At 42.7% G+C, this 144,179-nt stretch overlaps 1 protein-coding gene and 1 pseudogene across 1 annotated transcript; both read right to left on the reverse strand.

Annotated features, from left to right (window-relative positions):
• Positions 1–10,039: 10,039 nt before the first annotated feature.
• On the reverse strand, positions 10,040–66,866 carry LOC123629827 (neurotrypsin-like). Its single transcript, XM_045539215.1, has 11 exons — positions 66,447–66,866; positions 42,104–42,292; positions 38,391–38,515; positions 31,942–32,181; positions 30,093–30,234; positions 26,774–26,970; positions 23,315–23,456; positions 22,210–22,415; positions 19,511–19,589; positions 16,123–16,195; positions 10,040–12,203 (listed from the first exon to the last, which is right to left on the reverse strand). The coding sequence occupies exons 2-10, from the start codon at positions 42,289–42,291 to the stop codon at positions 16,177–16,179; spliced, it is 1,338 nt and encodes a 445-aa protein (XP_045395171.1). The 5' UTR covers position 42,292; positions 66,447–66,866; the 3' UTR covers positions 10,040–12,203; positions 16,123–16,176.
• A 23,493-nt stretch (positions 66,867–90,359) lies between these two features.
• On the reverse strand, positions 90,360–126,375 carry LOC123629828 (annotated as a pseudogene).
• Positions 126,376–144,179: the final 17,804 nt, after the last annotated feature.

The following is a 144,179-nucleotide window of genomic DNA, read 5'->3' on the forward strand; positions in this document are numbered from 1 at the left end:
TAATTGGCCCATATCTCCGATTCAGCCCCCCTTTCTTTACCCTTGCCCCTTGTCTAAATCGCCTGACCTTCACCCCCAAAACTGATCAGGTCCTGCTGAAAGCCAAGTGTTTCTATTTCAAAGTGGAAAAAGTTGAAGGTGATCAATCATTAATTAGGCTAATAATTATTTAGGTAAAACAATACAAATGTTCCTTATGAAAATGTTGGTAGAGAAGACTAGGGAAAAGAGCGAGTTGATAGGTGGAGAAAATATTTTGGTAAACACTGTACTATCTGAAATTTATGAACCACCTTTGCTTATGGGGCATGAAAAACATTTCATCCATTGCCCTAACCTGCCTAAATCTTCTTTCAACCAAGCTGTGATATAAATGAATGAATGAATGCATCATCCCTTCTAACCCCACACGACACATGCTGGGCATGTATAGGATCGGTTGCTATTATCCTTATATAGTGGAGAGAGAAACAAAGAGACTAATTTGCTAAGGGACTTTGCCTGAGGAGGTGGCAGAACCATTACTCCTTGAGGATATTTTTTTCAGCCTTAATTTCCCCTCTCCCTTTCTGCTCCTGTACGGAGAGGATACAGAAGAGCCCCTTACAACCCCCAGTAGGGGGTTAGTGCTGGTTCAGTTGCCTATTTCTGAATAACAAGCCACCCCAACGTGTAGTGGCTTCGAGCAGCAGCTATTTATTCCTTCTTGTGCTCCTGTGGGTAGACCAGGCTCTGCCAGGCAGTTCTTTTGCCCCATGTGTACGTGTGTGGTTGAGGGATGTGCAGCGGGGAGTCTGACTCTGGGGGACCCTTTGTAGGCTTCCACCTTTAGATCTCCCTGTCTGGGGCTCCGTGCCTGTGCACCCCCATCTTCAGCAGTCTAGGCTGACTTTCCTTGCAGCGTGGAGACTAGCCAGACCTCACCGGGGAGTGTGCCAAGAGAGACAGCTCCGGTGTGCGAGGGCTTCCCAAGCCTCTGTTTGCATCCCACTTGGCAATGTCCGTGGGGCAAAGCAAGCCCAGAGACGATGTTTGCGGGTGGGGGAAGGCGTTGCACAGGTGCATGAGCACGGGGAGGTGGTTTGCTTGGGGACTGCCGACTAGATTAATGTGAGACCGGGAGGTGGGGGCTGTTAGGGCTGACACAGTCCATTGCTCATGTCTATTTTGGGTAAAGAGAGGTGGAGCACGTACACTATTGTGTAGGTGGAGAACACAACCGGTTTAGCAGCCAGGGATGCTGGTGGTAAAACATACAGTAGTGGCAGTAACCTATACTATTTTTGCCAGTGTCTGACTATGCACAGGGTGAGGCAAGATGTTGCCTAGACTCTCCGCTGGGTCCTGCTGCGCTGGGGAGGGAGGGCGCTTACACTGAGGGGAATGGTGCCTGCTCATGCACAGAGGCAGCCGGCTGAGCTAGAGGCTGGATGTCCCTTTGATGGCAGACTTATGTTGTTTCCCCCTGTTCGCTTTTCTAGCAAAATTAACAGAATTCAGGCTGCATTTGGACAATGGGAACAATACAGAGCACAGGGTACAGGAGGCCATTTTTAAAACCTTGTGTTAAATTTATTACGATTATCAGCGTGGCCCTCAGCAGCGGTGTTCCAGCAGAACCGCAGCTCCTCTGAGCCACTTCCCAAAGCACCAGAATGGGTTCCCAGAATGTGATTCCATTCCCCACTCTGTCCCTCTCCCTCCCCAAAGGCATTTTCCTGGGTAGTTGTGCCCCAGGATCCCATAAGACACTCTCTGATTTTGACTTCCATTGTTCTTCTGACATGCAGTGTCTGTCCATACTTTTGAGACATTTCCTTTTCTCTTGCATACAATTTGTGATATGCCCACATGTGGGGTTTCAGCAAGGGTGGTTGCTCTAGGGCAGCGTGTGTTGGCAATGCCACCAGGAGGGGCTGCATGGCGCAGAGCAGAGAGGACCGCCCGATATCACCAGGGTCCCAGGAACCCTGAATCCTCACCCTGCCTTTGCCAGGACCCGCTGTGTACATTTAGAGGATGAGTTTAATTTCTCTGGCTTTGAATTTTTTCATCCTCACCAGGATCTGAAACCAAGAAATCTCTACTGTCTCTTCTCTATAATTTTAAGATAATCAAAATTCTCTTCACTGTTGGTTGACCTTTACCGGCTTAGGATTTTTTATTTTAACCAAATTCAATATGAGGTTAAGAAATTCATAGTTCTCACCAAACTCCAATAAAGAAAGTTATGTCTTGAGACCACTGGGCTGGGTGTGAGTCTGGAGGCCCGACCTGGGCGAGCCCATGTCCTCCTGGCCAGCGGCCCGTCAGCAGCGTCCGCGCAGAGACGAGGAAAGAAGAGGCAGCTCTGGTGCCTAAGAGCGTGGCAGGCCAAGTCCCTCGCAAATAAAGGGTTTCCAGGAGGATACAAAACCTCTCACTTCCTGACACACGGGCAGTTCAGTGAGTGAAATCCTTGCTAATCCAAACCCTGTTAATGTGGAAAAGAAATTAAAAAAGAAAGGAGAGAAGAGAAATGAAGATGATTTAAATAGTACAAAACAGAGAAAATAATGAAGCTGATTAAAGTGAGTTTGTGCCATGAGAGTTTGTTGGTTTTTATCTGTATCAAGAAAAGATTTTATTATGCCGCTGTGTGTGCATGTGATGGTCACTGCACAGAATTCTTGCCTCCCAGGGACTCACCCTGCTGCTCCTGGAAAGTCGCCTAGAGACAAGAATGTGCTTCTCCTTGCAGCGGGAGCTCTGCTGAGGCTTCCCAGTTTAATCAGTTTCTCTGCTGGAGCCAGAGTTATCTCTTATTGACTCAGTAACAATTAACTTTTTAACATAAGCATAGCCTTCAACCACAAATATGCCACAGTTTCAACACGTGATGTGTCAGCCCTTGAGTACTTGTTGACTAGGGACTTTTATCTTGCCAGGCCTCCCAAGAGCTTAACAATTCAGTGCATAACAAGTATCAGAAAATTTATTACTGTGCATTTGGCTTTTGTGTATGGCGAGTAAAGAATGGGTCATGGGAATGGCACGTCTCAGAGTAAGTTACATCTGGAAACCACCATTAACAGCCATTTATTTTTATACTTTCTAATCGTAAAATTAATATATTCTCATTAGAAGAATATTGGGAAAACTAGAAAGGAGAAAAATAATCACAGTTCCCTTATCCAATGGCAGAGACTATTATATTTCAGCATTTTCACCCCAGCATTTGCTTTTGTGCAATTATACCTCCTCCTCACTGTCCCCCCCCTCGCCTACTTATTGTTAGGCATTGTTACTTATTCTATGTGTGTTACCCAGATAAAGCTGGGTCGTTCTGTCCTGCTCTTTGTGACTTTGATAAAACCAACTCCAAACTTCTCTTCCTACATCCTATGGGAAGTTCAGGGACCTCCTCAGGATTTCTGGCTTGGACTTCTCACTTCTACTGAAATGTCAGTTTCAACTTTTTGTCTTGTGAATATTTTTTAATCTTTCACACTACTTTGATCCAAGTGAGGGACTAGACGCGTCTCCGCAGTTCTCTTTGTGTGTGAACATCTGTCTCCTCATTGCTCTTTATAGCAGGAACAATGTGGTTTTGGGAATTGACTCCAGATCCAGCCTAAGCCAGTCAGATAATTCCATTCTTCTGCTAGGAATTATTTTAGGAACCCAGGTTTAAGCCAATCAGTGTGTGGCATTTCCCTGGTGACAGTTCCTAGTTCAGGGACAAGTGCATATACTAAATGATTCCAATCAGAATGAAGAGGGGAGTTTAATTTCACAGTTAGATAAGAGACTTTCTCTCCCACTTGTCGTGACTATTGTCTCAGTTGGCAGCTCCCTGCATCTGTAAGAATAAAGGTCTCCAAAGGAGGAGGACAGAGTGCGAGAATCGCAAAGCCCAAACTTCTGCATCTCCACTTCCGTGAGCCAACAAAGTCCTTTATCGCTTAAGCCCTTTTGAGACAAACTTTCTGTTACTTGCTGCCAAAGCATATTAACTCTTATGTAATCTTTCCTTCTCTGTCCCTACGCCCAGCAATATTCACACAAGTTAGCTAGGTACTAGAAATTTTCTCGAGCTGGGGGTTTATATCTCAGAACCATAAAGCACAAAATTTGACATTGAATATTGGATCTAACACTGTTCTGTAGTCATTTCTGTCCACATTTTTGGTTATTTCCTAAGATGGAAGTCAGTTGATGATTTCAAGCGATTTTTGCTTCAAAGCGCCCGCTGATGACGGTGTGGAGAGGAGATGCCGGGGGTGTTGCGGGGCAGGATCCGGACATGGAGAAGCTGCATGTGGAAAAGCCCTGTCGGGCCACAGTCCTGGAGACAAGACGTGGAGGGAGCGGTGAGCCTGTAGGCGCGTGTGGCTCGGAGTCCCCAGGGGCCACAAGCTCCGAGTGGCTGTCTGTCCACAGGGAAAGGAGCTGGGGGAGATGGCTTTATTTCATGTTGCAGCCTTACTATATTCCAGATACCACGGGAAGCTTGGGGACAAAGATTGCAGATTTCCTATCGCCCCTTCTCTGGAGAGGTTCATGGCTGAGGTGAGCGGCAGGCACCTGGCAGAGCAAGGGCGGAGCTGAGCCGTCAGCTGTGTGATCTCCGGGTCACCCAGGACCCCGGTCAGTCACAACCAGGGGTCAGCAGCCGCCCCGTGTGTTAAAACCCCTTCGGCCCTGGTGTCACGTGGGGTTTTTCTGAGTCCTGTTTGCTCTGCTTAAGATCCACGTTTATCCCGGGTTAAAATCATTCTGCGATGAGTCAGGGCCACCCCCGACGCCCCGCCCCTGCTTGTCTGCAGTAGGTCCAGGTAGACACCCGCTGTGCTGTCACTTTCCTGCTTAACGCCCTTCGGTGACGCCCTTCCTCCCCCTCACCCCACACAACCATGTGGGTAGGTCGGTGGGTTCAAGTGTTTTGTGTGGCTCCTCCCTGACCCTGGAATTCTGCAGACCCCACCCCTCTCTCCGCTTCCCCCTCCTGTGACCCCTCGGGCCAACCCTGCGCCCCCTGGCTGTCCCCAGGGCACTCGCCACCGCGGCAGGCCCTCGGCTCTCGTGCTGGCGGAAGTGACCTGCGCCTGTCTGGCGACCCTCTGTGTTTCTTCTGCACAAGTCACATCCCACCGGCTGTGCTCGCTGTGGCGTGTTTGCGTGCTTGAGCTACTCTTCCAGGCAACGAATATCTTTTTTATCCGCACCCGTGACTGTGCGCTGGGCTGGGTGGGGGACAGAAACAGAGAGTAAGGGAGGGATAACTAGAACGCCTGTGAGGGAGAAGAATGCGACACACAGCAGGGGACAGAGCCTGTGCACTTGGAGAAACAATGGAGTGAAGGACAGACCCGGTGCCAGAAGCAGGAGAAAAGCAAAGGGAGAAGAGGGAGCTGAGCAGAGAGGAAGGGCGGGGACGGGGAGGGCTGCGGCCGCCAGAAGCAGAAGTCGTCCGCGCAGGGGAGATGCTGCAGACTGAGAGCGGGGGTTAAGGAGTGACAGGAGCAGAGGGGGACCCAGAGCAGGCAAGGAGCTCAGCAGGCTGAGGGAGGCCGAGTTCAGGGGACGGCAGAGCAGGGGAAGAGGGACCGGGACAGGGAAAGCGCAGGGGGACAGAGACAGGGAAGAGAGAGGCAGAAACACACGGAGTTAGCGGACAATTCAAACTTGGGAAGAAGGAATGACAGGAAGTGGGACAGACACTGCAACAGAGCGGGGGCCGGACACCCCGTAGGAGAAAGAGAACGATGAGCAGACGCGGGGAGTGGGAAAACGCAGAAATGGAGAAAGAGGGAGCGAAGGAGAGAGAGACATATAAGGAGAGAAAAAGAAAAAGAAACGAACTGGACAACGTACACGTGGACTCCAGCAAGACTCAGACGAGGCCTGAGAGACCAGATCCCCAGGGGTGAGGAGTCCACATCTTTGCAGGGCACTGAGCAGAGGCTGTGTCACCATGAAGCTCTGGGGACATCACTCGGGCGCTGAGATGTGTGCCATCCAGCCCGTGGACACGGGGACAGGAAAGACCCTACACCGAGCTTCTCTTTCACCCCAACTACTGAAGAGGGGCTTGGGCTGCGTATCCCTGGTGGGGGAGTGACCGTCTCCAACACTGGAAATGATAACTGATGACCGTGGAGCTCACTGTGGGAAGGACCGGTTTACTGCTACCCTCTGTCCTGCTAGGGGCCTCCAGGACTTCTCTCCTGAGCTGCACCCCGACTGACAGGAAAGGTGCCCCTGGGCATGTTTTAGAGACCAGAAAACAGAGGCTGGAGACTAAAAACTTTACCCACGGTGACGCGGATTATCAGTGGGAGAGTGAGATTCTAAAACAAGATCTACTGAACTCTCAAATGTATGCTTTTTCCAGGGGTAAATAAAATGTGAAGCTGGATAAGAAGAGAACCTCAAAAACAATTTGAGAAGTAAGAATAGAATAAGTAAGGAAAGATGAAGCTTGGACCAGATGGGTCTCTGACTAAGGATTTGTATCAGTAGGGAACAGAAGCCACCTTTATGTCTGTTACTCGGAAAGGGATTGCATACAGGGAGTTACACGCTCACACAATCGTTAGGAGGTTTGGAGGGGTGAGTATCAGCCCAGGGTTTCAGGAATGACTCTCGGCACTTCACAGAACGGACTCATTCTTAGGCAGCCATTGGAGCCAGAACTTTAATCTCCAAATCAGGAGTTTCCTGCCACCTCCCAAACTGCCTCTCAACTCCTCAAAGTGGGAGAATTAACACTGGAACACACAGTCTTAAAGCTGCTTCTGCTTCGACTGCCTCTAAAATCCCAGGAACTTAGAGAGTGCTAGCTGCAGGGGACTCCAGGCAATGCAGTTTTTAGTCTTCCAGACTCTCCTGTATGGGAAGACCCTCCGGAAGGATGTAGCCAGCCAGTCAGCCCCACCCACCACCGGCCGGTCCCAGGTACTCGGGTAAACAGATGAGGGCATTTGTATTTATTCCAGAGGCAAAACCTGCTGACTGTCTGCCATGATCTCTCTCAAATTCTTCCTTTTTGTGCCGTTTTAAAGTTATTCTGCTTATATAGGGGAGAAACCTGCTCTTCTGTTCCTCAAGTGCTTTCTTTGGAAATTAAGATCCTTCTTTTATAGCAAAAAGGCTATGTCCTGGGCTTGAAGTCTGGTGCAAGGTCTTGGGGAGCCGGGAAGAGTCAGGGTTGGTGAGGCCCTAGACAGCCGGACCCCGCTGAGCCCTAGCGCAGGTGGGCCGTGGCCACGGGAGATGCCATCAGGCCAAGGGGAGGCTCCAGCATCTGCACTTGGGTCTTGGAGGTTGTTCCTGGAAGACCTTTACACAGCTTTCTGGCCTCTCCTCTTCACTCCACATTTTGCCAGGATCCCTGGAGGAGAAATGACTTCCTTTCCATGTTCCATGAAGTGACTTTGTCACAAGCAACTCTTGCCAGCCCTCCTCCCCATCTCCAATGCCCCCAGGGCTCACAGGGCCAAGGTCCCCCATGGCCTGTCTATCCCTGGTAAGTGTCAATCATATTGTACAAACAATTGACAAACATAGGACATTTTATCAGACCCCATTTCCTTATTTCCAGTAGTATAAGAAAATTGAAGTCAAGGCTAGTTTCTGGATAGACAGGATGAACTTTAGGCAGGTGGATTTTGTCAGGCTCCATCTCACGAGGCTAAGCTTTCACTGGACCCTGCTTCACAGAGGCCCTGAGCAGGGGAGAATGCAGTTACTGGGACGGAGGGAGCAATCCCTCCCATACATTTGCAATCCCTAAAGGTTTGTAACCTATTAGGCTGTGGTTGTGCTGAGAATAAAACACAGTTTCAGTTCCATATAGAGCTGGCAAAACATTCAGGAAGCACAGTTTTCCAAGAGCTGAACTAATTATGCAACTGCGGCACAGCTCAGTTCGAGCTTCCTGTGGTCGTGGAGAAATGGACCGTAAGAAGCAGAATATTTTGTGACGGTTGGGGGCTGGCAGCAGAGTGGGCAGCTCACAGGAGGTGGGTCGTGACCCTTTAGCACAATCTGCTGAACAGGCTACATGAGCAACACAAAGACAGTCTCCACTGGCCTGTTAATCATGAGATGATTCTGGCTGGACTTGCATCTGCAGATACTTTCGAGAGGGATGTGGGAGCTGGGAGATCTGTGGCTCCAAAAGTTTACAAGAGCAGAAGACTCTCTGCCCGTGTGATCCATAGACGGGGCATGCAGGACACAGCCGACGATGGGCAGAGCTGACAAAGGGGGGAGCAGGTGCAGAGTCACCGAATGATAGGCCACCTACAGCCTGTGACTTTGTCAACAAGATTGAAACTATAAAACAGTTTTGCATTGAAATTGCTCACTTTCAGACTGGTTTGGGTTTAACTGTAAAGGATAAACCTTGTTCCTGCTCTTTTGTGCATCAGAGATTTAGTTCGGGTCTAAATACCTTTGCTAGTACAGTCTCCCTAAAGGGACACAGTGTAAGAGTGGTCAGAGGTCAGACAGAAAAATCTCAAACTCATGGCTCTGCTACTTAATTGTGGTAGAACTAGGACAGGTTACTCAACTCCTCTAGGCTACAGTTTCCTCAATGAAAAAAAAAATCCTTCCTTAAAGGACAACTGTGAGAATAAGACAAAGTAAGGAACCAGGCAGGAGTTCTAGATAAGAAAATCTCTCATGCTAATAGTTGCTATGGTTACCAGACTTCTGAAAACCCGCCAGATACTGGGAATTCAGAGGCCCAGGGCTGGCTAAGGTATGGGATCAGGAGTTCAGCTCAACACAGTTTTAGAGTTCTAGCCGGGCATGGGATACAGTCAACAGGTGAAGTTCTACTGCTTCGGCTGAGACTCTGAGCTCTTCAGTAAGGAGCTCAAGGGGTGAATTCTGGAGCAGGGGTACCTCCTTTTCTCCACATTGCTTCCTTCTCGGGTCTCTCTCTCTCTTTCTCTCTGTCTCCTTCCCTCTCTCTCTCTCTCTCTCTCCCCCCACATACATATAGGTCTTTGCTTGTTAACAGTACAGTTGACCCTTGAACAATGCTAGGGGTAGGGGCACCAGCACTCCCCACACACAGTCAGAAATTCATGTGTAACTTTTGATGCCCCCAAAACAACTGATAGCCTACTGTTAACTAGAAGCCTTACTGATAACATAGGTGATTAACTATTTTGCATGTTATATGTATTATATACTGTATTCTTACAATTAAGTAAGCTAGAGAAAAGAAAATGTTATTAATAAAATCATAAGGAGGGGAAAATATGTTTAGTATTCATTCAGTGGGAGTGGATCATCCTAAGGTCTGCATCCTCATGGCTTCACACTGAGCAGGCTGAGGAGGAGGAAGAGGAGGGTGAATCTTGCTGTCTCAGCGGTGGCAGAGGTGGAAGGAAATCTGCATGTGAGTGGTTCCTTGCAGTTCAGACCTGTGTTGTTCACGGGTCAACTATAATCCGATCCAATCCTACCATCTTTATTCCCTTCCAGGTGTACCAGGCGCCATCACTGTGTGAACTTGTATTTGAGCGTGGTGTGTATGGGGGACTTGTCCTCGCTGTGTCAGTTCTCCAGGAAGTACACAGCGAGATGGGGTAAAGAGAATGGAAGGCTCGTGGTGGGAGTAACGTGTGGGGAAGATAAAGGGGAGACAGTAGTCTGGATAGGGTGACCGCAGGTGGTGACACATACGGGACACTCTATCAATCCAAGGGGAAGCTCCAGAGCCAGCTGCCCTTCAAGGCAGCCCTACGGTGGGCAGGAGTAGCCAGGCCTGAGTACCCTGCCCTGCTCGGTGACTGGCTGGGGCTGCCTGGACGAGCGTGGCCTCGGCTCGCGTGGCTGCCCGGCAGCTGTCCGCTCCCTGAGCCCGTCCCGCCGCCCCGCATGCTCCTCCCCAGAGGGAGACAGGGCGCCCCTGACTGAGTGAGTCTTAGACCTGAGAGCTCCACGTGCTCACAGCTCCGTAGTGAAGACCATGACTCTGTCACAGCCTCTAGCACGTGCTCAGCAGTGTTTAAAATGATTCTCTTTAAGCCTCAAGACAACTTCAGAGATAATTTTTATTTTCTACATTTGAAAGGTGAGAAAACATAAGAGGTTAAGTTACTTTTTCCAAGTTCAACCGAAGGCTAGAAATAGCAGAGCCAGGGGATTTGAAGGTATGCAATGAAACAATCGTCCATGTAGAGTAGAAACTTGTCTTATATTCTTACAAAAATAGAGGGCACGCATTCAGCTTACCTAGAGAATGTAGGGATTTTGCCCTGGTCACAGTGGGGGGAGCAGGTGGGAGGAGAAGGGGGAGACAGGCTTTTGGACTAATCACGTGAATATGTGACAGAGGTCAGGACAACGTCTGGCTGTAGAAGGAGAGTTCATAACTGCTGCCTCCAGAATGTTGACCTGGACAGTCCACTCATATTAACATTCAGAAAGTAAGCACAGAGGAAAAGTATATGGTTGAGAGGGAGTGAGAGCGATTGCTCTAAAAGAAAAAAGATGGACTACATTTTGAAATAAAACTGGTAAAATTATTATCTGCAGAGTTAACAGTAATAAATAAAATGACAAGAATTAGAACCCAAAACTTTAAACACAACTTTGAGTGTCAAAAATATCTTCTCCAGATGCCTTATTTAATATGAATTTGCTGATCAGTTCGATTACCTTTCTGCAGTCAGTTGGGGCGTATTTCTACGGATAATGAAGATGAAAACAATGAGTCTTCGTACGTCAGCCAGGATCTGCCCCACCGGACTCGTGGGACACGTTGCAGCCTCTGCCTCCATTCCCGATCCAGGTGGACAGGCCCAATTCTACCTCCAGGTTAGTTGGGCTTGCACTTGGGTTTCAAAAAGTGATAAAAATTTATAGTTCACTTTGAATTTGATAAGATTCCGGGTAGTGTCTTCAGAATTCCATTTCATTAGCCTGTCCAAGGACTTCCAGATTCTCAACAGTCCTTACCAAACCAGGAACTGAAAGGCCAGCCCTTTTTTCATACATTTACAGAGCAAACAGAACCCGTGTCGGTTTATCAACGAGACGGGAAAGGAAGTTTCTCTCTCAGGAAGCTCAAGGCGGAATTTTGATAGATCCTTAGAGTGCAAAGGGTGGTCATTAAAATTTTAATCTCTTCACACGATTTCATACAGCTTTACATACACACCCAATACTGAGAACCCACAGACACCGTGATCTCTTTCTTCCCAGTGGAGGGTATTTGTTTAAACCTCCTTCCCAGAAGAGCTGGGTTGCTGGACTGGCTGGGGCTGCCTGGGCTCGCGTGGCTGCCCGGCAGCTGTCCACTCCCTGAGCTCATCCCGCCGCACCGCACGCTCCTCCCCAGAGCGAGATAGGGTCGCCCCTGACAGTGCTCAGGCCCCAGGGAAAGAGGGACAATGTGGCAATGGACGAGCTGAGCAGTGCTTCTCAGCGCCTCAGAACTCAAGGTTGATTTGAAAGATGGCTTCCGATCTGGGGTTGTCGTGCAATATTTGTGACATACTTATACTAAAAAAATATTGGTTGTCTGTCTGAAATTCAAATTTTTTACTTTGCATTTTATCTAAACATCATCTGTATTTACTTACATTTTGAAAGTCTGCATCATCTCTGGCAGCCCTGCTCTAAGCACGGTCTCCAGAGCTGCAGAGCAGAGCTAAGGTGCCCATTTATTAATGTATGAGCTAGACAGTAAGGCAGAGTCCAGTAACCAAGCCATGGGGTCAGCTGGAGAGAACAAACAATGACAGATTAAAGGAAGAGATTTTGAGTTGTCGGAAGCAATAGAAGTTATTGACTGATCGGAACATGCACTGTGCAATATGATGGCATTTGATGAAGGTAGGACAGTTGCTAGAAAGGAGTGTCTAAGAGGTAGTACTGTTATTACTCCTATTTTTATTTTATTTTGTATATTTTTTAAGCCAGTCGATACTCTATTGAATGGGTGAAGAAACTGAGGCACTCGGAGAGCGGGTGACCCACCCCTGGAAACACCGGCTGTGGAGTGAGGGTTTGAACCGTAGTCCGCCTCCTGCTGCTGCGCCTTGCAGCCTTGGTTCTCTCTTCAGGACAGCTTTGCTCTTTTATTTACTTATAAAAATTTTAGGTGCTTAAGGACATCAGAAACTCCCTTCTGAAGACAATTCCTCCATGCACAGGTTAGGGACGATCCGAAAAGCCAGACTTATCAGATTCTCCTTTAATATTTGTTGATTAATAAAAGAAAGATATTGTTTTAGAAGAGGACGTTTTAAATAATAGTAATATGTGGCATGTTGGTTGTCTAAAAAAGCCAGAATTCATGAGTACTCTCCTATTAGTTGCAACGTCTTGTATTTCAGGAGCATCTGACTTCTAATCTATTCATGGGTTCATTAAGACCCTGGTTGAGCACGTGTGTGTCAAGCCCTGCACGAGACACTGGACGTGGTCATGGAAAGGTGCCGTGTGCATAGTCCCTGCTTTCTGGGAACCTGTCGTTCTCTTCCTGCCTTTTGTGTAGGGCTGGATTTTTCCTTTGTCCCTCCAGAGCCCACCAACCCTGTTATGTGGCCCAGAAGACCAGCCTCTTCCCCTGTCATCTTCTGAGATCTCTGCTTTTCGCTGGGCTTGGTCCGTAGCAAGGTGGAGAGAGGCTGAGCTTTCCTGCCTGTGCACTCTCTCAGAGACATTCGCTCCCCCTCTGGAGCCTCTGGTTCTGTCGGCAGCCCCTCTCCACAGCCAGAGCCCTGAGTTCTGGTAAGTGTCCCCGTCTCCCGGTCCCCAACAGGCTTAGAGGTGATAAGGGCCTCTGCTTGTCGCTTATCTCCGGGGTTTTGCTACAGGTTGTTGGTCTCCTTAATCCTGTCCTGGCTTTTCTAGATAGTCTGTCAACTTAAGTATTTTCGGCGACCCCTTTGAGTGCATCATCTCTTTCCCTGGGACCCTGACTAATGCGAGCATGGCAATCCCTCCTATGGCTACTGCTTTGCAGATTGTCCATAAATTCTGACCAAAACAATAAATAAATTTGATCCAAAGACAAAAACACTGAAGCAACGAAATACGCTTAGGAGAAAGTAAAACTACAGGCCAGGAGTAGTAGCTCATGCCTGTAATCCTAGCACTCTGGGAGACCCAGATGGGAGGATCACTTGAGGTCAGGAGTTCGAGACCCCATCTTTACCCAAAATAGAAAAAATTATCCAGGCATGGTGGCACATGCCTGTAGTCCCCAGCTACTTGGGAGGCTCAGAGAGGAGGATCGTTGAGCCCAGGATTTTGAGGTTGCAGTGAGCTGTGATGATGCCACTGCACTTTACCCAGGGTGATAGAGTGAGACTCTGTCTCCAAAAAAAAAAAAAAAGAAAAAGAAAAGAAAAGAAAGAAAGAAAGAAAGAAAGAAACTAAAACTGCAATTGACATGCATGCTGACTGCGCACCAAGGAAAAGAGAGGCCGGCAGTGTCAGTACAGTGGACCCATGAACAACATGGGGGTTGGGGGTACTGACCCCATGCAGTTGAAAGTCCACGTATAACTTTTGACTCTCCCAGAATTTAACTACTAATAGCCTACTGTTGCCTGGAAGCCTAACCAATGACATAAACAGTCAATTAGCACATATTTTGTATGCTATATGCATTATGTACTGTGTTCTTACAGTAAAGTAAGCTAGAGAAAAGAAAATATTATTAAGAAAGTCAGAGCCTGGTGCAGTGTTGTGCACCTGTGGTCCCAGCTACTCAGGAGACTGAGGCGGGAGGATCGCTTGAGCGCAGGGTTCGGAGGTTACAGTGAGCTACGACTGTGCCACTGCACTCCAGCCTGGGCAACGGAGCAATAACTCATTTCTAAAAAAAAATGTCACTAAGAAAATCATAAGGAAGAGAAAATATATTCACTGTGGAAGAGCTGGAGGTGGAAGAAGAGGCAGGAGAGGCAGGTACAGTCAGGGTAAGTTTTATCGAGAAGAATCTGTGTAGAAGCGGAGCCACGCGGTTCAGGCTTGTACTGTTCAGGCTGCTTGTGTTGCACTGGTCAGCTACGCAGTGTGTTCCCGTTGCACTGACCAGGGCCCGCCCCACAAGGACTCGTGTGCATGATTTATCAACGCATCACGTACTCGCGTAGCCATGCAGAGAGCATCCCCTGCTAAACCACACGGTGCACACATTTTTGTAAATGTATCTTTTATAAGCACGTATGCATTATCCACATCTCACATAAAGAAGAGCTAAAAGAACTGATTAGGTTTAGCAAGGAAGAAAGCCACTACCCAAGACAAATGACTGCTGTGTTTACTCAGACATTTCTCAGAGGACCAAGCATGCTTTGAGCTGCACTAAGAGATCTCATAAGGAATAAAGAAGGATGTTCTGGGGAAGAAGATTCTGCTTCTGTGGAAGGGAAAACTTTGTAACAGTGTGAGGTCCCAGAATAATTTTCCAGTTTAGCTATGTGCTGTTTGTTCATAAGAATCACTTTGGATTTTGGTGCATAATATATTCGATACTTAAAAGGAAATTCTATGAGCTCAATTACATGGCATAAGTAGCTTTTTAAAAAGGTTTGCTGGGTGGTCCCTGATAGCCTCTCGTAACGTAAGGCTTGCTTTTTTTTGTTTTTTATTTTTTTTGGTCATCTGTTAAGAGACTTAATGGGAAACGGCATCTCACTAGAAATGCATAGGAGTTAATAGTCTTTTGCATATTACGTGTTTGTGATATTAAACAAAAAATAACGTACAGTGTGTTCACATATATAAAAGTGGCGGAACACTGCCTGGCTTATAGCAACTGCTATGTAAGTGCCTGCTGGTATTATTGTTGTTGTCGTTGTTCTACTTTGATGACATCTTGTCACATCACAGTTCTAGTTCCAGCGGGTCAAGCGTCACTCCTCCAGCAGTGGCTGCGCTGCACCTGCCAACAGCACGGCCACCCCCAGCCTTTCCCTTCCCAGGGGTGGTATGTATTGGCTGTCACTACCCCCATCCCTGTGGGAAGTCACATCTGGTCTCTACTTCTACAAAGACCCCGAAAAGATGGAAAAGGAAGGGCAGGACACTGCTGAAAAGGCGGTGACCAAGCAGGAGCTTCAGAGCATGGCCTGCCCGGCTCTCAAGTTTCTGCCCATCCGCCAGGCCCGGCTGCCGGTGCAGTGGGGCCAGCTGCAGCTCCGCCACCTGGGCCGCGACGGGGTGCAAGTAGCCCCAGACGGCCACACGGGATTCTCCCACAGAAGCTGCCTCCTGGGCAGATGACGGAGATGAGACTGAGGGGAAATCACCATCAGTCTCTGAATAAAAACAGAGTGCGACTCTGTGTCGGGCAATCACAGTGTGCCCTCGATCCCACGCAACCGCCGGTTACAAACACTGTCACCAGTAACTTTAAACTAGACCCGACTGTTCAAGCTATAAATTAGTTGTTAAAGCTTAGTTATTTAATAATTAAGTCAGGCATTTCTAATTTTGTACTTTTTTATTTCCTCAAAATGTTTTCAAGTTGTTGTAAGATTCTGATTAACTTCTTGGTCATTTTCACAGAGCATAAGGCTTATTTTTATTTTTGGTTCATGTCAAAAGGTAACTAATATTAATTTGTCATTGCACTTATCATTTTTAGATACATAACTCATTGCAGTGGAAAAGACCTGAGAGATTTCTTTCTTTCTTTCTTTTTTTTTTTTTTGAAACAGAGTTTCGCTCTGTTGCCTGGGCTAGAGTGCCGTGGCGTCAGCCTAGCTCACAGCAACCTCAGACTCCTGGGCTCGAGCAATCCTCCTGCCTCAGCCTCCTGAGTAGCTGGGACTACAGACATGCGCCACCATGCCCGGCTAATTTTTTTCTATATATATTGTTTAGTAGGCCAGATAATTTCTTTCTATTTTTTTTAGTAGAGACGGGGTCTCGCTCTTGCTCAGGCTGGTCTTGAACTCCTGACCTTGAGTGATCCACCTGCCTCAGCCTCCCAGAGTGGTAGGATTACAGGCGTGAGCCACCGCGCCCGGCCGAGATTTCTAAATAGAAGAAAACTCTGAGGTCGTCCCTCCCATATTGTAGAAACATTGCTTCTTTTAGATATGAATCCATATTTTTATCAGTTTGAAAGCAAAATATGATGTAATTGCCCACCTTTGACATGACTTTAACCAGGAAGCTTGTCCCTTTTTTAAGTCTTGAAAAAGTTCATCCATAGCAAGAAATCCTTCAAGAATAAAAATAAAACATCACTTTATTTAGGTTCAATTCAACCAGTACTTGTTGATCATTTATTATGTATTAGGCACAATTCTGGGCTCTGTAAATTCAGAGATGACTGAAGTGGCCCTGTCCTTAAGAAGTTCACTATTTCTTCCTGAAATGGGAAGCTAGACAAGGCATTCTAGAACAACGTGGGGAGTTCTTTAGCTGAAGCCTGGTATACAGAGTTCTGACAGAGCCCCAAAGGAGCCTGATGATTCCTTCTGAAGGGAGCTTGGTCTTATTTGGTTACATGCCTGTCCCCTTTAAGAGACTAGACTCTGCTTGAGGACAAGGACCATGTATTCATTGTTCTTTATTCCTACTGAAAGTACAGGGCTCAACTTATCTTTTTCATAGAAAAGAAAGAAAGAGACGGAGAAAGAGAGAGAGAGAGAGAAGTAGAAAGGAAGGAAGGAAGGATGTTATTTGCTAAATTGTGTATTCCCAAAATTCATATGTTGAAGTCCTAACCCCAGGTATCTCCTAACCCCAGGTATCTCAGAATGTGACTCTGTTTGGGAATAGAATCCTTAAAGAGGTAATTAATATGAAAGAGGTCACAAAGGTGGGCCCTAATCCAATATGACTGATGTCCTAATAGGAAAAGGCAATCAGAACACAGACGGACACAGACATCACAGAGGGATGACCATGTGAAGACACAGGGAAGATGGACATTTACAGGCCAAGGAGACAGACAGACCTCAGAAGAAACCAAGCCTGCTAACATCTTGATCTCAAACTTCTAGCCTCCAGTACTGTGATACAATAAATTCTTGTTGTTTAATCCATTTGGTCCATGATATTGGTTATGGCAGCTCTAGTAAACTAATACAGAAAGAAGGAAAATAAGAGGTGATTCTTGAGTCAAACACCAAAGAGCAAATATGATTTTTCCAAACTGGAAAAGGAAAAAGGAATGATTAATTCTGTCCAGAATAGGAAAAGAATCAAGATTTCACAGAAGAGATGACATTTGAGCCAAGCATTGAGGGGTTGCCAGAATCTGTCACTTGGAGAAGGAGAAAAGAGGTTAAAGCATAAGAGGAAGAGGGACCTTTTCACAAAGAACCACACGCACTTGGAAAATGGGCCCAGCAGGCTGTCTGGGCTGTGAGTTTGAGGTGCAGGGGTAACGGGAGATGAGTTGGGCAAGTAGATTGAAACCGGACTGTGGAAGACCAATGGTCGACCACGAAGGGAGTTCGCATAGTAGAAAGAATTGATCAGGTCTTTAGATTAGAGACAGACACCAGGAAGGGAGGAAGGGAAGGGTGAAGAGAGAGCAGGAAGTTAAATAGCGTCTGTCATAATGGTGCAGACAGAAGGGTAGGAGGTTCTGAAGTGGACAGGGAGCCATAGAATTGAAAAGTTGAAAGTCAGTGTAACATTGTGGGTAGAACCTCTACAAGTGATTGACCACAGCAGAAGCTGTGTCCAAAAATAATACTAAGATTCTGAGTTGGTAAAGAGAAGAGGACTATACCAGGGTCAGAAATACAAAGTCGGGAGCAGGTCTTGGCTATGGTTGATGGGAGGTGATGATTTGATTTGAGATGAGATGTATGACAAAATCAATGTGTGTTGCAGTAATTAGGAGAGATCTAGAAGGGAGAGCTTCACCCTGTGACAGGGGGATTTAATGGTATCTGGCCCCCCATCAAGCCACGGAGGCCACATCACATCAGAGCAGACCTCCCATGTCTGGCTGTGTCCCAGGCTGAGTTGTAAACCACTAATGGACACACTGTGCCTTCTGTGGCCCCAACCCTGCTGACTTCTGCCCTTGAGTTCCCACATATCACATTTGGCTGTCATCTCTTCTTACAACGATCCTTTCCCTGAGAAAGAATAGGCTCTGTAATGTGCAGTAACAAACACCCCCAAATCTCAATGGCTCAAAACAACGATGCTTCATTTCTTGTTCACATGACATGTCCATGTCATCATTGTCCTTCCTCTGGGTCCTGGCCATGGAGCCACTGTTCACAGTCATCATGGCACAGGGAAGAGAAAGCTTGGCAAAGCCTCCAGGGCACTTGAAACTTCCATCCCAGGGAGGCCCAAGGGGAAAGAGGCACCTGCCTGTGTGGACGCAGTCCAGACGGTGCATGTGAGGAGGCGGCCTTGACCTCCCAGCCCTCACAGTTGCTATGCCCTTCCCATGTTCCTTCCCAGGAGCATGGAAGCCCTCCGCAGCAGAGAACCCTGGCACATGCTACACTGACCCAGTGATCAAGGCGAAGGCGTCAGTGATCAGCTATGTTGGGAGTGTGACCCGAGAGGCCGTGACAAGAAGGCATCTGACCTCTGTGGTCTCCCCCACAGACCCGCAGCCTTCGTCTACTCACGGGGACATCAGACTGAGCACATTCTACAACGCGCTTGCCCGGGACGCCTCAAAGCTGCCTAGGTCACCAAAACAAGGAAAGCCTGAGAAACTGTCATGGAACAGAGGAGGCTAAGAAGAGATGACAGCCAAATGTGATATGCAAGGGGCTCTGTGGAATCCTGGAGAGAAAATGGACATAAGGTGAAAACTAGTGAAATCATTCAGATAACGTGTGGAATTTAGTTAATAGTGATGCTAAGTAAGGTCGGTCCCTTAAGTATGACAAAGGTAGCCTGGTAATGTAAGATGTGACCGCAGAGGGACTGGGAAAGGGGTGTGTGGGAACTCTATGTACTGTTCTTGAAACTTCTCCGTAAGTCAAAAGTATTCTTAAGAAAAAAATAGAGATGGCCGGGCACGGTGGCTCACGCCTGTAATCCTAGCACTCTGGGAGGCCGAGGTGGGAGGATCGCTCAATGTCAGGAGTTCGAGAGCAGCCTGAGCAAGAGAGAGACCCCGTCTCTACTAAAAATAGAAAGAAATGATCTGGACAGCTAAAAATATATATTGAAAAAAATTAGCCAGGAATGGTGGCACATGCCTGTAGTCCCAGCTACTCGGGAGACTGAGGCAGTAGGATCGCTCGAGCCCAGGAGTTTGAGGTTGCTGTGAGCGAGGCTGACGCCACGGCACTCTAGCCCGGCTGACAGAGCAAGACTCTGTCTCAAAAAAAAAAAAAAAGAAAAAAAAAAGAAGAACAGGGTCTATATAAATTAAACACAGGTCAAAAGACAGTGTGATTATCAGCGCAGTCTGTATTTAGTTTAGAAAATAAAATGAATGAAACAAATCCCTTCTATAATAATAGAACATGCCTAGTTTGTAACGCTGTATGTATATAAATAATTCTTTAATATGGAAAATCTGCTTCAAAGAACCTTTTACCTTAAGGAATTTTTCCCACCAATGATCCGCTTCTGCTGACGGTGCAGTAACCTCAGCCCACAGACAGACGCCAGGGGCCCTGAAGGAGGAAGGTCAGGAGTTAGACCCTCGCTGCTGATGGAGGGGTAAAGGCACAATAAGTGTTGTACTCCCCTGATGCTTCCTCCTCTATGTCAAAATCCCTTTCTCTGCAAATTGTAGGATAACTTTTCCTATAATGAAGATAAAAAGTGTCCTCATTCGACCAAATGGTAGCAAGTTGCAAACACATGGGAAATTTTATGAGGTTTTAGCTCCAAGGGGTTTTAGGGCTTCTGAGTCGTGTGACCCCGTCTAGTGCCTTGTCCTGGTCGTGTCCTGCTGCCAACTATAGAAGCTGTCCCGGAGTTCAGGAATGTCAAACAAAATAAGAGAATGGCAAAGGCAGTAAGGGTCTAAATGACTCACTTTCCAAATACACCACTGTTCCAAGCCACAGATGAATATGTAACTCAAAGGAGCAAACATTCCCAGGCTAGAATTCCGATCTGAATTTATGTTTACTCGGGGTATTAACGTATGAAAAGGGTTTGCTAAGCCAATTTAAGGGGTCAACTGTATTGATGGGTAATACAGTCAAACTTCCCCAGGTAACAGACTTCTGTCAGGAACATACAAAAAAGAGTTCAATGAAAATGACATGCAAGGTGGTGTAAAAAAGAAGGGCAAATCTAACAGATATGACCAATTTTTAAAATAATTTTAGAAAGCAAGAGAATGTATATAGAGGTACTTTGCTTCTTTGGTTAAGTACGTGTGGATCAGGCACAGATACGCACTGTCTTTCCATTTGCGTAAGGACAGAAGGGTGGGCATCTTGCCAAGAACACGAGACCTCATGGGGACTAATGGTCCCCCATGATACTCAGGTAGAGGAGAGCCCAGTGGGGAATTAGCAGTCGTTATTTCTTGATGGAGAAAGAGGTCCGACAATGTGTGCCAAGATGAGTAATTTGCCAAATGATCTCAGAGGCATGCTGTCAAATTGTAACTTCAGCTCTTAGAATATGAGTCCTCTAGATGACACTGCATATTATAGGATATTAGAAAAAAAACATAAGTTTCCAATAGTGCTCCAAGTTGGCTAAATGTATATGATGCCAAGAAAAGGAATGATGTAACAGTGAGCAAGCAAAACCTGAAGTTGACATCACTCTGAGACAAAGCACCAGATTGCAAGAGAATAAAATGTATTTAAACCCACAAACTGTTATAAAAAATAAATAAAAAGCAAAATGAAGTTCATTTATAAAAGGACCCCATCAGATGACCAATGACCAATGACTTGAGTTTGAATCACCTTATAGAAGTCACCAGTCAAGAGTGTGAATATCAAATCAATCGGTTCCTGAGCCAGTTTCTGTAATCTAGCTAGTGTAGCAGGAAATCTTTTTACTTGAGGTCTGGCAACATTGTTATAACCATGGAAAGGAGTCAAAATAAGTATTGCCACAACTCCAGAAAGGCATAAAAACAAACACATAAACAATGAAGAAACAAACCTACGGTAGCTCATCTTTTAGAATAGGTTTACATAGAAGTGTAGTAAAATATTTCACAGTTATTGAATTTTTATATTTTATAACTACTTCAGGGATTTGACATAATCCAAAGAATCAGTTATATTCAATTTGTAAGTGTAGTTTAAATTATTGAAGGGAACTTAATAATCAGAATGTAGAGAAAACTGTCTTACCAATTCCTATGTGTATGTATATGTATATGTAAAAAAATACAGCACAAGGAGTTGTCAATGTTCTGTCTACACTCAAAAGCTCCTCAGATAGTGAAGAATCATATTAACAACATCCAGAATGCTCTAAAATGCTTAAAAGAAAAAAATGTTTTTAAACGTAAAAAAAAAACCAACATCCAATTCATTTATTGCATTCATTTATTGCACTGTCTTTGGCAGTTATTAAAAGGTTTTAGAAAAGAATAATACTCAAATACTTAGATGTACCTGATCTTAACAAAAGCCAATGGCACAAAAATATGAACTTTCAATGCAGACAAAGAGATGACTGTTCTTTTCAGCAAATGTAGCAAGACCTTATCCTTACAAAAAATTATTTTAAAAAAATTAGTAGGGCGTGGTGGTGCACACCTGTAGTCCCAGTGACTTTGAGAGATTCACATGGAAGGATCGTGTAAGCCCAGAACTTGGAGGTTGCAGTGAGCTGTGATCACAGCACTGCACTCCGGCTTGGGTGACAGAGAGAGAGACCCTGTCTCAAAAAATAAAATAAAAAAAAAAAATATAACAGAATAAAATAAGAGTGAAGAAGTGCCTTTGTTGGATTCATCTCTCTATTTCCATTGCTTTCCTTTTTAAGACGGAAATATCAATTCTGGATCTTCAAGGACAGCTTTATTTCATCCAAAGAAGGGAATATAGGAACCGTTAAGAATGTACAAAGGGGGTGATCCCAGGGATCACAGTTTCTGGAAATCCGCTCCTAGCCCTGAGCATGCTTTCTCTGCAAGCCCCACCTGGGCAAGTTTGCCAAGAACCACTGCTCTAAATACTACCACCAGGAGCAGGCACTGACTGCATACGTTCTTGCTGCACGGGACTTACGTCACCAAAGCCCTCCTTGGAGTAACGAGGTGGGGGTCATCATCCCGTGGCTTGCTTAGGGCCCCAGAAGGCGGCTCACCTTTCTTACTGTTACCTGACGCTTTCTTGCCAGAATAATCGCAAATAACGCCCGCATCCTCGCTGTGGCGGCAGTTGTGTCTTCCGATGTCCTGCTTGATGCAGTCAGCCAAGGACCTCTCATGTCCTGTGCACTTCACGTTGTCCACGTGGATGGGTCCTGCTCCTTCCCCAAAGTAAGCCACGCCTCGTGCTCTGGCGGGGCCCCTGCAAACAGAGCCTTCTTAGGCACACGGAGAGTCAGTCCATCACGCGTCTGAGCAAATCACAGCCTGTGCCCCTGTTCCACGTTCTCTAATTTTTGCATATTAAAATTAGCCTCTGCATGTGCTAAAAACCATTTATTTCATGACTGTCAAAAAAAAAAAAAAACCCTAGCCTGTAATCCTAGCACTCTGGGAGGCCGAGGCAGGAGGATTGCTCAAGGTCAGGAGTTCAAGACCAGCCTGAGCAAGAGTGAGACCAAGACCCCATCTCTACTAAAAAAATAGAAAGAAATGATCTGGACAGCTAAAAATATGCAGAAAAAATTAGCCGGGCATGGTGGCGTATGCCTGTCGTCCCAGCTACTCGGGAGGCTGAGGCAGGAGGATCACTTGAGCCCAGGAATCTGAGGTTGCTGTGAGCTAGGCTGATGCCACGGCACTGTACCCAGGGTGAGAAAGTGAGACTGTCTGAAAAAAAAAATTTTTAACTAAAAATAAGTAAATAATTTAACTTTAAAAAAAGAAAAAAATAGAAATGTTTAGTGATGGAAGATTCCTGTGCCCAAAAAGATGCTTCTAAAGTTTCTCTTAGAATTAAATCTTTTTTGTGTAAAACTCATTTAATGATATTAAATAATAATAAATGGTCATTGGATCAAATTTGCATTTGCATTGTATCAAATATTGTATCTTACGTGACATAAGGTTTCTCATGATAGAAAAATTTGCATAGACTCTACCTGTTACTTTGTTATAATTCTGAATCAAATCAACATGCTGCCAGTATTTTCAGCTGAATAATATAAACGAATTTTAGATAAGAAGTAACTCATTAGAACAAGCACAAAAAAGTCAGAAATGGGCACCAGTAACCACCACAAACAACGAAGCTTTCCTTACTTAAAGCCAAGCTGCCGACAGACCACAGCTGCGTCCTTGTCACTCCATCCATCGTCGCAGATGGTTCCCCACTGGCCATGGATAAAAACCTCCATGCATCCCTCCTTCTTGTTTTCTCCATACACCAGTCGGAGAGGAAAACCTAGGCCGCCATTCGAGAGCATTAGAACAGCTGAAACAAGCATGAAGCATGAGAGACTCAAACTCCTGGGCTCAAGCGATCCTCCTGCCTCTCAGCCTCCCGAGTAGCTGGGACTACCGGCATGTGCCACCATGCCCGGCTAATTTTTTTCCATATATATTTTTAGCTGTCCAGATCATTTCTTTCTATTTTTAGTAGAGATGGGGTCTCGCTCTTGCTCAGGCTGGTCTCGAACTCCTGAGCTCAAGCGATCCTCCCACCTCGGCCTCCCAGAGTGCTAGGATTACAGGTGTGAGCCACTGCGCCTGGCCTTTACAAAATCTTAATATAAAATATTTGGGAAAGCTAAACAATCTCTGGGTATACAGTATCTTTAATTATATATCTCAAATTGATTTCTAGCAGTTTTCTTTAATTTTTCCTGTAACATTGATATAATACACTATTTTTGGAAAATAATACTATCTCTTAGAAAAAAGACAAAATATAGCATAACTACAAATTAAAAGTCTAATTTTATACTGTAAAACTGAGTAAGAGGCAACCTCACTGGGAAAGAAATCTTTGCTAGGGCTTAACACTCTGAAGTTTAGAATCTTTGTCACGTTAAAGTGAGAAGTCCGGCCGGGCGCAGTGGCTCACACCTGTAATCCTAGCACTCTGGGAGGCCGAGGCGGGTGGATCGCTCAAGGTCAGGAGTTCAAGACCAGCCTGAGCAAGAGCGAGACCCCGTCTCTACTAAAACAATAGAAATAAATTATCTGGACAACTAAAAATATATATAGAAAAAATTAGCCAGGCATGGTGACACATGCCTGTAGTCCCAGCTACTCGGGAGGCTGAGGCAGGAGGATCGCTTGAGCCCAGGAGTTTGAGGTTGCTGTAAGCTAGGCTGACGCCACAGCACTCACTCTAGCCCAGGCAACAGAGTGAGACTCTGTCTTAAAAATAAATAAATAAATAAAAATAAAAAATAAATAAAGTGAGAAGTCCACGTATTTACCCCCCAGAAATTGCCTCTCACTCACACAGGCGCTAACTGTATTCTTACCAGAACTACTTTTACTGGCTTAGAATTTTACTTTTGAGTATTCCACCTACTGCAGACGGAAAAGAGTGTGCTAAATGGGCTAAAGCTAATTTTGAGAAGAGTTGCATTCACATTTAAAGTTCAAGTGCAGAAGTAAAAGTAAGTAGTAAAAACCTCTACTGTTTCTTTTTTCTTTTTTCTTTTTTTTTTTTTGAGACAGAGTCTCACTCTGTTGCCCGGGCTAGAGTGAGTGCCGTGGCGTCAGCCTCACTCACAGCAACCTCAGACTCCTGGGCTCAAGCGATTCTCCTGTCTCAGCCTCCTGAGTAGCTGGGACTACAGGCATGCACCACCATGCCCGGATAATTTTTCTATATATAGTTTTGACTGTCTGTATAATTTCTTTCTATGTTTTAGTAGAGACGGAGTCTCGCTCTTGCTCAGGCTGGTCTTGAACTCCTGAGCTCAAACGATCCACCCACCTGGGCTGCCCAGAGTGCTAGGATTACAGGCGTGAGCCACCGCGCCCAGCCTCTACTGTTTCTTAAATGCTGTTATTTGTATCAGTAAACCACGATCTCCTTCTCTAGGCTTATCTTTTCAATATAAAGTATTTTTTAGTAAGTGGGAAAGTAACGATCTATTTGACTGAATAAATGGTCATATGATCATTTCCTCAAAGGATATGTCCAAAGACATAATGTTCTTTGGACAAATGACTTGAGTTAATAGACACATTACTGAGATTAGAATAGAACCAAAGAGATTCATAATAGTGATCACATATTTTATTAATCATTATCACCTTCCGCTTTTTAAATTTTTAAAAAATACTTTTAGAGTCCTAGAATTAAAAAGAGTTTCAGGTGAACTGGAAAGGTCAGTTGTCCTAACCCTCCGATGTAGTTAACAACACAGGCCTGCAGAGAACTCAGATTACACGGTATTCTGTCACCAGATGTGGTGACAGAGCACATCTGAGTTGTCACCCCAAGACCCTAATACTTCCTCTCTGGGGTCGAGAGGGTCCATTTCTAGCAAACAGCTTCCTTCTCCCCAGCCACACGCAATCATTTATCACATAATCCTGGGGGGATCAAAAGAAGAATAGAGCAAGGGACAAGGAGAACAAATACAAAGAAAGAAAATTGGAACTCTAACCCGCAAGGGATAGAATAAAAACGTGTATTTCTACTTGATATAATGCTAGATTAGTGCAGTGAGTCACCACAATCTCACCGTTCAGAGTACAACGAGCAATAACCATCCACTTTGACGAACTTAAAGTATGCAATATGCTTAATGCTGTGGGAATCAACAAGTTTTGTTACTTTATAATGTGAAGATTTCAGCTTCACGGTCCCAAAACAAATGGATACAAGAAGGGGCTGGTTCAATTCTGAGGCTAAAAGGCTACCTATGACATTTTAACATCCACTCACACACACTCACACTCACACACACACACACACACACACACACACACACACACACGTGGATGCATGTGTAGGTACATAACAGAGGTACAAGAGCATTTCTGGAAAGTCTTCCAAATGCCTCCTTCTGTATTTTTCAGGGGTATTTATTCTCCCCTACTTGTCAGACATTGAGAATCTGTCAAGAATGTTTAAGTGTTCTTTGCCCATAAAAGGTTCTGTATCCAGAATTATTGCAAGACTGTTAGAGGAGTTAGTGGCCTTTGATCCAACTACAAAGCTAAAAAAAAATTATAATTTGGGAGTAGCAAAGGTCCCTGATGGGTTTCTGGAATACAAGAGCATCTTAGAAAGATGGGTGGGCTATTAACTGCAAGGAATCCACTTAGAAGCCCCCTGACAATCTCGAGAGAGCAATGGCTGGCCAGGGACAACAACTGAATCCTTAGATGCAGGGCAGAGCTGGGGTGGCGGTGAGGAGATGGAATTTCTTTTTTTTTAATCCTGTCTCACATAGTTCATTAGAATTCAAAGTAAATAAAAACCAGAGCAGGGGACCAAGGAGTAGGGGGATGGATATTGCAGCTTCTTTAGTCCATACCTCGGATACACGTGATCCTAAACATTTTAGAAACTTCAGCTTCTAAGTAAAGAAACCCAATTTAGGGGTAGACATTTCATAGTTGGTGGAGAGACTCAAAAGATTGTTTTTTCTCTGCATAAAATTGACTGACAATTAGACAGTTGTGGGAAATAGACCCCCCCAAAAGCGCCATTGCACATTCTGGAGCAGCAGGTGGAGGTGCAGCAGCCACTGAATTAGGGATACCGAGAGCCAGGCCAGTCCTCACCCAGAGAAAGTCTGTGTCCCTCGCTGCCAGGGTAGCAGGAGACTCCAACGTCCTTGCGATGGCCACAGTCATGCCGCCCCCAGGGCTTCCTGGAACAGTCGAGGAAACTGGTTTCCTTTCCGGAGCAGGTGACATCGTCCAGCCATATGGGACCCATGCTTTCTGGGAAGTGGTTTGCGGAGGTTTGTTTGCCGTATCTGTGACAATAAAACAAACATGGCTGGTAGACTGCTGGCTTCAAGGAACCACCACACATAAAACAACCTCATGAAGTGTCATGACTTCAGAGGGTAAGTATTTGTTCCTTTCCTACCTTGGGGACAAAGTTCTAAGAGCTATGTTTGCTCCATCACACATGTTGGTCATCTTAAAAATTTTCTATTATTTCACTGGGTAACTAATGAATAACTAAACCTCTTTCCCCATTCATTCTTGTGTTTTGTCTGCAATGTAACCCGCCCATCAAAGAGAATGCAGACAAAGAGGAAAACCCTCAAATTCCTGACCATAGAAGTCACAGTGTGGACCAGACGGTGAGAACACGGAGCTCGTGTTGGCCACCTGAGCTCACTGATTCCATCTGCTTCTCCAGGCTTCTCTGCTAACTGACCTCTTCTCCGCTAGGAAAAGTGCGGATTAGTTCAGGGATGACTCAGGCACTGTTCCTAATCCGTGATGAAATTTGGATTTCGGCCCATTAATATCAGAATGACAATGTTCTTGGCTTTTCATAAGATTATAGAAACCCAACTTTTTATAAATTATATTTGCATTCCAGCTGACTTTATTTGTAACATTGCACTACCAAAAAACTAAATATGTTATAACAAATATATACGTTGCAGAATAGGAAAGATCTACAAAATAAAAATGGTAATTTAGTCTACAATCCTTTCATTCTCCCCCAATTTTGTTTTCTTTTGTCCCATAAAATCCAAACCTCCAGAAATCACTGAGTTTAAGGATATTTTAGGTATCTTTCAGTTTGAACAGTCTATGAAATCCAACTCTTACTCATAAGTTTTATGTCCATCATCTCCCTCAATTCATGTTCTTATTATTTCTGTGCTAAGAATACAAAGAGATCTTTCTCCCTGGCATGAGTTTTCTTAATTTCTTTCTATACAAGCATTTATTAAAGAACATTTTACTAAATTAAAACAATGAAACATTTAATAGACCGTTCTAAGGCTTTTTTTCCTATTTGCTAATTAGGCCTTAACTAGAAAAGTAATTCACCTAAATGTCCCATTGCTATCATTTTTCACCATTCTTACATGAAATGCCCCAATCTGATTATCATCTGTCCTTATCAACCATATAACATACAACAGGAAGTCATTTTACTTTGGGATTGCATTTGTACAAAGAAACCTAAAAAGTTTATCCTTTTCTCATGCCCCCAAAAATTATTTTTCAAAAATTCCTCCCTAAACTACAAGTAAATGTAGCACATGCTTTTACTACCATCCAAAACAATCACTTAAAACTTCTAACACACATTATTGAGAACATTTTTAGAATCAGTAAGTTTGTATACTACTGTGTATGCAAGAAAAACCGAATGGATTTATGAAACTAAATAAAATATGGAGAAAAAAAATCAATGTCATTCGTTTTCATTAATAAGGAAAAAATGTGGATATAAATAGTAAACAATAGGATTTATGACTCTCTAAATCTATGAAATTGGAGTATAGTTAACAGTCTAATAGAGATTTACTTAAAATGACACGTATTAAGTAATTCTCATTAATTAAATGTCAATACACTGTATTTATTTGGCTGTTACGTCATAGCCCTTTACCCAATAAGCGCTCTGCCCAAGAATATTCAAGACATGGCACAATTACATGCATTTATATCTTCCTGATAGCATTATTGTAACAGGCAAAATTAAACTAAACTAAATATTCAATAAGTTATGGTATGAACCTTCTATGGATATTGTTATTAAAAATTATGACTACATAGCAATATAATGGTAAAAAATATGGATATAAAAATTACACGTCCACTACTAGCACTGATATAAAGTCATACACACAAATTATAATAATGATGGTGTAAGAATAAAACATTATGGATTTTTTAAAATTTTCTTTCTTTTCCAAACTTTCTCTGTTTTATGTTACTTTTATAAATTTTAAAATATACATTTAAACACAGCTTTACCTAGCTTGAATGAAGGCATATTTTTAAGATGGAATGAATATTTGCAAATAGCTCTATCTGAAGCTGCAATGAAACAATGTTGCCAATTTTCTTCAAGCTTCAAACAATTCCTTCAAGCATGACACAGAGACACGAAAAACAAGAAAGAATGGGCGTTCATTCAATATTTAACGGAAAGGCATCATTTGCGGTTACGGGGACAAACTTGGGTCTGCTCTGGAATGCACTGTGTGTGGCAGGGGATGAACGTCCCCAGGGTGACACTTGGCTTTTACGTGAGTGAGGGCAAAGGCGAGTTCTAGAGGGCGTCTCATAACAAGAGGGCTGTTTTTCTCAAATAAACTTGAGAATCACCATCACATTCTGAGAAAGGGAATAATGAAACACGAAAGCATTTGACACCGGACGTCTCTGCAACGTTAGACACGACGATGTCGAAACTAATGACATGCAACAGTATTGGAGCGTGAGAATAAAATCGAGCAAAGTCTTGCTGGAAGAGACACAGAGAGACCTAGAAGTCACCCTGGCTTCAACCAATTGTTCAAGACGAGGGGTGGTGGCGGGAAAGGTGAATGAGACAAACAGCAAGACATGATCACCCATCACCTTACAAACTGTCATGGCTTTTATTGTTGTGCTTCCCTAGATAGGCAGAGAGATGATAGCGAATATGCATTTGTAGTATTATAGAAATTCCAGGCCGGGCGCGGTGGCTCACGCCTGCAATCCTAGCACTCTGGGAGGCCCAGGCGGGAGGATCGCTCGAGGTCAGGAGTTTGATACCAGCCTGAGCAAGAGTGAGACCCCGTCTCTACTAAAAATAGAAAGAAATTATCTGGACAGCTAAAAATATATATAGAAAAAATTAGCCGGGCATGGTGGCGCATGCCTGTAGTCCCAGCTACTCTGGAGGCTGAGGCAGGAGGATCGACTGAGCCCAGGAGTTTGAGGTTGCTGTGAGCGAGTCTGACGCCATGGCACTCACTCTAGCCAGGGTGACAGAGTGAGACTCTGTCTCAAAAAAATATAAATAAATAAATAAATAAAATAAAAAAAAGAAAGAAATTCCAATAGAGATTACACAATAATATTTTTAAAGACAGAATCTGGCATTCAGCTGCCTCATCCCGGTGAGCCTTACTTAAATCCCAGCTGCCGACAAACCACATATGTGTTCAGCACCGTCCAGCCGTCATCAGAGACAGAGCCCCACTGTCCCTGGTGATACACCTCCAAGCGGCCCTCGTGGCTGCCTTTGCCCCCTGCGAGTCTGATGGCCCCATCTGTGATGAGAAGGAGACACAGAGACTAAGCAAATCAACGCTCAAAAACAGGCAAAACAATGCTGTCATTTCATGAGAACTATCAGCAGCTCCAGGCCTCTTGTTAAACTTGTATCACATCTGTGCTCGGTGACCTGGGGTTACTGTATCGATGCTGAAGTGTGACAGTGTCCCTTTCTATGTGTACTCCTGTCCTCTGAGTAGAAAAATATATCCTGATATAATTCCGAAGTATCTATTTAAATTTTTCTGGACTAAGTAATATTTGTGACGTTTCCTATAACATTAGTCTTTGAAATCTAAGCAGCATGGGCCATTTAAATGTAAAAAGTAAGAACACATATTAACTTGGAGATGGTTCAAAATTTCAACTGCAAATAAAAAATATTAAAATAAGACGACAGAAGAAACTATTCTGGATAAAGGACAGTCTGTCGGGTCAATGCATTTATTATTCCTTAGGCGTCCATGAGTCATAAACACTGGAACGCACATCTTGCCTTTGTTCTTTTATTGATGACACAGATCTGAATTGGAATCTTATTAACTGAATAATTAAAAGAGCTTCGAAGCAGATACACAGGACAATAAATTTAAATTTTAAAAATGTAGATTTAAAAGCCATTTTCCATCCCAAATAATCCAAATAGTCCTCCTATCAAACATATATATAATCTTGGGTAAAAGTCAGACTTCTCATGAATCTCTGGGATCATTTAAAGCAAATAAAGGTCTCTTAGCAACAGAACCATTTACGAACATAACACTGCACTGTCTGCAAGGCACGCGACGAGTATTACCTCATCGGACCATCACAGCAATGCTACAAGGCTATCTTCATTTGAAAGAGGGGGAAGTTGTGACTCAAGAAGATCATGTGCTCTGGTTTAAAATCCGGCATAAATTATCTATTTTTATTGACTACCAATGTGTTAATCTGCTAATAAAAACAAAGGCCTGTAGAGAATTGTCAATAAAAATATAAATTTAGTATTTTGTAGGCTCCAAGAAGTTATTTTTTTAATTTTTATTAAAGAAAGATTTAAACAAAAAAATTTTATTCAAGTTCTTTTTGCCATAAAAACAATGGATTTGTGATAACTCAACTTCTCTTGACTGTTCATTTCCTTCTTCTCACCCCCAACATGTAATCACACACACACACACACACACACACACCAGTCTGCACTCAGACACGCCCTTCTCCTACCCCCTGACATGTTTCCACAGTTGTGCTACAATCTGGAATAGTCTAAAAACTGAGCAAAGCTAATTGGTTTCTTTAATAGTGTGCTTTCATCAGCAATCGCATCACTACGGTTTTACCAGCTTTAAACACCTTCTGAGAGTCAAGCCAAGGTAACAGCCGAATGGACTAAAGACGTAATCTTTACATCTACTGCCTGAAATTTATCACTGCACACTGATTTCATTACTGAACCCTACATTGCAACAAAGTCTCGTGTCCTGATCAAGTTTTACAGGACTGTAGAGCCTTAAATTGCACAATTCAGAAATATCTGTGAATAAGGAGATAGTATTTTGATATACGATTTGTGTTCATTTTTTTTTTTTTTTAGTTTGATTTGGGGGATTGATGTGTGTGCCCACGTGGTGATACCATCTAAACTGAGGGTGAGGGGCGCCGGGGCAAGCCCCAGCGGTGCCGGGGCAGGGGTCCGCGCACGAATGGGGCCAAGTCCTTGCCTGTGACGGGGGTGCAGGATACTCCCGCGTCCTCTCCGTGGGCACAGTCGTGCTGCCCCCAGGAGCTCCTCGCACACTGCTCGACGGAGAGCTCGTTCCCCGTGCAGCGCACTTCGTCCAGCACTACGGGCCGGAACCTTCGCCAAAATACACCCCACTCCACGCTTTGGCGATGCCACTGTGGGAACACAGGATTCCGGATTAGACATCGGAAGTTGGTCTGGCGCATTTCTGTGGCCCCTGGTAAAAGCACAGTTATTAATCCTACTTGCCAACTCACTTCAAAGCTCATGCACGACTTTCTGTGTCTCTTTTTTGTTTGTTTGGTGTTCTTCTCATTTTCAGCCCTTACACACGTTTCAGAGATCATTAGGGATGCCCCAATGTGTACCCTCCTTTTCTCCATTAATAATGGAACCTTGGCCGGGCACGGTGGCTCATGCCTGTCATCCTAGCACTCTGGGAGGCCGAGGCGGGAGGATCGCTCGAGGTCGGGAGTTTGAGATCAGCCTGAGCAAGAGCGAGACCCCGTCTCTACTAAAAATAGAAAGAAATTATATGGACAGCTAAAAATATATATAGAAAAAATTAGCTGGGCATGGTGGCACATGCCTGTAGTCCCAGCTACTCAGGAGGCTGAGGCAGGAGGATTGCTGGAGCCCAGGAGTTTGAGGTTGCTGTGAGCTAGGCTGATGCCACGGCACTCACTCTAGCCTGGGCAACAAAGCGAGACTCTGTCTCAAAAAAAAAAAAAGGAACCTCAGATTTTCAGGAGGACAATGGCTATCTGGAATAAAGACCATTTCTCCCAGCCTCCTTCCCCTCCTTCTTTTTTTTCTTCAATGTATTTTTTGTTGTAAATTGTCAAGATAGTTGTAATGTTATGGGAAAAGGGCAACTAAAATAAGGGGAAGAGATATAGGATCAGTGAAAAAACAAACTAAAAATATAGATGCTGTAGTCTAAAAATGACAAGGCTGACAAGGGCTGAAAATGCAATTTCTGCAGTCATTCATCATTTTGACAGGCGGTTACCATCACTGGAATCTGAGGTTCTAGTGGTGTCACTTCCAACTGTGGAAGAAGTAAATTTACTACGGATAAACTTGAGTGAAGAGACGTTTTTGTTAGAAATAGAGGTGGCTGCAACAGAACTGAAAATCACAGCGACTTAAACAAGTTTAGACCAGAGGTAGCTGCCGGCTCGAGGGCAGTAATTAGGGCCCCGAGCTCGTTCTCGCTTGCTCTACTGTCATCCTTAGGGTGGCACCTTCTGGCCCAATGTAGCTCCTCAAGCTCCAGCCACCCCCTCTGCCCTGCAGTCAGCGAGGAGGCGGCAGTGGGACAAGGACAGGACACTTCCTACAGTGATACGTGACACTCCTACCTAAACATCACTGGCCCAAACTCAGTCATCTAACATGGGTGCAAAGTTTGATTTGGGGATGATGAAAAATTCTGGAGAGGGACAGTGGTAATAGTTGTACAGCAATGTGAATATACCTAATGTACTATAAACTTAAAAATTGTCACAACGGTAAATTTTGTGTTACATATATTTTACCTCAAACTCCTGGGCTCAAGCGATCCTCCTGCCTCGGCACCACCCCAGTAGCTGGGACTACAGGCCAGCGTCACCATACCCAGCTAATTATTTTCTATTTTTAGCAGAGATAGTGTCTGTTGCTCAGGCTGGTCTCGAACTCCTGACCTCAAGCGATCCTCCTGCCTCAGCCTCCCGAGTAGCTGGGACTACAGGCATGTGACACCATGCCCGGCTGATTTTTTTCTATATATTTTTAGTTGTCCAGACCATTTCTTTCTATTTTTGGTAGAGACGGGGTCTTGCTCTTGCTCAGGCTGGTCTCGAACTCCTGACCTCAAGTGATCCTCCTGCCTCGGCCTCCCAGAGTGCTGGGATTACAGCGTGAGCCACAGCGCCTGGCCAGACTCTGAGGTTTAAATCTGGGCTACTCTGGGGAACTGACTGAAACCTCCCAGGCGTGGACGCCACAGCTGGACACAGGGATGATCAGGGCTGACCCGCAGGGCGGTAGGAACTAAGCTGACATGATGCACGAGCTCAGTGAACACCGGTTCCTGTTCCTCTCCCGGCACCGCCAAGCAGCTCCCCCTCTGCCCTGGCCCCCAACAGCTGATGAACAACACATCCTTCACAGGATGCAATTTACCTAAATACTGCCTGGTATTTAGTTTAAACAGACACCAGAGTTTTTACCTTCCCTGCTCCCCAAAAGGCAGAGCTGGGGAGTGGGGAGGGAGGAAGAATCAGTCAGCATCTTAACCTTTTCTGGTTTTAGTGCTGTAAATCTGTTTTATTTATTTATTCATTTTAACGTAATTTTAGGAAGAATATTTATGGAGGTAATTTGTAGCCTATAAAACACTGGACGAACATACACGTTATTTTTATTACAGATTATAAGGTGATGGCCCAAAAGTTAAGCTGAGACTTGCATTACTCAACTTCAGATTCTCAGTGAACACATACATAATCAGAGGCAAACCTTTGCAAGTATTTTAATGCCTGCAAAGTATTTTACCAAAAAAAAAAAAAAAAACCACAAGGTTGTAGTGGCCAAAACAAAACTTTTTGTGCAAAGAAATTATTCATTTTCCTATTAACAGTGTCACTCTGCCTCCCACTAACTGTGACTTCGGGGCCACTGGGTGACCTCAGGGGGCCGAACTTCCTTACCTATCAAACAAGGTCTCTTTCCTGCTCAAGAATTCCATATACCAGGCTATCTTTATTGTAAAGTTTATAAAATACTTTTTTAATTTTCATGAACAGTAAAATACATGAGCAAAAAAAATTTTTTTAAAGAGCAATTTATACCAGAAAAAAATTTATTCTAACTACTCAATAATATGGTTGTACATGATCATTTTATGGCCAAAAAAAAAAAAAACCTCAGGGGAAAGAAATGTCCAAAATTTTAAAATTCCTGTGTAAATTATGGCACGTCCACACAATAAAATATGATGTCACAGGACTCAGCCATGCTTTTAAGTGTTTTGAAAGACACGGGGAAATGCTTTTAATGTTAAGCAAACAGAAAGGAATTCTAATTAAAATGTGTGCACCTGAAACTTCACTGGGTATATATGTAGTCTCAAGTTATCTAATTTTCTAACATCTGGCTGCCTCCTTTCCTGCACCTTACCTTTCTCCAAGTTCTGAGTTAATCCAATTTAAGTATCTTAAGTATAATAATTCGTTTTGTATCTAGGAAGCTTGCCAGCTAGCAAAATACACAGACAACATTAAAAGATGAGGGTCAACACAGACAGCATCGCACAGGGAAATTGCAAGCACTATTCCAGGGAGGCATGACGTAGCTGCCCCCTGGGAATTCAACAGAGCAAATAAGACAGAGATGAAATTTGCTTAAGAACAAAGCATACATTGAGACAAGCCACAATTACACTCTGATGTCAACCATGTGTCATTAAAAAACTATCTCATCTGAAAGTACTTAGCCTTTAAATCAATGAGCAAGACAGATTAGAGAGGAGGAAGAGTTGCAGATTACTCTTTAATGCAAACTTACGAGAGAGCTATAAAATCCAGTGCAAGAAAGGCAAACCAACAGTGTCAGCTCAGGGCATCAGAGAACTTGTGCTAAAAACAAATCTCTACAAAGCTGGGTTGCTAGTTGTTATGAGGGCTTTGTGGAGGATCTTTGCTGCCTTGTATATGCAGAGATATTTTTCCTTTTAGCTACTTTTCCAAACATGAATCCCCTCATACAAAAAGAGCAGTGAGCTAGTGCTTGAAAAAGATGTTAGCACTTTGCTTAACTCATGCGTGTGCTCAACACGAACATATGGCCTCCTTGTGACTCCATCTCTATGTTCTGTGTAACTGACTGTTGTTGTCAACATGGCTTTGGTTCGAGAACTACTTAGATAAGTGAAAAAAAGTCTCTGTCACTAAAGAAAGAACTCTGCATTACAACATGCATTTTTAGGATGACTTCAATAACTATAAATGCAACTAATATTCAGTGTCATTTAAAGTTTCTATGCATCTTTCTAAGCAACAAAAGCTTGGCTTTTCTGTTTTTTTTTTTTTAGACAGAGTCTCACTCTGTTGCCCAGGCTAGAGTGAGTGCCGTGGCGTCAGCCTAGCTCACAGCAACCTCAAACTCCTGGGCTCAAGTGATCCTCCTGCCTCAGCCTCCCGAGTAGCTGGGACTACAGGCATGCACCACCATGCCCGGCTAATTTTTTCCATATATTTTAAGTTGTCCAGGTAATGTCTTTCTATTTTTAGTAGAGACAGAGTCTCGCTCTTGCTCAGGCTGGTCTCGAACTCCTGAGCTCAAACAATCCACCCACCTGGGCTGCCCAGAGTGCTAGGATTACAGGCATGAGCCACCGTGCCCGGCCAAAAGTTTGGCTTTTCGCCACAGAAACATATTAATAATAAAAATGCCTTACAGCTTAAACTTAGAATAATCCATATTGCCACTGGTAATATTAAATGTTATTACTATACTCTTAAAGGTCTTAATACTTTTAGCAAAGACATAGGTTTCCTAGTAACTCATATGAAAATCAATTAGCACACTCCATGCATAATTAATAACTCAGTAACTACACATATATACACTTGGAGTGTTTTTTAGAAGATAAAATTCATAGATACAGCTAACTAAGTAAAAGTTCTAGATAGATAGTGTTTGATGATCTCACCATCAAATGCTCAGTTTACTTTGAACATATAATAACATTTGTAAATATAACAGTACCTAATTGGACTGCCCTTGATAACCAATGTATATGGTAGACTGACTATGTGAGCTAACTGCCCTGTAGACACAAAACTCCATAAATTAGGAAGTATGTTATAGATGAGAAAACTGGGACTAAGAGGTTCTGTTGCTTAACTCCAAAAGTAGGACGCAATCTCAGGCTGTTCTCACAATCTTATGCTATGCTAACTCCAACACCAACACCTGGGAAGTTTAAGAAAATTGGTCTTGAAATTGATACCCAGTCAGAACACTTAAAAAAAATCTAGTCTCGGGAATTTAATGATTAATTAGTTTCCTGAATAGGAACCGAGTGGCCCTACTCCCGACTAGTCCAAAGAAAATGATCACACCAGTAAACAATGCCAGTAATTATGGTCACACCTGTTGGCAGAGGATTTATCATGCTTCTTCCTGCCCCATGTATGAACTACAAATTAGTAGTTAGACCCTAGACTCAGTTACAGAGGGAAAAATGTAACTTTACAGTGAAGAATCAGAACCTGGTGCTCAATATTGGCCTCAGGTGTAGGGAAAACCAGCTATTCCATGACCACTGAGGAGATGCAAGATGAGAACATGTCACCTGTGATGATTTCTAGCCAAGTGTTTGCTTTGATCTTCAAGCCTTTGGACCTAAACTCTATTTCAAGAATTGCAAGAACCAGAGGAATAAACTGAATGCACTAGGAAGAAGAAATGATGAGAATTCCAAAGAGAGAACATTCTCTGAACAACCGGCCTGGTCTCTCCAACAAGTCAGGGCCATGGAGAAAAGAGAAAGAGGGCGCTCTGGAGCCAAAGAGACTCAGGACACAGCACCCAGACACACTGCATGTCCTGGACCAAACTCTGCTTCAGACAAACCATCTTCCAAGGACATTGCGGGGGCAGCTGTTAAAATTTGAATATGACAGAATATCAGACAATGTTAAGAATGATTACCAGTCATATTAATTATGATAATGATTTGGTTATGTAGGGCGGTGTTCTTATTTTTAAGAGATGCATACTGAAGTACTCAGAGATAAAATGTTAAAATGTCTATATTTTAAAGTATAAAGTTCAATATAAACAGAGTTTTGAAAAACAGGAGAGCCAATTATAAAAACAACTGGAAAAAATTTGAGTATCAATGGTTCAAGGTTAAAAAATCACGGCCCAGTGTCAAGGGTGATGGCTAACCGGACAAAATGATACACAAACAAGATTTAATCCCAGGCCGGGCGTGGTGGCTCACGCCTGTAATACTAGCACTCTGGGAGGCCGAAGCAGGAGGATCGCTTGAGGTCAGGAGTTTGAGACCAGCAAGAGTGAGACCCCGTCTCTACTAAAAATAGAAAGAAATTATCTGGCCAACTAAAATATATATAGAAAAAAAATTATCCGGGCATGGTGGCACATGCCTGTAGTCCCAGCTACTCGGGAGGCTGAGGCAGGAGGATCGCTTGGGCCCAGGAGTCTGAGGTTGCTGTGAGCGAGGCTGACACCACGGCACTCACTCTAGCCCAGGCAACAAAGTGAGACTCTGTCTCAAAAAAAAAAAAAAAAAAATCTCCGGCTTCACCTGGGCACCTGTGCTGGTTTTTCTTATTACCAGAAGGTGTATGTTTCACAAGCCTTTTAACCATCCCTTCAGGGTCTGGGCCGATCTGTGCTGCCGTGTACCTGAGCCCTCTCCGCTCGTCTCCTCGGGCAGCTCCTGCAGGCTCAGCTTCCACTCCAAGGGCACGTCGCAGGGTGTCACCGTGACCGACAGCGGGGTGTTGTCTTCTTCAACCACAAAGAAATACCTGTGGGAAAGCGAACTCCATTCAGACCACGGTAATTCTTTCTAACATTTACAATCCAGAGTTAGTGGAAAAATCATTTGGTTTTCATTTTCATAAAATTTCATTTTATTTCCATTTCATAGACACTGAAACTTCCTGCTTGGCACAAAACGTGATACGTACGGCACTAACTGTGCAAGTCCGGCAGCTCAGGGCTCCGCAGCCAGACTTCTCACCAGCAAACACAGCGTGAAATAAGCAAAAAACACTGAACCAAAAGCATTTTGACTTAAAAATCAACCCTCACCAGTGTCTGGCTGTTACTTAACATAGGCCCTGCCATTGCAAAGTAAGCCACTATCAAGGAAATTTCCAGGTTTATTGCTGTGTTTTCCATAATTTTGGTGATAAATTTGCACGTTACACTGAGGCTGCTCTGACATAGTCCCAACTATTTCGAAACACCGTCTTCACAGCAACCTAGTTCTGAAATGTATGTTGATCTCTGGCAAAACAACATTGTATTCACATTTTTACATTAGTGACTTTTATTCACAGCTTTGCTATTCCGTATCTTTTTCAATAGCAATATCTAATCACCATCTGAGAAATATTTTTAAAAAGTAAAGACCACTGTGTCAGTCAGTGGAAAGATACATTTGTCTGTCACTTCTCTATCACCAGGATTTTCTGTTGAATTAATAAGTTGATGATTTTTTAAAATTTAAAAAATTCAAAATATTCTGCTCTATGCTTTCTCCTCGGACTTTGTGATCTCTCAAAAGACTTTTTAAAATGCATGAAATATTGCTTATCTATAAAAATATTAAGACTGTATATTCTTACTCCAAGTGACTTAGATAATTTCACTTAATTGTATTTCAAAGCCTATAATCTTGCAAATGAGGAAATGGTGATTTTAGTTCTAGCAAGCCCGGAGTTGCTCGCTGATTCCATGGTAAAGAAAAGGAGGTTTTGCCTCCTATAGATTGAACCTCCTGGGCACCTCTTCTCTCTCTGCTCTCTCCGTATCTGAGACCACCACGCTCTCCAAACTGACCACCACAGCCATCCACGCCTGCAGTCTCCCCTGCTGGCAGCCTCTCGCCTTCCCAAACTCCAACTCCTGGCATGCACCATGGGCCTGTGCTCGGAGCATCCCTCATTCACCTGTGCTCTCTTCCTGGGTGAACTCACCAGGCTCGTGGCTTTAACCTCTGGTACGTTAATCACCCCCAAATTTAAAACCTCAGCCTGAACTCTTGCCTAAAAATTCCAGTTACAACTATCTTCTTGCCATCTTCACTTAGATGTTAAGGCAATTTCACACTGAAGATATCTAACCCAAATTTCAGATTATTTCCCCCAAATTGGCTTCTCTTGCAGTCTGTCCCTTCTCAGCAAATGACCATGCCACCCTTGCAGTCATGTAGGACAAACAGGGTCACTGTCAACTTTCTCTTCTGCTAACACACTATGAACGAGCAGACACCTTTGGCTGCACTTTGAAAATATACCCAGAATCTGGCTCTTTGTCCTGCTCCACCTGGTACCACCTGATATGAGCCACCACCTCTTGCCTGGGCACTGCAGCAGCCTCCTGACTGAGCTTCCTGCTTCCACCTGGACCCCTCAGTTTATTCCCCCCTCCAGGCAGGCGGAGGGGTCCCAGTGAACCTAAGGCAAACACACCACACCCCCTTGCTCAAAACTCTCCAAGAGCTTCCTGTTTCCTGCGGGATAAGAACTTGCAATGTCTTACAAGCAAATATCTAAACCCTTCTCCTCCCCCCTCCACTCAGCGCCTTGCTCGCTTTGGAACACGCAGACTCCTGCCCCCACCTCTCACCTGAGATCCTCCTCCTCCAGGTAGGGACCCTGCCCGCTCATCCCCTCCCCAGCTCTCTCCTCCAGCTCCACCCTGTACAGAACCACCCTGACCCCTGGTGTAAAGTATGGTACACTTCCAGCCCACAAAGCTCCCTTTCACTCCATTTTTCGTCAAACCACTTACCACTACCTGACATGCTATATATTACTTTTTTTTTTTTCCATCTTCCCCAACTAGAATGACAGCCATAAGAGAGCAGGGCAATCCCAATACACATCTGTTGAATGAATTAATGAACAGCTGTTTCCTACACATCTACTTTCACTATCTCTAAATGATTCTTCACACTGCAGCTAGAGTAATCTCCTAAAAAAAAAAGTGTAATTTTTAAGACAACTTTTAGAACCGAAACTTACTTAACTTTTCAGGGAGTGGAAAACTAAAGGAGATAAACGATTTGATTGAGTGATATGATTATATAATATGGAATGCTGTGTTTAAAGAACACTGCAAAACAAGCAGTACACATGTACATTTGGGAAATGAAAGTAACTTCCAAAGAAAAATTTTGATTTGATCTGACATACTCAAAAATTTCAAGGGACAAAATAATATGAAAAGCAAAATGTACTCAGTGAGAACTCAGTTAACAGTAAAGGTTAACTTGAAGTGCTAGGACTGCTTTGTGTTCCCTTTCCTGTTTGCGCAGACTTGAGTCTTAGCAAGGACTAGGACAGCAAGTTCCTTCTACGTGATCATCCTTTCATTTTGTGCCTCCCTCTCATGAATGTCCTTTAAAGACTCACGACAAGTCAGCTCCTGGTCCATTGCATTCATTCACATAAATGATTTCACCCGGGCAGTGCTGAAGTGATACCTAAACAGTAGTTCACTTCAGTCAAAATAGGAAAACTCACCTCCGAGCATCGTCCAGACTGACCAGACGGTGATATCCTTGGGCCAGAAGTGGAAGGGATTCCAAGCGTCACCTTCCCTTACTCTTGATCAAAATAGAAAGATGACCCGATGGTGGGGGATACCTCAATCTTTGGAGAATGGCTTATTGACTGTGTGAGACAGTTTAGTCCTTTGGAATGCCAATGTGCCCCAGGTTAAAAGGAGAAATTGGGTTTGAAATATAATTATCCAAAGAGCAACCATGTGTTCTGCAAGTGTAGAGAGGGGTTTGAGCACTGCAAAATAAGTAACTTTATTTAATTAGTTTGTAAGACATATTTTATTTATATGAGGTAAATAATTTATATGAGGTATATAATTTTTAGAGTTCAAAATATTCAGAAACATATGCGAGCCCAATTTGTTGATGTTGGCATAAAGGTAAATGAACAATGCCAGCTTTTTATCACTGGTTTGATTCCCTCGGGATCTGATCAGATTTGTCAAAGAAATATCATCCATATAAAACTTAATGCAAACCCTTGAAGAATCATCTATTCAATTAATTTCATCTTAGTCCTACAGGGGCCTTCTTAGAAATTTCCTACTATCCTGAAAATAAGAAAATAATCATTCTAAAATGCAAGAAATGCAAGGATTGCCCCCTCTTCCCAAAAGGAGATCACAATCAGCAAGAACCAAACAGCTCCATTTAATGAATAGAAGTTGCATTGCCATTTTTTTTTTTACTTAGAGAAAATAAGTAATGCCATTCATAGGTTGATTTTCAAATTCCCTAAACTAAGTCTAAAAGGTTACTTTCTTTTTTGGAGGCATCCTTTATGAGATTTTTGATAAAGAAAGCACTGCAGGGAGAATACCTTTTAAGCGTATCTCTAAAGAGATAACTGCTGATTTCAGCCCTGTCTGGAATGACTGACGAATCATGGAAAAACGCCTTGTCCCGGATCTGCATCTGGAACAGCTCCTCGTCTCGCGTGGGCAACTTCTGGGTCCCGCAGCCGATGGGCAGGAGGAGCCACAGCAGACAGCAGCGGAGCAGCGCCATCCTGGGCAGCAGAAGCGATCGCTTGGGTTAGTTCTGCAAGCAAAACTCACTAAAGCGTTCACATTATGTGAGCTTTGATGGAAACTTAGGGACGTATCACGTATTTTGAATACATGCACATGATCTTGAAGGCAACTCTCCTATTCTTTTTCTTCAAACTGTTTTACGAAGTTGAGAATGAATTTGCCAGAATTTCAGACATTACAGAGATGCTGAAATGAAAGGATTCTTGGTGCCTTAACTTCCCTGGGTATTCAGAGAAAACCCTCACTTCACTGAGGTGGAAGCCTATACGGACAGTAATGGATAATGTTACATCGATGTGTCAAAGCTTACGCTGAAATGGTCACTTAGGGCGAGTTCTCTCGGCTGTTATAAAAGCCCTGGCGGTGGCTGGCCGGCACCACTGCTCAGCAGTCACCTGACACCTGAGCCACTGCCTTCAGCGTGAGTCACAGAGACCCCCTGAGAGCCACAAAATTATCCCTGTACAGTCGTTTTTATTCTCCCTTAAAACTGGACTAAGGATTATACATGTATAGATTATGCTTATTCCAAGATCAAATTTCATGTATCAGAGATTTTTAGAGATTATAAAGTTCAGCTCCCTCACAGGTTAAGCAATTCATCCAAAATCACAAGGTGAGTTGCTTGCTGATGTCCGGATGTCACAGAGTCCCAGACTCTTCAACACAACACTGACATACACACACCTACAACACGAGAACGCGAGCTTGGCTCCCACTTGCAGATCAAGTCAGATCTTTGGAAAGTCATATATTTAGACCCTTTGTCTTAACCTCTAGCAGAGCATTTTCACTGAGCTGCATTTTGGCATTTGCCACTGACTTTCATCACAACCTTGTAAGTGATTACGGATGACCCTACTGCACATGGCCGTAGGGACGTCGTCAGAAGCTGGCTTCCACGTGTCTCAGTGCTAACAACACTGAGGTGCACAGGCGCTTGGCACGGCAGGTGCCAGGGAAAGGCTGTGCCTTTCGGATCATTCGGTACAAGTTCTCCTCACAGGAAGAGCCATGTAAGGAATTGTGTTCCCTTACCTTTTTCACTCTACCTACATCAGGGATTTCAAGCATTACAGAAATATAGTGTTTTCACATTTAAGTACCTTAAATAGTGGGAAAGCCAAATGCAAACATCTGTGATTATTCAAGATGAGGTGAATGCTTGCTTTATTTTTAAACAGACAGCATTACAGATACGAATAATTAAAAATCTCTACTTAAAACATCATTGGACTTTAATTTCATCTTTCTTTGAGTGTTATCAAAAATAGATCGGGACAACTAAAAATATGTTTGAAAGAAAAAAACTGTTTCTTTTTTATAAAGAGGATGTGAGAAGTAGTTCTTGCACCATGAGCTTGCTCAGAAAGTACTTAACTTCTTTTTTCCGAATGTTTTGTCTGCCCCGTGTCCTGCAGCTTTCTACACAAAATACCTGCAGTGATTTAGCTGCCGGGCGCGAAGCACAATGCTCCTCTCCCTGCCTTCCTCCCGTTAGTCCTCACAGCGACCCTGTGAAGTGGGCACCGCCACTGTGTAAGAACAAACCTTCGCCATGCAGGCAGAGAGAGGACACAAATCCAGGTGGATCTGACCGAAGAGCCAAAACGTGCCTCCTTTTTAACATCTCTCAAGACAGCCCAACGATTTTTTACAGAGGTTTTTATTTGCCACTGTTATTTCTTAATTGTATTACAACGGAAAGAAAATTCAACTGAGAGCTAAGAAACTTGACGCGTAGTTTCAGCTCCTCACTAGATGTAGGATCTGTTCACTTACCCACCCCAGGCCCCAGTCTGTACGGGTGTGGATAGGTGATCTCTAACGAGAAACGATTCTGTGACTGAGTATCAGACTCTTCCCAACCAGCCGCAGTTTAGGAACCAGACCAGGCTGCCGAGGTTTCCTGAGATAATCTGTCCCTCAAACCCCAGATGACTGTCAAGGAGAAACCCACGGGGCGCTGGGGCTGTGAGTGGGAGCTCAGGCGAGTCACTAAGAGACCAAGGTCATGTCTACGAAAGACGACTGGAGGGACCAAAATCAAGGCCAAACAGGGACATGGTCTGCTGAACCCACAGGACCTCCAATCACTACCCCCAGCCCCGACTCCTGCTCCCCCTTTGCCTGGAGCTAAGAGAAATGGAAAATCTGAGTAGCATTCGATAGGCCGCCTGTGTTCAGAAATACTTACGATTCTAGCAAAATAAAACACATTCAGGTCACTTCTCTTTGTAGGACCATTCCTGATACTGGCCTCCTGAGAGCAGAAGAGGCCGGACAACAAAAAAAGTCTCTTTAGACACAGGTAGGATGTGGCTTTGCATCCTTGTTGGGAACGCAGAGCAAACGTGCCGGGGGAGTATGCGAGTGTGTGGTGCCAGGCACCTCCGCCCGGAGCCACCACTCGAGGGCAGGTCACCTCCCCAGGCCCGTGCTTGCCCACAGAGCTGCCAGCTGTGCCTGTGCCTGTGCCGCTCAGCAGGACGGGCGGCCAGTGTCTCGGGCTGCCTGGGACACGCAGGCCAGCCCAGAGTCAGAGACATCGCTAGGCACGGTCCATCGGAATTTTTCCAGCATTCTCAGCTAATTATAAAAGATGAATTTTGATATAACAACAATATTAATAAAACTTTGCTGTGTACATGCTGCAAGCCAGGCACTCTTCTAAGTGTGTTACATATAGGTATGTATAATCTGACCTAACGCTGGCAACAACCCTGTGATGTGGGGGCTACATTTTTCTCATATTAAATATAATCAAACCAAGGCTTAAATACCGTATGATGTAAAAAATATAAACTATGTACTATGGGTGACTTAAAATATGGTAAATCTGATTATTCTATATTTCTCTACATCAGCTACTTAGCAATTTAATATTAGTAAACATCTCAAATTATAGGACTCTGCAGAGTAAGTGTTAGGAGATAATTCTCCAGGGGTCTCTGTGTTTGATTTTGCCTGTCTTGGGAGCAGAAGTGCTGGCTGCCTCTGTTCCACGTTATCTTTCCCAGGATGTTTGTAGAGTGAACAGCCTCGGAAGGCAGAGCCTCCAGGGCAGAGGGCAGGCCTGACTGCTACCCATGAAAACCAGATCTGGGTTCCCTGAATTCAGAACTTCTCTCCTGCAGCAAACCCCCCTGCGTGGGCTGGTGCCCTCTGGCCTCTCTGCATCATCCTACAGGCGCTGGGCAGGGGGTGGGGGCTCAGGGAGCCAGTGCAGCGAATGATGGCGCTGCGCCCACCGCTACAGCTCCCAGTAGTAAGGCTCAGAGTCGCGTTCGTTCTTCCAGCATCCATGAAACTATGGCAGGCATTTACTAGCTTGCAAGTGGAATAAAATCTCAAACTCTTCACAGTTCTTGACACTAAGCTTTTCCTTTCATATTTTACTGGTTGGCCTACTTTATTGGCTCAGGTAGACATTTTCATTTAAACTACCACCAATAGAGAACAGACTCAATTTGATCTTTTGTTTCATCAAAAGATCGTATTTCCCCAACTAAAATTCTGTCAGGTCCCACTTTTTGTTTCTGAAACAGTTTTAACCATCTTAATTGCCACACCAATTATGGACAAAACAGGTATTTTTCAGAAAAGTGTTTAAAATTAGCATGGCCCCCAAATGCAAGAATTTATATTGTCACTTTATGGTTTTCAAGATGTTCTCTATTAATAATAACATTCAACTACTATTGGGGAAAAACTTGGATATTAGGAAGCATTAATCATCTGTTCAATTTGATGAGGTTACAGGCAGAATTTTTTTAACACGATGTATTTAAAATACGCAATGAATATAGTTGATCAAAAAACTACTGTGCAGATACATTGTGCATATTTTTACAACTTATATTCACTGATCAAAAATTGAACCTTTACATAAACATTGTTTATACCGTAGTTTTAAGATTTTATAGATTTTTTTCCCTTACCATGAAATATTCTCTCTCAGACATTTAGTTTAAGAATTACTCACTTTAAATAAACATCTGAAAATTCATTGTTAAACATAAGTCTTAGTTAAGTCAGTTTATAAGAACAGACTTCTCTCTAAGATTACAAAAGTGCCCTCTAATGGCATAACTTTTCCTCTCATTTCTTTTTGCTATTTCCAGGTATCCAGAGCATATTTAGATTTAATGTTCAGATTAAATAACACTAATCCAAATTTCACCTTCAGCACTACTTCTTTTTTCATGGCCATCTGGTGGGTAGTGCAGGAAATGTGTCTGTACAGCAAGAAATCTTACATCTTTGCAGTATTGAGGCTCTAGTTCAAACACTAGTAGCAAGTTGCTAGGGTAATTCCAAATATATTTACTATGCAGATCAATCAATTTGGTTGCACAATTATTCACAACCCAGAAAAACTAGGTGGTGTTATCCTATTACTGAGGAGATTAACTTTGTTTCGATTGAAATGTTCTGATGAATCAAGCACATGGACACTAAACTGAAACTCGGACATTGTTCATGTTGCCAAAAGCCTTCTTCATATTTATGCCCTCAGATCCTGCCAAAACTGAAATGAGAAAAGAAAAATGACCTAATGATTTGATACACCTCAATCTTTGCAAAATAGATTATGGTGACATGAGATAGTTTTATTCTTTGGAATGTCCATGTGTCCTAGATTAAATGGAAAAATTATTTCTGAAATATAATTAGAGATTATTAGTGTGTTCTCTACTTACAAAGGTAGAGATGGGTTTGGGTACTGCAAAGTAAATAAATATAATTAGTTTAGACAGTATATGTATATAGACATACATATTTTTTCGGTCAAAATATTTAGAAACACTATGAATCCAATTAGTTAATGCTGGAGTAAAGGTAAATGAGTAGTAGTCCCCAAAGAAGAGTCATTTCAGTATAAAAACAGAATGTGTGCTGCCCCTTCTCTGGTAAGCAGATAAACACTACAGCTTAAGACGCATATGTGGAGAACGGTTTTCTTTTCAATATTTGAGGACTTTGATGATGGGAGCTGCTTCTCCCCCTCAAATCCTTCGGTTTTAAAAGAAATGCCAGTGAATAGATATAAAGCATCTGCGTTGTTCTGCAAGGAGTAGGGAGTCGAGCAAATGATGGATAACTAAAAATGTACAAATAATTCCAAGACATAGTGTTCAGCATCAGTTTCAACTTCTTATTCTATGGAGAAGCCTTTAGTGTAGCTAAATGGTCAAACTGACCTGGTGTAGCCTTTTCCCACAAACCTGTGGGAATGCTTGTGAATCGTAAAATCGCCAATGGTAAGCAAAACAAAAAATTAAAAGGAGCTTGAATAATTTGCCATTGTATCAATTAAATACCCAGGATGGCCACAAGAAGCACAGTGTATGTAAAAGACAATTAAACTTGCCCCAGGATACCTGCAGTGGTTGCCCCACTGTCATTTTGCAAAATTTATCTGCAATTACATACGATCAACTAGTCAATTTACCAATCTTGGTTAAACCACAGGTTCACTTAGAGAACATAAACATTTATTATTTGAAATCGTATAAATAATGATAATAAGTAAATAAGGCTGGTTAATTTTTTACTACTTAAAAATATATTAAATGGATTTAACCATGAATAACAACTGTCTTAAGAGTAAGGAAACATTTCAAACCACTAGAAAGCTTGTCTTTAATATTTATAGACTGCTGTTTAGTTATGCTAGCTCACCAGCGCAAGGGATTTGCAAATCTAGTAAATAAAAGGTTCCTTTGGGTTTTCATATAGCTGTGCAAGGCTCTCTGAATAGAAGGTATGACATACATGAAGCCATTATGACCCTTTCTTGGCACTGGAGGCTCCTCAGGACAGCAGCCAACAGTCCTGCCTACCTGTGACAACACGTCAAAGCACATTCCCTCATCCCTCCACCACCAGCCACCAAGGTCCCGTAAGTCACTTGCAGAAACATGAGCATATTTGTCAAAGCTCTTACAGACAGTACATATTACAAAACTTAAAATCAGATTCATCTGTATAAATACAACACAAAGTATACAATTTAAAAAAAGAACCCATAGTATCATTCAGATTCACTTAAAAACTATCCAATGTGCCTGATCATGTGTAGGCCACAAAACTGAAATAAATTCACGATGACCAAAAAGAAGGATGGGAATTCTGATTTACTTGAAGCAAATGCATCTGGAATAAATGAAATCCACTGTTTTATTACAGAGAGTGGAAAGTGCATGAGTATAATTTAGTGAGAATAATTTCAAGGAATGGTCTGCCACAGAGATTTCTGTTACTTTCTTTTCCTTTTTAAGTGCAAATATTTAGTCTTTAGAACTTCTATTTTAAACTCGAGGGCGTTTTGTTTTTGTTTGGATCTTCCATGCCACATCTGATAATAACTCTGAAGCATTTGATCTAACTGCAAAGAAAAAGAATGTAGTTTTGGTAGCAGGCGGGGTCCCCGTGTTTGCCGAAATTGAGAGTCCCTGAGCAGTGAGCAAGCAAGGGCTCTGTGCACTTTCGCCTTGGAATGCCCACCATTTGCCAGCTTGGACAAACAGAATCCCTCTAGGCAAAAATGCAGCAATAAAAAAAGCTGGATTCTCAAAAGTGGTTTTATTCTGTCGTCTTTTGCAAACAATGAAAATGTTGACTGAAGTTAGTTGGATGTTTTTAAAAATCCAAAAATTCTCTGATACAGTTAAAAAATTTGAGAGAAATATAGCATATCTGTAGTCTGATCTTTCCATATTTGAAAAGGGAGAAATAAAGTAGGGAGAAGTAAAGGCTCCTGGCCTGCCCTAAGGAGCGGTTTCCGGCTCGCGCTAGGTGAGCCCTCATTCTGCAGGTAACTGTGGAGAGCAGTGGAAAGATACCGACTTCCGCCCAGCCCAGCGAAGGAGAGCTCACTTGACGCACAGAACCCATGTGCTAACGCTCCCTAAACGCAGGCTGTCGGCACGTGATGGCATGACTGGGAAGGGTTTTCAAGTTCACTATGTCAATAACCTGCGGATTGGGGATTTCCACATGCATTTCAACTGCAATGACTCCAGCCTTCTCCAGCACTTCCCTAAATGGCTGCCAACTTTCATTCTGGAAGGAAATTAAATTAATATAAAAAATGTGAAATTAAAACATGCCAAGGAGTTAAACTTTCCATTCTGTCATCCACTCCCCCTGACCCTCCCGGTGCATAGTTCACGACAGGGCTGAGGTCAGGGGTCATCCTGTTTCAAAGGCTGGCCAAGCCTACAGAAGGAGATGGCTTGAAAGAGGATCAGACTTTCAAGTAAGTACCTTGGACTCCCACCACCACTCCTGCCAAAAGAACAATGAATAATAGCAATGGCCAAACAAATGCACCACAGATAGGAACAGTCTTTAATCCAGAAAGCTAGACCCACTATATTAAAGCAAGGAGTACATCTCCCAAAATGGACCTGATAGGTGATTAGAAGATATCAAAAACAATGTAGAAAATAACGCAAAGAAAAATGGGCACAAAATACTGCATACCTTCTTCCTACCAAAATGTCATGTGACAAGTGACGTAGCTGGGATAACTTCCACTGTCTTGGGAGAAACTGGTGACTGCTGGAATAATGAAAGCTCCTCAGGGAACAGTAATATGCCTGGTTGCTTTCTTAGTTTGGCAACTAAGCCTTATTTCCTGTTGACCTGCCACAAAATGAAAATGACTTCCTGTGTAATGTTCCCCAAAGCGGTTTACAAACTGCACACCTCATTCTCTACCGAAATCTAGCTACGATGGAGCATAGCAGATGCCACAGCATTTAGCAACAGCACACGCCACCCAGGAAGGCGAGACATGAATTGCCATGGCCAACAAACAAATACTGAGTCCTCGCTGTATGTAACACCTATAAATTAGATTTTTATAGTCATGGTAGCCAAGAATTGAATGACTTCACAGATTCCTTAGGATACCAAGAGCTAAATATGGCCCAAAGAGCTAAAATCAAGAGAATAACAGTTTGCCGAGAAATGACTCCATACTTTAAACTGAAGTGGGTGATATGAGGGCTCAGAATAAATATCTTAGCAATTTATAATCTGCTTATAAAGACAAAACATATATCCAGGTAGCAGAATCCAATAATGTCAGTATATTCACTCATTCATTATTTTTTCCTTCAACGTCTGTGTAATGAGTCCCTGCTACACGCCAGGCACTCTTCTGGGGAGAGCGATGACCTCATGAGGGGGACATTCTAGTGGGAGTGAGAGACAACACATAAACAGATACGCAAATACGAAAACACTGGTAGACTGGTAGCTATGCAAAAATTAAAATAGGCTTGTGTGAAAGACCGTGTGTGATTTCTTGGAGGAAATGACATTTATGCTGAGATCTGAGTGACAACAGGAAGCCAGTGAAGCAAACGTACGGCAAAGAGCATTCTGGGGAGAGAAATGGCGGGTGCAAAGGCCCTGGGGTGGCACTAAGCTTGGGGTATTAACAAAAGGAAAGGGCATCAGAGAACAGAGTGGGAGAGAGGGAAAGGTAAAGTGCAGACCACACAGAGCCTTGCAACCATATTAAGGCGGCTGGATTATATTCTGAGTGTGATGGAAAGCCCTCGAATCCCAGCAGGGCCACGATACGATTCATGTTGTCCATGGTGTAGAAAATGGATTTCAGGGAAACTGCAGAAATAAAAAACAACCTCATCTCTGTAAAAGCAAAAAGATCAGATGATGGCTACTGCAGTTGTGCAAGGTAGAGATGGTGGTGGCTTGGAGTTTGCAGAGAAGATGGAAGACAACGGAGAGCCCTGGGATGTGTTTTACAGATGGCGGCCCAGAGTATGCAGGTGAGCTGTCGGCAGAAAGCGAGGAAAAGAGAGGAATCAAAAATAACACACTGACTACAGGAACACACATACAATAAAGTGATAAAACATAATGGAAGAAATCAGAGAGAAATAAAATTTGTCAAGCAGAATTTCCAGGTGGCATCAAATAAATTACGAATAGTGGGACATTTTAGATGCCTTTTTTAAATACTAGTTATTATACTTAACAAGGTGTTGGAGCAGAGGAGCAAAGAGGAAGGTGGTCTCTCCATGTGATGAGAAACACAGAGGAGGAAGGCCAAGGTGGAAAGTAGTAAGATGTGTCGGTTAGAAAAATAAAAGTACTGATTCCCATTGTCACGGTGGGACATGGGGTTTGCCAGACGCAGGGAGGGCTGGTGGGACACACTGGAAAAAGGCAGTAAGTGCATCCCTGCCCCCCAAACCTGCTTCCTCAAACTTACATTTCAAATGCAAGAATGCACAGTATTAGAGGCCAACTAATTTGTCAAGAGTACCTGGAGGAGGAATAAGTTCAAAGCCCTATTTTAGTTCTGGAAAGTGGTAGTTTATAGCAAGTAAGAAGGAAACAGCATAAGAGAGACATACAGAAGTTATGAAGAAAATTTGACAAGAAAGTATTACTATTTGGCATACGTGACTGGACATATTCATAAGCTGTGTCCAAATAAGATGATTAAAACCCATGAGCCTTCCGACAAACACACACCTGCCAAAGTCATATAACTTAGGCTTCCAGGCACGTTTTTGGGAAGCAACAGCATCAGCGGAGCAATCCTAAAGTCAACGGAATAATCGGGACTGCAGGGGGCTGCCCAGGCCTGGGCCACGAAGATGCAGACGGTGAGTTCACAGAGTGGACCAGACCGGCGAGAAACGCGGGCTGGAGGAGAAAAGAAGTGACGGGCAGCATCCTTAGGATGGAAGCCACGCTGGGAAGTATCACACCCTAGAGGAGAAAAATCAACAATCTCTTCATACATTTTATAGTACACACGTTAAGCGCTCGTTAAATACGGATGAACTAATGGACCAAACTGAATAATCACTCTATCTTCTGACCTGAGATCATTACTAATTTTGTGTGTTAGTGACAGCAAGGATGAAACTGAAAACCAAAAACAGAATACTATAGCAGGAAAAAAATTTTCTAAAACACTACCCAACTTTTCACTCGTCCATCAGCAACAACCTTGAATTTTTACACACTTTCCATCTATCTATCTATCTCGAATCATACGTACTGCCTTCTCAAAGGATCTTAAAAATTCAAAAGGTCTTTCTAGGTCTAGTTACCACATTAACAAAACAAGGTACTTAAATGATTCAAGCTCAAAGATATTCCTGTTCTCAAGACAAATCTGGTTTTAAAAACGGCTTTGGTGGTTCTGCCAGCTCTGTCTGCTAAACATCTGGGCTGCACCCTCCCTAAAGTCTGGATCAAAGAAATGTTTTATAACCTAGTTTCTAGTGACGTAATAAGCAGCGATACCACCAAGGAGGCAGTGACAACAGAAACTTTTCAAAGAGTCAGCATGGCGGGATGGGAGAGCTCCCAGCTGACACGGCAACTGCTGCCAGCACTGCCCGAGCCGCTGCGGACAGGCCAGCAAACAACACGTGTGCCGATCGTGAGCTTGCACAGCCTGTGCTCGTGGGTTAGAGACATGATGCACAAGCAAACAAGGAAATGCAATTAATATGCTGATTCCAGAGAGCAGTGAGCACTGTAAGGAAAACAACACTGGCTGAGAGGCCGGAAGGGAATTACGGAGACAGGGTGGGTGGGGGGAGAAGGAGCCCTTCTGGGCCGAGTGGTCAAAGACGGCCTCTCTGAGGAAGCAACATTTCAGCAGAGACTCAGATGAAAAGTGAGCCACCCAGAGCCAGTGGGGATGTTTCACAGTTGAGGACACTGAGGAAAGAGAGAGGGGAAGGGCAAGGTCCTCCCAGGCTTCACACCCGGGAAGCTGCCTCACCTGTGGGTTAACTGCCACCATCAGCCGTCAAGAGGGACACACTGCCAAGCCGCAGGGATGAGGACACAGGCACTGGCTCACTGTGGCCTGCCAGTGGCATTCCGTGAGGGACAACCGGCCAGTGCTAAGCTCAGGGAGGATGGCAGAGGCTTGGAGGCCCATTGTCAGATGAGAGACGTATCAGAGATCTGGCCCAGCATGGCTTTTGAGGGAAGGAGACTGAGCTCAGCAAGGCACAGACCCCGAAGGAAGGAGTTTGAAAAGCAGGAGGTGTCCCGGCAGAGGAAGGATGCTTCCTGACTGTCCAGAGTGACAAACAAAAAAAAAGAGTGCTATAAAATCTCCGGGGAGAGTCTTAACAGGATTGTGGCAGGGGGGTGTTTACTTAGACGATATGTTATCTGAGCTCTCCCTGTACACTGTCAGGAAGTCAACTGGTGTTTATCAAGTGCCTATTGCCAGTCCCCTGGAAGCCCCGGAGGCCGATAACGTGGAATCAGAGTCCTCTGGTGAAACTTGAGACTTTGTTTCTTATGGTACTTTATCTTATTTGAATTATATTTTTTTTAAATATATTTTTTCTCGTCCCTACAGAAAAGATCTCCATGAGGCTTACATGACATAAGTTTAGGAGCAGAAATTACCCTTCACCTATCTTTAGATCACCTGCGCAGCTGTTTTTAGTCTCCTAGCATAAAGTAGGCGCCAGATAAATAGTTGCTGAATTATACTGCTTTCAAGAAGCTACTAGCAGAGAGCAAAGCAGTCTGACATACGGTATAAGGAAGCCTCTTTTCCGTCCTTAAGAATACAAAAATGTCCTGGTAAGGATAAATACAGTGCATTACTCAGGAGGGCCTCTTTCCTCTGAAAACGTGTAAATTTTGACCTGGCTGGGATACATTCTGATCTGAGAGCAGGCATGGTATAGAATAGTGCTTCTCAACCCTTAATGTGCACACGAATTACCCAGTTTTCCCATCAAAATGCAGGTTCTTGTTCAATGGGTCTGGGGGGCAGGGTCTTGAAAATGGTCCCTTTCTGACAAGCGCCTGGGAGATGCGGACCCGACAGTTCATGGACTGCACTTTGAGTAGCCGGGTTATATGGCTTTGTCGCTTCCGACCCTAGTATTCTCATGTATTTTTATTTTCAAACTCCCCAAATACTAAGACCTATCACCTGATAGTGGCAGCACTATGATATTCACCTCCAGCACTTTGGTTGTTCAAACATTCTGATCTCTAATTTTCATTCATTACCAAGGTTTAATATTTAATATTTTAGACGTCTATTTAGGGAGAGGAGTGGATGAAATAGAGACTGTCCATATCCTTTCTTCCTTTTTTTAAGAGAACTATTATTATGGCCACGTTATTTCACAGTGATCTCTTTTCTCTACCTTATTTACATAAAAGAGAAGTCCATTCTCTCTGAGTAGTTCGTGTTTCTCTTAAAGCCCAGTAACGAACCAGTGGACCACTCGTGTACTTAGCGGAGTTTGGAAAAACACTAATAAATAAAATATTATCAAGAAGAAACCATTCATTACTACCACAGAATAACAAATACCACAGATTAAAAAAGTGATGCTTCACTCCATGGGCCTAATCCCATATTTTCCCAAATAGCTGATGGTTCTCAAGCTTCACCTTCTCCAAGCAGTTTTTTTGATGTGTCAGCACTAAAGCCTGTCTATCACCACAGAGAATTTGTGGTGGCCTCCAGTGCCAAAGCACATGACGTAACCAAAGTAGTAATTTAAAAATAACTATAATGAAGGTAATATGATCCACAGATAGATGAGTGAGTAGATATACCAGGGATCTTAAATAGTTAAAATAGTTAAACCCTTTCCATGCCCTAGAAATATTCTTATTTCTAGAAAAAAAAAGAAGAAAAAAGAAGGTACACAAGTATGTAGTTGTTATGCTTTAGCAAAAAGAAATAATTTAAAATTCAAATATGTATTTATTCTACCAGCCCTCTTATCTAAGCACCACCCCCCCCCCAAAAAAAAACAAACCAAGACACATCTTTGGAAAGATTAGATAATATTCTCCAAGGACACTGGTTCCTAACAATCTAGTAATTTGGAGAACCCAGCAGAAAGCATAGTTAACACATCACTTCCCTTTTTATTCCCTCTCATTCTCTCCTAGCTCATGTGTCTCAGGGTCTCAGGTGAGCTCTTCCCACATCTTAGTTTCCTGTCAATTCACGATCGAACGTTCTTGCCAACACCTGAATTTAATTTTTGGTCTGCTCTTCACTCTTCCATCCTCCACTATCATGCAATTTTTATTTTTTCATTCATTCATTCATTCAATCATTCATTCAAATTTTGGTACAGTTAAAAGGCTGCCAAAGCAAAACAAAAAAAGATCACTTAGAGTAAAAAGATCTGAGTTGAAGAAGTCCTAACCAAACCATTATCACATTATCTGCTTTTGTACTTTGAGTGAGTCTTTTAATCTCTTTCAATCTCAATTACCTCATCTACAAAATGGAGACAATTATTCCCAGGATTGTTATAAGATTAAATGAAATAATGATGTGAGTACTCTTTTAAAACTAAAAAGGTTCTATTTATCTTTAAATGGTGTAGGCCAGTTTCTCAAACTGGTTGCAAAATTTTATTCAACAGCAAAAGACATGTTTCGACTTGCTCTTCAAATGGAGATAGAAGGAGTTCCAGCATCAGATTATTCTATCTTTATTCACCTAACCTCTAAGGTAAGAGGTTAGGACCCTATTCAAGTAGAGACTGACTAGAAAGAAGAACAAAGGAAAGGCCACAGTGTTGGATTTTTAAAAACAATCACATCAACAACAGTAAACTCTTAATATTTTTTAGCTTTGCTACACTGTATCTGAGGACATCAATGTTGTTTAATAAACAAAACTAGATTAGAACTGGTTCAAAGGTGAGCCTGCTCAGGCTCCTCAGGCGCTAGATCTAGCCAAGGATTTCAGAGGCACGTGTTGAGATTAACGCACGGAGGATCAACATCAGTTCCTGGGTTGTTCTGCATTATTATCTCTGGCTTAAGAGATGATTAAAGAAAAGGACACTTTCAAAAGGCAGACGCTGAAGACAGACCCCACAGTCATTTCTAATAATGCGTTTATAGCAAATTATGATGAAATGATACAAGCATATAAACCTACAGCAATTACAGAGATGACAAACCACAAATACTGACCTGGTGTGGGAATTCAGACCCACAATTATGTCATCCTTCTCCCCGCAAGGAAGTAAGATATACAGTTAGGTGTGGTTTGTTTTGTTTTTTTTTTAAAGGAAGCGCTAAGGAAAAAGCTGCAGCTTGGGGTCCACAATGTTCCGTGGTCATTACAGAAAATAGAGGCTGCTGCCAAGAGAAAAAGAGGTTTCAAAACTGCCTGGTTGTTGTCACTGCTTTGTAAATGTGTGAATGAACTTTAAATGTACAGATTTTCTTTTTAAATTACAGATTGAATTTGGTGGCTGGAGTATTAATATGGGTGTATAAATACTTTTACGGTCTGAACTTATTTTTTCTTATATTTCAAAGGGCTTTAAGCTTTTAGAATAGAATATATCCTCATATATATGTCTATGATAGTTCTCATTATTTCACTGAAACATACAGTTTCATTCAATATTTTGAAATAATCCATTTTAAAAATCTTAGGCTGATCTAATTTCACCTCTTACCTCTCAAGAATGCCACATAATTAATGGAATAATGTAATAACTGTATAGGTGAATTACCACTAATCATTACTAATTTTCAAAAGGGATTCTGTGACTTATTGATTTTTCAGTGATACAGCTGCCATACGTAATTGGAGTGTGTTTAAATATCATGGGTTATGGGTCTCTAATAAACTTATAACTTACTTTTTTAATCCCCAATTTTCTTATTAGGCTCTACTTACTGAAGAAAATGTTTTTATTTTTTCTTTTATCAGATAACTTGTCTCCAAGGTATGGCAAAGGCTCTATTACATGTGTATGCAGAAAGAGAGAGAGCTCAGACTCAACACATAGCATATCCTAGAACATTTTAACACCCAGATTTGAATGGCTGGTCAGTCGGACTAATCAAGAAGGCTAAAGAAAGGAAAAGGGATTTGATTTCAAGAGACAGTCTCACAGCTATAAGTAGGCTTAAGAAAGCAAACTGATAATCGAGCTTGCCTTTTACGATTGGAGCAGAATTTGTGCGAATGGTGGCTGGGGGTGTGGGAAGGCCAGGGGAGGTTTACGTCAGAACCTACACACATTCTGAGATGGAAACTCTATTATACTTTCCATGATTTCCCTATTAAAAAAGACTAACCTTCTGGAAGGATAGATGTTAGGCGTTATTTATCTGTTTATCACTGGTAGCCCTTAGCGCCATTTAGAACTAGAGTGTTTTTACTCTCAAAGAGAAGTTGTTTCTGCTGCACCTTAAATAATGATTTGAAAGTGGAAAAGTTTAATGGTTTCCCCTAAAAATTCTCTATTAGCTAACTATTACCAAAAACAAACAGTGCACAGGAAGCCTAGAATTATGGTCTCGTGGATGCAGGCTTAATAAATGATACTCCGAATCATTAAATTGCAAAAAACATTCTAAGCAAATTGGGTCCATGCGAATGAATTTGGCAATTAATCTCAACTTAAAATTTTTAGAAATTTTCATCAGTTTTGCTTCTGAAACCAAAAACTTATGACTTTATTTAAAAAGTTTCTGCAAGTTTAGATAAGTCTCTTCACTAAAATGGAGTGTCAGGTTTCTCAGGCGTAAGAGGATACAGTATCTTCCTCACTGGGTTGCTCTGAGGATTAAGGAAAATGATGGATGTGGAAGGCCTATAACAACCAAGGGTTATATAAAGTTATACTATTATTAATAAATAGTCATTTCCATTTCTGTTGTAAAATTCAAAGCACAGAAACAACTGTAACATCGGTTAATAACTAACTTAACTGAAAAGCAATAAAATTTTAAAGAAAAACTTTAAAATGTAACACAACTGATATGGTTTGGATGTTTGGCTCCTCCCAATCTCACGATGAAATGTGATCCCTGCATTGGATGTGGGGCCCGATGGGGGGTGCCTGGGTCCTGTGCCGATCCCCTCAGGAGTGGCCCGGTGCCCTCCTGCAATAATGAGTAAGGTCTCCCTTTATTAATTCCCGAGAGAGCAGGTTGTGTGGAGCCTGGCACCTCCTCCTCCCTCTCTTGCTCATCTCTTGCCATGTGACACACCTGCTCCCCCTCACCTTCCACCTTGATGGGAAGCTCCCTGAAGCCCCCACCAGAAGCAGCTGCTGATGCAATGCTTCTTGTACAGCCCGCAGAAGCATGAGCCCAATAAATCTCTTCTCTTTATAAATTACCCAGCCTCAGGTATTCCTTTATGTCAATGCAAAATGGACTAATACGATGATATTCATGAAAAGTGTTGGGAAGTATTTTTTAAACTATCAGAATACTGAAATTTTCAGAACATAACAGCATATAATATCTATTGATAACAGAGGAATTATGAAATGCTTATACAAATAACTAAGAATACTCCCGGCAACAGTGACTAGTTTATGTGGGAAATTTTTCAGCTTCCTGCTCAACTCCTTTCAAGACCTCTCATTCTATAATGTATTGTCTACACCGTGGTCTTCAAACCTCTTAGAACTGTGATTTAAAAATATATATATATATTAATGTGTAATGTATAAAATACTTAAAGGCAATCTATACTGGGATGAGTATCATAACTATAGTGGATGACATTGTACATTTCAAATTTTTTTCAAGTTAATATCAGTGGTGTTTTGTGAACAGGGCTAATAAGAATGTCACTATTATTATTATTATTATTACTACTTTATTTTTTCGAGATGGGACCTTGCCATGTTCCCCAGGCTGCAGTACAGTGGCTATTCACAGTTGCGATCATAAAGCAACACAGCCTCGAACTGCTGGGCTCAAGCAATTCTCCTGCTCCAGCCTCCCAAGTGATGGGGTCTATAGGCACGTGCCATCACGCCCAGCAGAATGTCATCATTTTTACTTCAGAGAAGCTGTCACCATTTCCATTTTTTGTTGTTCCACGACCATCTGATACGCTGAGTAAGACTGTGCCTTTGTTAATTTGTTTATTATTAATAGTCATAAAACTTAATTTCATTATTTATACATAAAAGTGAATATAAATATTAATAGATCTGCTATTTCCTTCTTACACTATAATGGGGCATCTTGTCCACCGCAATGAAACAAAGAGGACGCTCCCTTTCAGAGGCCTTTGCTTTACCAGGCCGGTGCTCTCAGAAGCTGGATACCTACTCCGTGTGACTTCAGAGGCAACGGGAAACTTCCACCACAAAATTAAAAGAGTATCTCGTATCTTTCATTGTATTGTCCTTAAAAGACAAGTTTTTAAATGCAAATATTCACTGGGCCTAACCTTGCAAAGTTAATCTCAAATGCACTTTCTATTTCCCGGACATCAGAATTTTAAATCTTTGATTCACACCACGGCATAATGAGCATGGGTTACATAATTTGTGGGGCCCAGGGCAAGACCTCTTGTTCAAAAATTAGGAATTTCAAGATGGTGACACTGGAGCATTCAGCCAAGCCCCAGGTCCCTCTAAGAGTGGCCCATGAAGCTGACCCAGGACGTAACTTAATACTTTTATAACAAACTGAGAATTATCAGGGGAAGAGAATAAAGAGCAGGTATATACTAAAGGTAGACTGTCCAAAACAGTAGAGCCTAGAGGATATAAATATATGTATACACAGACATACATACACACATATATAGATATATCACCCCTCTCTAAAACTTTGTCTAAGCTGGCCTCATTCCTATCTGGCTTTATCTAGCTATTAACATATCTTGGTAATACATTAGCTGATATCAGTTTATCCATTTCCCATGGCAGGGCTATTTTCATATTTATAGGGGACAATAAAAAAATTACTTTAAAAGTAAAGGAAAAATTATTTTTCAGGTAGTCTTTTAGTACCCTGAGAGGCCCAGGTAACATCTGGGGGCAGGGTGGCTTCCCTGGTATCTCCCAGGCCATCTCTCCTGTGACCCACCTGTTACTTCATCTGCTAGTATGGTGAATCTTGCTACTGCGATCATTAATTAGAGGGGCACAGTTTTGTCTCCATTTGGAGGTAGTTTTATTTTTCCATAAAAAAGTAATGTATTTTCATAGCACATTTTCACAAACTTCGACAGATCACCCAATAGAACTAACAATATCAGAGACTCAGGGAAGCAAAGAGATAAACAATTGCTGTCCTTTTCCAGTTTGCCAGGTGTTCTAGCTAGCAAACTCTGTTACCCTGTTGGCAACAAATGCCTCTTCAATTACAGGATCTAATTACTTGTGAATCAGTCCAAATTTGAAGCTTTTGACCGTATCAATGAATTTTAGTGAATGCTGTAATTTAATATGAAATTATAACCTTGAGGACTATCAACATACACATGATATTTAGATCTACATCATGATATATATATGCTAGTGTTATGCATAAAAAGGTACTTATATGTTTTCTAATGTATTTTTAACAAAATTACTCAAATGGATCAAGTATGTTTATGTTTGTGTGGGTTTTTTTTATATGACAGATAATTTAACAAGAAATGTATTTCATCACTGGATAAAATGCATAATGTTCCACTTGGCAATGCCTACAAGCTTAGCATATATATGAATTAAACTCAGTCATCAAAGCCGTCTCCAAGTTGTATATGGATTACTATGGTTTACTTTTCACTACAATGTGCTGTAAATTGTAACCATCTACATTCCAGTAGGCACCTAACACCATAGCATCTAAATTGAAGAAAGCAATCCAAAACAACTCAGGCCCTTTTACACTAGCTTTTCTCTCTTAAACACAATATCAATATTTTCAAGAAAGTACCACAATGCCACCCCCTCATTTTGTTTACCAACTGTCTGGATACAGTATTGTCTGTGTTGCATATACTAACTTGTTCATAGTTCCTATATTATAATTTGTAAAAATAGTCATGGTGATTTCAAAAACAAGATATCACACCTTACAGGTATTTCTAATTATGAGTTCAGATTTTACTGCTTATTTTCAAAAACATTAAATTTCAATCTCATATTTTATGTACATCTGTATATATAAGGACATTGCTTCAGAAAAGAAGATATAGTTATGGTGATTTTTAGTTGTTGATAAAACACACATTTGAGTGTAGTCCAATTTGGAATATATGTTCTCTGAGCACACAGCTGGAAGAAGAGGGTGTTTACCTTGATATTCTCTTAGAGGGAAGAAACATCGACAGAAACTTGTACAGTCTCCATTTATTTCAGCTGGTCACCACTATTTGTGGTATCGGCTGAAATCATTCCCATTAGAAATGCATGGATGTTGTTAACTCCATTTTTGTAATTTGGTTGTTACATTTAAACGTCTCCATCCTGCCAAGAGAGTGTCTAAGAGTTCCGCTCAAATGAGCTGACTTCTAATCATCCATAATCATGTTTTTATCAAGTTCCTTCCAAACTTTATATAACCCCATTATTTCTAAAAATGTTATTTTCTCACAACTATGAAAAGGGAACAAGTTATTTCAAAAGAATTAAAAGAGACATTTGGTAAATTAACTATATATTTATACTACTACCTCCATCCATATTTTTTTTAGATTCATTTCAGTTTTCATAAGTGAAACTAAAAATACTTCAGAGAACTATAGGAAACATTAAGTATGTGTCATGTTCAAATTTGCTACAGGAAAAAATTAACAAATGAAAACCAAGACTCATTCACTAATTTACTAAAATAAATCAGCTTCCAAAGCATCCGGAAATTATTGAAGGAATAATGACATGTAATCTTGGAAGTTTCTATACTTTTCTTATAAACATGAGGTCTCTGGACTTCAAAGTGAAATTTAAATCAAATTTAACTCAATAAGTTCCTTGAAAAAAATTGACATTGTAATAGGACCCAATACCCAGCTGTTCTGTGGTCAAATCTGTCTCTTCATTCCAAGAGGAAAAATCTACAGAAACATATTGCTAGCTGGCTTTTTACTCCACATTGATCAAATTCTCTATCCTTAATTTTTAAAATGTAAAACAAGCAACTCATTTTTTATTTGGGAGGGGATTAATAAGATATACTTCATGTTTTCCAAATATTTTAAAGGACTAAAATTCATGTATTTGTTGGTGTGCAGTTTTTAGTAAAATACCAAAAGGAAAAAAAGGTGTGAATATTAAATCTTTGGGTTATGTGTTTAGGAAGTAGGCAGCCAAGAATCCTGCTTTTAGCACTGGCTGGGGCACTCATAGGCTATGGAACAGCAAATGCCGGGTGTCATCTCAGAAGTTTCAAGAAATACAGGAAATACATGCATCCAAGCAAACGCAGACTCAAACTGAAATGCTGTGGTTTTTCCCAAATATATAACTGAATTTATAGTCAACATACCACTATATGATACAATAAAATATTAGCATTTTTATTTTTCCATGTCATACTCTGTTATTGTTTTTAATGACAATGAAGTATGTACTGTTCTTCCTAGGTGGAAATAAACATGGAAGCGTGACGGCATGCATCCTAGATGTCATTTAATTTTGCTCTTGTAATATAACGGAAAAATAAAGCAGAATTTATCCTAACTTCAAGGCACGAAATGCAAAGTATTTTTAAAAGGAGTATTTAGTAGATACCGAAGGACTTTGATTTTAAAACCAGTTTTCAAGGCAAAACTATTAGAAAGGAACATAGATCAGTAGTTACCAGGAATTAGGTTAAGGGAAGAGGATGACATCAAAGAGGCATAGTATGAGAGAATTTTTGGAGTGACAGAATTATTCCATAGCATAACTATGATGGTGGACACGTCATTCTTCCCATTTGTCAAAATTCACAGAACCTACACCATGAAGAATGAATTTTACTGTACACAAATTAAAAATAAAACACAAACTAATTTTAAAAAAATAAAAATTTAAAATAAAATCAGCTTTCAAAGCAAACATTTGGTGTGGTTTACTATTTATTATTCAGTTATGCTGTGGCTTCTACTAAATGGCTGTGAACCAACAGGGGAAGAATAAATTATGTTCTTCAGAATAATCCTTCCAAATAAACATTTATAAGGTCTAGCTATTATTTCAAGGTCAAATGAATTAGCTGGATTATTTTTGTTGGTTATGCTTGCCTTTGACCCACAGATGACTACGGGATATACTTTCTTCCTAATCAGTAGCTCGTGGCGACTGACTCTGGCAGGGTTCAATCTGTGAGCTGCTGCTGTGGGCCCCTGGCTCCCCCAGGCTAGGGCTGACAAGAAGACCGAGCAGAAAAAGTGGGAGCGAGCACTGGTTGGTCACAGGTATCAACCTCCTCATCACAAAGAAACTCAGGAAGGGAGATTAAAATCATTTTAATCAGCACGTATTATGTGCAATTCACACACTGCTCCCAGGCTTTCTGATAATTCAGGTGCAATCATTCCATTTCCAGTATCTGCTCATCCATCATATCAAAGTAATATGTTCTAACAACAGCAAGAAAAACACTCAGTTTTAAAATAAAAATTCTGACCTCTGGACAGTCTGAATAGAACTGCTATAGAAATAAATACACAAAGATAACAACAGATACACTTTATTTCTACACCCCCGTTCATTTCAAATAGTTTATTAGAGTTTTAGAACATATTTTTCCCCCTACCAGAGAGTCTCTTTGGTGAGTCCAAGTGAGAAAACTGAAATCTGAATCGCCAAGGTTCATAAAGCCAATTGAAAAAGCCTCTTGCCGGGATCGTATAGTGGTTAGCACTCTGAGCTGTTAAAAAGTCTTTGCATTAAGTTATCTGAGGACCAACCCACTGTGGCTGCTTCCAACGCACCATAGCCTCTGCACGACAGTGCAAAGGCTGTGACATCAGTTTTGAGTCTTTAACATTCATACTTTATCACATGAACGTCAAACAGACCCAGGACAAATAAACTGAGGGTAGGGGCTTCCCTTACTCTTAGAAGAGTACTTTCCAATTATATATTTTGTTAACATCTTAAGAGATAAAAGCTGTATCTGCAAGTGATTAAAAGATGTTTTATATTCGTGGCTTGATTTCTGCTAAAATGAATGCGTAATTTAAACCACACATAATTCATAGCAATTTAGTCCTATTACAGAGTTCTAGCTTCTTTTTTATGATACTTACTAATTAAAACAGAGTGTTACTGCCATGCTGAGCCTGAGTCTTTGACATACAGGTTTAATGAATAAAATGTCCTGACACACAAATGAAAACAATGATGCAGGCAAGGCTGCAAGCTGTTATGCTTCAAGCGTGTGGTAAAGATTAAGGACATTCACTGAAGTTAAGAACTGTGCAGAGAAGGGACTCGAAATTTCTTTCCTTAAAGGAAGAAGTAAAGGATTTTTAAGAGAAATCTGAAATAGTCCTAATTTCTCTAACTTCTTGGCCCCTTGTTCCCAGTTGTCCCCTTACCCCCTCCAGGAATTTAAACTCGTAAGAGTCACTTTTGAAGAATAAGGGGTATTTTAATATAATCCTGAATACAGGTTTAGATTGAAAATGGGAATCGGGACCATAATTAATTATGTTGCCAAGATTTTTAAACTTTAAGCAGACAGACTGAGGCAAATGACATTTCATAAAGAGTACAACCTTCTAAAAGTTCACGGATTAAAAGTCTGATAAAATGACAGTATCTTTCTGACATTTGATTAATCCCATATGCAGAAGGACTGTGAGGAATTAATGCCGTTTTGGCGTTTTCACTTTCTGAAACCACTGTAATAAGAGACTGACATGCAATCAAGTATAAACACGAGTCCTCAGGGAGGGTTAGGGCCTTATTATCACTCTCAATAAACAGTAATGAATGATAATAAATGCCGATCGCCCTCGCTACCCTCTGCTCCATACACATAGCGTCCATCCATCACTTCTTCCGGGATAACAGAGCAGTTGGATCCCACCAAACCCTCAGCAACCGCCCCCTTGGGAAGGAGGTTTTCTCTCCCCTTCTGGGACCCCAGGGAGGGCTCTGCTTGTCTGCAGGGGTGGAGAGCGGAGCAGGCCCCATTTATTTGCACTGACGACTCCCCCGTCCCGGGCGCTCAGGGGACGGGACGGGGCGGGGGGGGGGGGAGGGAAAGGGGGAGGAGGGGGGAGAGGGAGGAGGTGGAGGAGGGGGGAGAGGGAGGAGGGGGAGGGGAGGGGAGAGGGAGGAGGGGGAGGAGAGGAGGAGGAGGGTGCGGGGGAGAGGGAGGAGAGAGCCGCGTGTCTGCCGAGATCAACTAAATGCAAACGCAGATTGTCCCTGCCATCCAGCGGGACCGTCAGACAAGCAGCGAACAAATCCATCAACCCCAGGAAGTTGCTAAAAACTCTGCAAAAGACACACACAGACGTTTGCTCGGGTTCATTTCCCGCTCCAGGTCTCGGCTTCCGGGAGCCACTCGTGCCCGCAGCCAGGGTGGGCAGCACCCCGCAGGGGCAGCTCGGCGCCAGCGGGCGGGGCCGGTGTGGGGCGGTGCAGGACGCTGGGGGACGCTCGCCCCTGCTGGGGCCGGGTGCGGGCAGGAAGGGCGCACGAGCAGACGACATCGCCCCCCACCTCGGGCAGCTCGCGACGGGCCCCAAGGAAACAGCTGGGACCCGGAGTCGCGGGCGCGGCCCCGCGTGTCGCATCCGGGAGGGAAGGTGGCGCGGCGGCGCGCCCCGACCCGCGCAGGGACGGCCGAGGCCGCGACGCCGAGGCGCCCGGCTGCGGCGGGAGGGTCCCACCGGGGGCGGCTTTGCCCTCGGAGCGAAGTACGAGCCGGCCCCAGGCCCCCCGCTCCGCCCGGGGAAGTTTCTCTGACGACGCCGCCCCGACCTCGCACCCTTCGCCCCCCGCAGCCGCCCCGCACACCCCGGCCCCGCAGACCTTCCCGCGGGCCGGAGGGCGCGGGCCTGGAGAGGGGGCACGGCGCTCCCGGCGGGCGGGCCTGCGCGGGGTGAAGGCTCCGCGGCTTCCCGGACCCCGCCGCACCCCGGGTCCCGGTCCCCGCGCCTTCCCCGCCAGCGCGACGTCCGTCCGCCGCCTAGCGTTTCTCGGGGCCGCCCCGCCACGGGGGCAGCCTGGAACCCGAGGGAAACCCGCCCCGCACCCCGCTGCCCGCAGCTCCCGGGAGCCGGCGCCCTTGGGAGCCCCGCCGGCGCTTCCGAATGGGGCCCGCGGGAGCCCGCGAGCAAGCGCCCCTGCAGCGGCGCTGCCGCTCGGGCGTCGGGCTCTGCCTGCTCTCGCCGCTCACCTCAGAGATCCGTCCGGCCTCCCGGGGGAGGCGGAGAGCGGCCGCCCCGAGGTGCGGCGCGAGCAGCCCGGCGCCGGCGTCCGGGAACCGGGTGACCAGAGGGAGGGGGCGGAGCGGGGAGAAGCGAAAAATTCCGTCGGCGGAAGCGTCCCAACTTTGCCGCCGGCACAGCAAACTTCAAAGGCGGGCGAGGGCGCGCGGCGGGCGGCCGCCGAAGTGGCCGCGAAGCGAAGCCGGGAGCCGCGCGGGCCGGGGAGTCCCGGGCGGAGCTGGGAGCGGCAGGAGGGCCTTTGAAAAGGCGGGGGGCGTGCGGGCGCCGGGCGGCGGGACGATGCCGGCGCGCGGCTCGGTTCGCTCCGCTGTCTGGCGGCTCCGAGCGGGGAGTGTGTGTTCGCTCCGAGTGTCACCGCTGAGCCCGGAGCTGTCCCCTCCCAGCCACAGCCGCTCCCGCCCCGCCGCCACCGCCCGCCCCTCCCTTCGCTGCCCGCCGCCTCCCCCCATCCCTCCTTCCCTCTCCCGCTGCGTGCCAGCGCGCTCGCACACTCCTCTCTGTCTCACTCCTCTCACACTCCTCTCTCTCACACACATATGCACACACTCCTCTCTCTCACACTCCTCTCTCACACACACACTCCTCTCTCACACTCCTCTCTCTCTCACACACATATGCACACACTCCTCTCTCTCACACTCCTCTCTCACACACACACACACGCGCGCGCGCACACTCCTCTCTCTCACACACACACTCCTCTCTCACACTCCTCTCTCTCTCACACACACACACCTCTCACACATTTCTCTCACACATACCTCTGTCACATACACACCTCTCACACATACACTTCTGTGACACACACCTCACACACACACCTCTCTCTCTCTCTCACACAGTCGCACACCCCGCCCAGCGACCAGCGCTCCCCACACGCGACCCCCGCGGGCAGCTTGGCGGGGACACACGCCGTCCCTGCTCCCTGCCGCCACGCGGGGAGGATGAGGGAGGCGCCGCGGCAGCGAAGCTGCAAAGCCCGGGAGACAGCGCGCAGGGCCATGGCAGTGTCAGGGCGACCGGGGTGGTCTGGGGGCGGAGTGGCGAGCCGCGTCCCGTCCAGGCGGCCGGAGGTCGGGGTGGGAGCGCTTTCCGCGCCGCCCGCCGGCCCAGCCTCCCCGCCGCAAACTCGGCAGCCCTTTGAGCAATTGAGACCCAGCGGAGTGCGCGCGGCCATTGGGGCTGAGTAGGCAATTACGATAAGAAGATAAGAAGTTACCTGATTAGCAACCTGGCCTGGGCAGGAGGACGGGCGCGGGGTGCCCAGCGGGTCAGTGATCTCATTCTCCAACCGCGAGCCTAGTTTCCCGCAAACCTGGTTTCCAGACTCTAGTGTGTAGAGCTGGAAGTTCTAAGCATACGTGACATTTGAAATAGGGCGTCGGCATTGAAAGCGCTGGCCCCTTCTCACGCCACGGTGCAATGAGGACAAAGAAGATGAAAACCGGCCTTGCCGAGAGGACGCTAGGAACGACCCGGTAACGGGCCGCCCAGTGCGGCTCCCGGGTGAGATTTATAAACCGCTTACATGGCAGGAAATCGTTTCGTGGACGCCACAGGATGCTTAACCTTTACAAGGAACATTCCAGGTCACTGGGCAAGCTTGACTTCTGCAGACGAGACGACAGTGAGGTGGGAAAAGGGACCCCTGCATCTCAGCTCAGGAGACAAGTCTCCTCTCTGGAGAAGGCGCTGCTTGCCCTGGCGATGTACGCCCGGGCTTCGGGCCTTCGGGAACACACACTAAGTTCCCAGTGGGCCGGGGGTGTCCGAGCTGCGGAGGTTTAGGGGTAAGACACGGTGCCACCTTTGAGGAACTCACAGCCTGGTGAGGGGACAGAGGCACAGATGAAAATGTGATCAGCACTATATAAATGTTCGTGCCTGGTCTTTCCCAGCTGTTCTCGGCAGGGATCCTCGGGCAGCTTCTGACGACGGGGCAGCAAACGGGGATGGCGGAGGGGACGGGCATTCCAGAACCAGAGAGAAGCAAGAGAAGGGATTAGGAAAGTGTCGGAGTGCTCAGTGTGTCCCAGGAAGGAAGAAGTCAGGTGTGGCTGGGTGGCGGGTGACGTGAGCAGGGCCAGGGTCCGCCGGGTTCTGCTGGCCTGAAGAGCCAGAACTTTCCTGAAGGTGGTGAGTGGCTGGACAACTACTGAAGGTCTTAAGCAAGGACAGATCTTAAGGTTCTTACGTGTCATCACATAATGTGTTTTAGAACGTTTCCTCCGGCACCATGGTGCCAGACGAACAGGAGAGAGAGCACAGGGAGAAGGTTATTTCCAGAGGAAAATATTAGGTCTGAACCAGGACAGCAGAAACGCCATGTGGGAGGTCGGGACGGCTTGAGAGAGATCTAGCAAACAGAATAGACAGGCCTCAGTGATGGACTGGATAGAGAGGCTGATGGCGAGGCGGCGCAGTCGAGACTCACTCCCAGTGTTCTGGCTGGGGCGACAGGGCAGCTGGTGGTGCCCGTTAGCCAAGACAGACAGCACACGGAGGGAGCGGTTTCAGGAGGAACGAACGAGTTCTACTTCAGACTTGTGGAAGGGGTGCCTATGTGACATCGGAGTGCAGCTCCGTGCGGACAGCCAGAAGCGGAGTTCCCAGGAGAGGAGGTCCAAGCCGCAGGGATACACAGCAGTCATCAGCAGGCAGGGGTTTTGCAGAGCCAGGGAGAGGAGGAGGGCAGGCGGGAAGAGAAGACTTAGGATGGAATGTGGCAGAACACTGATGTTTTAGGCATGGGTAGAGGAAGAGGACCCTGCAAAAGAAAAAGGTGAAGACCACAGAGGAAGGAGCAGGGTTGATGGAGCCAAGGGAAGACAACACTGATGACCGGGGCAAACTGTGGAAGACACATGAAGACAACCAGACTGAAAAGCGATTGCGCCTCTTCACAAAACGTCTCTGTGATCTTGACCCAAGCAATTGTAGTCTATGTTGTAGGTGTAAAATTGCCATTAGGAAGAAACTGAGTCCTAATGACGTTAAAGTGACTTGTCATTAATACATCCAGCCAAATAATGACAGACATGAATCTGTCAAAAAGTTCTGCAGACCCTGTGAAGGATATTCTTATGAAAGTTCCAGAAAATACCTGTGTTTTGAACATCACAATTTGCAAATATCAATATACCCTGTCTTCTCAAAAAAGATATGCCCATAGTAAAACCAATGGCATTGTGCATATTTATATTTTTAGTTATGTAAGTATTTTCAGTGAGTCCTGAGAGATTTGGGCAACATGCCATATTAGACAGAGCATGCATTATTTAGCCAGACAGACTTGTATTTAATTCTAGACTCTGACAATTATTTGCTGTGGGACAAAACCTCTCTGAACATCAGGGTTTTTTTTTTTCAAATATAAAAATGGAACAAATTATAGCTGACTTACAGATGTTTTGTGAGTATTGGGTAGCATAACACATTAAAGTGTTTGGAAGATATTTATTTACTTATATCTGAATTTACTTTTAAATTATGAAATTCATAAATATTCAGTAAACTGGGAAAAAAAGTCCAAAACAATTATAAAATTGAGAGTATAATTTAAGTCTACTTAGGAGAACTCCTGATGCAAGCCTATGTCTTAAGGCAGTAGTCCTCTAAGTGGGATCTGTAGACCCCTAAAGGCTCCTGAGATCCTTTCAAGGGAGATCTGCAAGGCCAAAGCCATTTTCATATTGATCTAAGACATTAATTTGCCTTCCTTTACTGTGTTGAATTTGCACTAATGATACAAAAGCAATGATAGGTGAAACTGCTAGCACCTTAGCATGATCAAGGCAGTGGCATCAAACAGTCCTAGAAATAACTGTATATTTTATTGTCACAAATGTCGGTTCCACTTAAGAATGTCTTTAATGAAGCAGTAAAAAATTATTCATTTTATGAAATTTCAACCCTTGACTATGTGTGGTGCTGGACATTGTGGCTTATAATCCCAGGATTTTGGGAGGAAGAGATGGGAGGATTATTGGAGGCCAGGAGTTCAAGAGCAACCTGGGCAACATAGCAAGACTCCATCTCTAAAAAAAATTAATTAGCCAGACATGGTGGCATGCACCTGTAGTCCTAGCCACTCTGGGAGGTTGAAACAGGAGGATCCCGTCAGTCCAGGAGCTCAAGGTTACAGTGAGTCATGATTGTCCCACTGCACTCCAGCCTGGGTGACAGAGCGAGACCCTGTCTCTAAAAAAATAAAAATAAAAATAATTTAAAAAGTCCCTGTGGCAAAATGGGAAGCACAAATGAAGCTCTTCTGCTACATACCAAAGTATAGTGTTTGTTCTGAACCAAAATACTTGTGTGTTTTATGAGCTATGAGCTAAACTAGTTTTTTTATGAAACATATTTTTACTTGCAAGAACAACCGACAGACAAACTATGGTTATTCAGACTTGGATATTTGGCAGACAGATTTTTACAAATGAATAAAATGAGCCTTTCACTTCAAGGTAAACAACCCACAATATTTATTTTCAATTAGAAGTTTGAGCTTTCAAGTAAAAAATTAGAATTTAGAAAACTTATGTCTGCCACCATGAGCTGGACAGTTTCCCTGATACTTAGTCTTTCTAATAAGACTATGATCATTTAAATTAATATGGTTTTAGATACTATACAGCGAATTATATTATTTGGAAGATCTGCATAAATCAGTGAACCAGTATTTTCCAAATGACTAATAACACATGATATTATAAATTCATCCACAAGTCAAAGATCCATTTAAAGTGCAAAATAGACAAATGGATTTTGATATAACACAGTATGAAAAGGTAACTGACATGGTTTCATATTCCACATTGCAATTATAAGGTTTAAGAAACTACCACTTGTTGAGTTTTGGTGTAGCATTAAAGAAGAATGAATATCCAGAATTATTTGAAAAGATGATTAAAATGCTTCTTCATTTTTCAACTGTATATCTTAGTGAATCTGAATTTTCCTCATTTACTTCAAACAACAACAAAAAAACCCAAATTGAGACAGATTGAATACAGACATCATATTAGAATCCATCTGTCTTCTATTAAGCCAGACATTAAAGAGATTTACAAAACTGTAAAACAATACCACTTTTCTCACTAACCTATTTTGGAAAACATAGTTATTTTTCAGAAAGTGATGTTATTTGTGTTAGCATGTAGTAGGTTTACTACAGTTATTTTTAAGTGAGTTAATAAATATTTTAAAGATTTCTGTTGTAATTCATAGTATGTTGAATACAAATAGAAATAACCCATAAAAACAAAAGCTCCTTGGAATCCTTAATAATTGCAGACTGCAAAGCTGTCCTGAGGACTACTATCATGAAAATAGGTTGACAGATCATCAAAAGCTTGTCACAATATTCTGCCTATAGCTTGGCTATCACCTCAATTGTATTTGTACAATTCTCATTTCACACAAATGTGAATAGGTCCTTCTATACATAAACTTAATTCTATAGAGTGTTATAATCGACACCTCTACTCCGGGGACTGGGACAAAAGAACTAATGGAAAGCATCCTCCAAATCCTGAAGCTTGTATGAAACAGTATCACGCCCCTGGCCGCACCAGGGCTGGTCATTCCTGTCTGTGGTTCGGGTTCAATCCCTCCCTGACTGCACTATCGCCATGGGTTGGGGGTGTTACACAGTTCAGGAACTGGTTCTCCAAAGCCCCATAAAAATTAATGATTACCTCTAATGTGATGACTCTTACACACGTAATCAATGTGAAGTTGAAACATCAAGTCTTAGTCACCTATTATTCCTCCTGAGGGCATTTATTCACTTAATTAAACATTTGTTGAGTGCCTCTTATGTGCCAGGCACTATGCTAGCTGCTGGGAACAAAAGAATAAACAAGGCCCTAGCTCTGAGCACCATGCAGTTTAGTGAAGAATTAGGTAGTTACTGGGTGATATAACGAGGGCATAACACGGTACTATACCAGTCAGTCGGTAGGGTGAGAGTGGGGCATCAGGGAAGGATTCTTGGAGAAAGTGACATCTAAGTAGAGACCTGAAGGATGGGTCAGTCACCTTGGGTTAAAGGACGGGGGTGTGAAGGAAGAAGGACTAGCATGGACTATTCTGTAATAAGGAAATGTTACAGAATTGGCCATTACTATAAAAAAAATCTTAATTTTAAAATACATAAGATCAACCTATTTTCCTTGAGTTTTAGTTTGTTTAATAAGTAGAACGGACTATTTTAAAATTATTATTAATATTATTTTTTGAGACAGAGTCTCACTCTGTTCTCCAGGCTAGAGTGCCGTGGCATCAGCCTAGCTCACAGCAACCTCAAACTCCTGGGCTCAGGTGATCCTTCTGCCTCAGTCTCCCAAGTAGCTGGGACTACAGGCATGCACCACCATGACCGGCTAATTTTTTTGTGTATATTTTAGTTGTTTGGCTAATTTCTTTCTATTTTTAGTAGAGATGGGGTCTCGCTCTTGCTCAGGCTGGGTGTTATAAAATTATTATAGTACATTTAAATACATGTAATTTAAATCAGAATTGCTACTATCTTACAAAAGAAATCATTAGATTAAAGTAAAAGATTAAAAACTCCAAATGCAATTTGCACAGATTTCCAAAAATTAACTTAAAACATGGAAAAAAATTTAATTCTTAACTTTGTTCAAGGTCTTGAACTCAGTGCTGAGATACAAAGAACATAATATTTGCCCAGGAAAAGTCTGTAAGATGAGTTTAGACATATTTTCTTTCATTCCTTTAGACATTCAGTAAATATTTATTGAATGCCTATTTCCTTCCATACCCTGAGCACTCATTATTACAAAGACAGATGTCACCCCTACCCTCAGAGAGCGCACAGAGGAAGTGACAAGTTAGTTGGCTTTCAGGTATCATACACAGCATCAGACACCAGAAGACAACTGCCAAGGGAGTGGTAAGATTACAGCGTATCACTTACTCACCACTGAGAAAGGTTTGAAACGACGGAGATGTAAGAGCATCAAAAACACAGAAGTGGCACCAGGAAAGGTTTGCAGGGAGGAAATACCAAGGAGCACTTAAAAGACAGTGAGTAGAATAATTTGGCTGGGGTGGATGTTGCTAATGGAATTAATAGAACTAAAAATTGAATATGTAGGTTGGGCATATTGGAGAGAAGGTGTTAGAAGAGGAAGTCTGGGCTTTATCCTCTTGGCAATGGGTAACACCTAAATTCACAAAAGAACAAAGCAAACCCCCTTTGTCACATGTAAGAAGGACACTGGTAGTTTGTAAAAGAGGCATTCTTTTGATGGCAATTAATGGGTTCCTCTGACATATAGAGATGTATTCTTAGATATAACAGGAGTCTAAGATTATGTGATTAATACGTTCCTATAATTTGGGTTCATTTAATAATTGCTTTATTTTCTCCATCCCATGGCTTGTTTAGGCACAGCTACAGAAGCAAACTCTTTCATGTGACCAATTTGGCCCCAGTTCCTGACAGTTACGTGCCAGTGATATCATACTGCCCTAAGGCCACACAGACATGAAGCCTGGTTATTTTTCAAACGTTGCGAAGCTGAATGGCACCAGATGTAGTGGAAAGAACACAGGCTTCCCAGTCAGAGCTCTTGGGTACAGTTTCCTACACACTGACACTGGATGACTTTGTGACTATGCGAGCTTGGAAAGTTATTTAATCTTGACGCTCTGTTTTCTCATCTGTAAAATGGGGATAATAAAATTTCTCTGATAGGGTTATTGTCAGATTAAACTATTTTGCTTATGTAAAGTGCCTGATATGTAATAGGCACTAAATAATTGTCTGGATAATAGTGGCCAGTTCTTATTTCCTGGATTCAATTTCCCTTAAAATGCACAAGACATTTGTCTCTACCTAATCAGAGGACCATTTGTCAGTGAAAAAAAAAAAATTAATGGAATCATTCAGACCCTGCTCATAAGGATGAACAAACAAAATGATTAATTTCAGGTTTGACAAAATGTACCCAATCCAATACTCTTCCCTTTACAAATTTTATCTGATTTATTCCTAAAACATCTAGTGAAGAAGACGTAATTGTTTTCTTTTCACAGATAAGGAAACTGAGGTTTAGGGCCATCAGTGGCTGGCCAGGGTCTGAGCCTCCTGCTGTCAGACTCCAAGGCCTGTGCTCTTAACCACCGCAGGCCTTCCTCAGATGTTACCGGAAGCCTCTAAAATTTTTTTCTTTTCAGTGCTGTCATGTTAATGGGCATTTTTTTAAAAAGGGATTTCACCACATAATTTGATTTGTTGGTTCCCTGTAAGAGCGAATCTGACCACATGTACTGTTTTCACAAAAGTGTACCTATCCATCAATTCTAGCCACAAACCTCTCAGGTCAGAAGCCTTGAAGATTAAACCAGAGGGAGGTGGAATAGTCCAAAGTGATTTAACTGCTTGAATCTTCTTTTATTTGAAAACCTTTTAAACTCTGTCATTGACACAGTATGAGTCCTTTCCTAAAAACATTTAACAAACTAGCCAGTCTATGAAAAGCAGTGCGGATGGGAGGACTAACACAATTTTTAAAAATCTCAGTGTGTGTATCTCATAAAAAGTAGCATGTGATTATATATACCTTTGGTTCAACCAGCTTCCGTTATAAGTAACTTGCTAACCCTAGAACTTAGTTACTTCAAAAAAGGGGGGAGCATCTCCATATTAACATCTTGGCTGTTTAATCACTGTTACTTATTGAGTGGCTTCTACGGGACTTCTACTGTCACTGCTTACTGGAACCACAAGAGCCACCTTCAGTAGGTGTTATCATGATTCCCACTGTGGAGATGAGGCTACCAAGGCCACCCAAACTTGTCATATTTCTTGACAAGAAGAAATATGAACCCAGGAAGTGCTTCTAGATATTACACTTACTCTTCCCCTTTTGGAATGGATTCAAGGTAGTCACAAATGTGGAGAATAAATCAAAGAAATTAATAATAAGCCAAGTCCAGTCCTCTCATCACCATGCATTTTAAACTATTTCCTAGTAGTTCGGCATATAAAAAAAATTCCCTTTGAGAAAATAAAACTTTAATAGGATAGCATTATTTTAGAATTATGTTAAGATTTTCAGTATGTGTTATCAGACTCAAATATATTAAATTCCTTATTGGATTAGACCAGTTAATGCTGGATTATGTCACATTTCTACTTTTAAACACCACATCTAGGAAAGAAATGTGTTAATATTTACTTCATTGTGCCAAAGCAGATTCTGTTATAAAACTAGATCAAATATAAGTCGCCATAACTCAAAATCTATATGTGGAACGTAATGAGAAACAGGGGCTGTTCTTATTTTCTGAGTTAACTACTCAACTCTCATTATGCTCTGTTGAAGAAAAAAATTGCATTATTTTGGGTCATTTAAAAGAAGTAGAGCCATTTTTTCTGGATAATAAATTATAATTGAACCACTGAAATTATTTTGGGAAAACAGTTTCCATACCAATAGAGTCTAATGTAACTTGGAAAACTCTTGGAGTTATAAAAGAAAAATTTGATTTTCCCTAATGTAAGCTTAGATTTATCCAGCCCAAATTTTCTTCATCCCTTCAATTTAATCCTTATGTGTCATTTTCTCTTCCAAAAAAATAGAACCGAATATAGAGCCTTGAATTTTTCTCTTTTGTCTTCCTCGCCTTTTATCAGTGGCTCTCTATGTTCCTGAAGTCAGAACTTTTTATTAATGTGGTAATCAGACAGTGTTCTATCATTTCTAATCCTCCAACCTAAACTATTCGGTGAAAAGCTGAGGGAATTCCTATTTTGAAGAAACTGTAAATATAGGGGTTGGACATTTTCCTGTAATTAGTAGAGACTAACATAATGAAAATTCAAATAAGTTTGAAACTCGGAGGTCACTTGAAACACTAAACTCAAAAGGGCTCATTTGTACATCTGTCAAAACATGGTAAAATCATTCTGATTTTGTAAGGACTTTTCAAAGACCTTATCTGTGTGGGAAATTGCAAGCTGACCCGTGAGCAATATGTAATTTGTATTAAACACAGAGTCTCATTCAAGGACTAAAGATAATCTTATATCCAATCAATTCCAGTCCAGAATTTTTGTAACTTATTTTGAGCAAGAATGTTCTGAAGGGAATAAGTCATACAAATCCAGCAGGGCCTCAATGCAGAAAGAACTTCAAAAGCTCCGGGAGGTCTGACTGTCTTCATCTTTCCATCAGTGAACACATTTACAAACCTCAGTGCAGCAGGGCACAAGGCAGGGGAAGACACACGCTAAAATGAAGAATAAAGGTAGAGAACGAGGAGAGAAATGGGTGAAGAGAAGAGGAGACAGTGGTTAAGAATTTAAACTAGTGATGAGAAAATAAAGACAGGTAAAATGGTTAGGGAAAGTGAGCAGAACACAGGGAGGCAGTGGATATAAGAAACGGGAGGACAATAATGAGGGGAAGTGCAAGTTCATTAGAAGAGTCCAGAAGTCCAAGAGAAAAGGGGCGATACATAACTCGGCACCAACACTGGAAGTGGTGCCAGAAAAGGGGCTATATAACGTAGGAAGCATGGAGAAAAATCTCATTTTTTTCTCTTTTTCTCCAAGGCAGAAGTGACAGAGAAGAGCACAGAACAGTGAAATGAAAACGCTTCGCGATGTTCTACTAGAACACATATGGAACATCATAAAGCCAATGTTTACGTAATGAGAAAACAAAACGGAGTAGTGCAGTGACGCTGACTGCAGGGAACGTTGGCCTATTTCCAGAATTGCCATCTTGCCACCAGTTAGGAGTTAGGAAAACCAAGAGTTGCAGATTTTCAAAGGCAAGCTGTCTGAAAGGGAAGACAACAGAAAGCTGAAGCAGGGAGGATCTTGAAGTTAGAGGGATCCTTTTGGTAAAAGGAGAGAATGTAAATTGGATTTTGTATTTGCACCAAGTGGGATTTGAACGAATTTTCCTTAAAGCAGAGTTTCCCCAAAGTTTTCCATATTTAAATACCGCGTCTATTATTACTTACTTGATTGATTTGTTTAAGCTGCATAACAACTTTTTAGTAAACAGCTTATTTAAAAACGAAGTTAACAACCTAAACAGTAATGCCTGTTTTATGTGCTGGTTATTGTTTTTTCTTCTCATACACATTAAAATAAACGAAATATTTGCTATGGAACCACCTAAAATAATATTGCATGCCATTGCTGCTTTGCGTGAGACAGTCTCAGGCCACGAGGAAGGCAGGAGGGACACTGTCTGATTTCCCACAGCGGCAGGAAGCCCCTGAAAGATGCTACTGAGACAAACTGCAGTAGAGCAATGGCAGCGAATCCCAAGGTCGGGAATGAGGCAGGGCTGCAGAAAGGGGGAGAGATGAGGAAATGTCACTGTCACTTCTGTCTTCTTTTGTTGGACAAAGCAACTCACAAAGCTGGTCCAGATTCAAGAGGTGAGGAATTGGTCTCTCCCTCTGATGCGAGGAACAGCAAAAAATTTGTGGTCATTTTTAACTCATCACGGCTCATATATAATCACAAAATAAAGTCCATAGATGACAAGCCCATAGCTAACTTTATACTCAGCGGTGACAAGCTGAAGATTTTCCTTTAAGATCAGAAACAAGACAAGGATGCCCACTCTTGCCACTTCTATCCAGAGCAATTAGGCAAGAAAATAAATAAATGGCATCCAAATCAGAAAGGAAGAAGTTAAATTGTTTCTGTTTGCAGATGGCTTTATCTAATATATAGATAACCACAAAGACTTTAGCAAAAAAAAAAAAAAATCCTAGAAGTAATAAATGAATTCAGTAAAGTTGCAAAATTTAAAATCAACTTACAAAAATCAGTAGCGTTTCTATACCTTGAGAGCAATCTTTCCAAAAAAGAAATCAAGAAAACAATGCCATTTACAATAGTGACAAAAACCAAATACTTAGGTATAAATTTAAGGAGGTAAAATATCTGTACACTGAATATTATATAAAAAACAGATTAAAAAATTGAAAAAGACACAAATAAATGGAAAAATATACCATGTTGATGGATTGGAAGAATTAATATTGTTTAAATATCTCCAGTACCCAAAATGATCTACAGATTCAATGCAATCTGTGTCAAAACTCCAATGACAGTTTTTACAAAAATTAACAAATCAATTCTAAAATTGATATAGAACCACAAAAGATCCCAAATAGCCAAAGTAATCTTAGGCAAAAAGAAAAAATCTGGAGGCATCATACTACCTGATTCTAAAATATACTACAGAGCTATGTAATAAAAACAACATGGTATGACATGAAAACCTAAAGATAGACCACGGTAACAGAATAGAAAGCTCACAAATAAATCTATGCATTTATGGCCAGTTGATTTTCTACAAAGATGCCAGGAACACACAATGGGGAAAGGACAGTTTCTTCAATAAATGGTGTTGGGAAAACTGGATATTCATATGCAGAAGAATGAAACTGGACCCTTATACGACATACAAAAATCAACTCAAAATGGATTAAAAACTTAAATGTATGACTTGAAACCACAAGATTACTAGAGGAAAACAGGGAAAAATCTTTTTGTCATCGGTCTGGGCAATGATTTTTTGGATATAAAGCACAGGCAACAAAAGTAAAAACAGGCAAATGGGATCACATCAAACTAACAGGCTTCTACACAGCAAGGCAAACAGCCAGAGTGAAGAGACAGACTATGGAATGGGGGAAAACATTTGCACACCATATATCTGATGGAGAGTTAAAATCCAAAATATATAAGGAATTTAAACAACTTGGTAGCAAGAAAACAAATAACCTGATTAAAAAAATGGGCAAAGGACTTGAAGACATTTAATATTAGAGAGTCTCAAAATAGATTTGAGACTCTCTAGTATTAAAACCACAGACTTAACATAAATGTAGACTTTTCACCTAACAAATTTGTAATATTAACACTTTTAGTTAATCTATTCAATATTCACATGAATACGACAGCATATAAATATCACACATATAAATCAGCCAAACATTAAGATTGTTTCAAATCTACTTGTTTCAAGCAAATACAGTGGAAAATTATTATATCTGCAACTAAGTTAACCAAGTTTGTGTAGAAGAAAAAAGTAAAGCAATTGGTTGTCAGTGGATTACAGCTTCAGCTGGAATGTGTGAGAATAGGGACCATTTAGCTGTTAGGACTGTGAGCTGAAGATGTAGTAACTTTATGTCTTATCAGGCCCTGTGCTCCCCGGGGGGATTGTGTGCCGAGAATGATGGCTTTTTCAGACTTACAACAGAATCCTTCTCAGTGACTGAGTGACTCTTAACAGTAAATACAGTTAGCAGTGCAAGTAGGCCAACTGGAGCTGTCAGCCCTAGGTGTTGCTGGCTTCAAAGGTGTTAAGTGGAAACTTGGGCTGGAGGAAAGTGGTGGTGGTGGGGGATTTGGAAAGTTTTACAAAAAGTTACATAATCACTTGCACATAAATAGAAGACCTCTGGAAGAATAAATAAGAAAATTATAACATCTGTGGTCCCTGGGGAGGATCTGGGTGGCTGGGGGAAAGAAGGAGAGAAAGACTTCCTTTTCACCGTATGCCCATTTGCACTTCTTGAATTTTGTACAGTTTATACATTACCTACTCAAAATAACAATAAACTAACCAAATGTTTAATCCCTTTTTGTCTTGTCCTTTTCAGTTTCCAAATGGCTTTCACTTCTGTAATTGCCTCTGGTACTTGCCACAGCCTGTGAGGCAAATATGGCAAGTGCTTATTTTCCACATGAATTAATGAAGGACACAAGTCTCTGCCTTCCCTGGCATCACGCAATCAATTAAAGCTCAGGTTCAACACAGGTTTTCTGCCTTCCAATCCAGTGGTCTTCCCGTCATATCTTGCTTCCTTGGGTGAGCTGAGGGCCGCAAAACAGATTGGGTAGGAAGAGAAATCTGCCCCTACGAGGCAGGACTGACAGGCCAGGCTGTGGGCTCCGCAGCTCTCTAGGCCTGGTGGCAAGACTGCTACCACAGCCACAGCAGTCTGCAGACGAAAAGCAGACTCCAGCTCCATGCCATGTGAATTAAATAAATACGTACTAGATGATGATGATCCAGGCATTATTTGCAATCTTTGCCAAGGACTTCCTACTTCTTCAAGACAGTAATTATCCACATTTTGCAGATGAGGAAATTGAGGTGGAGAAAGATTACATAAGGAATATATTAGATGAAAAAATCCTAAAGCCAGAATATGTCTTCATTTCATCTTTCCCAAAACCCATTCTTTTTTCAAGACACTGGGCTGGCCGCTCTGGTGGATACACAGGTAAGTAAGAGAGCAGCTGTCTCAGAAACAGAGGTGTGCGTTGTGGCGTCCGGAGAGAACGGTGGGGCAGAGAGAAGGTAGGCACTTAGGACGTCTGTATGGACCTAACTATTATAAAAGAAGTCTGAGCAAAATGCCGTAAGGACTTACAGGAGGGAGCAATCTCGCCTCACTCCGATGAGCTTTCCATGAAAGAGCTGGGATGAGAAACAGGCATTGGCAAACACCGGGAACTGGAGATATGAAGTGCATCTGTGGGAGCTTTTAGACGGCTAGCCAGTGTCTAAAGCATAATCTATATTAAAAAAAAAAAAAAATTTGGCCGTTGGCTCCTCTTGATCAGGTCTTTAGTTGCAGGAGCACACTGGGCACAGCTAAGATGCTGGTGACTAAAGCCCCTCAGGGAGACGGTGTGAAAAACAAAAAACAATTTGTTGAACGAAGGCACATAACAGAAACATAGAAAGACCACTCTGACGCCCAATTTCCTATCGTTTTGTCTTGGCTGAGCTCTGAGTTACTATTGTCTTATTGAGGTGATTATTTCCTGCTTGACTGTGGTAAAAATCCCGACACTGTTAAGACACGTAAGAATGCCAGAGTAACTCTGCTGCATCAGCCTGCTCTCTCCACGTCCAAGGGTGGCACTGGGTTGGCTGAATGGCAGAATCCAGAATCCTGCCACCAAATCTCCCGTCCTTGGTCTAGAGTAGTTTTCAAACTCAGCTCCAGAGATTGTTTTGGACCTTTGAAAGCGTATCAGGAATTCTACAAACAATGAAGATTTTAATTGCCTGAAAAACCCATTTATTGATTTTATCTGTTCTGTGTATTTATTGTGGTGCCAGATAAGATTCCATTAATTTTTTTTAATCCCAGCTAGAAAACATACATCGTTGGAATACATTCTCAGCATTGCTCTACTTCGAAATTCTAAACGAAGGGAAGTGAGGTGGTCCACAGCAACACCGTGCGATGGGAAGAACACCGGGTAGGATGGTGTGCAAGCGTGTCCTACTGTGATCCTGTTAACCTGAGGGGAGCTTTGCCACTGTGTTGGGGAAGGACCTTAAAACAATACTCTACCCCTCTAGACTCTGCTCTTCCCATCTATAAGATTTGAAAGTTGAGGCCAGGCACGGTGGCTCACGCCTATAATCCTAGCACTCTGGGAGGCCGAGGCGGGAGGATCGTTTGAGCTCAGGAGTTTGAAACCAGCCTGTGCAAGAGCAAGACCCCGTCTCTACTAAAAATAGAAACAAATTATCTGGACAACTAACAATATATAGAAAAAATTAGCCGGGCATGGTGGCGCATGCCTGTAGTCCCAGCTACTTGGGAGGCTGAGGCAGGAGGATCGCTTGATCCCAGGAGTTTGAGGTTGCTGTGAGCGAGGCTGATGCCATGGCACTCTAGCCCAGGCAACAAAGTGAGACTCTGTCTCAAAAAAAAGAAAAAAAAAGAAAAGAAAACAAAAGTAATACTGCAATGCTTTTTCATAAAATGCTTCTTAACATCACTTTCATGACTGAAGTGTTGGGGAATATTCTGGCATTCCATAGTCTATATTCACAGGAATGGGTGTATTTAGAATCTGCCAGTCTATCAGCTTTACTCTGGGAAGATAATAAAAATATTTAACTAGCAGTACATATATCAGTCACTTCTATGTGCCGGCACTGTCTTCGCCACTGTGGTTATGGTCGTGCACAACATAGACACACTCCCTGTTTACCAACTCATGAGCATACAGGTACCTAAACAGGCAAAACCAATTAGGTAGGATCTGAACAGTGTAGGATGCAATCAGAAGTACACAGGATGGATATCAGGCCCAGGTGCGGTAAGTTAGAGATTTTCTGGAGGAAGATGTGTAAGCTGAGAGGCTTGATGGATGGCAATGAGTCAGCCTTGCAAAGCAGTTGAGAGGTGGGAATAAGGGTGATCTAGACATAAAAAACAGCACCTGCAAAGGGTCAGAGGTGAGAGACACCGTGGCATGCTGAGGGAACTCGAAGAGGCCAGAGGAGCTGGAAGGTCAGGTCTGAAGGGGGTGCGGCCCCATGAGGCCAGAGGCAGAAGCAGTGGTCGGGTCCTGCACACCGTAGTCAACTGCCTTCAGGCAGCGGGACTTAGTCTTACAAGTCATTAGGTTGACTGACGTGTTCAATCAGGGGAATAATCAGATTTGCATTTGTCAAGTTTCCTTTACCTTCAGGGTAAATGGAGAAAGCAAGACTGGAGGTGGAGCCCCGAGTTGGAAGGCCACGGCAGAAATCCAGGTGAGAAAGATGATGGAATTGGCAGGGGTGGGTGTTTGACTAAAATACGCAGAACAAGGGAGAGGGAAAATCCAGGGAAGACACCCTGGCTTCTGGCTTGGGAAACCTGATGACTAATATTGCCTTTTAATGTGATGAGGAACAAAAAATAAGCCATGGATCGGTTGAAAGGAAGAAATGTGATGAACCTGGTTTGGTACCATTGTACTTGTGTGCATACGGACCACACAAAAAGACACGTGTAGCAGGCTGTATTTTGTAGGCACAAAGCTCAGAAGAGAAATTTGGGCTGGAACTAAAATGAGATACAAAAGTCCCTGGCCTTATGGCGTCTGGAGCTGTGGACTAGACGATCATTCCGGAAAAGCATATAGAGTCAGAACAGAATCCAAGGATGTAACACTGACCCAGTCCGTAATTTAAGAGACGGATTGGAACGTAATACCCAGGAACACAAAGAGTCACGGAAGTGCAAGGGAAGAGGGTGATGTAAGAGAAAAGAATGATCAATAGCGTTAGATAATGTAGAAAGGCCAAATAAGGAAAGGTTTAAGAAGTGCCCGGTGGATTTAACGTGTGTCCCTCACGGGAACAGTTTTACTGGAGTGATGGTGACGGAAGCCAGACTGCGTAGGGAAGAGAAGGAGTAGGAGCTGCGGCCGTGGTGGCAGCATGTGTGGGAAACCAACCCTCGACAGAGATTTGGCTGTTGAAGGAGAAGAGAGAGGACGCCAGCTGAAAGAGCGTGACAGGTTGACAAGGTCTCAGAAGAGACTTGAGCATGTTCCTATGCTAACGGGAAGAAGCTGGCAGAGAGGAGAATGGTCGCTGGGAGGAGACGCTAGGGCAGGGAATGAAGATGGAAGGTGCTGGTGGGAGCCAGTTGCTGTCAGAAAAAAGCAACCCCTGCCGGTGACAGAAGAAAGGAGTGACGATGGTCCAGATGGTCACAGGCTGGTAACAGGAGCTCCTGTGATCAGGGATTTCAAGATGCAAAGATGAGTATGGCAGGACCCGGGTCCTCCTTCCATGTGGGAGAGAGAAAAACCGCACGCAAATGATTCTGTTCTGCAGTACAAAGTGATAAACGATAGGAGAGACACAAGTCAAGGGCAAGGAATGGTAGTTCAGAGACCGGAAAGGTGGTTTCTCATTGGTAGGGAGTACAATCACCTCAGGGAGGTGAAATCTAAGATGTGTCTTAAAGTATGTGAAGAATTTGGAGATGCAAGCGATTGCATAGCAAGAGAATTTTAGCAAAGGGAAAATACCAATAAGTGAAGGTGGTGTTTAGGGAATGATGAGTGGATAAAATTTGAATTAAATGTAAGACATGTGGAGGAATAGGCAATAAATCTCAAAATACAAGTTGGAGCTGTATTGAGGAAAGCCATGCATATCAGACCGAAGAGTTTGCACTTGTTCTCAGTAGGCAGAAAGAAGTTATGGAAGAATGTTTTATAATGCTTAAAAAGTAGAGCATTTGGGAATCAAATTAAGAAGGTACGACAGCATACAAAAATAAAGGCATGGAAAATGTTGAATGCTTCAAAAGGTCTGCTAGCCATTCAATAAATATTGATCAATAAATGAAAAAGTAGTTGGATGGGTGAACAGAGGAACACACAATCATTCTAACACTGGACTCGGGGTTTACATAATCTTACACTGACTGCTTAAATAACACAAGCAGGCTGACTTCAGTTTCACCTCCACTGTTTATGCCAAACATCAACAGCGTGATCTCATTTATGTAACAAATTAGCCCACGCTCCTTTAGTAGACTAGTTTAGTTGTCTAGCTTTAGAACTGGAAAGTGAGCTTCTAGACTTTTCAAAGTACAAAAATTTTATAAGTAAAATTACAGAGTTTGAACTACTTTTGTATTTATACATACAATATTAAATCAAAACCTAGTGTTTAAAAAACTTCATTTTGACAAATGACTTAAAGGGAGAATACAAAGTTGCTATGTTAGTTTTTGAGAGCCTTAATGTATTTGCTAAATTTTACTAAGTAAATATGTAAGAAAGAACATTTACTCTGAAAACTTAAAAAAATATTTTTTAAGAAAGTATTATAACTATTCCAATATAATTTTAAAATCTCTCCTCCACTTTTTTTAGAGAAAAAAGAACCACAGTATTTTCAATGACATCATGGTGACTCAGATGTGCTTTAAGAAATACATTTTCTATGATATTTCCGATTACTACAGTGAAGACTTTTCTGAGGGGCTGACTGACTTCCTCTTATCAGTTGTTGAAAGTACACACTTGAGGGGCAACATACGGAGGAAGCTTGTCACTCAGTTGGAGGTTTGAAGCCTCCAACTAAAATGCTTTTGTACAGCGTTTAAGTTTGCTTCCTCAGGATCGTAGTTCCTAAAGATTATGTTAACCATTCATTCCAAAGTGATATTTAATTATAAAACATAATATGCTATAAGAGGTTGAGTGAATACTGTAAAAAATGTCACAAACATTATAGTAAGAGAACAAAAAATTGATCAAGCAGCAGCATTAAGTACATGAAAATAATGGAAGAAATCATAAATTTCAGTTAATAAAGAGATTTTTATACTTATGTCAACAACTGCAAATAAGAAAGGAGTGCAATTTGCAACTTTACTATGCCATTTGCATTAGCAAATAGTAAAATACCACTTTAAATACAGTTGTGTATACTGGGTAAGAGTGTGTGAACACACAATGATATTGTTTCCTTGAGAACTGGACAGACATGCCTAATAGATACACTTAATCTCTGTGTGTGTTTTTCTCACTTGAGGGTTTTCTTATCTTTTTAAGCACTTTAGGTTTAGGGTTTTTATTTAAACCTCTATGAATTTTTTATTTCTGACTCATTGAGCAAGTTCCCAGAATCCTAAGGCATGTTTTTTTTTTTAACTAAGATATTTTCATTTGTTGTGATGAAACCTGTGAAGCATACAGAAAATGAATTTTTTAAAAGGAGAACTCAGCATTGAGATGTCTTAACTAAAGTCTTAACAGAGATGCAAAGATTTTCAGAATATAAACTGAAAATGGCATACGTTATAAATGCTAATGTCACTTATATAAAAAGCAAAAAACAGAGAAAAGGAAAAAAAAAAGGAATTCTCCATCAGTTTTTATGTTGTAACTTTCAGTGGGAAAGTTATAGAAATAAGTCCTTGTCAAGGCACCACCCTTATTCTTTTGAAACAATAGTTCCATCTAGTGGACAATTTACCTAAAAATAAATCTTTGATTCCAAATGTTAGAGACAAGTTTTTTTCTTGTGATAAAATCAGCATTAAAAGAAAATAAAAAGGACAACAACAGAGATAATTTGTTTACATATAAAATTCACAATGAATAAGATAGAAATCAAATGATTAAACTGGAAAACAAACAAAAGTTTCTGCCAGTAAACAAAAGACTTTCCTGTAAGAACACACTAAAAATTTGGTAAAAGTGTGGCTGATTTATGGATGTAGAAAGCCAAGCTAGGTAACATAAGCCCTGGAGTGACTGTGGCTAGAAACAAACTACAACTCGTTAAAAAAAAAAGATCTGGTACAAAAGCTTTCAAAAATACAGAGTAACAGAGAACATTTATTCATTTTGGCACCAGTATCTAATGGGCTTGAGTTATATGTTGGTCACTTTCTAGCAGCCACAGACACTGGCAATTGCTTCATTCATATAGTTCAGGAGGCGCTGCCTATTAATGTAAATGATTGTCTAAAATGAACTATTGGAGAAATAAAATCTTCACCTCTAAGTTGCCACATGCTAGCTAAATCGCCAATCAATTCAGATGCTTCATTCAAATATCTGTATTTATTATCTGGATAATTTCAAAATGTTAGCATGGTTGGATTTTTAAAATTGATTTTGTGGAGTGTTAATTCCAGCTACACTATCTCTAAAAGCAGATTGAAGGCCTACAGTGTAAACTTCCGGACACTTTGAATAAAATATACCTGAAGTCACAGTTCTTGTCACTATTGCCCTGCTTTTCATGAACTTAAAACCCGAACCTTCTATAAATGGCTGTGAACTATATCTAGAATTGATTTTTTACCAAAAGACCAAAATGGTTGATTGCATCATGATTTATTTTGTTCAGAATTAAAATGGTTGAGCTCCGAGTGGGTCTTTTAAGACGTGCAGATCTGGTTTCCAGGCGTGAGGGTGTCTGGACTGAGCCAGGACATCTGTGGGTCTCTTTTACCCATCACATTGCTGGACAGTGACTGCACCAACACCAAGCAGACAGACCGACCACCAGGGCAGGCTAAGACTGAACAGAATCTTCCTCTTTTGCACACATCGAAGCCAATTCTAGGGCTTTCCAAAGTTTTTCCTGGATTGAGGCATATGAAATAGCGCCCCATCAGAGATTTCCACGTATCTTTGGGGTGACAAAATGCCACTTTGAAATTATAAAACATCCCAGTGAAAGAATATCTTCTATCTAGTCTTCAAAAGTTAATCATCGTTGTTCTTTCCCTGGCATGAGCAGTCTTAGCAAATGTCTTTGTCACCATTTAAGTACTTCTTCATAGACACAAAATAATTCAGACATGAATGATCCTGAACCTCTTCTTTAATGATTTTTCTCCATAGTAGAAGTTATAACATAGATCTAAAGGTAAATCTGGCTGAACAGACCTTTTGAGAATGAAATGTGAAACGGGTTGACAAACCTGGAACGGTGGTGTGATCTATGTAAGTGATTGAAACAGAACTTCACAGCTATTAGAGGAAAGAGTAGGAGCCAAGTGTCGACGTGTCATGATGGGATGAAGAAAGCAGCTTGATTGAAACTCAGTGTCTTTAAAAGCCTGGTGGCTGCCACGCGCGGCTGTCTGGAAACAGCGCTGACGGCCGGCGTCTGCTGCGCTCCCGCTGGGTGTTGGACGCCACGCACACTCTAGGTGCTTTACTGTCTCTCATTCATTCCCATGACGTGTGCTGCAGAAATCGCCAGATCCACGTCAGAGAGGAAGAGGCTGAAGGCAGAGGAGTTACATCGCTTGCCCCAAATTCACACAGCAAACAGAAGGCAGAAACGGCATTTGCCGTCTGACTTCAAACTCTGGACTTGTTCTATTTCACCAGCAAAACTAATTTTTAAGCCTTAAATGAAATGCTGATACCTAAATCAGGCGAAAAAATGCTTCATGGAAAGCAGTTTGAAAGCACTGAATTACTCCATGCAGAAAAGGCTGTACTGGTCATCATCATTATTATTATTATTACTGACAAAAGCCAAAAGGTGGAAACGACCCAAGGTTCCATCAATGGACAAAGTGTATAAATATAATCATATAATGAGATATTATTATTCAACCTTAGAAACGAGCGAGGTTCTTTTTTTTTCTGCTTTATTTCTGAAATCATTTCTTATCTGCTTACATACCAGACTGAGGTCAGTAAAGGCTCACTCACCAGTGTACACAGGAACGGTACGTAGGGCTGGAACCAGGACATGGAGCTGCTGCAGGGTCCGTGGTCAGGGACCCAAGGCTGGTGGGCCTGTTACAAGGGACGTGGGCAGACGGGGCTCCTCCCGGTCCCTTGCCAGTGGGGGTTGGGTGCAGGACCACGGCCAGAGGAGAAGGAGCCAAGTTCACTGGGATGAAGCCACTTTCTGTCCTTGGCCAGGACCGTGTCTGGAACGCCTGTCACTGTGGTGTGGGATGACCTCCTCAAAATGGCGCTCCTTGGTCTTGGGCTTCATGGGAGTTCCACGGCCTCCCTCCTGGATCCCAAAGCTCCCACAAAAGCACTTGTGTCTGTGTACGGCTGCCGGATCATTGTTTGTGTCGGGGACACAAAACAGAAACCTCCTGTTCCCCCATCTTGCTGACCAAGAGTGAAGTTCTGACATGTGCTACAACAAGGGTGAACATTAACAACATTACGTTAAGTGAAATAAGCCAGACACACAAGGATATTGGGCAAATGCGTAGATACTGGAACTAGAAGGCTAGAAGTTGCGGGGGTGAGGGTGGGGGGCGGAAATTGGGGAGTTATTGTTTAGTGAGTACAATGTTTCTGTTTTGGATAATGAAAAATTCTGGGAATAATGATGACGGTTACACACCATTGTGGATGTAATTAATGACACTGAATTGTACACCTAAAATGGTTAAAATCATAAATTTTATGTTATGTATATTTTACTACAACAATAATAAAAAAAAATGCTTTGCTGAAGATGAGAGAGATTGAAGGAACAATTCAAAGATTTTTGGATAAAATCAGGAACAGTGAAGTGAAGCGAACTGTGGGCTTGCATGTCCAGAAAAGTAAGAGGACAGATGCTGGACAGCTCTGTCATGGGGCTGGGATCCAGCGATTCAGACAAGTCTGGGTGCAGATAACCAAGGTAGAAGGGGGCGGCAAACAGTGCATCTGCCTACCTGGGAAAGAACGTCTGCAAGTTAATCCTGATTAGTGGCTGAACCTGTTCCCGACTCTACTCAAGAACAGGAGACCCGTTACTTTGCTTCCCCGTATGTAAGGGTTGAACTGAGTTTCCAGTACCTCCAAGTCAGATGTGGAGGCCCTAACCCCCAGCACCTCAGAATGTGACTGCATTTGGTGAGAAGGCCTTTCAGGAGGTGACTAAATGAGACTGTCAGGGTGGCCTTGTCCAGCTGACTGGTGAGAGGAGGAAATTCGGACAGATACCAGGGATGAGCACAGAGGAGAGACCAGGTGGAGACACAGTGAGAATGCAGCCACCAGCAAGTCCAGGAGAAAGTTGCTAGAAGAAACCAAATCTGTTGATACCTTAATACCAGACTTGTGGTGCCCAGAACTGTGAGAAAACTGATTTCTGTTCTCTAAGCCACTCAGTCTCAGGTTATTCTGTTACGGCCGTCTTAGAACACTGAAATGCCACGTGAAACTAGTTTCTTCAGATACTCCTGTTCTACGGTAAAGCAGTTTTATAGATTTAACATCTAACCCTTCATATGCTGTGCTGAAGGAGGACACCAGTGGGGAAGTGGAAGGGGAAAACCCTGATAAAAATGTCCTTTGAGGTAACGTGAGCAGCAGGTGCCTAGAAAGGAAGACGTGGACCAACATTTCCCATCACGATAAATTCCCTTTCCAGGAGCGTCACCCACAGAAGTCACCTTCTCAGCCTCCTGTCCTCCTGCCGGTGACTGGATCAGCATCTTGAGGGTCCGGTTAGGTCCAGCCCCTGACCTCATTTACACGTAGGCCTAGAAACGGACACAAACACTGCCCTGGACAAATCACAAGTGGCTTAAATATTTTAATAAACAAATTTTATTACTAAACTGTGAGTATGCACAACAACTAAACAAGAGGAAATGGCACATTTGAGGCATAATGACAAAATAGTTTTTTCTTAGCATGGGTTCTTGAATTGATTGGAATCCCATGGTCTTTGGGCAGGTACAGACGCCAGTCCCAGTGATGACTTTATCGTTTGCTGTTTGCTGTGTCTTCTGCCCACGTGAACTGGGTCTCCAGCGTGGCCCAAGCATTGTGCTGGGGACGACAGGGGTGCAGCTTGGGCACCACCATCTCTGTGCTCGTGGAGAGCCAGGGCAGGGCACAGAGAGAGCTTCTCGCAGAGCACCGCGGCCCAGCGCACGGCGGCAGGGAGCACCGTGCAAGCACGGAGAGGACAGAGCCGAGCAAGCGGGAGGCTGGGGAAGGGGCTGTCTCAAGGAGAGGGTGCTTGAGCTTCATTGTGAAGGAGAAATTCATTTATTCATTCAACAAACAAGCATTTACTGCAGACCTACTGTGTGCCAGGTGCTTTTCTGGTGTACATCAGAATCATCTGGAGGGTTTGATTAAACACAGATTGCTGCTTGCTGAGCCAGGAACTCTGCAGTGGGGACTGAGAGCTTGTGTTTCCAGCATGTCTCTAGATGACGGTGCCACCGGTCCAAGAATTGTGCTTGGAGAACGGCTGCTCTAGACACAGCAGTGGGAAAGGGGGCAGAGACAGCAGCGCCGCAGATCAGACTGTGCAGTTCTGCACAAAGCAAAGGCACCGGGACAGGCAGTGGGGTGGGAATGGAATCCAGCCCAGGCTGGACCTGCCAAGCCCTGAGGGCAACACCCACCTAACGGAAGGGCCACCTGTCTGTGTTTTGTCCAACCAAGGGGTCCTGTAAAATTGTCTGCCTCTGGGTGTGTCTTTTTATCATTGATGTGCCTAGAGAGACCACTGTTTTGTAAGCTGCACAAAGATATGGGGTATGCTGGAGGCTGCAAGAGACATGGAAACAGGGTTGCCATGGAATCGGAGATGGCGCAAGATGTCCAGAATGAGCAGGTGATGGTAAAGACACGAGGACTCCGCGTGGCCAACCGGGATGACTGTCTGTCGTCTCTTGCGCTCAGGAACCTTCATTCTTCTCTGCAGAGAGATTGTGTGTTAAGCTGTTTCACTCACAAGGGAGGGGACTGTCCTTAGCTCACCCTGCCACCATGGCCAGCTCCTCAGCTCACCTGTTCATAAGCCAGGGGATGCTGTCCCATACTAAGTAGACAGTGGAAAAAGGCAAAGATAAAAGACTCAAAGTCCAGGTTAAAGGAAATAACGGTATGGGTAGAAGTTCATGAGTAAATACACAGAGAAGACCACACAGGGACAAGAAGCCTGGTGAAGATGACAAAAGCCATGCGTGCTCGAGATGCACGCTGGGAGAGTCATGGAAAAAGACTAAAGGAAATTACCAGTGTGCCAAGTCAATACGCAGCAACAGAAAACCGTATTTGCGTGGCTGTATTTAGAGCTGATCTGAGAAGACAAAAAAGAAATTTGCTCAAGAAGAAAGCTGATTAGGAGAAGGTCACGGAGTTTTCAGGCAAGATGACAACGTTCTGAACCCAAGATTTAGCTTCACTAATGAAGAAAGGGAAGATCCTACAGATGAAGAGACTTATTTTGAAAATTTTTAGAACAGGCATAGCCTGAGGGTTATTTCCTGGGCACGATACTTTCTGCACACATCTGCGGTGTTTCTGCTGCCGTCCTGCCCTGTGACTGCTCCCCCACCCCTTTCCAACTGGCTTCCTGTTTAAAAGACTATGATTAATGTGTTAAAATGGATTTGGGTGAGAACAAGAAAATATTGAAATTTCAGCATGTCTGTCGTAAAGGCCAGGGGCTTAAAAGGTTATTTAAGGTCTTCTGTATCTTATTGATCAGATTTTTAAGTTGTGATTACAACATCGCACAGCAAGGGGGAGATGGTTCAGTGAGTGCTACCTGCTCTGTCAGACTTTCAGCAGCACAAGAGAACTGCCACTCTGTGTCACCCAATTCACAGCAGGTAAAGTCTGCTCTTCTGCTAAGTGACTCTCGGGGCGCAATAAAGCCCCAGGAGGGATTGTTAAACCGGGCTGGTGGCCCCCACTCCTCCAGTTTCTGGTTCAAATCTCGTAGTGTGGCCTGAGAGTGTGCATTTCTAGCAAGTTCCTGGCTGATGTTGATGTTCCTGGCCTGGGTACTGCAATTTGAGAACCACTGTTTCTAAAGATGAATAATGTCCTTTCTTAGAATGAGGAAATCAGTGTCTAAATGGAAAAAGTCACAGATTTTGGACAGTTCACCGAGCGCTGTGCCAAGGCTGCCGAGGTACGAGCAACACTTGAGCGGCTGTGTGCACGTCTCACTCTGCTCTGAGAGATGTCACCAGCTCTGCCCAGACCACTTGCCAAAGATTCCACACACAAATGACAGGTGAAATACAGCAGCGTTTCAGAAATTCTACCTCTGTGGAGAGAGTTGATCGCAATGTGAGGCAAGGCTGTTTGGGTCATGCCAAATAAATGAAGGATGTGGAAAAAAAATAGAATGTTTGTTTTAAATTTTCTATTAAATGATTTAAAAAATTCTCTAAAGGTAAATTTCAGGGCAGATATTTGCTCCAATCATGAATCAGAATGAAATTTGTGCTGCAAATATTTTTTACCATGCTGCTCTGTATTTGAAGAATGCCACCAGTTGGAAACAAGGACAAAGAGAATAGTAGAATGGATGTCCTGGTGATGTCCACAAGCAGGTCTGGGAACCTGTAACGAATCTTTCTCAAATCAAAGGCACCACTGGGATTCAGAAAGCCTCCCCTCACCCATGCATTATTTAAGCAATTGTTTAAGCACTTCTAGATAAAGTGGCTTATTTAGCCCCTGAAAAATCACTCAAGTAACTGGAAACAGAAGCAGCTCTTGTACTCTGCCCTTTCTTCTCTGAGCACTGAACACCTCTCTTCCGTGAATAGTCTTCACCCAACGACATGATCGTCGAGGCAGAGCTCCAGTGGAATAAGCTCAAACTGGTGAAGTTTTCGATATTCATCCGTGAGCGACCAGGCCTGTCATTAGTCTGGATTATCCGTATGGGCCGGTATGTGAACACGTAACCCTCAGTCTGCAAGCTGACTCGGGAGAGCAGGGGGTGATGGGGTCGGATTTCCAATGGGGTGAGTTTAACACCACGCTGTTGTTCTGAAAAACAGCACTGTTGGTTCTGAAGACGAGAAGTGCAGGCGCTGAATAGGCGTCGCAGGAAGGCGTCAGGCTCCTATTAGGGATGCTGTCGGAAGTGGCTGCTGGGGGGGGTGGAGCTCAGTTCCTTTACGAGGAAGGTGGGGACCATTGAGTGAGCACTGAGCTCCTCTCATTAAAAAGGACTTAAGTGGAGACTCCTGGCTGCGAAGGGGAAGCCAGCCGGGGTGAAGGAAGAGGCTTCTGCTAACAAGCCTGGCATGGGGCTTACGCAGAACACCAGCACCATCCACCTCCTTTGTGTTTCCGCACGGACTGCCGTGTGGGAGAGGAGGCCCCGGCGCAGGGTAGCGGGGACATCCCTTTTGAGGGAGCCCTAGACAAGGAGCCAGATGGTAAAATAAAGACGAGCTGACATCAGCGTCATGTAGCCTCGCCCTTCAGTTATGGCTCTGTCATGCCAGGGAAAGCCATCTGTCCCCTTCTAGTCATATGCTGTGCTTTTGTGGCATTGTTATTATCTTGACTGTGCCCATGTAAGTGCGAAAGGCTGAGACTAATGCAGAGCATTAGCCGTGTACACAGAGGAACCGCCGTGAGCCCTCTCCCCAGGCTGCCAGCTGCCAGTGGTGCCATTCTGCACCCTGCCCATGGGTGGAACCAGGTAAGCACAGACCCCAGACGGACCCATCAGGAGAGACTCGCTCTTGTCCACTTTGGTCACGTCGCGTCAGCACCCACTTTGAGCTCAGCACCTTTTTGTCCTTTCTGCTTGTACGTGGGGCTTTCCAAACATGGAGGGTCACCTGGTCCCTGTATTTGTCCCCTACTGGTTGGCCTTCGGGAAGTGTGCTCATCGCACATGAGCCCAAGGCAAACAGCATGTTCAGAACATACAGTCATTATTGCAGGACTATTCTCATGAGGAAAGCTTAAGAAAATCACACATAGATGTGACTCTCCCTTCTAGAACCAATGACATCTTGAAAGTGCTGTGGAACCAATGGGACAGGACCTGGAGAGGAAGCTGCAGGACAAGGGTCCTGGGGGCAGAAGGGACACAAGCGGTGGTAGGATTTGCAAAGCCGACCGTTGTCACGTCTTGATGTTGTTGCTCTGAAGAGGTTTCCAAACAGACTTATTCACTGCATCAAAGCAAGACAGCTGACTTTTAAAAATCTCTATCATCAACACTAACACTGGCTTTCTGACTCTCCAAACAAGAATTCTTGCCGTGTGTTTGTCGTTTGTAAAGTAGTTTTTCTTCTTACCCTCCATTGGTGCCAGCACGTCAGTGATCTGAAGCCAGGTCATTTACGAGGCCCTAGTGGTTTGGTCTTGGTCTTGCTGGATTGTGTCCAACCACCCAAAGGGTTTCCCCTCTGCTTTCATTTGAACTGTGTTTCAACAAAAAACTTATTGTCAAGATTACTTATGTAAATTGTTAAACAGCCTTCAACCTTTTCTTGGTCAATCTTAGGAATTTTATGCATGATTCTATTTTGTGAAAGAAATAAATGGAGTTGTAGCCGTCATGACATCATTCACTGCCCGGGTGGACGGCTTCTAAGGACTCAGCTGTCATTGCTCATAACGCTCTAGACAGGCCCAAGCACCTGGAAAGGGAAGACCACCGCCGTCACTGCCAGGACCACCAGAACACTGCTGGGGAATGGAGAGGTTTCCGGGTACCAAACTAAAAATAAACAAGGTCTTCCAATGAGAAGATTCGGAAAGAATGAAAACAAATAATTAAAAAACAAAAACCCCAAAAACCAAGTCTTTACAAAACCTATTGCAAGCGAAATTCCTGTAGTGGGACGTATATGGCTTCTGTTTTCATACTTCAAAATCTCACTTAAAGCATGGAGATCTTAACTATTCATTTTTTTTTTATTTGAGACAGAGTCTCACTCTGTCACCCGGGCTAGAGTGCCATGGCATGAGCCTCGCTCACAGCAACCTCAAACTCCTGGGCTCAAGCGATCCTCCTGCCTCAGCCTCCCGAGTAGCTGGGACTACAGGCATGTGCCACCATGCCCGGCTAATTTTTTCTATATATATTTTAGTTGGCCAGATGATTTCTTTCTATTTTTAGTAGAGACGGGGTCTCGCTCTTGCTCAGGCCGGTCTCGAACTCCTGACCTCGAGCGATCCTCCTGCCTCGGCCTCCCAGAGTGCCAGGATTACAGGCGTGAGCCACCGCGCTAGGCCTTAACTATTCATTTTTAAAGCATTTCTGAAGACACCCTTAAAGAGTTCTGGAAGGAGCGTTACAGCCACCCTGGGAAACCAGTGCAGCCACTGATGCCTGGCCCTGCGTCACCTGGGCCGATGCCACACTGTGCCGAAACACGGCTATTACCTGCAGCTGCTGTTTTTTGCATGCCTTTACTATGTGCCCAATGATTTACATACATTATTAATCTTATGAAAACTCTGTGAAAAAAAGGAAAGAAAAGGTGAAGTAAAATTGCTTAAGATTGTCCGAATATTAAGAGGAAGAACTGAAATCAAACTGGAGTCTGTTCAATTCCAATTCCCACGTGTTTTCTACAACTCTTCACAGTATTTCTTTTTCTTTAAGAAGAGAGAATTGTTTTAACATAGAATATAGTTGTGAATAAGCTTTTTATTTTAAAGGGTCAAATAGGTGCATGATCTATCATAATAGCAAGTTTGGTTTTCCAAACTCCAGTAAAATAACGATGCCTGTCCATGAGATGCGTCCATTCCCCACTGATTTCACTACATCTCACATAGCCTCTCTTTACAGCATTCAGCCACAGAACTTAACTTTTTCTAGATTCCTCATGGAAGTATTCCTATTTTAAATAAAATCACTTTATGCACTGTCTACATTTATGAAGCTAGTTTTATACTAAAATACACTAATTAGTTTATGAATGTTGGACTAAGGAATTTTCACATCCTGGCAAAGGATTTTAAGTGGTGGCACCTATTGCAACATATGATATTGTGGTCTAACATCATTAGAAACACATTCCTGACATTTAGAAAAGGAAGAGAGTGTTCTGTCAAGTTTTAAAACTACTGAATGTGTATTACTGAAGGAATACAGTGTGTTTGGAGTTTGCATGGCACATTTTTTGCTGTCTCAATTTATTCAATATTCAGATACGAAAACAAATATAGGTCATGACTTAGACTGCAAAATTGGCCCTCAGTTTTTCATCTCTGATGGAGACCTTCCAAGAGAGTCTACGTTCCAAGCACATTTATTATTGTCTTGCCATTTAGGGTTCCCAGTGTGCAACTTTTAGAAATGCTGGGTCCAGCTCACCACCTTGTGTGAGACGAGGAAATGATGTTTGAGCTGTGGGTCTGGGCACAGAGACAGGTGTGGGGAAGCTAGAATTTCAAACTTTTGGATTGTCATTTGTATAGTATATTTCAAAATAGCTAGAAGGGGAGAATTTTAGGTTTCCCAACACAGAGAGAAAGACAAGTGTTGGAGGTGATGGATATTCCCATCACCGTGATTTGATAATTACACATTATATACAGGCATCATAATACCACATGGACCCCCAAAATGCGTACAGCTATCATGTACCAGTAAAAAAAGAAGAAGAAAATGTTAAATTTAGGGAACCACAAACATGTGATCAAAAGAATTTTGGGAATGTGAGAAGTTCCATGACCCTGAAAATTGACGGCAATGCTAGAATAAAAATCTCCCATCTGAGAAATCTTTGCAAATTCTCAAACAACTGTGAATGACATCAAGTAGTACAACGGCAAGCAACTTGCAAACCTGATCATGTCTTTTGCTGGAAGTTTTAAAATTCAATTCTACTTGGTGGTGTTTTTGATGGGGAATATGCCTTTAATTTCATTATGTATTACAACAGGTAAATGTACGATGTTAGCTTTGTAACACAGCCAACACTCTGAAATACATCCATTCCGTATAAAGGACACTAAAATTTAGGCCAAAGTTTCAAGTTTGAAATAAGACCTTACACGAGGCTATTTATTATTTGAGCTGTAGATCTCATGACTTTTTTCTCATACATGCCTCTTGTGTTCCACTTTGTCTTTTCAGAAAGCACAGGGACTAAGATGCAGCCTAGCAATAGGCAAACCATTTCAAAAATGCCAAATGATTGCTCAAAATGAAATCACAGACTGAGGCTGACAAGAATAAGCATGGAATACATGTGTATTACTATGGCGAACAACCCAAGCTGACTGAAAATGGGCGGATTAGCTGCTCCCAGACTGCTGGAGAGACAGGCTTCCGACTTTTCCTCTCAGCAGCTGGGTCAACATGGAAACTTCACTACCACACAGACGTAGGAAGGCTGCAGGGTTCGTCAATTGAGCACATCAAGGACGCTATTAAGTATCCGGCGTCATCCTTGTGTCCTGCCTGCCTTGCCTTGGTGAGGCCCTGTCATGTTTGCAAAATGACTCTATCTCCAGACCTTACACAGCCTCACACACGGATGTCCAGAGACAAAATAAATAAGCAAAAGGGCTTTCTCTCTCATGCCTCTTTTTAAGAGCTTAGAATCTTTCCCTCAAGGACACCTCATCCGCATTGATGTCCACGCACGTCTTGTAACTTAGAATCAATCGGGTCAGGTGCTTCTTCCCAGCCCAATCCCTCACTGGGAAGGAACAGCTGCGCTGCCTTGTGATCGGCTGGGGGTAGCCACTGGGACAAGACTCATCTTCCCTGAGACCTACACCAAATACGGGTTCTAGAGTGAGGAAAGGGGCTCTCAGGAAGAAAACCAAGTGTCTGCTACACAGTGCTGCACCAAACAACAGAAATTAATATCCCCAAAGACCAATGAAGGAAATTTTAGCATGGAAGCTACCTGCTAAAATAGAATGGATGAAAGAGGGACACCTGGCAGGGGATGAAGGAAGGAAGAGCATCGGGAGGGAGGATGCTTCTGTCTCTCCCTTCTGGATCTGGAAGTTTCCTTTCTGACTCCAGATCACCCACAGCAAAGGCGGCTTAGCATATAGTTAGTGTCATGACTTGAATTCTGTCTCCTCAGAAGACATATTTATGGGCTGGGTGAGGTAGCTCACACCTGTAATCCTAGCACTCTGGGAGGCTGAGGTGGGTGGATCGTTTGAGCTCAGGAGTTCGAGACCAGCCTGAGCAAGAGCGAGACCCCGTCTCTACTAAAAATAGAAACAAGTTATCTGGCCAACTAAAAATATATATAGAAAAAATTAGCCGGGCATGGTGGCGCATGCCTGTAGTCCCAGCTATTCGGGAGGCTGAGGCAGGAGGATCGCTTGAGCCCAGGAGTTTGAGGTTGCTGTGAGCTAGGCTGATGCCACGGCACTCACTCTAGCCTGGGCAACAGAGTGAGACTCTGTCTCTAAAAAAAAAAAAAAAAAAAAAAAAAAAAAAAGATATATTTATGTCCTCAACCCTGGAACTTGTGAATATGACCTTTCTTTGAAATATGACTGCAACGTGATCCTGTAATTGGGTTAAAAAGTGGTCACGTTGGATTAGGGTGGACTGTTGTACGACACTAACTGGAAGAGGAAATGGGGACGCAGACAGAGGGAAGCTGGCCTGGGAGGAAGGAGGCGCAGCTCGGAGGGGCTGCCTGAAGCTGTGAGAGGCCAGGAAAGACCCTCCCTTGGGGGTCCAGAGGGAGGCCGACCCAGCCCACACCTTGACTTCGGACTTCTGGCCTCCAAAGCTGTGAAGAAAAAGTTTCTGCTGTTTTAAGCCACCCGGTTTGTGGTACTTTGCTACGGCAGTCCTAGGAAATGAATTCAGTCAGGATTCAGTTAATTAGTGATTATTAGACATTAGTATAGGCCAGCTATAATATTTAGGCTTTGATCTTCTATATTGTAAAGAAAGAACTATGTTTGCTCACAGCACAATCTCACAAGCCTACATTTCATGCCTTTCCAACCATGCAAGAATCGAGCTCGAGCTCATTAGACCAAGTTCAACTCTGCACCACATGAAAAATTTGGAATGGACAGAAGTGGCTGGCATGCAATGCAATCAGAAAACTTAGCCTGCAGACATTTCAGAAAGGAGGAAACAAACAACATGTTTTCAAGGTTATACTAACTCTACTATGCCATCATTGTTCTGGAGGCATAGAAATCATTTTGCATCTTATTCTGATAACAGATGAGACAAGATCAAAATGTTCTTTTGTAAATGCTTCTAAACAGAAACTGTAACTCATTAACATCTGTGGACTTCCATGTATGAAAAACATCATTATTTAATGCCATGAAGATAGAAAGCCAAGTCTCAAATGACTTGAAAACCTTCACTTAAAATCTTCAGTTTTTGAAAGAAAAGTTGATTTTCAATGTGTCTCCAGAGCATTGTACAATAGCCTCCGACAGTAATGGAGCAAGGTGAAAATCCGCTGACGGGAAGACTGGGGTGGCACTCAGCACCTACAGCCCCTGGCCGGGGGGCCTTCACTGGTCCCCATGCTTTAGGGGATCCGCTCTGGCCCCCCCAGCCACATCCCCCCTCACAGCGAGACTATCCGTCCCTCCAGAACAAGCTCCTGGCACCCAAACGCAGACCCCCAAAGTCACTGCCCAAGTGACCTTGGGCCCACTCCCAGGATGCAGGCTGTCCTCTTCGCAGGCCTGAAGGCTGACTAAGGGGTGCTATGTGTAGGGTAGTGGGGGGCAAGTGGACAGAGTTGGGATGTGCCAGCTGGGCTGTCCCCATGTCCACGCTCAAGGGTCCTCACAGTCGGAAAGTGGTGGGTCCCAGGCGGCCAACACTCAGGGCTCCCTGTGCTGCCATGTGCCGGCCCTGGGTGGTTTTGAATCTGAGCTTTCTAAGTTGTATTAATTCGCGTAACTCCATATATATAAAAATACTACATAACACACAGTTCCCCATTTATTCTTGTGCGAGGCCTCAGAAATGTCAGAGGAGAATCCAGTGGTATTATTGAAATGTAATCACCTGCCATGCCTTTTATTAATCGAATGAAGCTACTTCTCTGTAAACATTTAATAGAGCTACTACTTCAGGTTGAGCTGTCGTAAGACGAAGATACTAGGATCAAAATATAATGTGATACATTTATTGTGGGTCAGAAAAGTAATTTTTCAGGAGTTGCAGGAAATTAGTCAAAACAGAACTGGATGATCTATAACGCACAATATACTGGTCAATATTAAATATCCTCATTTCTAAAAGGTTCATTTCTTATAAATATGAGTAAAATATAAGCATTTACTAAAGGAATAAAATAGGAATTTTAAGAAATAATTTTTGCTTATAGATTATCAGAGATATAGTTTTATTTTTCTACTCATTTTTCTTTCCATCGCTTGAACTTTCATATTTTCAGCCCAAAATATGGCATATTGACTAGTATATTCCTGAATATATCAGTCATATAGTAAAACAATGTCTTCCATCATAACAAAAATGTCTGTACAATCAAAAGATTTTTAAACCTATAATTCCCTAATGATCAAGACCACAAAATTATTGTATAATTCTGAGCAATTTAGTTAAACCTACAGACCTGTGAACTAAAATAAAATCTTAAGGCTCACCCCCCATGGGCTGACTGAATGGACCCCCTCTTGGCCAAGGGAATATCCTAAAACTAAACTGTCTGCCAGGAGGAGGGGGTCAGACAGGCCTTATCACGCCCCCTCCCTTCTTGGGGACATCTTTGTAACCCACTAACAGGCCTAAGGGGATGCAAGACAGACCTGCAGGTCCTCAGTTTACACAACAAATGTAAGTCCTGTGGCTTCTCTCTGATTAACACCTCCTTATCTTAAAACACTCCAAGCCTTTAGACAAAGCTTCATGTCTTTAGCCAATTACAAGTCAAAGAATTTTTAAACCCACCTGTAAGCCCCACCCCTTCCAATGTAGCCTCCCACGTATTGATTTATAACTTTACCTGTAACCCCTGTTTCCCTGAAATGTGTAAAACCAAACTGTAACCCAGCCACAGCGAGTCCACTTGCTCAAGGCTTCTTGGCTTTGAGCCTCAAATTTGGCTCAGAATAAATCTCTTTAAAATTATTTTACAGAGTTTGGCTTTTTTTCTACTGACAACCAAAAAGAGCTTTCCAATTAAATGAACCAAAAAACAAGAATCACTACTGACATTATATGCTGGCACGTGAATCATTTGTGACAAGGGTGATTTCAGAGCTCTTGCCGAGTCAGGTGACCTGGCTTCAGCTGTGACATACACCACTGGCTGTGGAGCCAGAAGGAGCCATGGCAAACCCACACAGGCAGATTTCCGAGCCAAGAATTCCTTTCGTGGCCCCTCAGCCATGGTCAGCCCTCTCCCTGGTGCAGACAAGCCTCCGCGAGCTGCCGAGCTGTGCTGGCGTGGAGAAGGACAGGTTTCCAATGGCAACACGCCCCTGTCAGGTCCCACCAGGCCTGCCCATGCACACATTAGTTCACAACATACTAACTGCACTCTTACTCTCACACAGGACTGCGTCCTTTACCTGTGAGATTCTACGTGTCAGATGAGCAGCACAGGTAATATATGCTGTGGTTCACAGCAAGGTGAAATTATTGAGGGTTAAACACTAGTCATATTATTATCCAAATTGGAGCCCCATTCTCATCTTTGTAATGTTAGAAAATTTCAACATAGTGGAGGGGCAGCTTTTCAAAGGCACTACAGGGTTTGCTTCAAAGCTTAGGTCTTAGAATCCTGCATATCAGAGATTCTAATCCCAGTGCTACCGTTTACCGTGGGATTTAGATATATTACTTAAACTCTCCAAGCCTCAGTTTCCTCATGTGTAAAACAGTTTAAAATAAAACCTATTTTATAGCATCCTTGTGAAGATTAAAATAGTAATATTTTTAAAAATACTTAGGTGGGTACGCACCGAGGTTTATTCTTTACTGTAGTTTTACATCTGTAGACACACTGTATATGTATACGTCACAAAACGAATTATATTTTTCCTAAGTAGACAAAATCAGCAGGTCTCATACACTGACTACGAAATTTCATTTTTGCATGTTCTATTTAGTTTCTGAATGTCACCACAATTCATCTCTATTTTACATAATTATTAGCATAGTGATATATAAATGGACTTATGATATTACTGAATTCTCTACTGAGTAATTTCTGAGTAATTCTCTATTGAGTATTTTCTAGTGATTAAACTCCAACTCAAGGAGAAAATATCTTTAATATTCATTCCAGACCAATATAAAATGAAAATTATAATTGGGTAGCAACTCAGCTATTATACAGCAATGGATTTCAAAAGCACAGATGTTATGCAACAACCATTCTGGAAAATACGCCTTTCTAACGAAAGCTCTCCATTACAGCTGGAGCCCAAGAACTTCATTAAAACCACTAGTTATATCTGTAGTAGAAAGCAAAGAAAAACAGCAAGTCCTATAGTTTTCTGATAAATACCTACCTGGACATTTTATTATAGAGTTCTCACATTTTATATTTCTTCTCTGTGATGTTACCATAAGCTATGGCCTTTAACACTCCCAGTGCTGTGTACAGCTGTCCAGGTTGTATACTGCACAACTCTGAGAGCGTCCATTCACATAGACTACCATGACAAACCCAGCAGCTCTCTGAAGTTCACAACTCGAACTGTGGTATCCCTGGTTCCCTACTTTCACTCCACAATGGACTCCCTGTATTAAAAACTAGAATTCTATGATCTCAGCTCTGAACTAAATGGCCTGAAATTAGAATAGATCTTCAGCTTCTTTAGATAGATTGAAATTTTTGGAAATTAACAAGTCAGAGTCACAGTTGTGTGTCATGAGACTTCAAACATGTGGCAGACATTAAGGACTTTGGATTATATGCGATGAGAATAAAAGTGGGATTATGATTATATCTCAGTTTATACAGCTTCCTTCTAGGGGGCCATGTGAGACCATAGAAAGCATAGTGGTAGAAAGTATAGCAGATTCTATAAAAAAGAAGGAGAATGGTAAACTAAAGAAAAGTAAGATTACAAAGTACTCTTAGATATGAGTACTTGACAGGCGACTTGTGGTTTTTCCCAGCACACTACGAGGTGGCTGTTGTGGGCAACCCCGGCCTACACGAGCAGCTCTGCCATGGAGTCTGACATTTAGCCAGAAAGGAACACAGTTCTGAGCCTTCGGCTGCCTCTGTCTGTCTGCCAGTGACATTTAAACCTGGAATAGATGAGCACTTGTCCTTTGTAGTACAATCACAGAGCTTTGCTGCTGTTACAATACAGATATGCGGAAAGTTTTCATTTCTAGCCCCAGATGGAATTCTGGCTCTGAGACTGGAACAGGACCAGAAGCCAGAATGGAGATTCATGCATTTCTGCAGCTGCACATTTTCTTTGTTTTTAGGAGTTTAATTTAACCCCAGGTACATCAAATTAAAGTTGTGTGGGCAACACGACTTTATAGTAAGTCTTGCCCGAGCACAAATGAATACATGTTGAGTCAACATCCCACCAGAAAGTCAACATGAAAGACTGAGCAGTGCAGCTGTGCTCTCACCATTGGCCTTGTGCTGTGCGTCTGGCGGAAGCCGGTCCGGAGCGTACCACGGGCAGTCTGGCTGCGTGGAACAATAAAACATTATTATAGCAATATAGACTTCAAACAAAGCGCAGCGGCAAGTCACAAAGCGTCATTATGTTATGTGGCTTTTATTAAGCAGACAACACAGAAGTAATTTCTTCCCAAATCTGTCGCCAAGCTCCTTCATCCTGCTCACCTCCCTCATCACTGCCACCATCTCTCCCCACCCCTCTGAAATCCACTCTGGCCAGAATTTCTCCTACTCTGCGGCTGTGATACGTTTTCTTTCTTTCTTTCTTTTTTTGAAACAGATGTGTTTTGGATATCTGCAGAAGTATAAACACTTGCGTAAAACTGACCATAGCCCATACATAAAACAAAGCAACTTACCATCGACACATACTTTTTTAAAAACCCTCACACTGGAGGCAATGAGGAGGCCAGGAAAAAAAATGCAAGTTTAATATATGTTTTCTCTTTTCTTCAAGGAAGAAACCTAAGCTGTTAGACGGGGACGGGGCACGCAGAGGTTCAGGATGGCGACGCAGGGCTCACCCTTCCCTCTGCACGGTTCTCCAGCAGAACCTACTCTCCAAATTGCTGCACCAGGCTAGTCTAGAAAGACCAGATTTTTCTCGTGGGATTTTCTCTTAGGTTTATACTAGTTAAGAACAGCTAGATATTGAATGTCAGGGAGCATGTCAAACAAATTGCATTGAATAAACAATAAGCTACAGACCTGAACTATTAAGATAGCTCCAAGGCCAGCATCTTTGTATTTAACTCCTTGGAACGGAGCAAGCTCAGCTTTACCTGGCCACAAAGTAGGCCTGCCTTCCGCTCCGAATGCCCACCCCAGCCTCCTACTTCCGCACAAGACACAGACAATATACATCTTTTGTGCCATTATTCAATTATCTCCTAAAAATAACTTGAGGAAAATTTCTCTAACGTGAGCCACTAGAGAGCACTGATAGGGCTGCCCGGCCACTAACAGTAGCCTACAAAGTTCAATGACCTGACACAACACTGGGAACGCCGCCTGTCTCAGAGCCGGGACAGTGTGACCTCACCCTGCCCCACTCAGGCACCTGGGCTCCTGGCTCCTTTGGCTCATGAAAAAGCTAAAAGGGGAAATGAGATCACCTCTGCTTTTTATCTTCTCATCTATTTTTAGACGTCTCCAGTAACACACAGGGTAAGTGATGTGAGCCTCAGTTTTATAGCTCAGAAGAGTCACCAAAAGGTGAATATGCCATCATGTCACCAGCATCGTTGCCTGTGACTGAATTCAGGCTTAGCTATTAGCAAGAAACATGGAATATTCTTTTGAAATTAACTCTGAGGATTTTGCTGTAAATTCTGCCATTATGTAAGATTTTTTAAAAAACTGAATACAGCTTGAAACTGTAGGCCATTACGCATGGCCTGGAGTCCTGTTTTCAAACGTGGATCTGTGTTGGTGCTAAGTTTGTGTGGTCTTGATGGCCTCGCCCCTTCCAGGTGACAGGAAAGTCTAATGAGAAGGTGAAGTCCTTTCTTCCTTCTGTAAATGAAGAGTTGACAAAAATGCCATTTCTACTCCTAAACTTGAATGACTTACTGGTTTTATTGTTAATCTTTTATAAAAATCTCTCTCCAATTCCCCAACCTGTAGAAGCTAACTCCTAAATAGATTTCTCTTTATGTTTCCCACAATCTTAGTCTACTCCTACATTCTTGGAAAAAAAAAATTTTAAGGAATAATAGCTGTGTTTGAAGATTCCCAGAAATGTTTCTAGTAAAGACTGAAAAGAGGAAATGAGAAAGGAAGAGGTAAAGAAACAGGTAAAGAAAAGAGGAAATGAGAAAGGAAGAGGGAACAGCACTAGCAACGGGTAACATGAAAACCCAGTTCTCGGCAGTGTGCTGTGTCACACCAGGGCCAAATCAGAGATGCTCATTAAATCCTGACATGCTCATGCCACCCAGAGAGTCGTCATATCCTCCCTTGAGACACGGGCTTTGAGTCACACTCAAGTACCAAAGTATGAGAGGTTTCAGGCAACCAAGAGAATCAGGCGGTCTGTATGTGCCTTGCCAGGAAAATCCCAGTTAAAATCTCAAATTTTTTGCATCATTGGAAACACAATTAATAAAAACTAAGGAATGTGGGGTGAACTGTCCGAGCAAATCCAAAATCTAGAAAAATGTGTAACTCTTTTCCTGGATAAAGTTTCTGTCTACATAGGCAAAATGGAGAGCAGACGCAGAATTCAGACTGTGGGGAGAGGAGGGGGCGGATACTGCCACTGAGAAGGAAAGGAAGGGCACTTCGGGTTTGACTTATTCAGGTTGACTGTCCAAATCAATTCCACTCACAAATAATTGCTCAACTGTTCGCTTCATTCTGCCTGGGCAGACACAGCCGTGGAGAACAGTTTAAGTGGGTCACTTTTTTTTGGATCCTTTAAGAAAATCCTTTCAATTGAAAAATGTCAAAAGCTATTTTGCACACAGGCAGCCATATCCATAGTTGTTCAATTTACGTTTATAACTAAAAGAAGCATCTCATTTTTTGTTTGCCCATATTTACTTTGCTTTTCTTTACACATAAAAACATCCTTTGAGTAGAGTCGGGCATGCCAATTGAAAATGACCCATATGAAATGTTACATGTTTGTTCAAGAAATCATACCTCAGTTTGAGACCTTTCAGTTAATTTATTCATATCTATGTGTCCTGTGGATTCAGTGTCTCAAAGATAATTATATTGTACACCGACCACCGGAACAGTACAAATTAGGGGATGAGAGAAAATAGAAGCTCTTTCTACAGATAGTAGTATTACATGCCAAAACTCCAGAGATGCACATAATTTTTACCTAAAGAGAACACTAAGCATTTATTTGCCACAATGAAAGCCCTTACTTACTGGGTGCTCCTGTGGATTCTGCACAGCCGCAGGGCCTGCTGGTCCCCAGGGATCCCGCAGGTGGAAAACCAAGCCGCAGTGACAGGTTGGCAAACACATCTGGGGAGAACAAGGCTGTCGGTTCATGGGCAGTGGGTGAAACTGGGGAGTTACACTGACACGTGCTCTACACAACAAGCTTGGGTTTCAATCTTGAGGTGCCCAATCTGGAATAATTCTAACTCAAAATAGTAAATATGTCAGTATAGATTCAGGACCAATACAGACGAGACTCCAAGGCCAAATTTTATCTAAGGTGAAACTATAGTCACTTCTTCATTTTGAAGAAATTAGAAACACTTGAAAAGTATACAGAGTTAACTTTTTTGTTTCTGAGTTATCGTCATAGAGGGTCCTCACTGAAGAAAAACCATCCACTGAGGCATAAAGTAAGTTTTCTTAGATTGCAGTCAGAGACAACTCAAGTCCAGAAAGGAAATTAGGAATTAAGAGAAACAATATTCATTCTTTAAGGCCACTAGAGAACCCACAGGATAGAATGCTTCAGTGATCAAGACATTTTCTTGAAAGAGGCAAAATCTTTGCTATGGTTTTCCACTGTAAATTGTGTGAGCAACTGCAAGAAATACCAAGGAAATATATTTCCCAGATGTTTGTGGGTGTACAAAGAATCTCCATCTGAGTGAACACACACTAAGGCTTGTGCCGCTGGAAACATGCTCCAGAAAGCGCGTGTTCTGCCCGAGTGTGACGGCTGAAAGTCTTTGGTAGTTCCCAAGCGTGGTCCACCCACTGACGGTTCAGTCGGTAATGAAAGGCACAGACTGCTCTGGGCCACCTGCAGCAGTGCACGCCTTTAACCGGGACCACGAGAAACGCTGTACATGGGAATAAACGTGTGAGTGACTTGCAGTTGCCACCTCAACTGTGACAAGAGGGCTTAGGTAAGGACCAACATACCTGTTTTAATTGCTTTTCCAGTTTTTCTTTCTCCATCTGACAAGCTTTTGTCTATGGACAAAACAAAGGCATTTGCTTATCAAGAAGAGTTCAAGTCATTGGTTCCAAATGCACTCCTGACCCAGCTGTCAGCGACAGACTCAGAGACCTGAGCGCTGAGGCGCTGGCAGCAGGAACGCCAACAAAAACAGTCACATTCTGGTTTTTCCAATCACACACTGATCCTATCTTGAAATTCCCAAATGAAGTGTGGAAAGCTGGATAGCTTTAAATCCTATTCCAACTTTTTGAGGCTATTGTAATTCTGAGTTTTAAGCTGATCTATTTAGATATAGATACAGAAACGGCTTCCACTGCTGACTGAATGAAGCTGGAATTGGTCATTCTGACATTCAAAAGCCCCCACAATAAATGTTAGATGCTGTACATGCACTTAACACAGGCCAGACACTGATCTAAATCCTTCACGTACAATAACTTATTGAATCCTCTTAATGCCCCCAGGTGATACTTAATATTATTATCTCCATTTTGGAGATGAGGACATCCACACATGAGATGTTGAGTAACTTATTCAAAGTCACACCGACTTCTCCCAGCCACATCTAGCACAGTCACCTGCCCTGGGGTCCCTCCACATCTGACACACCTAGAGGAAGCCCCTTTTTCTCTGAGTGTTTATTAATGCCACCCTTATCCCTATACCCCATTTTCCGCATCCCTAAAAGGCATGGCCAAATGTCTCCTCCTGGGTGATATCTTTCCAAGTTGCGCTCTTCAGAATTATTCCCTCCTCCCTTGGTCTTCCCACATGGAGTCGTGTGTTTACTATGAGGCTTTGTCCAATATGTGCTATGTATAGTCAATTCTTGCTCCTGGCAGTAGTTATGTTCCATAAAGTCATAACAAATACCGGGTTAGTGAATTCTGAACCATTGTTCCTAGAAGAAATGCAGGCTTCAGTTCCTGCAGGCCTCTGGTCACAGTATTTTTGTCAACTAATTGATACATAACTTTGTTTTATGTGTTGCTGTTTTATGTGTTTATGTTTTATATATTGCTGATTCATTAACACAGAACTCATGGTCAATTGCACTACAACTTACGCCTGCATGAAGTTTACCTAACACACGTGTTCTCGGTAAAGGCATGTCACAGCCTTCATGCGCTTAGGAACACTGACAGTACTTCGGCACTATGCTTCGTGGCCATTGTAAACAATGAAATTACCAACAAAAAGCACAAAGCTGTGAAACACATGGCACTAAATGGATCACAAGAAAGAAACTTTCTACAGTGTGAGAACTGAAACAGGAAGGCAGCAGCGCCGTGTTCAACCTCAGCCAGGAATGTGCATGTCAGGTGACTCTGCCACTGCCTGCTCAGGCATGCGAATGCGCCAGGAGAGCACTGCAGGGGCTGATCTGGGGAACACACACACGTCAGTGCACAGGCAAATTCACATATACGGAATCTGGTTGCTCAGGTGTGCGAATGTGCCAGGAGAGCACTGCAGGGGCCGATCTGGGGGAACACACGTCAGTGCGCAGGCAAATTCACATATACGGAATCTGCGATGCTCAGAACAGACTGTGTATGTCTCTCTAATTATATCATGAGTTCTTTAATAATAAGAACTGGTATTTTATTCCTTTACAGTACAAAGCAGAATGCCTTGCAGAAAAAAAGCACAGGAATTAGAATACAAGGAACTGAAAGTAGCATGTTCATATAACTAAATGAAACTATTAAACATGCACCCTTCTAACAGACTAAAATAATTTATGAAATACCTTTGAGTCATGACTTCAGCTCGGTGTTTTTATAAAGGCTTTTTTCCCCTACTTAACCCTGAGAACAACTCTGTGAAGTCATGAAGCAGGCATCGTTATCCCTATTTTACAGGTGAGGATACTCAGAGAGGTTAGGTAACTTATTTTTTAAAGAGAGAGGTTTTAGAGTTATAAGAAACATTTTAGAGCTCATCTAGTCCAACTCTGTCATCCGACAGATGAAGAAAGGGAGTCACTGCAGGTTGAATAACCTGCTCAAGGTCACACCAACTGAGCACTAGAGTGGCAGGACCACCAGGTCTTTCCCCCCAAATTTCTCCGACTCCTGAGTACTTAAGCAGGTCTCACTTCACCACGTTGCTATCTTACCATTGTTGCTGCCTTAAAAACATCCCCGGTGACAGAATGAATCGGTTCTGGTGTGTCAGCAACTAGTTCCAGAATGATTTGACCTAAACATTCCTTTAAAAGTCCACTCGGACAATAAATAATATGTTATTCAACTAAGGTAACCCCAGTCCTTTTTATTATATCATAGCATTTAACCTGCTGTAAATACACTTAACAAAGATCATCAAACCATCTACTATATTTCTTTGTGAGTTCTAACATCCTTTTTCCAAAGTGAAGGACACTTTTGAAAAATAAATGATTGGGCTATCATTATTTTAAAGGAAAATTTTAATAGTTTTAAGATATCATTTACATATCATTAAGATTGTCCCTTAGTTTATAAGCACAATTATACCATACTGTGTCTAGACAATACATTTATTTTGTTGATAACTATCAAAAATTACAGATGGCACAGGAAATGACTTGTGGATTATAGCATATAACATGGCATGGATGAACAGATGTTCCTGGGCTGGATAAAAGTTCTGTAATGGCAAGGACATTGCCAGTCTTAGACATCAATTCATCACCAATCTGAACTTATTATAGAAGAATGGATAAAACTCAAATATAGTAGGAAGTGAAACTATTTATACAGTGACAAAAGAAATTAAGGAAGCTCTGCATGTAAGAAATAAAGCTAAAAGAGAGATTTCTTAACCTAGAGTAACCAGAATATTTTCTTACCCACTGTTTATAAATTATGTATTAGGTTGCATAAATTATTTTCAGAAAATTATTTTATTATATTTTACTATTTTATTCCTCTAATTTCTTAGAGAGAAAATTGTTCTCTTGAAAATTTTTTCCATGTAGAATTAGAAATTTCAAATTAATCCTTCAATAAAAATCAGAAAAGAAATTAAGTTTGATTCACAATCTACTTTGTATTTGGAGGAGGAAGGGGATGACTAAGAGTTTAAAATGTCTTGTAAGACTAAGAATCTTAAAGCTAAGAGCTGCCATAGAAGGTACCACAACGATCTCTTATTTATTCAAAAGCATTGCAAGATTTTGCAAATCAAAAATGTTGCGTTTCGGCTGGGCACGGTGGCTCACGCCTGTAATCCTAGCACTCTGGGAGGCCGAGGCGGGTGGATCACTAGAAGTCAGGAGTTTGAGACCAGCCTGAGCGAGACCCTGTCTCCACTAAAAATAGAAATAAATTATCTGGACAACTAAAAATCTATATAGAAAAAATTATCCAGGCATGGTGGTGCATGCCTGTAGTCCCAGCTACTCGGGAGGCTGAGGCAGGAGGATGCTTAAGCCCAGGAGTTTGAGGTTGCTGTGAGTGAGGCTGATGCCACGGCACTCACTCTAGCCCAGGCAACAAAGTGAGACTCAGTCTCAAAAAAAAAAAAAAAAAAATGTTGCGTTTCATTTTATTTTTTTAAGCCAAATTGTGTTAGCTACATTTTTCTTCATTAACATCAGTATTTACCCATCATGGCAACTTCCTGAGTCTACTTTAATATATCCTATTACACTTAATTTTAGCGTGCTTACATTTAATATATTCTATTTTAATAAACTGGTAACCATTATCTGGCTTCCTTGAAAGTGCTCCAGTTACATTAAATCTGGAAACCCACGGAACAAAATCCTCAGTTTCACATGTAAATGGCCTTTAGAAATATGTATGTTTTTGGCAGACAAGAGCACTCTCACATAGCTCTTCAAAGAAAATGACAAGAATTTAGAAACCACTTCACTCTATTTGAGTACTAGGTCGTTCAACTCCCATTCCACCAAGATAAATATTATGAGAAAAAGATCAAAAGAACTGTATTTTATAAAAGACTTTGGAATCCAATTTCTTGGGTAATACTTTACTATACTTTAGTTAAAAAAAATTTCCAGTCATTTTCATCTCCTCACAAGATTGTTTAAGAATGATTTCACTGCAGGTGCTAATCTCTCCAGAAAATCCAGTGTCAACTAACAGAAGTCAAAAAGTCTTCTTTTTTTTTTTTAAAGAAAAAAAATAAAATAAAATACACATATTCTGGCAAAGAGTATTTTGTTTTGATTTGTACCTGAGAATTGAGCCTGTTCAGCTGGGACTGGGAAGTCTGATTAATCTGCTGTAGCTCCTCTTTCTCTTGATTAAGTCTTTCTCGATCCGATCATTCTTTTTTGAAGTCTTCTTCATATATTTGCACCTAAGAAACATTAACTTGCGGTTATAAAAGCTTCCTTTACTCTTAAGCCATTTAAAAGATTTCAGAAAAGGTGTTTTCTGGGCCTTTGCAATCTGAGATGTTCCTATGCTCTCTTCATGAATATTTCTTCATGGTATGATGGAGAAATACACAGGACTATTTAATTTTATCTTTCGCTTTGTTTACAGTGGCAACTCTCAACAATTCCTGCATCAGGAATTCAGAAGGAAAGTAACAATATGTATGTTTTGAAACAATTCCTCTCTGCTGCACACTCTCCACTGTGGTGATGAACCCTCTGGACCAGTCATCTGGCACCAACACAAGGGCTCCGATGCATGACACTGCTTGAAGTTCTAAATGACAGTTTACTGACAAGAGCTGTGAAGGGAAGCCACAGAATACTGACATGCTAAAGCGCCCAAGTATAAAGTATAGGTTGAGTGCAAAATAGAAATGAAAGCCTGATGTGTGTGGAAAAGTAAGGCGTTCACAAATTTTGCCCTTTATAAGTAATATTTTAGTGGAACACCTCTTGAGAGGTACTTCAAATATTCCAGAAGGTGATCAATCTAAAAAGAAAAATAGATTTAATTATTGTTGTTGCTTTTAATGGGCATAGTGTTGACTGGTGGCTTGTAGACTAGCATGTGAAGTTATGAAAACAAAGGAAACTCAGCTAATGAGGCAAAAAAATTCCTCTTAGACCATGACTTAAATTACTTACATTGGAACACAGTAGCTAGATTTTTGTCTATAAACACTAATGCACGTTGTACCTTCATCACCAACAGTACAATAAATTTTAACTAAGGGTTTTTCAATTTTAAGTCAACAATAATAGAACAAAATAGGCAAGACAAAAAATTAAACACTTTCGATAGCTCTAGATGCAGATGTACATATTCCATTTTTAAGGCTTTATTTACCAGAAGCATTGCAAAGAAGCTATATACAGCCAAGCTGGCATTTTTATTTTTATTTTTATTTTCTTGGTTGAGAACTGAGGTGCAATTCCAGAGACAGTTTAACGCTCTGTAAACAATTACCAGAAGACTTTTACATGGGACCAGGCCATCTGATTAGAGTGGAAAACCCTGGCAATGTCATCAGTTCAGCCAGGTAGAGGCAAAGACTCTAATTCAATTTCTTTGTGTATTTAAGCCCTTTAGTGTTTCACGTGGCACTTGGTGATGTGGTGATTGTGGGTGCCCAGTTAGAAATGTGCAGTTAAAATGCTTATGAAGAAAGTTACCAACAGAGCCACCCCAAAACTAAGAAGATGGATCTCTCACTGGGGATTATGAAAAAAATCATACCTGTCACTGTCTTTGTCAAATATGAGCTAATCCATTACTGTAAACTCCATGTGTAAGAGTGACACATTATGTACATTATACATCAGCACCAAAGAGGATTCAAGTCTTTGAACATAAGCAATGCGTTCTTTTTATTTTTCAAAGGAATCCTAGCTAGTACCAACAGTGTTTTAGGGATTGAGAATTTGACAGAGCTTTGACACTCTGCATATTACCCTATTCTCTTCATGGGTTTACTTTTAAGCCATGCATATGACCACGATTATTCAAATGAACTTGGTAGAAGAGAAAACCCAACTTCACCATCAAGTGTTATGACATTTTTAGATCTACTTACAGATAGGCTACTTCCTATGAAATAATAACAATAAATAACAACAATAACACAAGTGCTCAATCTTTTCATGTACTGCATCAAAAATCGTTGTCATTGGCACTTGCTCAGAGCAAAACAGTCAACAAATCAAACCCAGGGACATCAGAAAAAGACACTTTCCATCCCTTTGTTCTATGACGCCCTCTTCCCCACTGCTAATACATTACCGGCAACATGTGCTTCAGGCATTGGGATTCCTGTATGTGTCCTGTATTTATCGACACTGCCATGAACTGTTCCAGCCTTTTACCTACATTAGTTTATTTAACCTTTCACAGGAAAAGAGATGTGCTATGCATGGTTGGGCCCTCAGCCAAGCGCACACCAGCTGAATGAACTACAGTTAGACACAAACAGTGTAGGCAGCTACATCCCTACAGCCCTAAGCTGCCGGCAGATACGTGCATGAACTGTTGTAGCAAGCGCATCCTTACTCTTGCTGCCCACCTGGCAACAGTGAGGGAAGCTGGGTGAGTGGGGAGGAGGGAGCTGATGGGCATCAGTAAGTTGCCAGGTGGTGCTACCCACACATGGGAACAGCTGAGCAGACCTGGCTCTTCAGTGATTATGCCCAGTGCAAAGGATGCCCTTTAAAATTGCCCTTCCTGTTCAAAAGTCTGGAGGCCAGCAGCTACGAAATCACAATCTGGCTGCCACCATTTTCTGAAAAGGCCCAGAATTTGGATTAATAGCATTTTTAGGCCGGGCGTGGTGGCTCACACCTGTAATCCTAACACTCTGTCTAGGCTGAGGCAGGTGGATCGCTCAAGGTCAGGAGTTCAAGACCGGCCTGAGCAAGAGCAAGACCCCATCTCTACTAAAAATAGAAAGAAAATTATCTAGCCAACTAAAAAATATATATAGATAAAATTAGCCGGGCATGGTGGCGCAGGCCTGCAGTCTCAGCTACTTGGGAGGCTGAGGCAGGAGGATCGCTTGAGCCTAGGAATTTGAGGTTGCTGTGAGCTAGGCTGACGCCACAGCACTCACTCTAGCTCGGGCAACAGAGCGAGACTCTGTTTCACAAAAAAAAAAACCAGAAAACAGCATTTTAAAAATAATGTCTACATGAAACTCTCTAGACCCAGTGCTAACAGAATCTCACCCAAGGGTTAATTAGCATACCCCTCTTTTGACTGTGTGAGCTTGGCTGTGCCATTTAATCCAGCAGACACTCAATTCCCTCTTTTATACAGTGTGGGAACGAACTAACTGATCTATAGTCTTCCTATCAAGCTGTAAAATTAGATAATTCTAATTAAAATAAATGCAAAAAACTTTTGACATATTCTGAGCAGCAAAACAAGTGTCCAAAGGAGTGTGACAAACCCCTGTCTTCTTGTGTTCATGCCACTTCCAGCTTCTCACCTGCTGCTTGAGAACTTCCATTTCTGTCCTCAGCTCTTGAAGGTGGCGCTCTCCAGACTTCCACAAACAATCCCCGGAAGATGAAGAACACTCGATGCTCAGGGCATCCTGAAGAGCCTGTGGTAGCAGATAAGCACACGGGTGATCTAAGATTTACCACATCACATGAATCCATTTATAACAGTTACAATCATTTCAAATGCACCCACAAGGTAGAATTTCATCTTTAATGTTGCTTACAGGACTGAATAACTTTCTTCTTTTTGATTTTTTGCATTATGTATTTTTTTTCCCCAGAATCTCTGTCTTTTCTCCATGATAATGCTTATGCTATTCAATCCCCATTATTACCTATGGGGGCTTTGATGTTGGACCCTCCTCTACCTAGCCAAATAGGAAAGGAAACCATATCTATCGCCTTTTTCTAGATTCTCTGGTTTAATTACATTTAACTCTGTAGATGATGCTCAGACCTCAGGGAGCATGAGAGGTAGCAAACATGCCCATCCCTGGGCACTGCCAGTCTGAGATTCTGCATCAGCAGATCTGGGGGTAAAGTCTGAGAATCTGAGTTTCTCAAAAGCTGAGAAATGTCCCAAATGATGTTTTGAGTAATATTCTGCTATACAACCATGCCATACCCCCAACAGGAGAGAGGGATGAAAATAAAACCCTTGGGTATTTTCTTCAAAGCAAATAAACTGGATTGAGTACACAGTTGTGTGAACTTCTGACAATCACAAGTTCATTACTAGGCTGACGTATTACAGATTTCTGCTGAGTGAATGGGTCAGCAGGCTTGTACAAGGAGGGCAGGCCCCAATTCCGTGCTGTGGTGCACGGTGTGCACAGTCCGCTGCTGAAATCAACATTTTGAGTAACTTCCATCACAGTGGTAAAAAAGAAAAGAAAAATATTCATTGTAACATAGAAGAACAATAACATCTTACACGTCATGATCTTCTAACACATGTGCTAAATGAGAAAAAAAATCTCTTTTCGTAACTATCACTTAATATGTATGTTTTCAAGTGACAGTTCAAGGTGTAAACAGACATGTGGGACAAAATCTCTTCTGGCTTTAAGTGTCCTTTTATTTTTCTCACTGCCCATAAGTAATGTATTATGCTCATTAAAGCATAAATCTTGGGTCTAGAATTGGCTATTGAACATATTACATACTAGCTAATTAAATTTGTTTATTCATCTATTCATTCATCTACCCATTCAACAAATATTTAAGAACTTATTGTAAGCAAGGCCCTGTTTAGGCACTCAAGATATGGCAGTACACAAAACAGAAAAAAAGTCAGGACCACATTGTGCTGTTGCCTTTGTGAGTCCCTTTCTCCATAAAAATACGTATTAAAATTATATTTTACAACTGCCTTGCTATAAAGGCAAATATATATGAAAACATATATTCAACAAAAGTTTATTTTTTCTTTTGATTTTAAATGACAGTAAACATTTATGGGCCCCTAAACGTATTGTGGTCCCTAGACACTGTGTCTACAGTGCTTAATGAAGACAGCTGTACAAAAATCCTAGCCTTATGTAGCTTGTAATCAAGATTGAGAGACAGAAAACAAATAAGATAATAAATATAAGACATTAAACATATATTAGGTAGCAACAAATTCCAAGGAAAAATTAAAGCAGGAAGTATGAGGAGTATGTAATTTTAATTAGGATAGCCAGAAAAGTTATCTTTGGGAGGTGACATATGTATAAATATCTGCGTTTACATAAATCAATTTTTCTCATTGATATTTTATGATTATAATCACCAGAATTATAAAATTATTATTTTTCTAACTTCAAAAAATTATGAACTATAAATACAGATAAATAAAGATGAAGTGTGCACATGGACATAAGCAAAAAAACAGCATTCTTGGCTGTTCTGATATCTACGAGATTTATATCTTTGTGCCCACATTTAGGGACATGAACTACAGAATATAAGAAAACTTGTAATACGGTGTCAAAAATGCGAGGGATTTTTAATATAATCTTAATTAGTTCCTCTAATTCATTTGCAGAAGATTTTCCAGCAGAGAATAGGAGGAAAAAGATACATATTTGCCCTAAATTTGTCTGTCTAAACATTGTTTTTCTTTTTTAGAGGATAAAGTACATTGCCTGTGAAGTCAATCTCCACCTTGCCATTTTCTCCTGATGAATAACTTGTTCCACAAACAGATCTAATACAGGGTCACATCTGCAAAGCATCCTATCAACTATGCAGGCACATGCTTAGCATTGAGGATCTTTAAATGACACCTGGGAACTCTGGTTAACTACAGCCATGGGCATTCAGTCCAAAACACAGGGTCTGAGCACATTTTCAAGGCCAAACACCTACTCTCCTTTCAGAAGAAAGACAATTTCTATGGCTTTGGTCATGAGATAGCTAGTTGAGAGATGCATATCTCAACTCAACCACGTGCTACAGCATTCCCATGTTCCACACATGGCTTGGCGCTTGGAAGTCAAGAGCAAACGAATTTTTATTTTTCCCCTGAACTAGTCATCGACCCCTTCCCCCTGATAAGTAATTAGTCCATAAAACCACACACACACACACACACACACACACACACACACACACACACACACACGCATTATCCTTTTGCAGCAATTCACAGGCTGCCCCTCTGAAGAATTACGTTGGAGTTAAGGTATTATAACACTTGCATTTTCCTAAAAGCCTTGACTATTCCTGACCCCCCCCTACATCCTGCCCCCAATAAAAGTGGGTTTTAGGCTTGCACTTGGGAGGGCCACAATCTCAGCCTTGGGTCTGGCATTTAGCATGCTTCCATATAGTGTGCATCACACCCAGCTCTAGTGATCATTTTAAAGAGCAGCTTGTTTCCTCAGGAAGCTTTTGTGGTTGACCAAGAGATACGTTACTGTTCGCAAACACCCACTTGCTTTGTGTGCTTCTTCAAACTAAAAAAAAAACAGTTCTTATAGTCTATAATTTCTCTTCACTTCTCTTTTTCATGATGATTCTTTGCAGGGACATAAATTCCCTAAAGCCTCCTTATCCATGTATGGCTGAAAGCTGTAGACATGAGTTATTTCTAAAATTACAGATAATGTCTTGTGCAAGCCTCCAAGGCTGGGACCCATGTTGCAGGCTAGATTTTGTTGTGACTCTCAGTAGGAAAGTGTCCTTACACAGGGACCTCTCATTCTGATCTCCCATGCTTGGGCTGGCCTGATACCTTATTGAGGCGTCTTATTTCACATTCTAAATGTTCCTTCTTCTTGTTTGCAAGAGCATTTTTTTCCTTCAAAAGCTTATTTTCTTTCTTCAATTCATGCAATTCTTCCTTTAGGCTTTCCTTTTCCTTCTGAGGTAAAGAGCAAGAAAATAAAATCAAACTCAGTAAATGTCAAATGCGATATTGTAGAAAAAGTGATATATCAGCTGCTATGGTAGATTGAGAGGGTCACCCTTCTGAGATATAATAATAACATAACCTGCAAGATTTTCACTGAACATTCCATTTGACCAATATCCTTTGGGTGAAAGACAAGGTTAGGATTGAAGAAATCTTTCTTTTATCAAGACTTAGTGGAGTAGCTTAGAAGTTTTGTGACCCTAGGAAAAAAATCAAGATCCCCAAGTCTTACTTTCAATAGTCAAATAAATGGGTCTGCAGAATAAACAAGTTCCCATATACTAAGTGATGGATAAGTGATTCAGAAAAGTAGCTGAAACTCCTAAAAAGAAAAAAACTGTCATTGCAACAAAATAATACTCTATCTGAAAGCTCAATCCTGCAACACTCTGTACTAGAGAGTGGGAGAAGACAATTTTTGGGCAAACAAGACCCTTCACTATAGGTAATTATTCAGAGCACTGCATTGTTGTGATTATTATTTTTAAAAGGTAGAAATCAACTAGTTCAATTGCCACCACTGTTCCATTTTTTAGATCTTTATCAAGAAGTCTAGTGTACTAAATGACTGAAGGTTAGCTGCTTAGACACTAACAGGCTCTGGATTCAGACAATGTCCCCTATCTCTTAATTTTAGATGCCAGATAGCAAATGTTTTGTCAAGCAAATTGGATTCTTAAGGAGATTGAGATTTTAACCAGGTAAAATAAATATTGCAGAATTTAGGCAACTCGAGATAAGAAAATAGCTAATACATGTGTTAAAGTACGTTATTTTAGTAATTGATCTTTCCCAACGCAACTATTAAATTTTAAAAATCCACTTTAGGTAATTCATTGTCATTAAAAATGCAAACATTTTTTATTTGCTTTTAGTTAAACAGCATGGCCTCTAGACTTAGAAAATGAACCAATCATTTTCTAATTTAAGAGAAAATTATTCTAACTAGAAAACGGTCCCAACTGCACAGGGAAACAATTAATTACAAAGATTCCCGGTCAGGGTGTGATTGGAAAAGGAGATGCCGGCTACCCGGCTGAAAGGGAGTCGCCACAATCCGTTTTCCCTCCTCACTGCGGCAAACACGTCCCCGTGGGCCGGAGCCCCCGGGCCGGCACGTGCCACGCTGGTCTTAGGCCACCGCCACCGCCTCGCAGCATCAGGGGCCAGACGCCACCACGGAACAGCCACCCTTGCGTTTTCTCTTACTTGGAGGCCGCTAGTATTTAAGGCTTTCTCCTCCCCAGTTTCTACGCTATTCAGGAAGTCCAGTAATTGAAAGTAAAACCGGGGGAGGGGGGGAGGGAAGGATCTATTTCAGGAGAAACTGCCGTCTCAATCGTCTCTACCCAGGTTGCGGCAGGGACTGCCGGAGGCTCAGCATCCGGGAACCGGGTTCGAGTCCCCCCTCCGCGCGGGTCACCCTCTGCAGCCTCGGCCTCCTCGTCGTTCCTGCAGCAAAAGTCACATTTCCCTCACAGGCGGGCTGAGAGCGCTAAAGGAGACGATGAGGCCGAAGTGCTTCGAAAAGTGTTGTTTTTTATGATTACAAACGCATTAGCTGTTTGTAAAGTCTCTGTAAGCTGTCTTGTACAAATACGAGGCATTGCTATATTATTATTAATGCCAGTAATAAAAATAATAACTATGAATAAAAGGAAAAGTAACTCTCGCCGAGCCCGAAGCGTCCCGGGGGCCGGCGCCCTCCCGGCGGGCCCGCGGCCATCCGCGCCTGCGCACGACGAGGGCCGAGCCCGGCGCCTCCCCTCCCCCGCCCGCGCCAGCCGCCAGTCGCCCTGACGGGGTTTCCACAGGAAGCCCCGCTACGACCGTCCGGCGCCCGCCCACTTCCTCGCGCGGCCCGTCGCCGTCTCTCAGGCGCTGCTGCCGTCGCTCCCCATCCGGCGCGCCCAGCCGTCCTTCCGCGGCATCCAGTTTCGTCCTCAGCTCCGCGACCTGGGGAGGCGTTCACAGACGGTCGCCGCCGAGCCCGCGCTCGCGGCGACGGACACGCCCCGCCCCCGCCGGGCGCGACTCGGCGACTGAGGGAGATGGTCCGCCACGCACGCGCCTGTCCCCGCACGGCCTCGCGCTTCCCGCCTCCCCGGCTCAGCCCGCGGGGTCGACCGCTGGGGCCGCGTCCCCAGGTTGGTCACGCTGCTCTCGGCTCTCCGGGCGGCCTGGCACGGTCTGGGAAAGCCGGCGGGCGTCGCGGCCGGCGGAACATGCCCGCACGGAGAGAGACGGGCGCGGCCTTTAATCCGACGCCCCGCGGGACGGACCGACGGCGGCCGGGGCCTCCCAGACGGCGCCGCCCCCGGGACGGGCGCGAACTCCCGCCCCTCGGACGCCGCACCTTTCAATTGAGCACTCGGGGACATCGTGCTGGGAAATAAAGGGACGAATGCTGCTCTTCCTCACGTGTGGTCGAGTTTCCTTTATATAGGGGAACTCGCTTTCCCTTTTGGAGGACAGAATGATTTTAAGTTATAAATTGCCTTTGACCTATGAAAGGAGATTTTGTCCAAAAAGTTCCTTCCTCACCAGAGCAAAAGCTCCTTGAGGGCAAATGTGCTTTAGAAGGAAGAGGGGGGGCCCCGTTTGTCCTCCCACTTTCGCTGTCGCCACCGTTTGTTTCCATGGAGACCAGCTTTTGCTCTCTAATTGATTAATTAGAGCTAGACTTGCCTAGAACCGTGTGAACTTTAAATGTTTCTCACTGCACCTGTAACTTGGGCGCTGATGGCTGCAGGTATTGACAGCACAGCTGAGGCCGGACTCTCGATGGACCGTGATAAATGGGTGATAAATGGGCGTAAAAATCCCGAGATGCTGCTGGGGGCTATTTTTAGCACATTTCTGTAGCCCCCTCAAGATAATTCGCTGACGCTGATGGTTAATCGTCAATACCGAGAGGCCAACAACGTACTCAGCACCCCTCCCTCGCTTTTCAGCAGGCGGCTCCCGCCGGTGAGTCCTGATGCTCTTGGCTCCACCAGGGCGATTGGTTTCAAGAAAAGACCAAACAGAGGCGCTCACCTTTCTTTCATACAACTTTTTCATACTTCTAAATTGCTGATCCCATTGCTGGTTAACTTCCAGGAGCTGAAATGATTAAAATTTGATGAATCAAAAAAAGAATGCCCGCCCATCTGGAAATTTGGCTACAATGAAATCACTTTGTGACCTTACTGAGATTTTTTTGGAAACCATGAGTGAGGATGAGATTCCTTCCATCAAGTTTTGATTGGGCGAGGATAATTTAATTGGACACACTCTCACTCTCGTTAGAATCATCTTTTAGGAATTGATCCATGTATGAACAACTATTAAGTCTTAGATGTATCTTGACAAATCAGTTGAACAGTTTATCAGCAACTATTAACTTGTCTTAAGTATTTGAATTTTCATCTTCTTTGTTTAATCCAATCAGAATCTGTTAAAAGTCTATAAGAAATGATAGCTTTTGGTAAGATTTATTAATGTATGAAGGGTCTTCCTCCAAACCTTTCCATATTGGTCTATGTGTTTACACTGATCATTATAATGAAATATTTTTTCCAGTTCTTTTAAAGCAAAATTTATATTAACAAATCCTAGACTCCATTAACTGATAATCATTGGCTTGGAATAATGTGCTTTAAAAGATTAACACATGATTTGTGATATATGCTCAAATGGATATCATCTTTTTGAAGGTATAGATTTCAAGGAATAACAGTTTCATCCTAAGAAAATATTTAGAAAAATGTGAGGCAGCAAATAATTTAAGGATCTTAAAACTATCTGCTAATTAGAAGGTAGAAAGAACACTATGATCTGTGTTTTAGTATTTTTGTAGGGGAAGCTCACAGCTTCCTACATTAAGAGAAATTCCAGCACTTATCAATATGGAACAGACACTGAGAAGATAAGTCGCGTGACTAAAAAATAGCAAGGCCTTCTCCTAATTAAAGGACAAAATACCTAATCCAGAGTGGCAGTTACTAGATACATCTTACACTGGAAATAGATATGGTTATTTAGCATAAGACTATATAATATTATTATATAAATATACCTGATCTGCTCGCATTTTAGGGATTCACATTTCTATGCTATAACAACATTACTCTGCCATAGCTCAGTAATTTTCCAGATGGGCACAATATTCAATGCAGTATCAAAGAGGAATAGAAGGCACTATAGAAGAAATGAAAGATGTATTAAATAATACATAGAATGGGTTAGAAAAGAAATTACAAAATTACAAGTCAACTGTACTTATGAAGCCTTTGACAGTTTGAGTTTCAAGGTGTGTCAAGCTGCAAGGCATAAAGGGTACAGGTGATAAGCTCACGTGGTCCATGTGAAAGAAAGATCTAAGTTTTCAGAAAATTAGTAGTATAATTACCAGATTTATGTCTTTGTTATTTCTCATTCATCATTGCACAAACACTGAGAGACCAAGTACAAGATATGTGGGTGAATAAGAAAAAACCACTTGTTTTCAAAATGTGCAGACTAGTATCCTAGAGGTAAATACTGTGACCTGATAAAAATAAAAAGCACGAGGTGCTACACTATTTTATTCTGAGTGTTAATCTACGACACATGTGGTTTCAACTAATATTTCTAAATTACCTCTTTTCTCTGTTTTTCCAAGCACCTTATCTTTTGTTCAAGAGAATTTGTCAAGTTCGTTCTTCTTGATGATTGAGCACACTGAGGACAAAGAAAAAAGGAAGATTGAAACAAAAGTCTACAAAATAAGCAGGAGAAATACTGTCCTTCACAAACCTCATGCATTTGGCCAACTCTCATGTCATGATTTATAAAAATACCTGATTCTAGCAGTAAAAATCCTCACACTCTAAGTCCTTCATAGTAACTTGTTGATGAATCAGCTTCATATTATATTTTAAACTCCTTTATATGGATTAGTTACCCAAATAATTCTCTAATAAATTATAAGTGTATCTATATACTGCAATGGGCAAGCCAGAGATTAGAATTTAAAATTTCATGAATTTGGATTTCAATCTTTTCCAAAAAAAAATGACAATTCAGAGTATGATGGCTTATAGAAATCATGTAAGTTTCATGGGTACATTTTAGGCATTTACATAGTATACATTTCTAAGAAGTCATTTTTATAGTTGTGCCCATGAACATGTATGTGAGTGAGATTCTGAAGAGTAGCCCTAGCAAAAGTCAGAGGAGTGATAGAACCATCAAGAATAAAGAACACATACAGCTAAAATGTGGCAAGTTGATTCCAGAACTAAATAAGTTAATTACTTTGATTGCAAATGTGGTGGTTCACACTTGTAATCCTAGCACTAGCCTGGGCAACATTGCGAGACCCTGTGTCAAAAAAAATAAAAAATAAAAACTATAGCAGTGCATAGTGGCACACGCCTGTAGTCCCAGCTATTCTGAAGGCTAAGGCAGGAGCATTGCTTGAGGTGGGAGTCCGAGGTTACAGTGAACTATGATTAGGCCACTGCACTCTAGCCTGGGTGACAGAGGGAGACTCTGTCTCTAAAAAAACAAAAAACAAACAAAAGAAAAAAAACACCCAAAACCAAACCAAACCAAACCAAAAATACTTTAATGACCATGACACAAGTATGTTATAGAGGTGGGCATAGATTATCTGGTACCTTGTAACTTTAGTCAGCTCCTTGAGTAAAGCCACTAGATTACAAATTTAGATTGATTATAAATTATTGGCATAATGAAAAATTTAACCACCTTTCTTTTTAGACGTATTTTTTTCAGAAGGGGGAGTATTCATTTAAAGAAAGCTCAAAAGCTCCGGAAACCACCATCTGCCTAACTTGCCACCAGCAACCTCGCTCACAGCAACCTCAAACTCCTGGGCCCAAGCGATCCTCCTGCCTCAGCCTCCCGAGTAGCTGGGACTACAGGCATGCGCCACCATGCCCGGCTAATTTTTTCTACATATATTTTTAGTTGTCCAGCTAATTTCTTTCTATTTTTTTAGTAGAGATGGGGGTCTCACTCTTGCTCAGGCTGGTCTCGAACTCCTGAACCTGAGCCATCCTCCCTCCTCGGCCTCCCAGAGTGCTGGGATTACAGACGTGAGCCACCACACCCAGCCAGTTTTTTTTTTTTTTTTTTAACCTTCATAACTAATTTTCTCTGGAAGAAAAGTGTAAAATATTTGACCCTTGATTTTTATTTTATAAACAAGGATTACTGAAAAGCTAGTTACTAAATCTGCAAGAGAATCTATTTGTAACTGTAGGAGTACTAATTTCTGAAATTCAGAAGTATGCACAGGTATAAGCGGGAGAGGAAAGAGGGAGGGAAGGTAGATGGCACAGTGAATCGGAATGGCCCGTAAGCCGTGAATGTGTCATCAGGAGTTTCACTGGTGATTAAGCAACTTACTCTGGTTCATATGTCTCAGGTGTGTATTAAAATGAAGTGAAATAAATCAAACACAAAGGTTTGTGGTCACTTTTCATTTGTATTTACTTTGCTTTCCAGTTGCTAGTGAAGGTATCTAATAAAGATTTTTAGTCACTGGTTCTAGTAAGCATCTGCTTACAGAGCAATTATTCCCTGTAAATAATTCCCTATGGTTACTCCCTGTGAAGTATAATCTGTGTTCAAAGTAGCTGGGCATTCCTTTCTCTACCATAACAGCCGTACCAACTTCTAGTATATTTAAGGTCTGACACTACTACATTAAATACCTAAATGAACAAAAGAGTTCCACCTGGTTTCCCATTATACCTTGATTATCTCAAAAAAAAAAAAACTTTAAGAAAGCACTTTACTTCATTCATTATTAGCAAGTATCTATTGCAATAACTGAAGAAGAATACTGATATCAGTTGTAAATATGTAAAAATTTTACTATAGATACTCTATTGCTATAATATGTTCTATCTCTAACCAGACCAATATTCTTTTTACATTTTATATTGAACTAAATTCCTATAAATCAAGAGCAAAATATGGAACCCATGGAGTTGGGAGGCCAAAAGTAATTTTGACAGATTTAATCCTCTCATTTTGTAAAAGAAGAAATGTAGCCCAGAGAGGGTAAAAGCAATGCACCAGTTACCCAGATACTTTTTCTGTGTTAAATAACATTGATTAAAAATATAGAGCACATCTTAGCTAAAAAAAAAGCAAACTAGCTGTTTCTACTCCTATTAATCAATGCACAATTAACTGCTAGGAATGCTACCAATGCCAGGTGTGCTCAATTCATCCCCTAGAAATGTGTTCTTACCTCTGCATGCTCCATAGAACTTTCCGCAGCACTCATTCTAGAAGTTTCCTGTACAAGATGTGCCATGGAAGCTGTTTTTCCTGGAGTCTTGGAAAGCAGTGGGAAAAAAAGGGGAAAAAAAGTCTCTTATTGGTATCTTTTAGGGTGAGAGCAAATATACAAAATTTAAAAAACATACTCCGCAGTTAACTCATGATAGAAGATAACAGCGATAGTTTTTCATTAAAAATAAACAGAAGTAACTCTGGATATGAGTTACACAAAATAAGATTATAAGCACAGTAGCTGTGATTTTAACTTTTCTTCTCTTCCAAATGGGGATTTCCCAGGATGTCTCAAATGGGCAGGCTCTGACTAAGACCTGTGGCAGATCAGCCTTGCTCTGGTATGTAAATCATCATTCTTCCTTTACTGGCAGTTTCTCCCACTGGAGGGAGGAAGTTCACCACCGCAGAAAGCCTGGGCAATCCAAGTCTTTCCTCAGTAGTCGAACTGCTATAAATTCATTGTGCTTCCCAGAGCAGTTAGGTAACTGTTGACTGTTTGACAGCTCGGTTACCTGTTTCCCTAATGGCAAAGTTTTCTGGCAATGCCTTCTAAATATGAGTTTAGATTTGTCGAACTTAATGAGTCATCCATAATTCTGTAAGTGCTACCAGTTCTTATGCACCTAAAAGAGTAAAATAATTTATTGCAAAAAAAAAAGGGCATTGTTTGCTAATCTCATCTTCTTTATTGGCAGAAAGGTTAAACTTGGCTTTCAAGTTTAAGACTATCTTTGGGCTGGGCATGGCAGCTCATGCCTGTAATCCTAGCACTCTGGGAGGCCAAGGCAGGCGGATCCTTTGAGCTCAGGAGTTCGAGACCAGCCTGAGCAAGAGCAACACCCCATCTCTACTAAAAAAATAGAAAGAAATTATCTGGCCAACTAAAATATATATAGAAAAAAAAAATTAGCCGGGCATGGTGGCACATGCCTGTAGTCCCAGCTGCTCGGGAGGCTGAGGCAGGAGGATCACTCGAGGTCAGGAGTTTGAGGTTGCCGTGAGCTAGGCTGATGCCACAGCACTGTAGCCCGGGCAACAGAGCGAGACTCTGTCTCAAAAAACAAACAAACAAACAAACAAAAAAACAATTCTGTGTTTCTATGTTCCTGTCTTCACCGTGGCATCCACAGAACCTCGGCCACAGGCTGCCTGGCCCACGCCAGGTGCTCAACACGTTTTGCTGAATGAACACATGGATGACTAGCTGAATACCCAGGCACCCAATTTATAGACTTTTGGCTAGTGTGCCTGTGTGTTTACTTCCTGCTGGTTTCTTGGTCTGTTTTGGGGATACACTTGAGCCAAGAAGGAATGACGTGGCCTTAAGGCAGTATTCAAAACTATAGGTGGGAATCAAATTGCTCATTCAGAGTTCTAAAAGTTACAGCTCACACAGGGTCTGACTTTAGGGGATGGAAGCAGAAATTTCCTGGAGATTGACACTTTATCAACACTAAAACTGCTCATTAGAGAAGGAAAAACAACCCGGCCCAAACCTTTGAATTGCAAGAACTAGTGTTTTCAAAATAATTTTTTTAAAAATTTAAAAGTTAATTCCTTTTGTTAATTCCTTTTGAGCGAGAGTCTGTCTAAAAAACAAAAAAAAAGGGTGGGGTGAAGGGAGAAGAGTACTGCCTGAATGTCACTCAGTCCTCATGAGGAGACTAAGCCCTACCCCCCTACTTGTAGGGACTCATCCATCACCTGTCGAACTGCCCAGATTGAATCTCAAAGAGCAGAGCCAGCTTCAGCCTTCCTCCCTGGGTTAAGCCCAGGAAAGGTGCGTCTTGCAGAGAATTTCCCAATTTCCCCTTACCGGCGGGATGCACAGCTGTGATGGGGCCTAGTGACACGTCCAGGTAGAGAGGTCCTGAGACAACTCACTCCCCAGAGTGGCGTGGAAGTAGAGCCAGACATTTCCTGTGTTCCTGGGAAAGGATGCAGAAGTGGCTAACTGAGGTTGAGTGGATTTGAGGAAGGCTCGACGTCAAATTGAACACAAAGTACATGGACCCAAGGTCAGGAGATGTGCTGGAAGCTTAAGTGGCTGCTACCGAGGAGAGAGACCGATGAAAAGACCACCAGGGTAGATTACATCTGTGCCAATGGCAGTGCCACATGGTACGTTATTGAAACCCTGACGCCTCCACACTGAAGTTGCCAGAAAAGTACAGGACATCTAGATAAATTTGAATTTCTTATAGACAACAATTTTTTTTTTGTAGACATATGTCCCATGCAATATTCTGTTGTTTATTCATTGCCTACAATGAGCGTGAATTACTTTAGAAAGAACTAAAGATACTTTTAAACAGAAGTATAAATTATTTCATTTTTTTAATGCCAGCCACGCTGTCAATCTACTCATTAGATTTTTTTGTAATAATCACTAAAGATGGTTTCTACTCAGGAGGACCATGGAGTCTGAGTTCCTGTTGTTAATTTAGGATGCATTTCTAGAAAGTGGTTCACAAAGTTCCTAGCGTGAGCTTACCCTTGCATTTTATTTGCTTCTTTGAAGCACCATAGACATCCAGCTCCTCAAACAGGAGGAAGTCCAAAGTCAAACAACTCCTTTAATCAGTACAACCTGTTTTCTTTTCTTAAAACAAAACAAAACAGAAACAGAAACAGCAACTACACAAAAACAGCGTTTGGGCTGATTTTAGTAACCCAATTTGAATGGGTTTACTCAAACTGGGTTACTTCCTCCCGAGGAAAGAGTTGTGACTGTGTTCAACATTCTTTCTAATAGCGTGATCTCTTCCTCGTTCTCTTGTGGTCACAGCTGCCGGAGCACTTTCAGCTGGAAGGTGCCGTGTGCTGAAGGAGCTCTTTAGTGACAGGAAGTGACTGGGTGCGAGAAGGTTTATAGGGCTCCACTTCGGGCGACAAGGAAGTACGAGACTGACTGTAAATGATTTGGGGACTGTCCCCACAGATTCTTCTCGGTGAGTAAACTATGGAAGGGCACATTGAGACGCAGCGGAAGGAAGGCATTCTCTCTCTTACCTTTGCAGAACAGGAACTTCTGCGACTCGGCCCGGCCTCCGTGGTGACCCGCTTTGCACCAGAAGCATTTCTCTCGATCAGAGCCCGGATCTGGCTGTCCAGCTCCAGGCTTTCACACCTGCCCAGGGGGACACAGGAAAGTCACATTTTACAAAGGTGATCACAAATCATGCAAGGGTGGAGCGAGCTCGTGAATGACACGGAGGTGTTATTTGTGTCGGATACCTCTCTAGAAGCTCCCAGACTCTGACCTTCTTTTGTTTTCATTAGTTCGTGACATAAAAGCCCTTCGAAAGAGTATTAGAGTTCGATTTTCCCTTACTTGCACACTTACGCAAAGTGGGAAAGGAGGACGCAGACAAGTTTAGAGATTTCCATAGTATAACAATGACAAGAACTGAGCACCCACAGTGAGCCAGGTACTTTAATACATTTTTCTTATTCAATGAGTACAACAACCCACTGAAGTAGTCACTGTCCTTGCATTTTACTTACTAACTTAGGTGAGGTCAACTGTGAAATGTTGGCAAGCCAAGATCAAACTCAGATCTGTAGAATTCTATAGCCCGTGTTAACCATTTTTGTTGTGTATCTTCAATTAACCTGGGAGCAAATCCCTAAGCAATTACTTGCTGCCAAATGGAAATATTATATTATAGCCGAAGAGTATCTGGCAGCTACCTTAAGGAGAAGCTAGCCCAGTGGCTTCATGTAGCTGAGAACCAGAGTGAACTGCTCACTGTCACTTAACCGCTCACTGATAACACCGAGATTTAAACCAGATCTTCTCCTCCAATCAGATTTTTCTTTCCCTTTTTATCATGTTGGCATGATGGAGGAATTTTCTCATTAAAAACACAACTCACGAGAAAAATGCATTAATTGTGTCATTTTTTTATATACTCTGAATATAGCACTAAGACCTGAGGTTTGCAGTGGAATAGAGAAAGAGAAACACCCTACCAAACTTTTAAACACAAACAGAACCAGTCCTATATAATCCTTGCGTTAGTTCTAACATTATCCTCGCCCTGGGATGTGTTCCCTGAATCTGCCCGGCTGATTCAGCGAGAACTGTGACTGCAGTGGCCTGTGCTCTGGGCTCTGGCCTGAGCTCATCCTTATTTTTCAGCGAGAAGACTTGGGGGTCAGTGGGGCTAAGTGGCTGCTCCACCGTCACTCGTGATGGGCAGGGTGACGGTCACACTGAAGCCGGAGACTTTTCACTCTGTCCCTGGGCTCACAGTGACGCTGGGAACCATAAATTCAGCAGGACCGTGGAGGGCTCTTTCACTTCCAAATAATTCGTTTTAGATTTTCCATTTTGACAGGCCTTTCTGTTTAAAGAAAACAACCTGTTGGTGGCTCCAGCTGCAATGTAGGCGGCTTGTAAAGGCGATGTTAGGAGAAGCTTGAGAGAGAAGAGATGAGGGTCGGGAATCCACTCTTGCCCCTCCTTTCTGGAACTCCCCGGTTTTTAAAGTGGTGAGTTCTTGACCAGGATTCACGGGGTCCGTGAATCATCACTAATGAAGCTAAATAAAAAATGTTATGTGCTTATTGTCTCTTTCTGAGGACAAGGTCTATAGTTTTTATCACGTTCTTGTCCTGCTTATAGGTTGGAACACACGGATCCAACTTTAGTTACTGTCATGAGGACTCCTTTAAAATCCAATCTCACTGTGGCTTTTTTTTTGATGTAAGAGTACACTTTAATCTTTCTTTCTTCCTTTCTTTCTTCCTTTTCTTTTCTTTCTTTTTCTTTCTTTCTTCCTTTCTTTTCTTTCTCTTTCTTTTTTCCATGGAGGAACTATAAAAATTCAGAAATAGATCTTTTAATCAAACACAGTTACTAAAATCTTCATTTGAGGGGCCCTCCTTACTAAATTGCAAGTGAACAGGGAATTATAGAAGCCATACCATTGGGCTAAGAGCTCGAGCTGAGAGTGACATTCGGTAAATCCCTGTTTGGCAAGTGGCTTATTCATGGCTTATTTTGAACTTATATAGACACAAACCTCCTTTGGTGCAATCCCTCCTTCCTGCCCTTCACTCACAGAATAAATCAACACAGAAAGTAAATAGGAACGATATTAATATAAATTATATTTTACCCACAGGGTAGTTGGTTAAGCCAATTTGACACTGAAAATTTTTTTCAAAAAAAAGTTTCCCTACATGATCCACGACTGTGAGCTGTTTTTCCCTAGACTAACACTGGGAAGTGACAATCTGCCCTGTCACCCCAGTGAGCAAGCAGAGAGGACAGGGGAAGACACATGAATGATTTGCAGGTATATTTGGAGCCCTCGTACGTTTATTACTTGTTCAAAAGCATCTGTACTTACAGGAGTCTCTAAAAAATTACCTAAAGGATGCAGCGTCTTTGAATGCCTTTATCAGGCTCATCCAGGGTTTGTTTATTTAAATTTTATTAGATGATTAGAGCCTAGGCATTGTTAACTTGTAGAATTCTGTCTGGGAGAAAAGATAACCTCAAAGGTTATGGTTTACTGCTGTGTAGGGCAGGTTTGTATCTAATCTAACCATCTTATTCTGACATTCCTTTACTGAATTGCCCCTAAGCACCCAGCTCTTCAAATGCTCCTTGAATGAGCCTTCTTATCTTTCTGGATACCTCATTAATGAATGAGTTCAATAAAATCTTAGACATATCTTCATTTTATGTTTGCATGAGGATCATGTTTTCAACTTTTTGCAAACTGTTATGTTAAACACTTTAGACACTTAGAAGTACTTTAAGTGTTCGATTAGTACTTTAAGTTTGCTCCTGGCTATTTGGGGAGAAACAAATTACTTGATAAAGAAATTACTCTGTGTACGTGGGTTTTAGGTGATTAAGTTCAGGTATCTGAATTATTTTAGTAATTGCAAATATTGACAGATGTGGCTTAAAAAGGTAGTAGAAGAGAAAAAGTTTGCTCAGAGAATTTTTAAAGTAGCATTGTCCTTGGGCAAGAATGAATATTTCTAAAGTTTTACCCAAAGGTATGTGGTTTCATAATTTAAATAAATGTCTCAAAATTGTATTTTGCATGTCTGAAATGAAAGCTCAGAGAATGGGGGAATATTTCTTACAAACACGGACTCTGTCATTGCCCTCAAGGTGCATTCTTGGCTGGATCCCTGTGTATTTCCTCTTTGCTTTGTTGATGTGCTGGGTCGCTGTACTGATGCTGCACACCTGAGCCCAACTTCCTGCATCTGTGCCCAGGTGGACGGTGCCGGCAGAGCAGCCAACTCGAAGCAGAGATGAAGTGCAGCTGCAGGTGCTGGTGTGAGCCCCAGTGAGAGGTAAGCTGTGGACAAAGTTCTGTAAAAATCATATTCTTGGCTGAGCGCAGTGATTCACAGCTGTAATCCTAGCACTCTGGGAGGTCGAGGTGGGAGGATCACTCGAAGTCAGGAGTTCGAGACCAGCCTGAGCAAGAGCGAGACCCCGTCTCTACTAAAAAAATAGAAGGGAATTATCTGGCCAACTAAAAATATATATAGAAAAAAATTAGCCGGGCATGGTGTCACATGCCTGTAGTCCCAGCTACTCGGGAGGCTGAGGCAGGAGGATCGCTTGAGCCCAGGAGTTGGAGGTTGCTGTGAGCTAGGCTGATGCCATGGCACTGTAGCCCGGGGAACAGAGTGAGACTCTGTCTCAAAAAAATAGATAAATAAAAATTTTTAAAAAAAGAAAAAAGAAAAAAAAATAGTCCATTTGCTGTTAGAAATATTGCATCAATTCAATGCTGCCTCTAGAGGGCGCTCTGCATTCAGTTCCCATAGAAAGTTCCTGAAGGCCCCTTTTTCTGAAGGTTTTCATTTTGAATTTTGAGTTTAGGAAGGCGGGGGCTAGAGAATAGGTGGTGTCCATGTGAGTAATAATTATAGCTCATTTGTTTTATTTATTTTAAAACTCTTAATGAAAATTATTTCTTTTATTTTCTTTTTTTAAAATATGGAACACTTCACAAATTCACAATTCATCCTAGTGAGCATGCCAACTCCTGTGTATTCCATGTCTTGTTCCAGTGTTAGTGTCTGTGCTGCTGAAGTGAGCACAATTACTTCTTTTTTAATAAAGTTTTTTGAGTTGCCAATAATGTTGGACATTTATGTAATAGACTTACATCAAACAGCTTAAGTAGAAGTTTTTCAGAAACAGTTCTAATAAATACATCGAGTTACCCCACACATGATAATAACCGATCATGATTTGATTCAGGGTATTTTGCACCACCTCTAGCAAAACTAGTGTGGGGAATCTGACAAAAAGTGGCTTGCACCCTATCAGCCAGATGGAAAGACAGGGAACAGTCCCCCAGAGATCAGACATGACACTGTCATGTGTAAGTCGGTTTTACAAAAAATTGCAATAATTCGTGTTCTCTCTTGTCTTTTGTGATGTTCATAGGGATGTGAAATTGATGAGCCTGGAATTTCTTTTGTGACAGAAATTAGTAAATACTCAGAGAACTGATCAAATATAGGACACTTTCAACATCAAAATATATAATGATGAGAATGTATTGTAACTCATCAAATAGGAATCATTAATTTATATTGATGAAAAAACTTCCAATAAACATAAATGGGTATAAGACAAAGCTTTTCTTTACATTGGAATGCCTTACCAATAAATGTAGAGAGCATTATGGTATTAGAAAATCACTATCTGACAACCATGATTAATAATTCAAATGAGAAATATCAATGGATGTTAAAACTGGTGGCTGAAAATTTGATGAGAGATGGAATATTTACATAATTCCATAGTCCCCCCCAAGTACTTAGAGACAACTAAAGGAAATACTAAGAATAACTTCACGTTGGAGAATCTTGGCAGATACCACCTTGATCAAAGGATCGAGGTTAGAATCCCTTGTAATGGGAAAAATCAAAACTGGACCATATGCATGACAAGACACATAGCTCCCCATCTGTGGTGTCCCTGCCAAAAATGCATAACCTGAAATTAACTACGAGGAAGCGTTTGCCCAAAACAAACTGAGAAACATTCCACAGAATATCAGGCCCATGGTCTTCTGGAGTGTTCTGGACATACAGGCCAAGACTGAGGAACTGCCCCAGATTTCAAGAGAATAAAAACGATGAAAACTAATGTAATGTATGATCCCGGATTGGATTCCTTTTTCTGTGGAGGACATTGACAGGATAATTGGCAGAACCTGAATGGGGTTTGAGTATTAGATGGGAGTACTGTATCAATCAACGTTCACATTCTGATTCTGATGGCAATCTTGTGGCTGTATTGGACAGCATCCTTGTTTGTAGGATATGCATACCAAGTCACCCAGTGATGACTTGCTTTCAAATGGCTGAGGAAAACATATTTTTGTACACTTCTTAGAAATTTTTGGTAAGTTTGAAAGTATTTTAAAAGTGCATGAGAAAGTACTTAAAATACTAAGCTTAAAAAATGAGATCTGATTTGATCCTTGAATTATGCTCAAGGTAGAAATCACTTTATAAAAATGAAATTATTAATAGCATTTCATTATGTATCAGGAAATAAGATTCAGGCCAATAAATCTTTCTTGGGATTTGTGAAATTAGCGCTAACCAAAGCAACTAAGATGATTTAGAGTTTTGTTTTGTTTTGTGTTTCTAAAAGGATGTGGAAGAAGAGCATTTGTGTGAATCAAATTACTTTGATGGTCTGTTCTAGCCCAAGGATTTCAGAAAATGAAGTGAATATTCCTGCCATAATACTTAAAGAAAAAACAAAATATACAAACAAAAACCCCAAACCTTGAAAGGCCTTCACCTTGGCTCCAAGGGCTGGCATTTCACCTCCCTGTGGACTCCTCGTAATCACCAAAGGGAATTTGAGGGCAAATTTAGAAACCTTGCTGAAAATATGTTAGCCCCCATGAAGGAGAAATGAGGATTGCTGATACTGTTCTTGTCTAATAAAGAGAGCCCTGGAACAAACGCAAATGCCTCATCAGTGAGCACCGGACTGCCACGATACAGACTCACTGCTATAAAGTCATCTAATCTGTGGAAGGAACAGTTTCTTGCTGAATAAATACACATGTGAAACCGTCACTAAGCTTATAGGCAAAGGCAGTTTAAACCATTGAATAAATATGAAAATGTTTGTCATTTAAAAAATAGATTCTAGAAAAGAATCAAAGGGTACAGATAACAGACATTTCTGGGTGAGTATAAATATTTGATTTTTCTTGGGGATTTGGGCTAGGAGAATTTTCATTCTTGTTTCTTTTATAAATTATTAGAAAGATAAACAATGATACTACTAAGGCTTTTCAAACCAAAATGCTAAAGCAAAAGAAATAAACTGCAGGAGAAGTGCACAAGTTTGTGGGAAGAGGCTGAAAGGTCACACATGGCTTCATCGTAAAGAATTGCATTCAGAGAAAAAAACCAGAACAAATGGACTCGGTATTTGCGGCCTGAACTTTCAGTTGCAAAGAGAGTTACAAGGCATTGTAGATTATTTGCTTATGAAATTACCCTTACAGGGCTACATGGCAAAACTTTAAAATGACTAGATTTTATCATTCATTCAGCAAATAATTATTGAACACCTGTTTTGGGCCACATACTTTTCTTGGTGGTTGGCATATTCTTGTATCAATGAACAAAACAGAAAAAAAAATCCCTGATCTTTTGGAGCTTACATGTCAAAGTTTCCGTTAAAAAAATGACAAAGACTGTAACATTATTCTGCCTCTGAACAAATCTATAGTGAATTTGCAGTCATGTTCTTTAATAAACACATCTTGGAAGATCTAGTGAAAGTCAACTCAAGTATCAGGAAGATTAATTGCCTCTAGATAGAGTTAAAAACTAGTATATCTATTTGGAAAATATCGATAGGTTCAAAGAGAGGGTTAACAAAATCATGGAACATGTTACGGGCACAGCCCCTCCTCTCAAAGGTGACTGCTGTGGCCTGAGTTGTGACCCATGAGAGCATCTACTGTTTTAGGTCATAAAATATACATACAGCTCTGAGGTGTTTAAATATTTTTAATAAAAGTGAAGAATTAGGGAGGGTAATGAGAAAGAGATCGTCTTTAACATGTAAATCTTTTAAAGAGATCTTTTGGAAAGAGTACAGATCCTCTTGGATGGCCAGAGATACAAAGTTGTAAAAAATTAAGAGGCAGTTTAGCGAAATTCTAAAACCAACCAACCAAGCAAACAAAAAATGTGAGAAAACCCAGATGGGGCATGGCGGGCCCAGCTGAGTGCTAAGAGAGGAGACAGATAGTTCAAAGCAAAAAAATACAAAACAGAACAAAATGAGACACAAAAATAGAAGATCGAGAGAAAAATCCAGAGAAAAGGACACCTGAGAGACACCATGGAAACGGGGGTGGCACCAGCTCAGGGAACCAGTGAGGGACGAATGTGGAGCGAGAAGACATCCAGGGATGTGCACGTAACACCTGCAGGGGGTGCAGCTTGCAGAGGTGCCTGTAGGGCTGGTTGTGACTGAACCGTGTTTTCATTTAAGAGCAAAAGAAGCCAGGCATGGGCCTGTGAGAAACGAATGTTTCTGTCCTTCTACTTGGAAATGCCATCGTCTGGCAGGAAAACAAGGACTCCAAAGGCCCCGGTTAGAGGAGGGGTCAATGGACCGGGAGAGGCGGCGGCGGCAACTGGCGACTTTGATTAGAGATTTCAACCCATGATTGGGCTTATCACTGAACTGATTTTTTTTTTTTTTTGAGACAGAGTCTCGCTCTGTTGCCCAGGCTAGAGTCAGTGTCATGGCGTCAGCCTCGCTCACAGCAACCTCAAACTCCTGGGCTCAAGCGATCCTCCTGCCTCAGCCTCCCGAGTAGCTGGGACTACAGGCTTGCACCACCATGCCCGGCTCATTTTTTCTCTATATATTTTTAGCTGTCCATATTATTTCCTTCTATTTTTAGTAGAGAAGGGGTCTTGCTCTTGCTCAGGCTGGTCTTGAACTCCTGACCTCGAGCGATCCTCCCGCCTCAGCCTCCCAGAGTGCCGGGATCACAGGCGTGAGCCACCGCGTCCATTGTGAACTGATTTTTATCTCCCCAACCCCCCACTCAGCTGGAACTGACGGTGTGTGACCAACTGCAGCAGCCAGGGAACAATGGCTCTGAGGAGAGAGAGTCACAACGTCCAGCGGTGAGTGTCCTTTGGTTTCCTCAGGGAACAAGGGAGGCCAAGGACACTTAGCTTTGCCAGGTGACGTGAGAGCCGGTCACTGTCAGGGGACCCACCCGAGCGTCCCGCGCAGGCTGCCGTGTTGGGGGAGGGTTGGGACCTGGCCAAGCCCAGAGGGCCCTCGTGGGGGGGGCACATGCTGGGCAAGGGCGAACCTGTGTATAGGCTGGGGGCGACCTGGGAACAGTGTCCCTCTCCAAAAGCCACCGTCACAGGCCGGGCCGTCACCCGGCAACACCGGGATGGCATCTGGCACTTCGTTCGCTTGTCCGTCGGGGCGTCGTGAGCACTGTCGCTGGCGTCCTTTACCGCCCCGAATGGACTCAGTGTGCTGCCGGCGGTCCCTCTGGCTCTTGTTCCCACCCGGGTAGGTGACACCAGCCGCACCCGGGACTGCTGAGCGCCGGGTTCACCAGAACAACTGAAGAAGGGTTGTTTTTACAAAGAAGACCCTACAAAAATTGCAAATTCCCTTTTGCATAGTCTTACATTAAGAAGAGGTCACCGGCTGGCCACGGTTTCTCAAAAACCGCGGGGGGCCCGCGGCCGTCTTTATTTAGACCCGATTTCTCAAATCTGTCCCTCGGTCGCACTTGCGAGGCTGTGGGGTTTTCCGCGCCTCTTAGCACCGCTTCTCATGTTGACACAGAGGTTTGGCCGTGGGCAGCTGTCACTGCCGGGCTGCGGGGTCATAAAGAGACCCCCGAGCACACAGGGCCCGGCCAGCAACGAGCTGCCCTCTGTTCCTACGGTAGAACGATCCGGTTCAGAGAGAACCGCGGCGACACTCCCTGCCGAAGCCATTGATCGCTGATCAGAGTGTCCCTGCCGGCAGTCAGGCACCTTGGCTGGCCTTTCCTCAACAGACATTTTTGTTTGTTTATTTTTATGTAAACTGCCTCAGAGAAACTTTTGTTTGCAGATTCCTGGAACTCCAGCCCAGCCGGCCATCCGAGTCCTTTGTCTGCTCACCAGACTGTGCTGGCAACTAACCTGTCACGGTGGAACTGAGCCCGAGGGAGGTGCCACAAAGTGAAACTGGCTCCTGGATCTGCCGGGTGAGAGTGAAAGTGAAGGTCGCTTTTTGGTAAGCCGCTCTGAGTCTCAGTAAAAGCGGAACCCGGTGCAGGGGAAGAGGGTGGGACTTGAAGGTCAGGGGGGAAATTTGGTGGCTATGGTGACTCCGGGTGGCTTGTGGATGGACTCCACGCTGTGTCACCGGACGCTTCGATGAGTCTGGATGGGGAGGGGCAAGAAAGCAGGTTCTGAGGTGTGAGAAAAGTTCAGGAAGCTTGATGATCAGACGTGCCATGAGAGGGCACAGCAGGGTGGCCGTGCCCAGGCTTTAGTTAGTGCCTGGAGGGACCCAGCAGGGCTGGCCACGAAACCACAGGCGCTCCGTGCAGGACGGCCGGGCTCCTGCGGCTCGCGGTGGAACATCTGGTTACGGGGCATCGTTTTGTGTCTCATGTGTTTAAAATTAGTTTCTAAGAATTATGTTGTGTGCCTTAAAGTCAAACAAACTCCCCAAAATAAAAGACAATAGTTATTCTTTTTTTTTTTTTGACAGAGTCTCACTCTATTGACCGGGCTAGAGGGCCGCGGCATCAGCCTCACTCACAGCAACCTCAAACTACTGGGCTCAAGTGATCCTCCTGCCTCAGCCTCCCGAGTAGTTGGGACTACAGGCATGTGCCACCATGCCCGGCTAATTTTTTTGTATATATTTTAGTTGTTTTGCTAATTTCTTTCTATTTTTAGTAGAGATGGGGTCTCGCTCTTGCTCAGGCTGGTCTCGTACTCCTGACCTCAAGCGATCCTCCTGCCTCGGCCTCCCGAGTAGCTGGGACTACATGCCTACGCCACCATGCCCGGCTCATTTTCTTTTCTATATATATTTAGTTGTCCATATAATTTCTTTGTATTTTTAGTAGAGATGGGGTCTGGCTCTTCCTCAGGCTGGTCTCGAACTCCTGACCTTGAGCAATCCTCCTGCCTCGGCCTCCCAGAGTGCTAGGATTGTAGGCGTGAGCCACCGTGCCCGGCCTCTCTGAGGTTTTTATCAAAGACATTTCCATTGAGGTAAAAACCTGGCCAATTTCCAGTCTCCAGACATACAAATCTCATGCTGGGAGACAATACCAATCCTTCCCAGACAAATGATAAATTGGTTCTTGGGAAAGTTCTAATCTGGTCTTTTTTCCAGTGGTATCTCCCAAATACTTCTTAGCACGTGGTTGCAGCTTTAGAAGCAATTGTTGCTTCGAATCCAAGAGCTTATGTAAGCATAAAGTATTAAAAAAAGACAGATATGAAGACGGACTCTAGGGATCTTCTTGGGCCTTGTGTCCCAGCCAGGCCTCAGAGAACGGAAGGTCCACTGCATGAGTGTTGTTTGCATGGAAGAAGTTTTTCCAGAAGGTGCTTTAGAGAGTGTGGCTGAAGGCACAAGTTTTCCCAAAGTCCCTTGTCTTAAATCTCTGTGGATTTATCAATCCAATAAGAGTTCATTTTGTTTAATATATTACATATAAACACATGGTTGAGAAGCTACTTTCTTAGTGTGGAAAGAGAAGAAACTTAAGCTGTTGGACAGAAACCCAGGGTGGCTTTGATGTTCTTGTAAGGCTGGTGGCAGGCACCCTCCCCTCCCCAGTGGAAAAAGAAGAAGCCCACCAGACCCGCCAGGAACGATGCCTGCCACCAGCCTTACTCAGGGATGCCTGTCTTTATGAGAAAGCGCCAGGCAGCGTTAACTTCCCTGCAAGGTGGACAGTAACTGTGTCCATGGTCCTTTATTCTGCATTTCCAGAATAGCTTACTTTAGGGCAGGTAAGAAGGGGGTTAAAAATAAAGAGGCCAAAAGAATTGTAAAAATGCTGATGATATCACAAAAGAGATCATTTTAGTTTTCGCTCACCGCTTGCGTAGTCCAACAAAAACATCTGCCTGTCACCCCATAAACGTCCCTGCACTTCTCTTCCCTTTATGAGCAAAATAATGGAGCTTTACGGGACTTTTAATAGCCAGCAGCTGTCTGGCTGCTCAACGCTGCATCTGGGAGGCAGCATGCTGTTCACACGGAGGGAAAAAAGACAAAACTATTGTTGGTTTTCTTAAAGGACGCCAGTGGTTTACATAAAGACATTTGAATGGTTTGAATAGGAGGAAAGACACAGGAGCTCCTTATGTGCCTGTGAGAACCGGTATATTGTTAGCAGAAGGCAAGGAGGGAGTGATGTCATTCCCCTGTGTTTAAGAGCAGGTGACCGACTGCCATTAGGAGTGAGTTTCATGCCAGGTGACACGGGCACTTCATGAGAACCTGGGTTCATCCTACTCTTCTGAGATTAGCTCTACTTCAGGCTAAAATGAATCATAATAGTTTTCCTTCTCACGCCTGTAATCCCAGCACTCTGGGAGGCCGAGGTGGGAGGATCGCTGAAGGTCAGGAGTTCGAGACCAGCCTGAGCAAGAGCGAGACCCCATCTCTACTAAAAACAGAAAGAAATTACATGGACAACTAAAAATATATATAGAAAAAATTAGCTGGGCATGGTGGCGCATGCCTGTAGTCCCATCTACTTGGGAGGCTGAGGCAGGAGGATCACTTGAGCCCAGGAGTTTGAGGTTGCTGTGAGCTAGGCTGACGAAACGGCACTCACCCTAGCCTGGGCAACAGAGTGAGACTCTGTCTCAAAAAAAAAAAAAAAAAAAAGTTTTTTTTGCAAGGTTATAATTGTAATTTTCTGCATGCACAATCATTTTTTTTTTAAAAATATACTTCTTAAAAGAATTGTTTGGACAGAGAAACATCTGCTTTCGAGAAATTAAAGTGAAGAACTAGCATCATTATAAGAGTACTTCAAACAAACAAAAAAAAGGATGACCCCAGGATCGTAACAGGTGGAATGGGGCTGCCTTTAAAATGATATGCTTGCAGGCTATGTGAAAGTGAAACATAAAAACTACAAAATACTGTGTTTACGCTGATAATCCCCCACGCTGAGAATCAAAGTTGTTTCCTCCACTCCTTGACTTTTCTTATGAAACCTTGCTTGGGATGACAACCATAATATCAATATATTAATATAATGTGTCAGGAGATGGCAAGTGTTACCCTTGCCGAATCTACAGTATTGCAATTATTGTAAAAAGGTGACTCAGGTGCTCGCCGCTCTGCTCCTGCCGTTTCCTCTCATCTCCCCGCTCTCTGCCTTCTCCCCCAGGTCCCCTGAGACCAAGACGCGACGGCAGCTCATCCCTCAGCCCCGCATCCTTCCTTCCGAGCCCTGGATCACGCAGACCTTACAGGTAACTTGAAAGGCATCTTCTGGGCATTTTAGATTACTGTCAAAGGCCCCAACTCTCTCTCTCTCCCTTAGAAATACAGGTTTTTGACCACTAGAGAAAAAAGTATGTTACCTACTAAATTCTGTACAATCTTCATCGTTAGTAGATACAGAGAATCGGAACGTTAATAAGCATCGCCGGGAAGAGGGGCTGTAAGGTGGGACGCAGGAGCCCGTACAAGTCCCTACGATCCTCCGCACGGAGGGAAATGGCCGTGAGAGTCCGAGCTTGGGGCGAGGTGACCCCGGCCCCTGGGGAAGCAGGGGTCTCTCCCCGCCCCTCCCTCCCTCCTCTCCCTTTCTTCCTCCTTCCCTTCCTTTTTCTCTTTCTTTCTTTTCTTCTCCCTTTCATTCTTTCTTTTTTGAACTATAACATGTAGTCAAACATGTTTTTCTGCTACCAAAGGAGCATGGGGCATCTTCTGTCCTAGAAATTGTTCAACATCATCTATTTTCTATGTTTCCATGATGCTGATGGTATCCTGGAAGTTTTTGATAGAATCAGTTAGTCCTCAGACTGTTCCTGTGAGGCAAATTTGAGTTTTACTGAAGTTTTATAAAAATGTCCACGAGATGGGTCGAGGCCTGTTGCAGACCCACGACGCCCAGGGCTGCCTCGCCGTGTGCTGGCTCTTCCCTCGGGGTGGAGGGAACCGTGTTGAGCCGGCGAGACCCCAAACACACCGCGCAGAGTCGTGAAGAGCGGCACACGGAGAAATGCTGAGTCGTACACAATTAAAGGCTAAAATGCTTGTTAAAATACTGAATGGAACTGGCTGAGGGGAAAGGGAGAAATCAATATGTCTGTATTTATCCAAGCCCTATTCTTCCACATTGCCAGTCGGTTTCAGACACCATTGCTACGCTAGCCTGTTAGTGACCCCATCCCCAAATCGTAATGGCCTCCCTCGTCCAACCATGATTTTCATATCGGAAATACGCGTGGGTCTCTTTTAATGAAACGATTCTCACAGAGAACCCAAGCAGATGCCCCAGACACACAGGGTCTGGGAGTCCTAGTTTAAGAAACATTGATGTGTTAATAGAAACCTAATTATTACTTCTTTACATTATCTTTCGCCCAAAAGATGTTGCACAACAGAAGTTCTGTCTTTCTAAACAGAGACGCTGGCCTGTGGACGGCACTCCCGGCCGCTCAGTCCTCACTCGGGATGCCCACCGGACGTCCTTCTTCTGTGCCGCAGGCCCGGGGCAGAGGCCGAGGCGGACGGGTCACTGGTCACTGGTCTTTTTTTTTGAGACAGAGTCTCGCTTTGTCACCTGGGCTAGAGTGCCGTGGCGTCAGCCTCGCTCACAGCAACCTCAGACTCCTGGGCTCAAGCGATCCTCCTCCCTCAGCCTCCCAAGTAGCTGGGACTACATTCATGCGCCACCATGCCCGGCTAATTTTTCTATATATATTTGTAGCTGTCCATATAATTTCTTTCTATTTTTAGTAGAGACGGGGTCTCGCTCTTGCTCAGGCTGGTCTCGAACTCCTGACCTTGAGCGATCCTCCTGCCTCAGCCTCCCAGAGTGCTGGGATGACAGGCGTGAGCCACCGTGCCCGGCCTCGGTCACTGGTCTTGACGCCAGCACTCGACTCTCCTGCCACCACACCTCTGTGCACACTCTGCCTTCAGTCTGGAATACTCTCCCCTTCTCTTATTCCATCTTTCTCCTCATTTTCCCTTTGCCAGAAATTGGGTCCAACAGCTTCTTCTTGCACCCTGTCCTAACCTCTAGCAATCTACTTTCCTCAGATTTCCCAGGGCAGTTTGTCTGTGTCTCCTTATGCGGCAAAACATCCCACTGTATATTGTACTTAGCTGTGTGCATGGCCTTGCGCTTCTATACTGCAAACAGCTAGAGCGTAGGATCCGCATCTGATTCTTCTCCTGCAAGCACGTAGCAGGGTATCGTGCACATAAAAGGTGCCAAATAAGAAATCAAAGACATAATTCTGGGGCCCAACAAGTAGAGTGAAGCTTGAGCAAAACCTTGAAAGACTGGAAGAATGTGGAAAGCGGCTGAGGAAGGAATTTTTTCATAAGGAACTTAGTCAACTTCTTGCTCTATATCTGAGCTAAGGATTAAACAAATCAGGAGGAAAGATACAGCTACTTCTTCACCTTATTCCTAAAACAGAGTTGTTTCCTAGGAGAAAATTTGTGCCATTAAAGAGAAATCAAACTAAGTATCAAGGTTTGTCAATGGAAATTTGCCAAATACTTTATAAATCAAATAACCTTCATTATCTACCATGATTCTTGTCCCTCACTGTCACCTCATCTGTTTCTGTCTTTTCTGCAAGGCTCCACCTGATAGGTGCTCATCCACTCTTAATAAACTCACCATCTTTGTCAGAAAACAGAGGAGCTCTCATTAGAATATCAGTATGAGAGGCTTATAACTTCTAAACAAAGTGTTGTTATTACCTTTCAGAGTCTTCATACGGAGTGGTGAACACCA

The sequence above is a fragment of the Lemur catta genome, unplaced genomic scaffold, assembly GCF_020740605.2.
Source record: "Lemur catta isolate mLemCat1 unplaced genomic scaffold, mLemCat1.pri scaffold_47_ctg1, whole genome shotgun sequence".
Taxonomy (NCBI): domain Eukaryota; kingdom Metazoa; phylum Chordata; class Mammalia; order Primates; family Lemuridae; genus Lemur; species Lemur catta.

What these genes read in the sequence shown, in the direction of transcription:
- LOC123629827 (XM_045539215.1), bottom strand. Translation starts at nt 42,291, where the DNA reads ATGGCGCTGCTCCGCTGCTGTCTGCTGTGGCTCCTCCTGCCCATCGGC. An exon ending in TTTAGAGATACGCTTAAAAG is followed by an intron (nt 38,516 to 42,103) that starts GTATTCTCCCTG and finishes GCTTTCCCACAG; the next exon opens with GTATTTCTTTGTGGTTGAAG. An exon ending in ATCCTGCACCCCCGTCACAG is followed by an intron (nt 30,235 to 31,941) that starts GCAAGGACTTGG and finishes TTCTCATCACAG; the next exon opens with ATGGGGCCATCAGACTCGCA.